Below are 144,179 nucleotides of genomic sequence, written 5' to 3'. Positions count from 1 at the left end.
CCAGTTTAATTGATTTAGTTTATTTTCTATCAAAATTAAAAATGCGCCATTTGTTTTATCTCTGCTGAATGTAAACATAGACTCTTTAACGCAAACTTTACCTTTTGCAGATTAAAACCCCAAAAATCCCTAAATGTACAAATTCTGCATCGATTTATGGTTAAATCTTCATTTCTGTTATCAGTTACAAACTTCATCATGTATCAGAGTCTGGATCACATTTAAATAAAGTAACAATGAAAAAAATGTGTGTTTAAAATATACTTTTTAAAATACAGGGTGATTTTTATATTATAAGGATGGATTTATGATCATGATATCACCCTTATCAAAATGCAATCAGGGTAAGTAGATAATTCACAGGAGCGCGCAGAAACAGGCTTCATCCCAGGAGGAGCTTGCAGAGCATCCAACTCTGCGTCACTCTCACCAACTATAAACATCCACATGAAAACATCACGGAAAGAAAAGTCTGTTTGAAAAAGAAAAAGGGATGGACTGTATTCCAAAATGAACAGATGAGAGGACACCAACCTTTCTGCTGCTTGAAGGACTGGATCGAGCCTGAGTGGTGCACCATGGCGTCTCTCGGTGGGTCTCCAGCGTTTTCTAATCAAATTCCCCGTTTAGCAGAGCTAAGCTGCAGAATGCATGGAGAGCTGCGGAGGAACACCGAGGAGGTGGAAACTCGTTTCCCATCCTGCTGAAACCACCTCAGGGGCGATGCGCAAACTCTTCATAGCAAACACCTGTCTCCGCTCCGCACGCTGCTGTCCCCTCCCTCCATCCCAGCCTCCCTGCCCTCCTCCGACCGCCACCGTTCACGCCTGTTGTCATGGTGACGGCCGGCAGGGGAGGTCCTGAGATGGACGCATCCTCCTGCGTCCTGATTTACTGACCGCAGGAGAAATGCGCGTCTTTACACTGAAAGGCTCCTCGGTCACCTCTGCGTCCACCAGGGGCGGATTTAGGAAATGTGGGGCCCTAGGCAAAGACAGACAGGGGGCCCTCTGAATGGAGAAGACAACACATAAAACAGCCCCATTCTCCAGATAGAGAAATGTTAATAGAATAGACATCCATTATCTGTTCTAGGTTGTGTCCCTCTCTTCTTGTCCCTTTTCTTCTTGTTTTCCTCTCTATGTTTTGTACTCAGCTGACTTTTCATGCTGTCTCTAAAGGAATGAAAGATTTTTTCCAAGCACTAAGCTCACTTAGCTGATTGCTCCTTCCTGTGTTTCCAAAAAGGCCAAAGTAAATAACCCAGTCCTTCTTTTCACTGTAGACAAGCCATGATCTGCTTATCTGTTCTCCATTTTTCATTTGGATGAAATAATAGCTGCATGAATCATGACAGCAGACAAGATAGAGGAGAGCAGGAGGCGGGGTTACCAATCTACTCGCTCTGGAGAGCAGAGTTCGCTGCTTTTAGATGTTGTCTCCAAAGTCTCCAGTAGCAGAAAAAAGTCTCTAGATTTGGCGCTAGGAGCTTTTTAGAAATCAAAGTGCTAGAGGGGTCTGAAAAGTGGCTAAATATAGCGACTAAAGCGCTAAGTTGGCAACACTGCTCTTTGCATGGTTTGTTTTCAAATGGTTTGCTGCTGTCTGTTTGGACCTTTCTGAACATGTGCAGCAAATGGACTGATCCAATCACCCAGGAACTTGGGGCCCTAGGCAACTGACTAGTATTGCCTGATGGTCAAACATCTACTTTGTTAAATAAAACAGGCTCTAAAGTCCTAAATAATTACAGTACAAAACAAACAAGTTTGGTCCAGATTTTTAAAGCAGTTCCGTTCATCATTAGGCCTATAAAAAGATCAAAAAGAAAAAGAAAAAATAAATCAACTTCTCATTGATTTAGATTTACAGCATCCAATTCTTATACACTTACAATCATATTCAAAGATAACCATTGAGGACATCTCTGAATAACCAGCCTGCGGGGTTCGTTTTTTTTTTTTTTATTGTGAAATTTGTCGAAATACAAAGTAATTTTTAAAGCTCACTGAAGAAGGAGTCAGATTATTCCCTTTGAATGTGTTATTCAACGATTATGGCAGTCAAACAGTTTTTGACAAAGCATTTCATATATTTTATGATCATAATTTATTCCTCAAAACGTTTTTATATTGAAGAAAACCAAGTATTAGTTATTTTTGTTTATTTTTCCTGTGCAATGACCAGAGTTATGCTAATGGTTTATGCCATTAAGCCTTATTTTTGCCATTGCTTGCGCTAAATACATATTTTCTAAACATAACAGACAAGTAGATCCCCTCGTCTCTCCAGAGCTGCATAAACTGGCATCCAGGTGCGTCCAATTAGAAAGCAGAGCCCTTTGAGAAATAAATAAAGATCTGATTCTGAGGAAAAAACTGCTATGATGGGACTTTTATTTTACATCTACTTGCCTGGTGAACATTTTCAACATTGTTCAGAAATGGAAAGTTTCCTCCTGGTCTGCATTAACCAATCATATGGTTTATATAATGACTCGCTTTGAGATGCTCACTGAGTATTTTTGTCTGTCCTGTTTCCTTAACCAAACTGCTTCCATGTGCTTCATTGTTACCAGATTACTCAAAATCCATCCTGTTCTCACAAACACATGGAACACTGCTAAACAGGACATAGGACAAAAGGAAATGCTTTTTGTAGAAAGATTTGCCTTAAAACAGGATAAAAAAAAAAGAAAAAAAGAAGCAAATGTAGAGATCTCATGAGCAGTGGTGTAGCCAAAAAATTTTTTATAGGGATGGCCAGGCAATAAACAATTAACACTGAGGGGTGGCTGCTCATAACCTGACTCCGCCAGATGGATTTGCTCCGCATATCCATCTGGAAACCTTCCGTTGAAGTAATTTTGGGAAGGGGCGAAAATACTGGTTAGCTGATTGGCCTATGTTGGTGATAGACGGGCCAAATAAACCAATCAGATCAACGAAGCATATGACGTACTAACAGAGCGACGACGAAGAGGAGCCAATTGATAGATCAAACTCTTGCCGAAACCAGTCGGGAGAAGAGCAAAAACATCTTTTCCTCTGAGAAAAGCCTCCAGAGCAGTGTTTTGCTCTTCTTTCAGTGAAGAAATACTCTGTAATTCCCATAAAACTTGCTCGATAGCCACGCTAACGCTAGTTTCACCGGCTGAAGCCGCCATGTTCTTTAGACTGAACTGTCGCGCTTCTCGTTGCGTCACGCCTCAAAGCCAACGCTGATTGGACATTCGTTTGATGAACGGCTCCAAATTTTCTTTAACGGAGAGTCTCCAGACTGATTAGCGAGTGAAACCTTGAAAGCTCGCGAGATCAGGATGGTCTCACGAGGCTAGGCTGCTAAGGGGCACAGTGGGTAGCACTGTGCCTTGGGTTCGATTCCCGGCCCGGGGTCTTTCTGCATGGAGTTTGCATGTTCTCGCTGAGCATGCGTCCACACAGCCTCCCAAAGTCCAAAAACATGACTGTTAGGTTAATTGGCTTCTCTAGATCCTCCTTAGGTGTGAGGGTGTGTGAATGGTTATTTGTCCTGTTTGTCTCTGTGTTGCCCTGCGATGGACCGGCGACCTCTCCAGGGTGGACCCATTGACAGCTTGAGATAGGCACCAGCACCCCTCGCGACCCCAATTGGGATGTCAGATAATGGATGGATGGATGGGTGGCCGAAAGTGGATAGGCTCCAGAACCTCAGGGTCAATCAACCCCACATGTCAAGGTCAAGGCCCCCTGGATGATATTTAATGACCAGTAGAACCGGCCCACAGGCCACGGCCACTTGTGTGCGCTGCTGTGACTGCGCAGGCTGGTGGTTACCGGGCAGGCTAACGTTGCATTGTGGGGAATGTAGTGTTGGTGCATGCAATACGACTTCACCAACTCAACATTCCCAGGGGAAAATATGATTGTGTTTTTCTTTATTTTATTTTTTTTTGTTGTGTTTTATATGTTTGGATTGCTTTGGTTTTCGCTTTTTGCTTTTTTGCTTAACAATCCAAGCTGGGCTGAAGTCGGTTGTCTAAGGAGGCGGAGCACAGCAACTGCTGTCTGCAGGGGTCAGCCAAAATAAAAGGAGCCTGGATGGAGAGAGGGGTGGAGCTGATCCTGCAGGTGATGGAGGATCATCTGCAGGTGCCCCACGCTCGGCAGCATGTCCGTCTCCTTCACCTGCAGGATCAGCTCTGTCTCACTCACTAAACATCTGCGAGACAACTTTTATCGAGAGTCAATGGCCAAAGATTTTTGCGCCCTAGAGCGGAAATACGTCACCGTTACACCTCCAAGGCTCAGCTCCAAGGGCATATGTTATCAACCTGTGATAAAGTAAACGCAGCACATGACGCAGCTCTATTCCCTATCAGTTGCATTTTCTCCCCTAGTGGCAAGTATAAAATGGTACCATAGGAAGTCTTGATGAATCGCCGAATAAAACCTCACTTGCAGCTGACCCGTTTCGTTTAAAGGAACTTCAGATCGAATTCGGACAGCTGGCTTTGATGGAGCAGGAGCTGTTTTTGGAAGAATGCAGACTGGAGTTGGTGGATCGGCTGTGGTTGCTGCGCTCGGTGGCGTTGGGAGCGCATTGGATCATGTCTTGATGTGAAAGCTTTTAACGTGTTTTTTATTGTGAGAAGAAGAGGACAATGTAGTGGCCGACGCACACTCATGACTCTAGTCCCGCTTTTCTTATTTTCTCTGAATGGGTTGAGTTTTACTTCAGACCCCATTCAGAGTCTTTGGGTGGGGGTGTTATGTGCTTCGGGCACATTAGGATTTTTGTCTATTTCTTTTCTTTGTTTTCTTACAGACTTTAGTTGAAGGATCTTTTGTTAATATATTTTGGGATTCTTTTAGCGAGTTAATTACATTAATTTGTGGTGCTGTCGTCCGCCTATAAATAGGCTGGCTTTCAGCATGTTGGGGCGTTCCTTTCCAACTTCGCTTGGACGCCGCTTTTCCACCTGCTTCCACTTGTTCCATCGTGCGCGGTGCGCACTTGTCTTGTCGCTGCGGCCTGCAGCGGACGTTCCAGCCTGCCATGCGGTATTTTTGTTAACTGTTTCTTACTTTTTTCTTGAGGTTTTTGGCCTGGCGGGACCGGTTGTCCTGTTTTCGATTTTTCTTTTGCTTAGGTTATTTTTGGCCTTTAGTCCGGTACCAGTAGGGGCTTCGACGGCCCTGTATAGGGTTGGCCACCTGCTGTACCGTTTTATTCTGTTTGATCGGCCTGCCAGGTCCAACTTTCTGTTGTTACTTTGGGTTTCTATTTTTACTTTTTGGGGCACGGGATTTGAGGGCCTTTAACTATCTTCTCAGAAAATCAGAAGAAGGCGAGCAAAGAAAAGTTAAAGAGGAGAAGATTTATTAATAAAATATCTTTTTTTGAACCCTCATCTTTTGTCTCGTGTCCTCAAATATGTTGTGTCTTTGGTGGACGTCACATATTTTCTTGTTAAAATGGTACCATAGGAATTTTATGTAAAGCAAATGGGGTGCCTGTTTTTATTTCTACCAAATTCCAAGCCTCTACATCACCAATGTAACGAAAAATGAAATGACGCTTCAGTCATTAACGAACAGGGTGGCCAATGATTGGTTAAGGGTGGCAATGGCCACCCCTGGCCCCCCATCTAGCTCCATCCCTGTTCACAAGACATCAACAGAGGCATGCTCACATCAAATCATCTAAAACATGATTGACAAAGACGACCCAAAAACCTGCAGACGAATAGAAACACTGAGCAAGGCGCTGCTTGAATAATTCTACAATAATCTGCCTTTAGCTTCATTCTTAATGAGTTTCTAACCTGCAGCCACGGGGTTCACTTGGCTGTAACAAAAATAACAAATAAATAAAAGAGAAATTAAAAATAATTGACTTTTTTTCTTTCAAAGAGGATCGATTTACTTTGTCAGGCATTTAATATGTGGTTGTAAGAAAACCTCCAAACAATCGATAATGAAACTCCTTAGTTCAGCTGCAGGATTCACTCACTGCTGACACATCGCCGCCTCGGAGGCAGGGCTTCCCTTGTTCGACAATAAATAGAGATTCAGTCATGAAAACAGAAGCTGAGCAGGCAGTTGAAACCTTTAAAGTTTCAGCAGTGTAGATTAAAACCTCCTCAGCCACTAACTAACAGGTCAATTATGCAGAGCAAACACAAGCAGCATCATTTGATTATGTTGGATTTAGCACTTCGCTTTGTGATTGTATTTCATTGGCTGTTTAAAATGCATTGTTTATCTCACAGGTTTATTGATGGTGATTAATCTAGCATCTGTTGTCATTTATGTCTCTTTTAATTTGGGATTGGCAGTGTTTTATTATCCGACCAGTAGCCTGACACGCTGTGGGATAATTCAGCAGGATGATGACCGCATCAGGTCTGGTAGGTCACTGGATTTATATTAGAATCAGCAGCAAAGTTAATTGCAGGTCCAGATCTGAGACCCAAGGGAAACACATGGTTGTATTGTTCATATTGTTTCTACATAAACTGCCCTGTCTTTGCAACATTTAGGGGAATCATTTTTGTTTATCAATCTCTTTCTGTGGAGGGGATTCAGAAGAGTAAGTCTGGCATCTGTCACAGATCCAAATACCATCTGCTTTCTTGCAGCACAGCATGCCTCTACACCTCCTGCAGCTCTGATGTTTAAAGGGGGCCGGTATAAGGGCTGTGCATGCCAACCCCAGTGAAATATCAGTCAAACAAGCACATAAATGCATTCGGGTCCTCACTGGGAGCTCAATAAATAAATTAACAGCTCTTCCACAGCAGGGCTAGTCCTATTTAAATGGTACCCTTGCCTTTCATGGCTCTTAGTTGCAAGATGTAGGTCAGATGGCAGAAATTTCAATTGGAGGGAGGCTTTAGACATATACTATACTGCCACCTGGTGGAAGAAAATGACTAACCAAGCTGTTTGCTTTCTGTAAATTTAAATGTGCAAGACAGGCGTTTCCTCACATTTTTTACTTATAAATATCTGAGAGGTGTTTCTGCATTCAACCTCATCGGCCAATAAACATTTTATTGCATTTACGGCTGTTATTTCGTTTGGCTCGTCTCTAACAGCTTATCGTAAAACACCTCAGTAGAAAGACAGGATTGATGGGCATCAGTCCTAAATTCATGAATCACTGAGCTTTGGTCTATAGCAATTCATTGCAGCTCTGGTTTTATCTTAAGGGTTGTGGTCCTGCTGGCAGGAGAACCGCTTTACCTTTGGCAACAGATTTTAGAAGGTTTTATATCAAGAAGCCGTTTTGCTTCCCATCCAGGAAGCTTTTTACAATTCAAATGGTCAGAAAAAGCTTTGAGTTCGAGGCTCTTGTACAGTAGCCCATAATATAGGCTACTAAAGCCCAGGGCTGCTGTATAAGAGCCTGGAACTCAACGCTTTTTCATTTGAATTGAAAAATCTTCCTGGATGTGAAGAGAAACGTCTTCAAACTTGGAAACAAAGTTCAGTGTTTAGCTTTTTTCGAAATTATATCCACATAATTAACTCCATTCATCCTCCTGCCAACTGACCTGACCTTGAAGAACAAATCAGCCCCGTAATATGAGGCTACCACCTCAAGATATCAACCAAATAATATTTTGTTTCCATTACATGCTGCTAGGGAAAATGCAAAAAAAAAAGTCTTCTTAAGACTTATTTCAAGAGTGATTTGTGGATTGCATGACGAATAGCTGCCTTTCACCCAGAGCTGTTTCTATAAAGTATGGGGGCCCCTGGCAGGAGGGGAAACTGAGGCTCAAGAGGAGACCGTTCACTCGAGGGGGATTTGCTAGGTCCTCTGTCATTTCACTGCCCTCAGTTTGTCGTATGCTATTGCAATCTGCCGCTTCAGTAATGCCAAAGTGGAGCTTCACTAGAAAGGCTCCGTCAACAACAGGGTGGGGTTGCTTGAGGCCCCAAAAGAAGAGAGGAGTTTTTGTAGATTTAATGCAAACTGACGCAAACATCCAAAGCACAAAAATACTGAGAACCAAAGGAAAACAGCAAACATCAGGGAAAACTCACGTGGAAAGCCAGAGACGATGAAGCAACTGACAATCAACAAGGAACAAGCACATAGGGGGAGTATATATGGGAGACTGAACAAAGACTGGAGTAATCAGCTGATAGGGAGCAGGTGTGGATGGAAGAGACTAGAAGGGAGCTAGAGGAAAGGAGACAGGCACAAGGGGGAAACAGAGAGTAACTAAAGACTGGCTTAAATATAACACAAAATGGAAAATAAACCAAAGATTCACAAAACAGAATAACTTAGAAAGTGAAAACTAAAGACTCAAAGTCCCAAATGGGGAGAATTATGACAGAGCCATGGGAGTTGGATTATGAGGATGTGCCATAAGTCTTACTGATGTGTTTTCTTTATTTCTGGTGCAACACTGTCCACCATCGCTATTATTTTAACAACTGTACCCTCCCCTTCAACTCGGGACCCTAGGCGATTGCAGAGCTTGCCTATTACTTGCATACTTGTAGAGACAGTTCCCGCCCACCTGGATTCTGGGTCCCTGCAGCTCCACCAGTTACTACTCACCTCTTTGCTTCTCCTCCTACTTATGATCAGAGATGGATTACTGTTGTGCCACACTCTTTTTCCTGCCTCAAACTTCTGCTATGGTCTTTAGTCTTCAAGGTGATGTTTGTTCTCCAACAAAACTTTAACACCTTATTATTGAGGCAGACACCCTGTCTACTTTTAAGGCTAGGCTTAAAACTTTCCTTTTTGATAAAGCTTCTAGTTAGAGTGGCTCAGGTTATCCTGATCTATCTCTATAGTTCTGCTGCTATAGGCTTAGACTGCTGGAGGACATAGGGACCCCTTTTTCATCATTCTGCTTCATTCTATCTCTATTCTCCCACTCTGCAGAATCTGTTAGTTCAATCTCTAACGTTCTGCTCTCTCTGCTTTTTCTCATAGTAGCTTCATCTGGTCTGTTCCTGTTTGGCTGTGACTCCATCCTGGAGAGAAATATCAGCTGTGCTGCTGCCATCAACACCTTTGTTTCTAGATGTTGGAGCTTGGCCTGTTTTCCAGTGTAGTCCTGTTTCTCTGACTGTGACTAACTGGATGTGCTCTCTTCATCCTCTGACATGGGAGCTGGCTCGGAGCTCGTCTGCCTGGCTGTGTGTTTCCTGGACGGGGCCGCCTGTGGAGCTGGTTGACAGTTGCCTTTTGTATCTATGCTTCTTTTTCTATGTCTGCTTCTGTCTCCTTGAACCCCAGTGGGCCTCAGCAGATGGCCGCTCACACTGAGCCTGGTTCTGCTGGAGGTTTCTTCCTGTTCAAAGGGAGTTTTTCCTCTCCACTGTCGCTACAAGCATGCTTAGTGTGAGGGATTGCTGAAGAGTCAATGAGTCGATGCAATCAGCTGGTTTTCCTTAGATAGAAAACTTTGAATCAGTCTGACTGGATGATCTGGTGAACTGGAAAGTGACCTGAGATGACATGATGTGAATTGGAGCTATAGAAATAAACTGAATAGAATTCAATATACCTACTCTATCTATAGCTATTAGTATAACACAGAGATGATATAAGTTTAACAACAATGCTTCAAACAGTCAAATGAAAGTTTTAGCTAGCTTAATTATTTCAATTTCAAGAAATTGTTGTTTGAAAAAATGTTGCTTTAGTCATTAATGTCTTCATTAGATCCCTAAATGTTATGTTTACCAATTGTCCTATAGGCTCTGTTGGTTCCTTATTTTTAGACCACATATTGTTACCATATCCAGAGTTTGGAGAACATTACAGTACCAGGCGTTCAAAATGGCCCTTCCCAGTGAAAAGCAGCCGAATGGCAGTAATGGCCTTCTCCTGGGCGTGCATATTTTTTTACTCTGACTCCAACCTTTCATTGAATAACAGCGTCTGACCACAGTGGAAAAAAAATAATCTAGATAAGTAATTTTTTCTTAAAATAAGTGAATTTGTTTGGGGATGTAGGAGGTAAAAGAGAGATTTTGCCAATGGAACAGGAAAATTTCCACTTAAAATAAGTAAAAACAATTGCATTGTCTTATTTCAAGTGCAAATTATATAATTATCTTATTTTAAGAGTAAAAATACTCATTCCTCTGGCAAACCATCACATTCACCTACTCAAATTAAGGGTAAATACACTTAATTTAAGATATTTTTACTTATTTCTAGATCGTTTTTCCAGTGCAGGAGATGATGCTTCCCTTAAATCTTAATGCCCACAAATCATGACAGAAAGAATATATTAGATGTTTAACAAGGAATTGTAGAGGACAAGCCAAGGGCCCATCAAGGAAAGTGGGCAAATTTTGAATGACTGTTATACGTTGATAAATGTGTTTATCTATTCTGAATTCTCCTGATTGACTAATGTCTTTTCCAGGGTACACTGAATAAAGATCTAAAAATAAGTAAAAATTTATTTAATTAAGTGTATTTACACTTAATTTGAATTGGTAACTGAGATAGTGTGCCAATGGAATGAGTATTTTTACTCTTAAAATAAGATACACTGGAAATAAGACAATGTAATTGTGTTTTCTTATTTTCCATTGGCAAAATGTTTCTTTTACCTCCTCAGTCCAAGATCAAATGCACTTATTTTAAGAAAAAAAGATTTCTTTTTTCCAGGGTATCCTCAGGCTGTCGACCATTGACCACACTGTAACCCTGAGTCAGAGGGTTAGACAGGTGGGTGGGCATGTGCCTATAAAGAGTGTTGAGACTAATACGTTTGAAAAATGCAGAGAATAACCAACTTCTGGTGAACTCACTGGACTGTTGTTCGGTTTCTGTCTCGGAGTCTCCAGAGGCTGAACCTTCACCACGAGAGGAGCTCCAGGAAGCTGAGCGGCTGATGGTTGGGTTGTAGGAAGCCTGTTTGTCTGAGGAGCTGCAACCCTGATTTTCCAGCAGGGGGCGGAACATATAGTTGTGCCGACGACATGATCCTGAAAAAAACAATAAATACAAACAGCTATGAAAAATACACAAAGTGCAAAACATTTAAATCGAAATCAGTCTTTTTTTTTTTATTAAAATAAGTGCATTTGTTCTTGAATTGAGGAGGTAAGTGAGACATTTTGACAATGGAACAAGATTATTTACATTTAAAAGAAGAGAAAACAACTGCATCGTCATATTTGAAGTGCAAAACACTAATTCCTTTGGCAAATTGTCTTATTTAGATACTCAAATTAAGGGTAAATACACTTAATTTAAGAAATGTTGACTTATCTTTAGATCGTTTTGCAGTGTAGCTAATAGCTCTGTCCGACCTCCATAAATATCAGCCTTACCTGGGGATCTTATATGCGGAAAATACATGTGTTCAGCTCAGAAGATCACAGCAGCCCAGCTCACAGGTGCCTCTCATATTACTGCACTCATACATTTTTAACACAACTATAAAATACCCCTTTTTCTTCTGGGATACTTGACACTAATGGGGGACAATAAGGCCTCTGGGTTTTCAATTCCAAGTCTGCAGCAGTTAACAGCAAGTTAACACACTGACTATCTGATCCATTCCTTTGCTGAAATAAGTCTGAATCTATTGACATAAATTTAAAGGTCAAACTTTACAGTAGAAGAGATTAAAATCATTGTCCTCCATCAGTATTAGGTTAGGAAACAGCTGCAGAGACTACAGCATAGAGCTACATGCTTAGATTCTATTTCCCCCAGTACTTTAAAGAGCTGTGCCAGGAACAGGGGCAGATTTAGGAAATGTGGGGCCCTAGGCAAAGACAGGCAGGGGGCCCTCTGAATGGAGAAGACAACACATAGAACAGCCCCATTCTCCAGATGTAGAAATGTTAATAGAATAGACATCCATTATCTGTTCTAGGTTGTGTCCCTCTCTTCTTGTCCCTTTTTTCTTGTTTTCCTCTCTATGTTTTGTACTCAGCTGACTTTTCATGCTGTCTCTAAAGGAATGAAAGATTTTTTCCAAGCACTAAGCTCACTTAGCTGATTGCTCCTTCCTGTGTTTCCAAAAAGGCCAAAGTAAATAACCCAGTCCTTCTTTTCACTGTAGACAAGCCATGATCTGCTTATCTGTTCTCCATTTTTCATTTGGATGAAATAATAGCTGCATGAATCATGACAGCAGACAAGATAGAGGAGAGCAGGAGGCGGGGTTACCAATCTACTCGCTCTGGAGAGCAGAGTTCGCTGCTTTTAGATGTTGTCTCCAAAGTCTCCAGTAGCAGAAAAAAGTCTCTAGATTTGGCGCTAGGAGCTTTTTAGAAATCAAAGTGCTAGAGGGGTCTGAAAAGTGGCTAAATATAGCGACTAAAGCGCTAAGTTGGCAACACTGCTCTTTGCATGGTTTGTTTTCAAATGGTTTGCTGCTGTCTGTTTGGACCTTTCTGAACATGTGCAGCAAATGGACTGATCCAATATGGTGGACACTGAAGGGGGGGGGGCACAGACACACTTGATATTATCAGCGTTCTGATGGCATTTTAACCAAAGGATTTTTATCTTAATTATAATTAATGTGCACAAATAAGGAATATTTCCATTAACCATACATAGAAACTGAGTTTTATGGGGCCCCCAGGAACCTGGGGCCATAGTTAACTGCCTAGTATTGCCTAACGGTAAATCCCCCCCCCCCCCCCCCCCCCCGGCCAGGCAGCAGGACCGAGTTTTCAAACTCCTCTAGGTTGAATCAGGAAAAGATGCTGTGGAAAACATCCTGAGTGGTTCTTGTATCCAAGGAGTCAGCACCCTCTGACCAGAGATGTCAAATAAAAAAGTACAAATACTCTTTACTTTACTTAAGTAGAAATGTTGGCTATCTATACTTTAGTGCAGTTATTATTTTTTAGACAACTTTTACTTTTACTCCTTACATTTTAAAGATGGACTCGTTGGTTTTGTTTCATTTGGCCTGTTGGTATTTTTAAAAAATTAAAACCATAAAAATAATTAGTTTCAATCAGATAATTAATTTCTTTGTGGTTGGACTCGGTGCTGCCCCAACTTGTTGCTCACCACATACCAAAATAAATAGTTTTTCCAGATGATCCAAAGTTAAATGTGACTCTGTTACCATTAGTTACAAAACTAAGACAATTAAGTCTAAGGAATTTATCATCCTGAATTGTAGAAAAATGTTGCTTTCATAGGGTAGAGCAGTACTTAGTGTAGTACTTTTATATTTTAAGTATTTTTAAAAATTTTACTTTTTCCCTTTACTTTAGTAAAAAGCTCAGGTTGATCGTCTAACTTCAATTCAATTTATTTCTATAGCTCCAATTCACATCATGTCATCTCAGGTCACTTTCCAGTTCACCAGATCATCCAGTCAGATTGATTCAAAGTTTTCTATCTAAGGAAAACCAGCTGATTGCATCGACTCATTGAATCAAAGGCAACAGAGGCGTAGCCAGAAAATCCTAACAGGGGGGGCCCGTCAATAACCAATGTACATTGAGGGGTGGCCCATGGGCGTAGGTTTGCATAGGGACCATAGGGACATGTCCCTACCAAAGTTTTGAACCGACCTAATTGTCCCTACCAATAATTGGATGTGAGCAACATGTTTATAATTTACAGCAGTAGTTGTTGCAGCAGTGGCTTCTTTTCCTCTCGCAGCTCCTCTGCCTGGTCTCTCCTGTCCCTTTCATGTAGCAGCGCATGGAACTGTGCTGCGCTGTTTAACTCCACTGTCATTGGTTGTTCTGCCTTAGGTCCCGCCTTCTCTCTCCTTGATAGGCTGTTTTCTAGTCCTGGTGTGCTTGGAGCACAACATTGAAAATTTATTCACACTAGAATGCCGCGGTTACTGCAATTAATATTAGGCTGCAAAACTAGTCGTCCCCCCCCCCCCCCCCCCCCCCCCAAAAAAAAAAAAACATGAATATCATGTACACTAAAAAACAAACACCTTTTTATTTTATTTTTTAAAACGAAATATTCTGAGTCAGCCAGGAGTTCTGAAGACTGCTGGAAAAATGGGCAAATAAAGGCTGTAAGCCATCAACATTTCTGATTCTTAGCCACAGCCAATTAAGAAAGAAAATGTGAGGGTTTCCTTTTTACCGATATTTAGTTGCTATTACTGTTTTCATTTTTTGATGACTCTTTTAGGTATAATTATTAGCAGGTGTTATTTCTTTTATAGAGTAGCCTATAACAACAAGAAATGGGGCCTAAACATCTGCTATTTTTTGTTTAAAAAGCATAATTAGGGTTCCATATAATAATAATAATAATTTAATTGACTATTTCTACTTCTAGAAATAGGATAAAGACAAGAACAAACAGAGGAAGAATATTAACATTCATTTTATCTCACATAGATTTCCACACAGTCTATAAGTAAATTACTATAAACATTAATGTCTGGTAAAAATGCTGGAATCTGGCTGTTTATTTCGGATATTATTAAATTACAGATAAGATAGTGTTATATTGTCTTTTATAATTGTTAAAAGTGATTTTATATTTTAATACACTTAGGCTGATTCTCAGTGTTATGTTTGTAGATGATGCCACTAAAAGAGAAAATAGACATAAGGAGCTATTTAAACAGTCAGTCAGCAATATAGGACGAGGATAAAAGGTTGTGTTACATTTAATCATTTACTATTAAAAATGCACTTATAGATTATATGATTATAGGAAACACAGATATCCAGTAATAATGATGCAGGGCAGCTTGTAGGTGAAGCAGCTGCCCTTCAGTGCTTCAGGTGATCTCTAAATAAACCAGGTGAAAATAAAATATTTCCACTTGAGGAGTTCTGGGTGGAGAATATTGACAGACAAAAACATTTTTTAATCTTATATATATTATATATATATATATATATATATTGTTTTTTTTACAATTTTGGTATAATTACTGATCTAAGTGGGTTGCTCTGTCAGAGAAAGGCATATTTTATATTTTTATTATGTTTAAGAGTCTCTATTCTACAGTTAATGATGAACTACTCACTAAATTAGTTGATGATTATTGAAATAATCAATGAATACAATTCATTTTTTCAGTCCCAGATAAAATACATGAATTGGGCGACACAGAGTAACTACAGCCCAGATGTTCAACTTTTATAGTGAACTTACGGTAATAGTTTAATGAATGTATTATTTTGCTTGATACAGAGAGAGAATAGTAGGTAAAAATATAAGAGTGGGGTTTAACTCTGCACAATTCTATATCTTCAAAAGAAAATACTGTATTTACCTTCTCTCTTAGTGGTTCAAATGAAACCGTTTTCAAAGTGGAAAACAGTCCTAATTCCACATTCATCAGAGCTGGTGATACTTCAAACATTCATTAACAGCATCTAATGAGTGTAGTGCTTATACAATTTTTATTAATGTAGCAAAATGATGCTTTTCTCTTTTAACAATTAATTCCCCTTATCAGTACGGATCCTCACACCGTGCATAAAAAAGGACATGCATATTGCATAGCACCAATGACAACCGACTGATAGTGTCCCTACCAAAGTTCAAATCAAACCTACGCCCTTGGGGTGGCCGAAAGGCACCAAAGCTTCAGGTCTGCACCTGCAGACATAAAAAAGAAAAAAAAAAAGAGAGAGACACAGGCTAATCCCAGGCCGGCACTTAGGGAATACTCCTGCTTCTCCCTATGGCCAGTCTGGGCATGCTCCAGTTCATGCATATTAAACAAAATTCAGCGCTAATGTTTCCTGCCGAGGTCTGAGCGCCACAAGGGTAACTTCCTGAAGGCCTGGTGAGGGACCCGCCTACCGGTGTTACATCATCGGATCTGTCGCTTTGAGACATCTGATTTTGTTAGGACTCCAGTCTGTGTGGTGTGTTTGTCTTCCTTCCTCCAACAGGTGGCACCTGGTTCTGATTTTCCTCCTCACACACCTGCAAGGGGTTACCTCGTTAACGGAGTGTTCTTAAGCTGCTGACTGCCACTGCTTCGACGCCAGAGTGTTTGCCAGTTTTGGGTACTCTAGTCAAACTGAGTTTTGCTGAGTCAAACTGAGTTTTTGTCAACATTGTTTGTTTTTTTTGCCTTTGTCTATCGGCAGGAAGTCATCCTGCAAACTGGATTTTTCGGACCTTCTCTCCCTGGAAGGATCAACTGAACTTCAAACTGAGCTGAGGAATCAAACCGGAGGTTTGGATCCACTTTTCCCCGAGGAAACGTTTGAGCTTCACACTGATCAAGGGATTCATCTGCACAACAGTCTGTTCAAGTAGCGCAGGAAATCTGAGTGGCAGTCAGTCTTTCTCCGTTCATCTACAAACAACCGCATTCTGGGTAACCCAGTCCGCCCTCCTCCGTATGAGACAAACACCGGAACACATTCCGTACCTACTGGAGTCTAAGAGTCAACCTGATCTCTGGAAATGTGAGTCTGCCAACCTTTTCTCCTCTTCAAGTTCGAGAATCAATTCTCCCACTGAACCTGAACTAACCGCAGTGTCTTCCCCTCACCTTTCAGTTCCGGTTGAGCAGTGTTCAGAGCAGCACTGGAATCTCCACCAAACTTCTCAATAAACCTGTTAAACTTTTTCCCTTGTCTCTCTGGACTGGTTTATCTGCATGTGGGTCCGAGCTCTTGATAAAATCATGACAGATTCGCTGTTGCATTTCAAGTAAAAGTTAGGAAACTGTTTTTTTTATTTAGAGATGCCATCGAAAAATCTGTTCATTAGACATCTGGAGCCTTTTCAGCTAAAAATGGCAACAAATTGTAAGTTTATACAAGTTAGTGATATAGTGCAAGAAGCTTGAGAAAACATTAAATGTTGTTTTCTTCTTTACTAGTTAAAAAAATCTGGGCTTTTCAGAGGACCATGACTCCCAGTTACAGCTTAAAATTGACATGTTTTCTCATTGAACAGACAGAATCAGACTGCAGAGCTTCTACATGCCTTCAAATGTTGTTTCTGGCATCATTATATTAGTAAATAGGTTCATTAATCTTTTAAATCAGAGCAGAGAGAGAAGCAGGGAGAGCTTCACATTTAAAGGTGAAAGAGTTTCAATGGGATATGCAACATGCAATAAAATATATCTCCAAGTTTACCTGAAAGTTTACAAGAAAAACAAAATGCTATGCCATATTAAAAATGCAGCATATCCATATTTTTATAGATGGATGGTTGGAATTGAAATTGTTAATTCTAGGGATGCGTGATATATGGATTTTGATATATCATACTCGGCCCACCAGAGTCCAAGGGTTTAATTTCATCATTGGTCCGCTATTTTTTAAGTAAGTCTGAATGTTCAACGTTAAATATAAAGCAAAAGTGGGAGGAGGATCTCAATATTACAATCAAAGACGATGTATGGAGCAGAGCACTGAGTGACATACATTATTGCTCAGTGAACTCAAGATTGCAAGTAATAAAATATAAAGTAGTTCATAGGTTACATTACTCAAAAACAAGGTTAAACAAAATTGTCCCACAAACATCGCCTCTCTGTGACAGATGTAAAATATGGGACATTAGCACATCAATTCTGGCTTTGTCCAAATATTTTAAAGTTTCTGGACTTCAATATTTCAATGGTACTCTCACGCCCTTAAAGTTAACATAAAACCCGATCCAGAAACGGCCCTCTTTGGTGTTTCGGACAAAAATTTGGGTCGTGATGTAACTGCAGTGGTCTCCTATGGCATGATGATTGCCAAAAGATGCATATTGTAGCAGCGGAAGGCTGACAGACCACCTCATTTTGAATCGTGGATCAAGGAATTTATAGGAATTCTGCACATAGAAAAAATTAGATTTGATTTAATAAACTTTCCTCAAAAATATTACAAAATTTGGAAACCGATTTTAGAACAACTGAAGCCATAAAGAACCCCTATCTCCCCTCTTTTTTTGTTCTTCTTTACCCCATTTGTTATGGATAAAGGTGTGGACACTTCTATTTGACTGGCTGAAACTCCATAAAGTGTTTTTTATTTTTTACTTTCAGTATGTTCAAAGTGTAAATGAACAAATTATTTTTATATAATATTATTTATTGTTTGTCTAATGCTTTTTTTTTCTTTTTTTTGTGACAAATGCTAAAGGACAATCATTGTCATGTTTTTGTTGTATACTTGTAAAAGATCTACAAAAATAAAGTTAAAAAAATATATATATATATCGATTTTGTTGGGAGCTGGAGAAGTACCACCTTTCTCCAGCAGAGTCCGCCTTGGATCCTCCTGAGTTGAGCCTCCTGCACAGCTGCAGCCCATTCCATAATCAGAGGATCCACAGTACTTAAGCTGTCTTCAGACCTTGCCTCAACGCCGCAGTGTTGATCCAGTATGTTAGCACCTAAGCCTAGCATCTCTGAGAACCTTTGTTGACTTTGAATCCAGACTGGATTCTAACCTTTGTCTCTGTCTTCCAGGAAACCAGTCTTTCTCCTGTGAAGCTCTGGAAGAGCTTAACCTGCCGAGCCTGCCCTCTGAGCCAAACCTGAAGCCTCTCTCTGAACTTCCATGCAGCTCTGGACCAAGAGCTGGAAACTCAAATCCAAGGTCTACTCATTCTTTAGAAGTAAGACGCTGAAGCAGCTTACGGACTCTGCTGATCAAATCCTCTCCAGATCCAACAGCCTCCCTCTCAAGGCTTTAACCAAGAACCCTCAAGGTACAAATCAGAAACTGTCAAGAATCAAACTCCTATGCGCAACGCTAACTGAACTGTTTCTCACGCAGACTCTGGTGAACCAGTTTCCCAGGCCCGAACCAGAACCAGTCATAACCTCTGTGCTTGTGTCAATAAACTCTGTTAAACCTTTTACTCCAGCTTCCGTCTCAGTGGTGTTCTGCATAATTGGGTCACACCAGTGAACCCATCATGACAGATTTTGACATTGAATCGGCTGCAATTTGTTATTTTTTTTATACATTAATGATTTTGCTCGTCTTATATATATAATGCACTAAAAGGCATCTGTCTAACTACCTATAAATATCAGTGCATTGTGGTTCTCTTGTGTTCTCAACAATAGGAAAGCATTTAATAAATAGATGTTTGAGCTCATTTATGGAAAATACAAAAACCTAATGAAAGCGTTCAGGTGGAGTAACTGTAGGTGCTTCAGTCCCCACCCTTAGAGCGCCCCCACCCTTAGAGCGCCCCCACCAGCTTTCATTACAAAGTTACACCCTTGCTTAGTGCCAAAGACTAAAGTAATTGCATCAATAAAATTATTTTTTCAGTTTTTCAGATTGAACTGCTACCATGTTGCGAACACTTCCTTCACATATCCTCTTATCCAGTCAGTCCTTCTGTAGCGGGACGGACTTAGAAATAAGATGTGCAACGGAAAGATCAATCAAAAAGTTCAGACTAAGATGATAATTAATATTAATTAAATATTATAGTGTTTTGAAAAGGTGCAATAAATAATGCATTAATTAAAAAGAGCATTATTCGTTACTGCTTATACACACAAACATTGTTATCTTTTAGGGTTTATTTTCAGAAACTTCAAAGTCTTTCAATTCTGAAAGTTTCCACTGTCAGGGTTCCTGTGTGTGAGTGAGTGCGAGTTATGCATCTCTTCCAGAGAGGATCTTTGGGGGGAACCTGGGCAGCCTTCACAGGTGAAGATAATCTTTCTCATCAGAGTGCCGAGCTTTAAGGAGCAGCAGATCCTTCACTCAGTGCTGGTTTCCCATGTTGACGTTTTTTTTTGTTGCTTTCTAGTCTCTTGTGTCCCTGAGTCTTTTCCCTGACGTTTACTGGTTTTTGTAGGATTTTTGGTATTTTTGCCTCTGTACATCTTTCACTAAATCATCTAAACTCATTTATGGTTACTCCTCTCTGTATTTGGGTCCTCAAAGCCACCACCCAACCTGACACCCGCTGTTGCTTTAAATCCAAGTTCAAATATTTTCTCAAGAACAATACCATTTTGTCTGTTCAATTCAGTTTATTTCTATAGCACCATTTCACAACACAAGTCATCTCAAGGCACTTTACAGTTCAACCAGATCATACAGTCAAATTGATTCAAAGTTTTCTTTATTTTTTATTTTTTGCAAAAAGGTCCAATTTACCACATAGAGCGTAGGTCTTCAACAGGGGGTTCGTGACCCCTAGGGACTCCACAGAGGTCTTGCATGGGGGTCGCGAAAGTTTTGGTTGATAACACTCTTTTTTTAATATTCCCCCCTGCAATTTTTCCACTAATTGAAATGTCTTTAAATCCACATTAACATGAATCCAACAGACTGTAGTAAACAGATAAATGGAGGCAGAAGATGTCTTTCAGTCATCAATGCTCACATTCAGCGACACACAGGAGCTCTTTCAAGCTGGGCACCGTTTCATTCACAACACCTGTCCCATCAACCAGGAAGCAGAAATACTTTAATAATCCCAGGGAGGGATTACTTTAGTTACATTACTCCATCTGTAATAGAGTGACTATAGGACCACTTTGATAGAACACTATTTCATTCAATATATATATAATTAGGGGGCCCCCGCTCCATCTCGCCATCAGTTTGGGGTCCTTGTCCTGGAAAACGTTGAAGACCGCTGACATAGAGCATTTGAAGAAAGATTGATTTTGCTTATAAATCTACATCCAGGTTTTCCAAAGTTAGGCTGTTCTGAAATAACCCTGCATCACTTAAATCCACAACTGTCCATTAAAGCTTAGCAGCCTAAGTGCTATAATAAACTGTCCTTATCATATCAAAAGTACAGAAACATTACAAAGATCGATTGATGAGCAGGAACTTCCCGCACTTCCGAAGGCATTGATTATTTATTAAGACACCCATTAAAAAAAGCAGGTCACAGAATTTCTTCCGCATGAAGCAAGAAATTCTGTTTGGGGCATCAAGCAAAGCATCAAGTTCATCGCATGAAATAAGTCATATCCAGGCGTTAATGGATCTCACTACTGGGCTTAAAGAAATCAGGTCGCAATTGCACCGTGTATTTTTAATGATCCCAGACAAGTTCTAATTGCATTACCTATTCAAATCAATAAGATCTTGAGTTGAAAAAGCAAATGCATCTTGGGTTGATTGTAGGCAGGTAATATTTTCAGGAGTTTTTGTGGATTTTTTTGTGTGAGATTATTCTGCAGCACAAAGTCAGGCTAAGGCTTAAATTTTAAGTGTAATAAAAAAGTATAAAAGTGTTTATAAGCTATATTACATGCAAACTAAAGGGGGTTTTAGGGGATCCATCCTGCAGGATTCACTGTATGCATATGTGAGCCACTTAAAGTCAGTGCTTCTTCCTTTACAGCACTTAAACAGCTTGCATTAGTGAGCAGTGATCACTTAGGGCTGCACAGTTGTTTCTAAGGACTCAGAATAAACATGCTTCCCCCCCTCACTAAAGCATCTGCTGATAAGACTAGACGGATTCAGTTCAGGACAAAACAGCAGAAAAAGGAAGCAAATATGGCCTCCTGGTGGTCAAAGCACAAATTAATGCATTTAAATGTACACAAATATAAGCAACTTCAAACCTCCATAATGGATGAAGCTCTGCTGGCTTGCAGTGGTTCTCTTTGACCATTAGGCCCCATGTTGACCTGTAATGACTGAGGCGTTGCTTTTACCAACTAACCCGTTCTAAGTACATGTGTTTATTGATTTGTGTGCAGAGTGAGTCTGTGCTGACCTGGGCTGCTGCTTCACATGCAGTTTGAAGAAGACATGGTAATTACCTTTACGTTCATAAATAGTAAATATCTAATATTATATGTTATAATGGAAAAGTCTGAAAACATGAAGAAGCATCAAATTTAAAATAAAGCAAATGAAACAAACAACAAAAGAAAACATCAGGCTGCAGCAAATTTATAACAGGTTATGCACGCTGCTTTTTAAATCCAAATAACTGATACCTGACAGAAATATAGGATCTTAAACAAGCTTTCTTTTCTTCCAACTATTACCACAGATCATTTCTCATATCAATATAAAAAACAAAAGAAAGATTAATGATTTTTTTTTCCCATATGCAAAAGTGAATAATTATTTCTCTTATAATATGAAACAAACACCTCTGAGGTCTTCTCTTTGGAGGCTTTAAACGTTTTATACATAATCTTGCATCCATTCATCCAAATGCAAACTTCATTAATAAGTTAAGCCTGAAGGATCAGTTTCCAAACTCATTAAGGGTAGAATTCCTACATGTCGAAAATGCAATTCCTAGATATTCAAAATTCCTTAAAATGTGCTAAACATACAAGGAAAAACTCATAAATGCAATGCTATGCACAACTCTTCCATGAAATAGAGATTTTAAATCCTGCATTCATGAATTTTGCACAAAAAAGTGAAGGTTGGATAAACAAAAATCAATAGTGATTTCCAAAAAACTCCCTTACTATAGCCTAGCTATGGCAGTAAAGTATTTATCCTGCTGAGGTTTTACTCCAATCCTGATCTCACCATGCCTCTATCAGTAGTGAGGTAAACCTACCTGAAGATGTACCAGCAGCTTCTGACTCCATATGTTCCATTTTAATCCTTAACTTCCCTAGATGTTGTTTGAAAATAGTTCTGTTGTGCCTAAGGCTGTCCAGGCTCATGAACCGGTCATTCCCACAGCGCAGCCGTGAGCTGTAAAACAGCCTGGGCTCTGCAGTGAAGATGAATAGGTGGAGTTGTTGACAGTAAAGAGGAGTATGACATTAAACTCTCAGACTATTGATTGGACGGAGCTCCTGCTGTAAGGAGCATCACTCACTTCAAACAGGATTTCACTTTTACTAATGTTGCTGACATCAAGGGGAACAACAGATGGATCATCGAAGCACTTAAAGGGAGCGTTATAACATATAGTCAAACATATGAAATCAATCTATATCAAGTTATTCATCTTACTCCAAAAGGAGAGGGGATATCTTAAGCTGAAAAAGTATGAAAAGCCCCCCAAAATACTGCCATACTCATTGTGGCCACATGGAGGTGCTATAGGAGCAGGTTTCAATTTCTAACGTTCTGCTCTCTCTGCTTTTTCTCATAGTAGCTTCATCTGGTCTGTTCCTGTTTGGCTGTGACTCCATCCTGGAGAGAAATATCAGCTGTGCTGCTGCCATCAACACCTTTGTTTCTAGATGTTGGAGATCCGCCTATTTTCCAGTGTAGTCCTGTTTCTCTGACTGTGACTAACTGGATGTGCTCTCTTCATCCTCTGACATGGGAGCTGGCTCGGAGCTCGTCTGCCTGGCTGTGTGTTTCCTGGACGGGGCCGCCTGTGGAGCTGGTTGACAGTTGCCTTTTGTATCTATGCTTCTTTTTCTATGTCTGCTTCTGTCTCCTTGAACCCCAGTGGGCCTCAGCAGATGGCCGCTCACACTGAGCCTGGTTCTGCTGGAGGTTTCTTCCTGTTCAAAGGGAGTTTTTCCTCTCCACTGTCGCTACAAGCATGCTTAGTGTGAGGGATTGCTGAAGAGTCAATGAGTCGATGCAATCAGCTGGTTTTCCTTAGATAGAAAACTTTGAATCAATCTGACTGGATGATCTGGTGAACTGGAAAGTGACCTGAGATGAAGTGAATTGGAGCTATAGAAATAAACTGAATTGAACTGATTTTTTTGGAGGATGGCCGTGTAGCCCATGATATGACAAAATTGAAGGGACCTTTCTGACATCATTTAACATTAAAGAATATTCAAGCCATCCTGATAACAGTTACTTTTTATAGATGAATGAATGATTTTTGCACAGTTTCTACCTTAGTCAGTTAAATAATAAACTGCTGTCATTTTGCACATCTCTGATGTTGCTGCTATTCATCACGTATCTATTACTGTAAACATGTCCACAGCTGTTTATTGATAGTTTACTCAAAAGATACAAAGCATTTATATTGTAAAACACAGTATAGTACAGTATTTTATTTATTTTCTTAACTCTATAAAATTCTGTTATTTTTATACACTTTCTAAGGTCCACATTGTGTGACCACTGCTGCTATAACCTTTTGCTGCTGTAACACCACAATTTTTTCCATTGTCGAAAAATAAAGGAATTTTCTATTTTATTCTGTTCTATCTTTATAAAAAAAAAAAAGCCAGATTTTTATGGTCCAATCCAATAATAAAACACAATTCTTGCTTTTAATCATACAGATCTAATGATGTGCATATAGAAGAGACCTATCATGTGTTGCTCTATTACCTGGCATTAAGGAAATAATGCCAGGCAAACTCATAAAACGCATAAAATTGTTAATTGGCTCTGTGAACATAATTCAATTCAGTTTATTTCTATAGCATCAATTTACAACTCATGACATCTCAAGGCACTTTACAGCTGGAAAACAGGCCAAGCTCCAACATCTAGAAACAAAGGTGTTGATGGCAGCAGCACAGCTGATATTTCTCTCCAGGATGGAGTCACAGCCAAACAGGAACAGACCAGATGAAGCTACTATGAGAAAAAGCAGAGAGAGCAGAACGTTAGAGATTGAACTAACAGATTCTGCAGAGTGGGAGAATAGAGATAGAATGAAGCAGAATGATGAAAAAGGGGTCCCTATGTCCTCCAGCAGTCTAAGCCTATAGCAGCAGAACTATAGAGATAGTTCAGGATAACCTGAGCCACTCTAACTAGAAGCTTTATCAGAAAGGAAAGTTTTAAGCCTAGCCTTAAAAGTAGACAGGGTGTCTGCCTCACGGACTAAAACTGGTAGTTGGTTCCACAGGAGAGGAGCCTGAGAACTAAAAGATCTGCCTCCCATTCTACTTTTAGAAATTCTAGGAACCACTAGTAAACCTGCAGATTGAGAGCAAAGTGCTCTGTTAGGAACATAAGGAACAATCAGATCTCTGATATCAGATGGAGCTTGGCCATTTAAGGCTTTATATGTGAGAAGGAGGATTTTAAATTCTATTCTGGATTTAACAGGAAGCCAATGAAGAGAAGCCAGGATAGGAGAGATATGATCTCTCTTTTTCATTTTCATCAGAACTCTGGCTGCAGCATTTTGGATCAGCTGAAGGCTTTTAACTACAGTTTGTGGACTTCTTTTTTCTAAGACTCTGGTCCAAAGACTATAACTTCTGTTTTGTCTGCATTCAGAAGCAGAAAGTTAAGAGTCATCCAGGTTTTTATGTCTTCAGACATGCCTGTAATCTATGTAATGGGTTAGCTTCATCTGGATTATAGACAGATATAGCTGGGTATCATCAGCTGTCTAATAACTCTACCGATTGGGAGCATGTATAAAGTAAAGAGAATTGGTCCTAGCACTGATCCCTGTGGTACTCCACAGGTAACCTTTGAGCGTGAGGAAGATCTGTCACTAACGTGTACAAACTGAAATCGATCAGATAGATCGGATTTAAACCAGTCCAGTGCTGTTCCTTTAATTCCTACAGATAATCTGTTTAAGGTCTTCCAGTCTGGCTTCATCATAGCCCTGAAACAGCACTGATCACATCCTCAATTAAAGGTCAACAGAAATGCATGAATGTCTGATCTAATATGAGTGATTCAGCCGTGCTGAAATATTAATGACAAAAAATAAATAAATAAAGATTCATCCTTTTCCTCTTCGAACATCACAGTGAGAACTTTTTTATTTCTAGTTGGAATTTGGGAACTTAATCCTGTCTGTGCAAAGAGTGATTTTCTTTCTTTCTTTCCAGAAAAAAGAAGGTGGTGTCTTTTTTACTTTAAGATTCTGAACTATCATTTATGAGCGTGTTAATCCAAAGTGTTTAAAGTTCCTTTGTATCACCATTGTGTCAATAAATGAGTTTTTAAAAATAAAAATTTCTTTCTTTCTTTGTAAATCTTCTTAAATAAAGCACAAAGATCACACATACAAATACATTTTTATCTGTTGTATGTCAACAAATAAAAAAAATACCACTCACATTTTTCACAATTGTAGTGACTAGTTGTCTATGAAAAAACTTAAAAATGAAAAAGCAAAAAATAAATGTAAATCAAATAGTCACTTGAGGAATAGTGGGTTTCTGGTTTTACGCAGAACAAAAAATTCTCAAAATACGTGAAAAATGCAGTTCGGTGAGTTTATTCCAGGTTTCTTCAGGAAAAATAAACATGATACAAAAACTCAAAAAGACTACTTGCCACATCTCCTGGCCTGGTTTCTGCCTTTGTGCTCACTTCACCTGATTAAGGCTGAGTGACTTGCCTTCTGAAAGGCCCTGGTAGCCTGCAGCTAGAAGACTGGTAAAAAACCATAAGCCCACCCACTTTTCACCTGAGCTTCTTCTTCTTCTTATTGAGTTTTATTGGCGGTTGGCAAAAAACGTTAGGTGAGCATTACCGCCACCAACTGGTATGGAGTGTGGACTACATGGCAGAGAAAAAAAAAAAAAAACTATATCCTATTATACAACCTAATCTGTTTCAAAAATTCAAATATAACCCGATATCCTCTGCTTCCTGATTCTTTCTGCAATAAATCTACAATGTCAAGTTTCATTTTCATGTCACTAAGTTTCCTTATTAACCTGTTTCTCTGTATCGAATATTTACTACAATTTAAAATGACATGTTCCACAGTCTCATCTTCCCCACAGTCACATTTCCCTGTCTGATGTTTCCCTATCAAAAATAACGATCTGTTCAATCCAGTGTGTCCTATTCTAAGTCGAGAAATAATAATCTCTTCTCTCCTGTTCCTTTCTGATCTTCTCATTGGTCCAATTCTCTTTTGTATTTTATAAAGCCACCTTCCTTTCTTTTCTTCATTCCATAACTTTTGCCACCTCTCTTTTGCTTTTTGTTTAATTATACCCTTTATTTCTGTTATACCAAAACTAACATTAATGTCTACCCTTAACTTATTGGTACTCTCCTTAGCCATCCTGTCTGCCCTTTCATTTCCTTTTATCTCGTTATGTGCCGGAACCCACACAAAATGTACCACTAGCCCCATCATATTTATTCTGTAAAGTGTTTGTTGTATTTCAAGTAATATATCTGGTCTACTGACTGACTGATTATTTTGCAAACTGATTAATGACGAACTGGAATCTGAGCAAATGATAGATTTTAATGGTCTTACCTCTTCCACCCATTGAACTGCTAAAAGCAAAGCTAGCATTTCACCGGTATATACTGAAACTCCATCACTAATCCTTTTTCCAACATTAATATGAAACTGTGGTATAATAAATGCTATCCCTACCCTATTAGCTGTATTTTTTGATGCATCTGTATATATTTGTATATAATTATAATAGTTATTTAAGTGTTCTTGTACTATAAATTTATTCATAATATGATATTTATCTTTTTCCTTCTTTTCTAATAATGAGAGATCAACTTTAGCATCAGGAAGTATCCAAGGTGGAATTGCTGTTATTGGAACTGTCTGACATATAGCTAACTGATTTAAATTAATTTCATTAACTTTAGTGTTTATTACCCATCCAAAGCTCTTTAATTGTTTCTTTTCCTTTTCCCATCCAGGTTTAAGCACCTCTAATGTTGGATGATCCTTCCTTTGTCCCTGTAAATTTGACCAGTAGTTTAAAGATAATTGATCTCTTCTAATTTTAAGTGGCATTTCTCCCATTTCAACCTGTAATGCTGCTGCTGTTGAAGAAGTTCTAAAAGCGCCTGTACATATTCTTAAAGCCTGATGTTGAAGGCTATTTAACTTATGGAGGTTTGTATCTGCTGCTGAGTTATACACTATACATCCATAGTCAAGGACGGACCTGATTAACCCAGTATAAATAGCTTTTAATGATTTTCTATCAGCCCCCCACTCTGTTCCAACTAAACACCTCATTATATTTATTACCTTCCTACATTTATCGATTATATTCTTAATGTGTACACCCCATGTCATTCTTTCATCAAACCACATCCCGAGAAATTTAAATTGTTTGACTCTTTCCAAATCCTGACCATATAATTTTAAGATAGTTTTTTCATCAATTCTTTTCCTTGTAAAAAACATTATTTTAGTTTTCTCTACTGAGAATTTAAAACCCCATTTATATGACCATTTTTCTACAACTGAAATTGCTTCCTGAAGTTTCTTTACAATAAATTCAAAATTTCTTCCTCTTTTCCACATTGCTCCATCATCTGCAAATAATGAGAATCCCATTCCACCCTCTATTTCTTTAAACATATCATTAACTATCACTGAAAATAATAACGGACTTACTATACTTCCCTGTGGTGTTCCATTTTCAATTTTCCAACTCTCAGAATAATCCTCCCCTATCCTCACTTGTATTCTTCGATCTTCTAGAAAATTTTTAATCCATCGAAACATATGACCATTTATACCCATTCTTCTAATTTTAATTAATAACCCTTCCCTCCACATCATGTCATATGCTCTCTCAATGTCAAAAAATACTGCCACAACACTTTCTTTATTCACCTGTGCCTTTCTAATTTCATGCTCTAAACACAAAACTGGATCCATTGTACCTCTACCTCTTCTAAAACCACTTTGATAAGATGATATAAGTCCCTTCTTTTCAATATAATATATTAATCTTTCATTTATCATTCTCTCCATTATTTTACATAAGTTGGATGTTAAAGCTATTGGCCGATAATTTCCTGGTTTTGATTCATCTTTCCCTGGTTTTCTGATTGGAACAATCACGGCCTCCTTCCAACTCTTTGGTAATTCCCCATCTTCCCATATCCTATTATACATTTCTAATAAAATATTTTTTGAAGATTCACTTAAGTTGCTAATCATAACATAATAAATTTGATCTTTTCCTGGAGCTGATAATTTATATTTTTTAAAAGCCCTATTCAGTTCTGTTATTGTAAACAACATGTTCAACGGTTCATTTGTATCTTCTATTTGCTGTAATAAATACTTGTTCTCCAAAATAGTCTTTTCTCTCCCTTTTTTCCCTTCTTGACTAATATTTTCAGAACTATGAATTTTAACAAAGGTATTTACCAACATTTTTGCCTTTTCTCTGTCAGTAACTGCTGTTATTTCTCCTTCATTTAATATTGGATATCCACTCGTTCTTTTAATCCCATTCATCCTTTTAATTGTTGTCCATACCTTAGAAATATCTGTCTCCCTCCCTACTGAATTACAGAAACTCCTCCAATAATCTCTTTTTGCATTTTTAATAATTCTTCTTACATTTGCTTGTAATTTCTTGTAACTATTCAGATTCTGAAAATTGTGATTTCTTTTTAATAATTTGAAAGCTTTATTTCGTTTCTTGATAATCTCTCTACATTCTGATGTCCACCAGGGCACCAACCTTCTTTCCCTTCCCCCACCTGTCTTCCTTATAGCCTGATTAGCAGCTTCTAAGATAGCATTACATATAGAAACATTTATTTCATCAATATTACCACTCATATCCACTTTTAACATTTTCATTTCACTACTATTCCTAAAGGTTTTCCAATCTGTTGACCTAAAACACCATTTCTTTATCCCTTTTATACAATACCTTTCTATATTTAACTTTATTTCAATCAAAATAGGATAATGATCACTTCCTATAGTTGTTTTATTGATTATTTGCCATAAACAAACACCTGCTATAGAATTTGAAACTAATGTTAAATCAATTGCTGACTCTGTATTATCTCTAAAATTGATTCTGGTTCCACTTCCATCATTTAAACATACCAAATTTTTAACATCCATTATTTCTTCTATTATATCCCCATTTTGGTCATTATGATTACCCCATAATGTACTATGTCCATTAAAGTCCCCACACCATATAACCTTACCCTCTAAATATACCCCAAGTTCCTCCATTAAATCTATTGAAAGTCTTTTACATGGATTATAGAAGTTGATTATTTTAAATGGCCCATTTACTGTCCAAATTTCAGTAACGATGTATTCTAAATCTTTACCTTTAGCCAGTAATCTAAATTGAATTCCCTGTTTTATGAATGTTATACACCCTCCTCCAGATCCTCCCTCTCTGTCTCTTCTTATGCTTTCATATCCTTTTATAACAAAATCAAGATTTATTTTAAGCCAAGTTTCCTGAATACATATAATATCTAGATCTTCTTTAAATTCTTTAACAAATCCTTTAAACTCTTGTCCGTTTGCAATAAGGCTTCTAGCGTTCCATTGTAAGATGTTCAGATTTTGTCTTCCTGTCCTCCTGCCTTTCCTTCTGCCCCTAGTCTCTTATTTATGTGTTCCCAGGATATGTCCTTTTTACCAAAAAACCTCTCTGCCCCTTTCACAATTATTTTGATTTTTTCTGTTTTTTGTTTAACTTGATCCGTACAATTTATGACATATGCAATGAACAGCAAAATATTTTCAATTGTTAGCACATTTTCCATCCCACTCTGTTTTTGTTCTGGTGTTGGATTTGGCTGAACTTTCTTTATCACTTCTTTTGGCTTCACTCTTTTAGCAGCTTCTGCATAACTTATATTACTAGTGACTTTTACTTGTTCAATTTCCATTGCTTTTCTTCTGACCTCACATCCCCCATAAGTCACTCTATGTTGCCCTCCACAATTACAACAAGTTTCCTTCCCATTTTCACATTCATCATAGCTATGTTCTCCTCCACACTTTGGACATCTTTGTTTTCCCCTACATGCTGCAGCGATGTGTCCATATCTCTGGCATTTATAACACCTGAGAGGCGGAGGGATATATGGCCTTACAGGAAAGCACATACACCCAACTTTTACTCTTTCAGGAAGAACATTTGTTTGAAACTCCAACATTACAGAGAGACTTTCCACTCTTTCACCTTCAACTGTTCTCATCAATCTTTTAATTTTGCTTACTTTTCCTCCATAAATGCTGCATCGGAACTTTTCCAGATCTTCCTCCACCGGAATACCTGTTATCACCCCTCTTACTACTTTATCCTCTCCCACAATCTTAACCTGTGTAATATTTTTTTTACAAATACTCTGGGCGCTCATTACTTTTTTCTTCTGTTCTTCATTTCTTACTGTAACCAACAGATTTCCATCTCTAAGGATCTTAGCAAATGTTATCTCTCCAAACTTCTTTTTTAACTCTTTCGACAGAGCTAATGGACTGAGATGAATACCTTCATCCTCCTTCCTAAACTTTATTATTAGTTTAGCTTCCTCACAAACAATCCTCTTGCAAACTGCATTATTTTCATCCGAACTGTTTCCTTCAAGACTCCGTTTGCTACTTTGTCTCTCTGACACATTCCCTTCTCTTCTCTCTCTTCCTGACCCTTTACTACCACTCACAGGAGTCCAACCAACTAAATCCATCTCATCATCTCCTTCATCCTCACCCTGAGACGCCATAGCAGTCCATTCACAAACCAGTTTATGCCAGCCGCCAACGTTCAGTCCTTCTCCCGCCTTGCCTTTCTCCTCCAAAGCCCAAAACCGATTTTGTTGTCGAATCGACCCACCAACCTTCCGAGCCACGGCTGCGTCTCAATTCGCAGGCCTGCCCCCCCCACCCAAAACACCATCTTTCACCTGAGCTACCTGGAGTCCATGTATTTATATACCAGACACCCAGACAAAATCAATTAACTAATTAAACAATTTACTAAGAAATAATTGTATTCTAAGCAACTACTTTTAAACAAAAATGCAACAAATAACCAAATAAATACAAACTAACAAAATAATTTAAGTTCTAAAACAAAAATAGAGAAATAGCTCCCAGAACAATTTTAAAAGTATAAATTATAACGCTTCTTTATATTTTTAGGGGACGTTTCCATCACGTTCCAAATGTATACATGTGACGTCATCCGCACTAAGGAACGTAAGCGACGTAATCAGGGCTACATGAACAAACAGATAACGGACCGATAGCCGAGTGGACTTTCAATAGCTCTGCTTTCCAAATGCCTCGGCGCTTTAACAAAAGGTGTGGAATGAAAATGTTTATTATGTGACTTCGAGAAGCATTTTGGCCCGTAGTGGTAGCTTAAACTAGGCTAGAATGCTCATGTCCCCCCGGGCTAACAGTAGGAGCCGCTGTTAGCATAGCTAACGGGCTAACGGTTATGTCCGCTGACCAGCGGCTGCCAGCTGGAGTAGAAGCTGCCGCTTCTTTTGCCTTATTAGCCAGCCGAACATTAGAATTGTGGTTGAATAAATTTGAGGCAGATAAAATTTTATTTTTATCGCAATTTTTATGTCTGCGTTGGATATTAAAATAATCGCAGAATGGGAATGTGCTTGCCGTGCCTTGGTGGAGCAGCGGACGACGTTGTTGTCACCCCGGATCCAGTAAGTTAATGCTATTTATCACATTTCCCTTCAGATATAGCGCCAAATAAGCCAAAAAAAATAAAGGTCAGAAATATACAAATGTCACGTTACTATTTCCCAAACTGCATATACGCATATATACAAAAAGGCTTGTTATAAGCGCTTCACATGACGTCACAGCTCTAAAGTTTTCTGTTTCCTAAACAGGAGACAAGGAGGAGGCAGTTAGCAGAAGCTGCTGAGAAAAGACAAAAAGAGGTCAGTAAGGATGTTTATTATGTTACGATTTAATATCTGATATCGTGTCAAATTTAAGGCATTAAGAAAACTTGCTGCCAAATATTACTGCCATATTGGCCCATTGCTGCAAATCTATCTTATATATCTAAATAATGCCGCATCGAAACGAAGTGTATAATTGTGATGTAAATAGCAGTTTGCATTCTTTTCTTTTTTACATCTAAGTATCTGATAAGTTTGACTTTTTAGAAGATTACTTTCTTCTTATTCTGTCTTAGATTGTAATAGAATTCTGTCTTAGAATGTCATAGAATTTTATCTTAGAATGTGGTAGAATTCTATCTTAGATTGTGATAGAATTCTATCTTAGATTGTGATAGAATTCTATCTTAGATTGTGGTAGAATTCTATCTTAGATTGTGGTAGAATTCTATCTTAGATTGTGGTAGAATTCTATCTTAGATTGTGATAGAATTCTATCTTAGAATGTGATAGAGTTCTATCTTAGATTGTGGTAGAATTCTATCTTAGATTGTGATAGAATACTAATGTGATAGAATTCTATCGTAGAATGTGATAGTGTTCTATCTTAGAATGTGATAGAATTCTATCTTAGAATGTGGTAGAATTCTATCTTAGATTGTGATAGAATTCTATCTTAGATTGTGGTAGAATTCTATCTTAGAATGTGGTAGAATTCTATCTTAGATTGTGGTAGAATTCTATCTTAGATTGTGGTAGAATTCTATCTTAGATTGTGGTAGAATTCTATCTTAGATTGTGGTAGAATTCTATCGTAGAATGTGATAAAATTCTATCGTAGAATGTGATAGAGTTCTATCTTAGATTGTGGTAGAATTCTATCTTAGATTGTGATAGAATACTAATGTGATAGAATTCTATCTTACAATGTTATAGAAGTCTATCCTAGAATGTGATAGAGTTCTATCTTAGAATGTGATAGAATTCTATCTTAGATTGTGGTAGAATTCTATCTTAGATTGTGATAGAGTTCTATCTTAGATTGTGCTAGAATTCTATCTTAGATTGTGGTAGAGTTCTATCTTAGATTGTGGTAGAATTCTATCTTAGATTGTGATAGAATACTAATGTGATAGAGTTCTATCTTAGAATGTGATAGAATTCTGTCTTAGAATGTGATAGAATTCTATCTTAGATTGTGGTAGAATTCTATCTTAGATTGTGGTAGAATTCTATCTTAGATTGTGGTAGAATTCTATCTTAGATTGTGGTAGAATTCTATCTTAGATTGTGATAGAATACTAATGTGATAGAGTTCTATCGTAGAATGTGATAGAGTTCTATTTTAGATTGTGGTAGAATTCTATCTTAGATTGTGATAGAATACTAATGTGATAGAATTCTATCTTACAATGTTATAGAAGTCTATCCTAGAATGTGATAGAGTTCTATCTTAGAATGTGATAGAATTCTATCTTAGATTGTGGTAGAATTCTATCTTAGATTGTGATAGAGTTCTATCTTAGATTGTGCTAGAATTCTATCTTAGATTGTGGTAGAGTTCTATCTTAGATTGTGGTAGAATTCTATCTAAGTTTGTGGTAGAATTCTATCTTAGATTGTGGTAGAATTCTATCTTAGATTGTGGTAGAATTCTATCTTAGATTGTGATAGAATACTAATGTGATAGAGTTCTATCTTAGAATGTGATAGAATTCTGTCTTAGAATGTGATAGAATTCTATCTTAGATTGTGGTAGAATTCTATCTTAGATTGTGGTAGAATTCTATCTTAGATTGTGGTAGAATTCTATCTTAGATTGTGGTAGAATTCTATCTTAGATTGTGATAGAATACTAATGTGATAGAGTTCTATCGTAGAATGTGATAGAGTTCTATCTTAGATTGTGGTAGAATTCTATCTTAGATTGTGATAGAATACTAATGTGATAGAGTTCTATCGTAGAATGTGATAGAGTTCTATCTTAGATTGTGGTAGAATTCTATCTTAGAATGTGATAGAATACTAATGTGATAGAATTCTATCTTACAATGTGATAGAATTCTATCTTAGATTGTGGTAGAATTCTATCTTAGATTGTGGTAGAATTCTATCTTAGATTGTGATAGAATACTAATGTGATAGAATTCTATCTTACAATGTTATAGAAGTCTATCCTAGAATGTGATAGAGTTCTATCTTAGAATGTGATAGAATTCTATCTTAGATTGTGGTAGAATTCTATCTTAGATTGTGATAGAGTTCTATCTTAGATTGTGCTAGAATTCTATCTTAGATTGTGGTAGAGTTCTATCTTAGATTGTGGTAGAATTCTATCTTAGATTGTGGTAGAATTCTATCTTAGATTGTGGTAGAATTCTATCTTAGATTGTGATAGAATACTAATGTGATAGAGTTCTATCGTAGAATGTGATAGAGTTCTATTTTAGATTGTGGTAGAATTCTATCTTAGATTGTGATAGAATACTAATGTGATAGAATTCTATCTTACAATGTTATAGAAGTCTATCCTAGAATGTGATAGAGTTCTATCTTAGAATGTGATAGAATTCTATCTTAGATTGTGGTAGAATTCTATCTTAGATTGTGATAGAGTTCTATCTTAGATTGTGCTAGAATTCTATCTTAGATTGTGGTAGAGTTCTATCTTAGATTGTGGTAGAATTCTATCTTAGATTGTGGTAGAATTCTATCTTAGATTGTGGTAGAATTCTATCTTAGATTGTGGTAGAATTCTATCTTAGATTGTGATAGAATACTAATGTGATAGAGTTCTATCTTAGAATGTGATAGAATTCTGTCTTAGAATGTGATAGAATTCTATCTTAGATTGTGGTAGAATTCTATCTTAGATTGTGGTAGAATTCTATCTTAGATTGTGGTAGAATTCTATCTTAGATTGTGGTAGAATTCTATCTTAGATTGTGATAGAATACTAATGTGATAGAGTTCTATCTTAGAATGTGATAGAATTCTGTCTTAGAATGTGATAGAATTCTATCTTAGATTGTGGTAGAATTCTATCTTAGATTGTGGTAGAATTCTATCTTAGATTGTGGTAGAATTCTATCTTAGATTGTGATAGAATACTAATGTGATAGAGTTCTATCGTAGAATGTGATAGAGTTCTATCTTAGATTGTGGTAGAATTCTATCTTAGAATGTGATAGAATACTAATGTGATAGAATTCTATCTTACAATGTGATAGAATTCTATCTTAGATTGTGGTAGAATTCTATCTTAGATTGTGGTAGAATTCTATCTTAGATTGTGATAGAATACTAATGTGATAGAGTTCTATCTTAGATTGTGATAGAATACTAATGTGATAGAGTTCTATCGTAGAATGTGATAGAGTTCTATCTTAGATTGTGGTAGAATTCTATCTTAGAATGTGATAGAATACTAATGTGATAGAATTCTATCTTACAATGTGATAGAATTCTATCTTAGATTGTGGTAGAATTCTATCTTAGATTGTGGTAGAATTCTATCTTAGATTGTGATAGAATACTAATGTGATAGAATTCTATCTTACAATGTTATAGAAGTCTATCCTAGAATGTGATAGAGTTCTATCTTAGAATGTGATAGAATTCTATCTTAGATTGTGGTAGAATTCTATCTTAGATTGTGATAGAGTTCTATCTTAGATTGTGCTAGAATTCTATCTTAGATTGTGGTAGAGTTCTATCTTAGATTGTGGTAGAATTCTATCTTAGATTGTGGTAGAATTCTATCTTAGATTGTGGTAGAATTCTATCTTAGATTGTGATAGAATACTAATGTGATAGAGTTCTATCTTAGAATGTGATAGAATTCTGTCTTAGAATGTGATAGAATTCTATCTTAGATTGTGGTAGAATTCTATCTTAGATTGTGGTAGAATTCTATCTTAGATTGTGGTAGAATTCTATCTTAGATTGTGGTAGAATTCTATCTTAGATTGTGATAGAATACTAATGTGATAGAGTTCTATCTTAGATTGTGGTAGAATTCTATCTTAGAATGTGATAGAATACTAATGTGATAGAATTCTATCTTACAATTTGATAGAATTCTATCTTAGATTGTGGTAGAATTCTATCTTAGATTGTGGTAGAATTCTATCTTACAATGTTATAGAATTCTATCGTAGAATGTGATAGAGTTCTATCTTAGAATGTGATAGAATTCTGTCTTAGAATGTAATAGAATTCTATCTTAGATTGTGATAGAATACTAATGTGATAGAATTCTATCTTACAATGTTATAGAATTCTATCTTACAATGTGATAGAATTCTATCTTAGATTGTGGTAGAATTCTATCTTAGATTGTGGTAGAATTCTATCTTAGATTGTGATAGAATACTAATGTGATAGAATTCTATCTTACAATGTTATAGAAGTCTATCCTAGAATGTGATAGAATTCTATCTTAGATTGTGGTAGAATTCTATCTTAGATTGTGGTAGAATTCTATCTTAGATTGTGGTAGAATTCTATCTTAGATTGTGATAGAATACTAATGTGATAGAGTTCTATCTTAGATTGTGGTAGAATTCTATCTTAGAATGTGATAGAATACTAATGTGATAGAATTCTATCTTACAATTTGATAGAATTCTATCTTAGATTGTGGTAGAATTCTATCTTAGATTGTGGTAGAATTCTATCTTACAATGTTATAGAATTCTATCGTAGAATGTGATAGAGTTCTATCTTAGAATGTGATAGAATTCTGTCTTAGAATGTAATAGAATTCTATCTTAGATTGTGATAGAATACTAATGTGATAGAATTCTATCTTACAATGTTATAGAATTCTATCTTACAATGTGATAGAATTCTATCTTAGATTGTGGTAGAATTCTATCTTAGATTGTGGTAGAATTCTATCTTAGATTGTGATAGAATACTAATGTGATAGAATTCTATCTTACAATGTTATAGAATTCTATCTTACAATGTGATAGAAGTCTATCCTAGAATGTGATAGAGTTCTATCTTAGAATGTGATAGAATTCTATCTTAGATTGTGGTAGAATTCTATCTTAGATTGTGATAGAGTTCTATCTTAGATTGTGCTAGAATTCTATCTTAGATTGTGGTAGAGTTCTATCTTAGATTGTGGTAGAATTCTATCTTAGATTGTGGTAGAATTCTATCTTAGATTGTGGTAGAATTCTATCTTAGATTGTGATAGAATACTAATGTGATAGAGTTCTATCTTAGAATGTGATAGAATTCTGTCTTAGAATGTGATAGAATTCTATCTTAGATTGTGGTAGAATTCTATCTTAGATTGTGGTAGAATTCTATCTTAGATTGTGGTAGAATTCTATCTTAGATTGTGGTAGAATTCTATCTTAGATTGTGATAGAATACTAATGTGATAGAATTCTATCTTAGAATGTGATAGAATACTAATGTGATAGAATTCTATCTTACAATTTGATAGAATTCTATCTTAGATTGTGGTAGAATTCTATCTTAGATTGTGGTAGAATTCTATCTTACAATGTTATAGAATTCTATCGTAGAATGTGATAGAGTTCTATCTTAGAATGTGATAGAATTCTGTCTTAGAATGTAATAGAATTCTATCTTAGATTGTGATAGAATACTAATGTGATAGAATTCTATCTTACAATGTTATAGAATTCTATCGTAGAATGTGATAGAGTTCTATCTTAGAATGTGATAGAATTCTGTCTTAGAATGTAATAGAATTCTATCTTAGATTGTGATAGAATACTAATGTGATAGAATTCTATCTTACAATGTTATAGAATTCTATCGTAGAATGTGATAGAGTTCTATCTTAGAATGTAATAGAATTCTATCTTAGATTGTGATAGAGTTCTATCTTTGTGCTCCCTTCACTTAAAAGCTGTTTAATATAATTAATCACACAAACGCAGTCTCTATCAAACAGGAGATTTCTGTGGGAAAGGAGTCGGATTGTATTTTATTTATAGGCGTCCAATTAAGAAAGGATGAATACAACATTATACTCGTTTATTCTAATTGTAGTAAGAAAAAATTGCATCCATCTCTTTCTTCCATTGCCTGATGTCCCAGTCACGCATATTTGTGTTCTTTCAACGTTTTATTTTTTTTCTTTTTTTTTTGTAAGTACAAACCACTCTAATGCTTTTGCAGATGAAGTTCAACTAAAAAACAAAACTTTCCTCCAACGTAACCTAAAATATTAGTATTTCAGCCACACGATGCATGAATCCAGTAAGCTATTACCTGATTATAAAATGTACATAACTTGTATTTAAGGGAGGATTTCTGTGCATTGTGGTGAGCATTTTTTTATTGTGCAGAAAAGACACTTGCAAACCTGTAAGAGACATGCTAAAGCTAAGCCAAGGTAAGTAAAACCAGGTCAGACTGGAAGTCCAGCTCTGTGGTTGGCTAATATTCCTGCTGCTTCATCTTCCTGCACTTCATCACTGTTATGATTTAACCTGAAGTTCAGACCGCTGCAAGAAAAAGCACAGAGCTCTAACCCACAGAGCAGGCAGCGCAGCACCACTGAAACCAGCGCCATCTTTTCGCTGCAGTGCCATATTTGGCAATTGAATGCGAGCACGCTCGTTCTGAGCAGATCTACAGTTCGTTTTTTAAAAGTTTGAGTTTGAAGCAGAGCGAGGTTTTAAAGGCACAGATGCTAGCATGTTCACGCAGTATTTCTAACATTTAGAGGAATTTACATTTGTCTACTCGGGCTTTATTGTTTTTGTTTTTCTCTCTGATTTCCAGACAGCATACAGGGGGGTCAAAAATCCAGATGCAGTTGAAAGGAAAAGGAAGAAACAAGAAGAAGTCGAGAAGCAGACAATGACCACCTCTGTATCCGGTGGTGGCGGTGGATTAAAGGTAAATTTAGCTTTATTCCTGTTTCTGCTGTTAAATACATCCTATTCTAAGCAAGTGTTGTTTTGTCAATATTTCTGCTGGATATTTGTACATAACAATATATACACTGCAAAAACAATTGAGAAGTAAGTAAAATGAAAAATGGCCAAGAATCGCACTTTGACCCAAAATGGCCGACTTCCTGTGGGTTTTAGGGCATACCTCCAAGAGACTTTTTTTCATGATTTGAGGAGATCTACCTGTGAGCCAAATTTCAAATCTCTGTGACTTACAGTTTCCCCCAACTCACGTTAGGGGGCGTAATTTGGGGGCGGCCATTTTGGATTCCATTATAGACCGGCTATTCCACGCGGGGGACAATTTACTGCCACGTTTTCCTGAGTTTTTGAATATGCGAAGTCCCTGTAAAATGCGTTCGAAGTGAGAAAAGAAAAAAAAAATATATTTAGCCCTAATTTGAGTAGGTAAATAAGATGATTTGCCAATGGAATGAGGTGTTTTACTCTTAAAATAAGATAATATGCACTGCAAATAAGACAATGCAATTGTTTTCTTATTTTAAATAAATTCAAACTGTCTCACTTATCTCTTCAATTCAAGAAGAAAATTAACTTTTTTTTAAAAGGAAAGAATCTCTTATTTAGATATCAATATTTTGCAGTGTATCATGTTCCTTTTCTAATGCTACGTTCACACCTGAAGCAGCAGAAGCAGCTAGCTTACATGCATATGTTTGATTTAATTATCCTGCTGCCTGCAGTTTGGATTAGGTACCTTCAAAAAAACAAAATAACATCTATTTCCAGCCGTCGCTAACAGTAGCAGAAAACCCTGGAGAGGCGAGCGGGCCTGAGGCAGCTGCTGCTGGGGATTCCCAGTGACAGCGCAGCGCCGGTATGTGGGGGTCTGAGCGGCTCCCACAGAGAAATAATCTTTGAAGGCAGGATGGTAATCTGGATGAACTGACTGCACTGACCATGTTTTCAGGAGGACTTTCTCACTTCAACATAGATTCTAACTACTTTCTACCCGCTGATCACAGCTAATATAGCTGCCATTGTTCCAGGCAGAGAAAGGATAGGGTAGCTCCGCCCACCGCGCATCAGACCCACTTTAACACCGTACAGCTAGAGCAGCAAAGATGCTTCAGCCGCGCGTCAGAACTAAACTTGTACAAACATCCAGAATGAAGCAGTATGTGTTTTTGCTGCTCCTGCTGCGTGCCGTCTGAACGTAGCATAATATATAGTCAATCTTTGCCTTAAAATGGTTTGAATGTCTGCTACATCTGTCGTAACAGACCTCAAAGTTTAATCTGACCCCAGCATGTAATAAAGGATTCATCCGTCTCATTTAATGAAGGTGTGAAACCAACTCTGTTTCTTGATCTTTCTCTGTTTTGTCTTCAGTGGCAGGTTGGATGAAACCCAGAAGGCGAAGTAAGACCTGGAAAGTTGGAATCCACATGGAGTCAGTCTGCTGGATTACTTGAAGAAGAAAAAAAAGTTGAATATGCTGCCCAGTTAAACTCACACTGCTTTTTTTTTCTTTTTAATGACATGTCATCACTATTTAATACAGACGTTGGTTCAGAGAAATGGAGCCTTTCCTGTCAAATTATGTCTGACAGTTTTGGACATTTGGACAGGTCAAAGTTTAGGTTCCAGCTTCTTGGTCGCTGAAAATCCTAAGGAAGTGTAATAGTATCCGTTTTGCTGAACTTGGTCGGCTGATGGCCGTTGCCTTTTTTATTGGAAGGCTGGTTTCTTTGAGGTTTTACTTTTTTTGCACCGTTTTGTGTTTGTTGCAGGAGAGCAACCCCCTTTTTTTCCCCTTCCAAACCATCTGTCCTGATGATACAATTGCGTTGCCACTTTGGTTATTCCACTCAGCAAACTTTCAGCCTTTATTTAATAATAAAGTTTGATGTTAAACAGCGGTGAATATTTTCCAGAGCAGGGCGAGCGTTCATGACCCTGGTGCATGCAACCTCTACAGCACTTTATAAATCAGTCCCGCTTCATTGTACTGCTTGACTTTATTCATTTGAATTTAACTGTAAAACACTAAATATTTATTTGGTTTGATTTAAAGAGTTTTTCCCTTTATTGTATGATTTGCCACAACTCCTAACTTATTACTAACTTATTCTCTCTGCTGTGTGTGGCGGTTTTCCGAAGCAGCAGCTGTGCTTTCCTATTCTCACACAATGTGCCCGATTACAACTTTAGTGACAAATGTTCTTTGAAGTGCTTAACTGAGACTTTTATCCTGCAGCTCCTTCAAAGCTTCTGGTGCTCTAGTCATTTTGTAGGACAGAGAATATGGCCAATAATACTTGCTACAGTTAATAAAGCACATTTCTGCTATTTGTTTCAGTTCAGTTTATTTCTATAGCTCCAATTCACATCATGTCATCTCAGGTCACTTTCCAGTTCACTTCGTTTTATTCAAAGTTTTCTATCTAAGGAAAACCAGCTGATTGCATCGACTCATTGACTCTTCAGCAATCCCTCACACTAAGCATGCTTGTAGCGACAGTGGAGAGGAAAAACTCCCTTTGAACAGGAAGAAACTTCCAGCAGAACCAGGCTCAGTGTGAGCGGCTATCTGCTGAGGCCCACTGGGGTTCAAGGAGACAGAAGCAGACATAGAAAAAGAAGCATAGATACAAAAGGCAGCTGTCAACCAGCTCCACAGGCGGCCCCGTCCAGGAAACACACAGCCAGGCAGACGAGCTCCGAGCCAGCTCCCATGTCAGAGGATGAAGAGAGCACATCCAGTTAGTCACAGTCAGAGAAACAGGACTACACTGGAAAACAGGCCAAGCTCCAACATCTAGAAACAAAGGTGTTGATGGCAGCAGCACAGCTGATATTTCTCTCCAGGATGGAGTCACAGCCAAACAGGAACAGACGAGAAAAAGCAGAGAGAGCAGAACGTTAGAGATTGAACTAACAGATTCTGCAGAGTGGGAGAATAGAGATAGAAGGAAGCAGAATGATGAAAAAGGGGTCCCTATGTCCTCCAGCAGTCTAAGCCTATAGCAGCAGAACTATAGAGATAGCTCATGATTAGCTAAATCTCCAGGTCTGTTTGGACTCCAGATGCTTAATTACGTTTTACATCACAACAAATAATGATAGATGTAGGTTTGATCAGAACAATATTTTAATGAATTATTTTAATTTTAAATCCAACAAAAGAGTTTAGATTTATAAATGAGACAAGGAGGATATCAGCAGTTCCAAACAGTCTTTATTTCAATTCTTGCCTCTAAAAATATTTTTTCTTATCTTAGAAATTTGATGTTTTTTAATCATTAGTCTCAGAAAAAAAATGTTTCAATAATAATATTCCATAAAAAAAAAAAAAAAAAAAACATAAACATCAATAAGCCCAGATTTATTACAGGAATGAAACATTACTGTACAACTCCCAACCTGAATGTTCCAACTTTGGTCACTAGAGGTCAGTAATGTACAAAAGAAACAGAAATGCAGCCTTTTCAGTCATAGTGAAGGTTCAGGTGTAAATGTTGACTTACAGATGATTTAGACATGAAATGATAAATTCAAAGTGGAAAATGCTGCAAAGCTGGAGTGTAAGCACCGCCTACACTCTGATCAGAAACATTAAAGTAGTGATGAGACCTTTATTTAGCTGATAGAGATATTTTAGGTAATAAGCAGCTTAAAGCTCTGATTAATTAATCCTTTTAAATCTCCTGCTATTTGAGATGCACACTAAACAAAAAAACAAATTACCCATTAAAAGTTTAATTTAGATGCTGATAGCTATTTCTCACTGTTATTTTTCTCAAAAAGTGTTTTTTTTTTTTTCATTTCATACACACCGGAAAAACGATCTAGAAATAAGTAAACATTTCTTAAATGAAGCATATTTACCCTTAATTTGAGTAGGTAAGTGAAATAGTTTGCCAATGAATGAGTATTTTTACTCTTAAAATAAGATAGTTAGATAATATGCACTTGAAATAAGACAATGCAATTGTGTTTTCTTATTTTAAGTGTAAATTGTCTTGTTCCATTCTTTTACCTCCTCAATTCATGAACAAATGCACTTATTTTAAGAAAAAAATAGTTATCTAGATGTCCATTTTTTTCAGTGCAGACATACACAGGAGGCCATTACATCCTCTGCCCACTGAAAGAACATTTATTGTTGCTTCAAGTATAACTATTAAAAACCAAATGTCAGGAACATCTAAGCACCTGTAAAACTTCACTGAAAATGTCAACAGAATTAATAGAAAGTTCCTAAACTAAATAAAAGAAATGAAAACACAAAATGCAAAGTATAAGATTCATTATTTTCCATTTTCTCCCCCTTTTTTAAAAGTCTTTTCTCCGTATCTTTGACGTTTTATAAGAACAAACATTGACTAGCAAAGCCGTATTGGTGTTGGGTAAATATAAAGAGACAGTCGTGCACCATGTGCGCCTGCGGCCATCACTTCTTGCTGCGGTAGTGAGCTGCCACAACCAGGTAGCTGTCGGGGGCGAGGTCTTTGATGTTGGGGGACTTGGTGGTGATGGGGGAAATCTTCCCCTCCACTCTGGAAATCTGCAGCATGCGGCAGGGATCGTGTTTCAGCAAATAGCTCTCGAAGGTCTCCCAGCCGCCGCCCACCCGCACCATCACATGCTTGTTGTGCAGCATCTACAACAAGAAATCAGATCCGGAGTGTGAAACCGGACTAAATGCTTCAGAAAGAAAAAAGAAAGCATGTTTCTAACTAGTTTATAAGAGAAATTATATTAGAGAGTAAAAGTCTGTGATAAAGTTCTGGTAAAAAAGGAAAAATATTCTTAATAGGTTGTTCATATCAATTTACCTACAACACCTCCTTTATGTTTAAGATTCAAATATGTTCCTTTAAGAGTCAGATTTTCTTATCGTAGTTTTAACTTAAACGATGTCGATTTATTTAACAAATAAAGTGACATTCCTTAGTTAAAAGAAAAACACCCAAAATGCAAGAAGAAGAAAGATGTCTGTAGAACATTGCAATGTTTTCTTTCAGAATGATGCCAGGGCATTTTAACAGTAACGCTAAAATATTACACAACATATTAAAAGCGTTTATAAAAGGTCGACTAAAAAATGAAAAGAACTTCAGTCATCTGAAATCCTTCTTGTGTGAATATCGTGTTTTCAGACAGAAGCTAGAAAAACCGCTTTTTATGCAGGAAAACTTTTTACTTTTTATACTTTTTTTATTTTATATTCATATTTTTATCTTAAGTGTATACAGTGGTGTGAAAAAGTGTTTGCCCCTTTCCTCATTTCCTGTTTTTTTGCATGTTTGTCACACTTAAGTGTTTCGGAACATCAAACTAATTTAAACAATAGTCAAGAACAACACAAGTAAACACAAAATGCAATTTGTAAATGAAGGTGTTTATTATTAAAGGAGAAAAAAATCCAAACCATCAAATTCACCAAATGTTGCCATATTTTTATATGTTGATATATTGACGCGGTATCGATCTATTTTACTAACAAAATCTCACAAGAATTTGCAAAATATCACGAGAGTTTGTAACAGAACGATGAAATTTCACCAGATTTTGAAAGTAAAATAGATCGATACCGCGTTTTTAAAAATCTATTTGATATCAGCATATGAAAATATATTTGAGTATATTATTTTTCAAAGTGTCAGAAATGGATAACAAAACTGCTATTTTCAATGACTACTTATTTTTGTCCAGCTTTAACATCGGTATCGATATCGGTTATCGGCTACATGAGTTTTAAAATATCGTATATCGGCCAAAATCCCAATATCCTGCATCCCTAATTTTTATGACATCAATTTATCTTTCTCTTAATTTAAACTCTGGATCTTTGGCTATTTTAATGAAAATCTGTAAATGAAAATCTAATACATTTGATTTATTTCTCCTAACGTATCATTTTAACTCTCAGAATCTCACATTTTATCTAAATTGTTCTTCTATCTGCAGAAAGACATTTTTGTTTGGTCTGTTTTAAATGCAACAAATGACCCATGTTTGTAAAACATATGATGTCTCTGCTGTTGGAGTCCAGTTTTTAGGACGTTTAACAGGATAATTAAGCAACCGGCCAGTTGGTACCTCAGACTGTTTGCATCTAGGCTGTATTTTCACTTAAACTGTCTGAAACGTGTCTAGTTTCTTGCAACAAAGGTCTATAAAGTGAATTTCTTTTCTGCGATATTCTTATGATGAGACCTGTGACATCAGGTTCGCTACCATGGAAACATGCCCCATTATAGAAAAACAGAAGAAGTAAAACATGCTGCTGTATTGGATGATGAAAAGCTTCCGAGTCGAGGCTTACTGCCGCTTTCCCTCATTAGCGCATCATCGCACCTCAGCGGGGGAGAATTTGTTTACCGAGGGCCTTCTTTTCACAGCATAGTAATTAATCCTGTTTCATGAAAATAAAAACAATTAAAATGCTTTATTAGTTAAGAAAAATAAGACAAAAAGTACAATCGTTTTAAAAGAAGGGCAAAGAGGACTTTGTGTGGTAAGATATGAGACTTTTTCCCCTCCAGCGGGAAAACATACAACATTTATAAGCCTCAATAAGAATCAATCTAGGGGCCAGCAGAGGGGCAGCACTTCCAATCACCAGCAACAGGCCTGGGGCTTCACTTATACTGTGTTTAATGGAACAATGTGAGGCAGAGAGCTTTCAATCATGCTTCTCTGGGACATAACCTCCTTCCTGAGACAAGTTCCTCATCAGGAACCCTTAGGAGAACGGGGGCCCCCGGCTTAGCTGGGGCCGCTCATCAGAAATGATGTTTCTGCACCTTATTGTGTTCAAGGAAAACACAGCTCATTTATTCCAAGAGCAAAGAAGGTCAACTTCTTTAGATACAGAAATATGATTTTCTTCTAGCTGACCTGAGAACATTATGACTGGGAATAGTTTAAAAAATATAAAAATATAGTTGTTGTTTTTTTTCCAAAGAGGATTTCTGATTCTATTCGACATAAAGAGTTGGACCAGTGCATATGGGTATTAAACTAGCGTGCACGAATGTCTAACTAGTGCAGATGCTAATAGTAACAAATGAAAACTGCTATTAAGGAACAAATATTTACACACACAGCTTATAAGCTTATATTTATATAGCACCTTTCACAGACATAGAGCTCACAAAGTGCTTCACAAAATTACATTACAGTGGAGACTTAAAGGAATAGTACACCCAAAACATGATTAGCCTTCATTTTCTACTCACCCCCATGCTGAACAACACTCTGGAGTACTTTTTTGATATCTCAAATGCATCTGGAGATCTGGGAGGCTTCTTGCTGTCTGCTGACATTCAAATAATGGAGGTCCATGGCGCCCGAGGCAGAAAGGTCCATAAAAGTCCACAAAAACGTGTCAATATTCCTCCATACTGCTCGTCCAATGTATTCCAAGTGTCCTGAGTGGGTAGCGTCCAGAATTTACTCGAGTTCACGAGCCTACGGAAACCGCGGCAGACCAAACCAGATGAAAGTGCGCATTCAGCGTCTGCTCTGCCGATAATGCAAGCGTAGAAGAAGAAATGTGCTGTTTACCTGGGCAAAGAAAGAAACAACGAAAGAAAAATGTCTGAGGACTTCAGTGTTGAGGAAGAGCATGAGTTCTTTGCCGAGCTGAATGCGCACTTTCATCTGGTTTGGTCTGCCGCGGTTTCCGTAGACTCGTGAACGTGCTTTCAGGAAATCCTATACACTACTGTTTATGCTCAAAAAACATTCTAAATGACTTCGTTTCGAGTAAATACATTGGACGAGCAGTATGGAGGAATATTGACACGTTTTTTGTGGACTTTTATGGACCTTTCTGCCTCGGGCGCCATAGACCTCCATTATTTGAATGTCAGCAGACAGCAAGAAGCCTCCCAGATCTCCAGATGCATTTGAGATATCAAAAAAGTACTCCAGAGTGTTGTTCAGCATGGGGGTGAGTAGAAAATGAAGGCTAATCATGTTTTGGGTGTACTATTCCTTTAAACAAATATGTTTTCAGTTCACTCTTAAAAACATCAACAGATTGAAGTCAGCGGAAGAAAAGCGGGAGATCGTTCCAGAGCGCCGACGAGTACACGGGACCATGAGCAGGTTCAGGTCTGAGACCTCAGCCTCCCAGAGGGGGGGTATAAGGACACAAGTCTCTGATGTAGGAGGGAGGCTGGCCGTGGAAGGCCCTGAAGGTCAGCACCAGGATTTTAAACTGGAACCGAAAAGAGAGACTGGGAGCCAATGAAGAGCTTTTAAAATCGGTGTAATATGAGCTCCTCTGTTTGTACCTGAACCTGCTGAAGGTTCAGATCTCTGGCAAGCTGTGCAGTCAGCTTACATACACTAAAGCTGACTGTACATACTGTAGGCATGCCTTTACAGAAGAAGCAACGGTTAGCAGGGAGACCATGTGAGGAATTTTAATTAAAACATCTTCACCATAAAGAGAGACGGTCGTTTAATGCTTGTTTTGCTTGGCCTTATAAAAATGCCTGTTCCTCCTGTAATAGGATCTTCTAGAATAGTTTGAGACTCTCTTAGGAAAAACAGACGATTCAAGCTTCGTTAGCTCATTAATAATGTCAGTCATGGAAATAAAACTAGACCTAACTTCGCAGAATAAATGCTGCATAACAGATTGATCTGGACCAACACTCAGCCTCTCGCTATTTCTCCTCGGTTGCTCGGCAACCACAGCATCGGGTCTTTTTAGAGGCATCAATCATTTACATTCACGGCATGTTATTGTGTCTGGAATTCTTTCATGTTAGCAAATTCCTCTCCTATTGTCCCCGCTGATATTACAGAGCAGAGTTTAGAACCAAAACCTGCCAGTTAATTAGATTTGATTTGGCTGCAGTTTATAGAGCTGGCAGCAGAGGACATCCAAGAGTAAACTCTCATTTGCACGCCTGCAGATCTCAAACATACCACTGGCATGAATCACATAGTTGGAAGTGTGAATCCTGGATGTGGGTTGCCAAGTAACCAAAATCCCAGGAGCCACAGATTCTCAGATCAGTCATCTTCACTTTATCTTTCTGAAATAGCAGCCATTGCTCGGCTCAAGGACCGCTGAGCAACATTTACTGCAGTAAAAGCTGATAGTCACCTCATTGGATTTAGATTTAGGTTATTTACAATTGATGTAACAGTCTGGCAAATCAAATAGATGTTTATTCCACCCAACATAAAGAGCTAGTGCAGAATCCCCTGCTGAATGCACCTGATCTGCACAGCAAGGCGAGATGTATGGAGTCAGAAAGGGGTCAAAATGTTTAGAAACTTATAAATCTTATTTAAAACTGAAAAAATAAAAGTTGATATTGAATGTCAGATTTTTACCTTATAATCTGAGAAACTAAAGGAGCAACCATAAAATAATAAGAATTGAATCGAAATTCTTTCCATCACTTTCAAAAAACTAATAATTTAGTTTAGTATTTGAATTACACTTTTCTTTCTTCTTTACTTTATTGCTTTTTTCAATTTTATTTTTTTATATTTTCAGATTTAAATCCATTTCTTTCAGTTTATATTTTCTTTTTTTTTTTTCAAATTCCCTTTACAGTTTCAGGATTTTTCTGTTACACTTTCAAATCCCTTTTTTTTACATTCAGATTTTGACCCCAATCTGATGGGAGTGGGCGGGGAAACGTGATTGACAGCCTGCAGCAGCGCAGGAGAGTTGTCCAGTGTAAATATCTTTAATGTAATATTTTTCACAGGATTTTGCCAAAAAGGCAAATAAATGGTGCAGAGAATGTGTTCACCGGTCGTTGGAGTTCCCACAGTCCATGAATGCAACATGGAAAGGGACATCTCTCCAGCACCGCTGCCTGCAAGACGTTCAATCACCATTATACTTTCTGAACGAAAGGTTAATAAAAAAACAATTCTTATTTTGAAATAGGATATGTTTAATTTAAAGTAGATGATTTATTCGCACAGATCTGTTCTTTTTTTAGCATAATCCATCATTTTCTATGTTTGTTACTATCTGGTTTACTTCCTTCACACATCTGACCATCAACCATCTAAAACACAGTCGCTGTCCTCATGGAAGTGATGCACATTTAAACAGCAACCGCATTTATACACAGAGCAATGCAAATATCAAAGGAAAAAAACTGAATAATAAGCAAAAAGCATTATGCCAAACAGCAAATTTAGCCTTAAATGTAAAGCTTCAGTCAATAATGAGTAATTAGGTCAATAGTTAATTAGTGAGAATCTGACCAAAAGCTGCCGTAAAAAGTTTTGAATCAATTTAAAGGAACCAGAGCTGAGAGGCATGAATACGGTACTAAATGCTTTCTCCCCTTATTTGGTTCTGGTCCTGGAACCACTGAGTAAGGACGTCACTGAAGACCTAAAGAGTGCATATTAGGGGTGTGCATTGGCACTGCCCTCACGATTCGATTCCATTACGATTCACCAGGTAACGATTCGATTCAGTTCGATTCTACGATGCATTGCGATGCATCAAAATCCCATTGACTTCGTAAAATCCGAAATGTGCCCAGATATCCGCTTTCCAAGCTTTTGGTGCGTTTTTAATTAGGCCTACCCGTCTATCGCGGTCATCTCCCTCCGCCTCAGCCATCTTGATTGTTGTTGGTATGCCCCCGGAAGTAATTGAAACTTCACAACTTCTCAATTTGAGGCCAGAAAATAAACAGTGACATAATCGATTATGGCACGTTGCCGCATCGATGCTGAATCATGCTTGCATCGATGAATCGATTATTGTTGACACCCCTAGTGCATATAGTTTATGCTTGATAAGCAACTCAGACGTGTTTTAGCTAAAGACCATTTGGAGGAAGCCAAAGCAATCATTTAAGGACTGGTGTGATATGATCTCAGTTAGCCAAAAAATGTACTCCTCTACCTCCACTTTGCCCTGCAACCATAGATGACCTGTAGATAACTTTCAGTCCAAAATCTCAGAAATCATTGGTTCAATTGAACCAATTAATGTGAAGGTTGTTTAAAGGAAGAAAAAGTCTCTGATGAGAAGTGAAGAAAAGGATTGTGGAAAAGTTGAATGCAGGAAGTGAAATAACATTGATAAAGGGAGACTATACAGATAGAAATTTCAACTCAAAAACAATGCTAATGCCTTATTTGCCATAATTGACAGGTTAATAAAGCCTCTGAGCCATTTGAACTCCTCTCCATCATTGCCTGCAACAAATATGCTCATTTCTTCCCCTAAAACGGCAAAAGATCTGAGGGGCATTCAGGATATCCACAACAAAGCTCATCCACGTCACCAAAAAAATGACAAAACCTAGAAAAAATGGTACACCAACTGAGCTCTTTTTTCCGCTGTCACAGTGTTTAACTCACAACTTACCATAACACAGTTCTGCCTGTCATAAGATCTGATTTAACTTCCTTTTTGTCGAGTGATTCCTCTCAAGCCTTAAAAACAACAATTATTAAACACCTGTTGAAAAAGAGCAGTTTGGACAAGCTGCTACTGCAGAATTACAGGCCTATCTCTAACCTTCCCTTTATCACGAAAGATTATAAAAAACACTGCTGACCAGCTTCTTATGCGACTCTCAGTCAGGCATCCCTGATCACCTCAGTACAGAGACTGTATACGTGACGTGTAAACATGCAGATTGTGGAAGAATCACATTGCTGGTGTTATTGGACCTTTGTGCCACATTCAACACTATTGATTAAGGGTGTAAATCACATCCATCATGGTGATTCGATTCAGTATCGATTTCCTGACCCAACGATTCGATTATTTTCGATACTCAAGAATACACCACGATTCGATTCGATCTGATTAATTGGTTCATTTAAAAAAATTTTTTTTTTTTACACCTTACAGGCTAGACAGTGTTTCAAATTTGAAATAAATCAATGAAAGCTGTAATATCGTTATGCATTTTTTGAGAAACAACAGCAAATAACAGAAGTAGAAAAGTTGCACTCCATCTATTCCTATTAAAACCTCATTCACTGAAAAATAAAAATAAACCCCCCCCCCCCCCCCCCCCCCCCTATAGATTCTGAAAGGCCTTGCATCAAAAAATACTGCACAAAATCAATGCAAAGAGTGCAATGCAATACCTCGGCTGTCCCCGCTAACTTGAGAGACGCTCCGCTGCTCCTCTCCCAAATTGTAGCTGACCGCAGACAGCGGTCAAGCGCCGGCTTGTTTTGTTTTTATGACCGAAATTGAGGAAAACAACTCGTGAAGTTTGACCCGCTAGAAGAGCGAGGTGCGCGAGAACGCTGGGACCCTTTTTCCACCTGGATCTCCGCTCTTTTTGGCCCTCATGTCCCTCCGTCGTCGAACTAAAACTCGCCCCCACTTCCTCTCCGCCTCGGCCGTATCTAGACCCACAGCGTGTAGCACAGACCACGCTTCAATACTGAGCATAATTCAAAAATGTCTGCATCAAGCTCACTGCAACACACTGCTGTAAGAGTATAACCAGGAAGTGAGGTAGGAGGGCAAAATAGGTTTAGCGCCACCGCAGCACGGGAGGGAGAATTACGTCCGATGGATAAAAATAGACCGGAGGAAAAAAAACATGAATCGAATCTCTTGCGGACGTATCGATGCATCGGATCGACGGCTGTAGGATCGATGCATCGATACAAAACAATTATTATTTACACCCCTACTATTGATCACTCTTTTTTATTAGAGAGCCATTAAAACTGACTCAGCTTTTCTGATACAGCACAGGATTTAATCCTACTTGAAGTATGGGGACTTTTTGTGTCAGCAGGTCCTTTACATAAAGGACCACAAAAATTACATGTGGTGAACGCCAAGGGTCCATCTTAGGGCCCCTCCTGATCAGTAGTTACATGCTCCCCAAACTCAGATTTTAATAAACAACAACTGAAGTTACTGTAACTGCAGACATCACACATCACAATGTCATCAGAGGACTAGAGATTCATTCAAGCGATGGATTAATTTGTAGATAATTCAATACAAGGATGTGCTAAACAAGGAAGATTGTTCAAATGTTAGCAGTAGCACACAGATTTATGTAATAGAGCTAGAAACGTCTAATTTCAAAACACCCAAGTTTCCTGCACGCTTTGTGGATTTGGGTCCCATTAATCAGGGGCGGATTTAGGAAATGTGGGGCCCGAGGCAAAGACAGGCAGGCAGGCAGCCCCATTCTCCAGATAGAGAAATGTTAATAGAATAGACATCCATTATCTGTTCTAGGTTGTGTCCCTCTCTTCTTGTCCCTTTTCTTCTTGTTTTCCTCTCTATGTTTTGTACTCAGCTGACTTTTCATGCTGTCTCTAAAGGAATGAAAGATTTTTTCCAAGCACTAAGCTCACTTAGCTGATTGCTCCTTCCTGTGTTTCCAAAAAGGCCAAAGTAAATAACCCAGTCCTTCTTTTCACTGTAGACAAGCCATGATCTGCTTCTCTGTTCTCCATTTTTCATTTGGATGAAATAATAGCTGCATGAATCATGACAGCAGACAAGATAGAGGAGAGCAGGAGGCGGGGTTACCAATCTACTCGCTCTGGAGAGCAGAGTTCGCTGCTTTTAGATGTTGTCTCCAAAGTCTCCAGTAGCAGAAAAAAGTCTCTAGATTTGGCGCTAGGAGCTTTTTAGAAATCAAAGTGCTAGAGGGGTCTGAAAAGTGGCTAAATATAGCGACTAAAGCGCTAAGTTGGCAACACTGCTCTTTGCATGGTTTGTTTTCAAATGGTTTGCTGCTGTCTGTTTGGACCTTTCTGAACATGTGCAGCAAATGGACTGATCCAATGTGGTGGACACTGAAGGGGGGGGCTGAGACACACTTAATATTATCAGCGTTCTGATGGCATTTTAGAGAAAGGATTTTGATCAAAAACATAATTAATGTGCTCAAATAAGGAATAGTTGTATTAACCATACATATAAACAGAGGAGTTTTATGAGGCCCCCAGGAACTTGGGGCCCTAGGGAACAGTCTAGTATTGCCTGATGGTAAATCCCCCCCATGCCATTAATTCTAGTTTATAGCTGATTGATTTTTTCCCCCCATTTTTTGCAAAAAAATCTTTTGAATTAACCTGGAAAACATTGTGACCTGTTCACTCACTGATATCATGCAGTTATTCATTGTCTCAAAATATATATCTGAAGTTGAAAGTCATCAGCATAGATATATAATGATATATATATATAAATGAAATAATCTGAATTTGTGAAACTGTTGATTTCATGTGTAAAAAAAGGTTAAATTGTAAATGACTATTGACAGAGAAGGCCCTGACTTAAAAACTGAGAGGAAAATAGAGAAAGTGGAGGATAATGCCTCATTGTATTTTCAAAGTCAGAAGCAAACTTATCTGATCTGATCCCTGTAAGTTTCTATTTGTAGTTTATTGAATTACAGTCTTTTCTCTGAGTTAGTTAAACGCGACTCACCTCGTGACCCGCAGTCTGATTGTCACTTGATCTCCACATAATCTCTATAGTCGGCAGAGATGGCAAAAGTACTCACTTTCCGTACTTGAGTAGAAGTACAGATACTTAAAAAATACTCTGGTAAAAGTGGAAGTACTGATTAAACTTCTTTACTCAAGTAAAAGTAACAAAGTACAGGCTTGTAAATTTACTTAAAGTATAAAAGTAAAAGTAGAAACCACTTTTTTCATGCCGTTGCCTACATTTTAAATTGTGTTCATTTTCAATCATCTCGTCGTCCATGCTACTATGCTAACGCCACCGCCACCAAGCTGCAATGATTTGCCGCCAATGAATACCGCCGAATCTGTCGATTCATCTTGTACTGGTGCGTCAAATGCAACGTAGATTCCCATCCAATTAGACTGAATTTGGTATTGATGACGTGAAAAATAATAACGGTAACTCCATTGAAATGATTCAAAACTAAAGTAACGAGACAATTTTTTAAAATGTAAGGAGTAGAAAGTACAGATATTTGTGTAAAAATGTAAGGAGTAGAAGTAAAAAGTCACCATAAAAATAAGTAGTAAAGTAAAGTAAAAATATCAGAAAAATCTACTTGAGTACAGTAACGAAGTACTTCCCATCTCTGATAGTCAGACAGTTTCCAGCCTTTTCTATGAGGATAAAATGCTTAAAACCTGAATCTGCTTTTTTAAAGGGTATAAAGGTGCTGATTCACTCTTTTGGTGTTATTTAGAGAAACACTGACGTTGTGTCTTCTGTTGGACAATATGCTGTCGTGCGTTAACTTTGTCACCATTATGGTAAAACATCAGAGAGAGAATCCAGATCCTGATGGGATCGATGTGAATTACATGCTGGTGAAGGGCTGTGGGAATGGAGGTGGGCAGAAATGTTTCATCAACATTTAAAGGAAAAGTCGCTCATATTCAGAATTCAAACTTCTGAAAGTTCTTTAAATGTGAAATGATTCCATCCTGTTCAATAAATGATCAGTGTTTTTAATTCAGAGTAATTTTCATGTGAATGTGCTTTACTGGAGGCATCCATGTTTGTCAAAGAACACTACTGCCACCTACTGGTTAGTGACGTCACGGTGCGGTATCGGCTGTTGATCAAGTCCCAGTGCTGTATCTGGTGTTTGTCACAACGCGCTATTATCCAAGTCATCTTGAAAACATTCTTCTTCCAAATGTTGGCTACATATTACGGGTTTTTTCTCTGGCCAGAAGTTCGATGGCAAATCCTCCCTCTTCAAGTTGGCGATCCAACGACCAACCCGTCCGTGGAGGATCAGGAATCAGAAAGGTGGAATAACTCTTTTTTTTCCACTTTTACCCGATGTATTCCATGCATCCAGCTGCCATGCACGTGGGCATTGTCAGTTTCACTATAGCTCTGGTGAATTTCAATGGTGAAGTCCTCTGGAAATCTTCAATAATTGTTGTTGATTGCAGATGTGTCTAGTAGTTCCCATTGATTTAGCTTGGAAAGCGGGGAGAATGGCGCTAGGCTTACCGCACCGTGACGTCACTGCTGGAAGATGGCAGGAGGGAGGGGCTACTATATTTGGGCAAAAATGGCCGCTCCCAGACTCAGCGATCGCCACGAAAATTATTGTTTTTATTTTCTTACTGATTAACGCTAAATTAATTAAATCACAGCGAACATATTAGTTTTAGGTATAAATAATAATCCATTGATTATTCCTTGCTGACCAGACTTTTCCTTTAAAGCCATTTATTTATTTTTATCTTATAGCATAAAGTGGTGCCAGTAGAGATCCTCCTGCATTGCAGAAAGTGAATAGAAGGTGGAAGGTTACCTCCAAATATATAAACTTCATCTGACATTAATAGCAAAATAATTAAAATCTGGAGTCATTGGGTTGCCATGCAATCATCTAATAACAACAACTTAGTTTTTTTTTTGTGGAAAGAATACAGCAAACAAATAAAAAATAAATAAATAAATAAATTCCAGAAAAAAAAAATGTTAAAGGATGTGAGGAGGGTTGATTTAAGAAAGTAGGAATTACTTCAATTTAACAACACTTTATTGATCCCAAAGGGAAATTAAAGATGGAAGTAGATGATAAACTGTGGCAAGCCTTTAAATAATTAACCAAAATACAAATGTTCAACTGAATTTTTAATTTCCTTTCATTTTTAAATTCTGTCACATCTGATCAGCGTAGTATTTCAAATTATGCATTCTTCTGCAGGGATTTCTTTGACCTTTTTCCATATTTGTTGAAGCATTTATTAAACTCACCCGTATAAAGAGCATCTTCTCGCCAACGCGATAGCGACCTTGCGAATGCCTCTCCACGCAGAATTTATTTGCACACCTGCAGGGGGGTTCATCAGCGATATGTCTCACCTGTAACACAGGTACTAAAGCATTTAAAGTGTTCTCCCCTCCTGATACCAAACAATGAACTAGACCACGTCTGAACTTACGGCATCATCCAGGAGCTTGCCCGCGCTCTTCTTAGATGAAGCCACTTTGGTGGGAGTTGGGTTGGAAGTTGGTGTTGGGGAGGGAGACGGAGACGGGGATGATGAGGGGGACGAGGGAATGGGCTGAACTGGAGATACAGGTGATGGGGGAGGTAGAGGCGCCCTTTCTTCTTGTTCAATCTCTTTCTCCAGTTTTATAAGACCTGGAGGCTCCACATTGTAACTGCAAGTAAAAAATAAAATCGGTAAAATGATTACCAAGGGCCTAAAGGTTAAAAAAAAAAAATGAAAACATGGAAAACACAAAAACAAACCGTGATGCAATCCGGCCCAACTCTAATAGACAGAGGCACACCTCTCTCGGCTGCTTATGAAGAACTACAGGAAGAGATCAAGCTCTCAGTTTTACAGTCAGATATGATAACGCATCAGAAAACAAGGCAATGAGTGAAGATGAGTGGATTGTGAAGGTGAAGAGCATAAAAATGAGCCGATGAACATTCAAACATCCCTCCACTACTAATAAGACGGAAATGGGTGTTTCTGCCTAAATGTTTTTCATGTGCAGATATGATAGACGTGACGCTTTCAACCATGCAATGCAGACGGTGGATCCGCTGTTTTATAGCAAACCTGGTTGTTGATCCTTCTGTTGCTGAATTCCATGACAGAAGGCCAGAAAGAGACAGAAACTTATCAGCTATTGCTGCTTTTGGAAATATTTCACAGTCTTTTATCACAGTTGCATGTCTTCTAGACGCTGTCTGGCCTTTAGGGATTCAATTATCTACATACTGATAAACCAAACACAAAATGTTTTAAATGACTCTGAAAAATTCTCTGCACCTTTATTGTTAGCAAACTTCAGCTTCAACACATCTTTAGAGAAACATGATTCCTTACAGTACACCGGAAAAACAATCTAGAAATAAGTAAAAATTCCTTAAATTAAGTGTATTTACCCTAAATTTGAGTAGGTAAAGTATATATTTTGCCAATAGAATTAGTATTTTACTCTTAAAATAATATAATTTAGGGATGCACGATATTGGGATTTTGGCCGATATCCGATATTTTAAAACTCATGTAGCCGATAACCGATATCGATACCGATGTTAAAGCTGGACAAAAATAAGTAGTCATTGAAAATAGCAGTTTTGTTATCCATTTCTGACACTTTGAAAAATAATATACTCAAATATATTTTCATATGCTGATATCAAATAGATTGTTAAAAACGCGGTATCGATCTATTTTACTTTCAAAATCTGGTGAAATTTCATCGTTCTGTTACAAACTCTCGTGATATTTTGCAAATTCTTGTGAGATTTTGTTAGTAAAATAGATCGATTCCGCGTCAATATATCAACATATAAAAATATGGCGACATTTGGTGAATTTTCGGGGGATTTCGTAGCATAACGATGACATATAGCAATATTTCATTAGTAAAAGAGATTGATATGGTGTTTTTAAATGGCAATATATCAGCATATGAAAATATTGGGATATTTTAATGGATCAATATTTTTTCCCTCGTCTTTAGAAATTTTTAAGTCTGTAAAAAATAAGTTTTTGAGGAAGAAGAAGAAGTAGTATTTTTTTTTTTTTAGACTTTAGAAACTCAGAAGCTGATCAAATATCGGGTTAAATATCGGTGGGGTGGCCGATGTCCGATATTCATTTTTAAGGCCGATACCGATAGGGGGCCGATTATATCGTGCATCCCTGATATAATTAGATAATATGCACTTGAAATAAGATAATGCAATTGTATTTTCTTATTTTTCATTGGCAAAATGTCTCTTTTACCTCCTCAATCCAAGAACAAATGACTTATAGATTTTGATTTTTTACACTAGAACTCTTATGTCCATTTGTTTTACTTTGTGTTTTAATTCAACGCTGCAAAAAAATGATATCTAAGTGAGTCAATTTTTCTTAAAATAAGCGCATTTTTTCTTGAATTAACCAGGTAGGTGGCGCTCTTTCCTACGGAATACGGCAATTTACATTTAAAATAAGAAATAATTCTATAATTATCTAATTTTACACTTATTTTAAGAGTAAAATTACTCATTCCATCTCATTTACCTACTCAAATTAAGGATGAATACACTTAATTTAAGAAATTTTTACTCATTTTTAGATCATTTTTGCAGTAAAATATTCTTTTAATACACTGCAAAAACAATCTAGAAATAAGTAAAAAATTCTTAAATTAAGTGTATTCATCCTTAATTTGAGTAGGTAAATGAGATGGAATGAGTAATTTTACTCTTAAAATAAGCTAAATAGATAATATGCACTTGAAATAAGACAATGCAATTGTGTTTTCTTATTTTAAGTGTAAATTGTCTTGTTCCACTGGCAAAATGTCTGTTTTATCTCCTCAATTCAAGAACAAATGCACTTATTTTAAGAAAAAATGACTTATCTAGATTTAGATTTTTTGCAGTGTACAGAGTTTCTCCCTACGTACTTAAAGAAGATTGTGAAACTCACTAGTAAAGAGTTTATTCTGCTCACTATTGATTCTGCACAATCACTTTGCTGAAGCCTCAGTCTGTAATCCTGTCCGTGCCAGAACTGGGTCCTTTGTTAGAGCGGCCGGATTGATATGAATTGAAAAGAAAAAAAACCTCCTGGTCAAACTCACCTAAACCCTCAGACTCAAAGAGACATGTTTCACCCACGCCGACTTGGCGGCACCAGGCCAGGAAGTTGGCTGTGTTGTCTCTTGCAAAGAAAGAACCGGAGGGAGCGTTCTGCCGGCATGGGATCCTCCGCTTAGGGATTGTTTTCTAAAATGACAACATGGTAAACACAAAATTACCTTTAAAACAAGTCATTTTCATGCATTTTTAGCGTTTAGTAGAGTTTTTAACTTTAACAATAACAGACGAAAATTGTAGACACCCGGTTCCTTCAATATCAGAGTGGTCTTAATTCTTCTAGGTATAGATTCAGCGAAGCATCATTGACATGAGGGCTTCACAAAGCTCCTGCTGATTAGTCAGCTGCTCTGCTATCAGATGATGCAGCATGTCATCTGGTCTAAAAGGAACTTCAAAAAAAGCTTTGTGTCCATCTTTGATGCTTCCAATGGCTGCAGAGTCCTCCCAGTATTTCTGCAGATGACAGGACTCTGACTGGTCCTGGAAGTGAGAGGTGAACAGAGGAAAAAGGAATGGAGAGAGTACCGTCCCCTGTGGTGCTCCGCTTTATTTCATACAATCAAATTCCAAAAAAGGTTAAAAAACAATCCACAAAAAAACTATTTAATTTCTTACTTTTTGAATTATATGGAGATCTGACATTAAATCGTTTTTTTTAACATGACTAAGGGGATACACGCCAAAGTTCAAAGTCTATTTTTCATACAAAACTAAATGTATAAAAGCAAATAGGACGTCTTGCACATGGGTATTGATTCTGCGTATGCTGGTCTGACACGACACCAGCATGCACTGTGCGATATTTTTAATCGCCGCACGCAGCTACAGTTCACAATGTTCGCTCTCTCTCACTGTGCGACCCGACGCTCTGATGCGATCTACACTGCAAAAAATTTAAATCTCAATAAGTCCTATTTTTCTTATAATAAGTGCATTTTTTCTTGAATTAAGGGGGTAAGTGAGAAACTTTGCCAACGGGAGAAGACAATTTACTTTTAAAATAATAAAAAATAATTATATTGTCTTATTTAAAGCGCATATTATCTAATTATCTTATTTTAAGAGTAAAAATGCTCATTCCATTGGCAAATCATTTTATTTACCTACTTAAATTAAGAGTAGACACACTTGATTTAAGACATTTTTACAAATTTTTCTATCGTTTTTGCAGTGTACCTGCTCACACTGGAAAAAAATCAAAATCTAGATAAGTAATTTTTTCTTAAAATAAGTGAATTTTTCTTGGATTGAAGAGGTAAAAGAGACATTTTGCCAATGGAACAAGATAATTTACACTTAAAACAAGAAAAAAACAATTGCATTGTCTTATTTCAAGTACAAATTATCTAATTATCTTATTTTAGGAGTAAAAATACTCAATCCATTGGCAAACTTTCTCATTAACCTACTCAAATTAAAGATAAATTCACTTAATTTAGGAAATTTTTACTTATTTTTAGATCGTTTTTCCAGTGCACACTGTACATCTAAAAACCAGGTGGGACTCAGCTCCACAATATTTGTGCGATTTAGTGCTGAAAGCCCTAAAAAGAAAAGGAGACGACGTATTTGGACAAAGACATGGCTGAGCTAACGTGGCTACTACGGTCTGACAGTTTAACAGAAAGAACTCCATTTCACTCATTGCCCCCCCGCCATGCTGCTGGGTTTTCCTCTGAGAAGAAGAAGAAGAAGAATCCTTGTTTGCCCACTGAGCAATTTGTCTACGACCACCTTACGACGGCCGACTGAATTTCAGACATGTTGGATTTTCTTCCGACCTTACGATTCCTGATGGGGGGGTGGTCGTTAGAGGCTGATCGCCCCTCGTTACCCCCTGTTCACTACACCACGCACCATCAGGAAGAAAGTCGGCCCGATCGAAAAATTCTCGCAACACTGGAAATTTGGGACGAAAAGGGCAAAAAATCGTACAAAGTACGCCCGACTTTAGAGCCCAAAAATTGTCCGGAAAAATCTCTTTCATCATTTCATCAGCGGTCTAAAACTTTCATACAACACAACGGAGCTATGATTTAAAGAAATTATTAGTCAATCTCCATGACCAAACTAAAAGTGTCCAAGTTTGGTGAATCTGTACAAACTGCCTCTTCTTTCTTCTTCTTAGCTATTAGGATCTGTATTTCCATGCATGGAACTAGAACTAGAAACGCATTTTGATAAAGTTTCTGTTCTTACTCGACTTTATTTTGCAGCTAAGCTGCTGACTGTAGCGTGAAACATTTTCATACTGGAAACTATTATAAAACAAACTTTGAAGTGATCCATTGTTTTATCTTCAATGATTTGTCTGTTTGAATCCTTCCAGGAACTGATAGATTTCTTCTTTTCCTTGAAAGTTTCTCTCTTGGCCCATAGAATATCAAAACTGCATTCAAAATATTTAAATTTAGATGACTGTAAAAAGAATAATATTTTAAATAACTTAATACCGTTTCAGGAGAATGATTGACTAAAAAAAAACATGATTTGCTTTATAAGACAGACCACATGCAAGGCTTTCATTTAAACAATATTTTTCACTAATTTATGTGCAGCTGATTTGTGCTCATTTGAGGAAGCTGAGGACCAAATATTAATGCGGATGTATTTTGTGGCCTAGGTCAGTGTAACCACTACTGTCTGCTCCATCTGTGGAAGCTCTGGTTTCATCCCAGGATCTAAGCGCCTTCTCCTTACGGATCAATATGGGAGATGACGGCTCAGAAACTCAGAGCTACTTTACCAGACCTTCCATGATTTAGGATCAAATGACATACTTATGGGTTCCAGCCCCCACGCGGTCCGTTCAGGGAGATTTATGCGCTTTGCTGTGGTTTTATGAAGGATATGTGTGTCTGTGCTTTGGGAAAGGTGCAGTGAGCTCATGCAGGAAATATGCAAGCTTTTGTGGGTATTTTTCATTTCATTCCAGGCTTCCCTTCAGAGCTTTTTTTCTAGGATCATTGGTGTTGTTGTATTTCTTTACATAGCTGTAGAAATAAAAAAGGTTTGCCAATGACATTTATAATACCAATCATAATGAAATGCACTACTTCTGTGGCGTGGTACATTATTATTGGCGCCTTTGTGTGTTTAATTGAGCATAAACTGAAAAACTGAAACATCTCAAAACAGACGAGTAAACGAGAGTTTTAACAACACATTTTGTAAGAATTATTTCACATTTTCAGGTGCATGTTGACAGACAGACAGACATTTCAATTTTGACATTTCAATAGGACAAGAGACAGGCAGGCAGACAGACAGATAGAAAGGCAGACAGACAGACAGTCAAACAGACAGGCAAACAGACAGACAGACAGACATACAGACAGGCAGGCAAACAGGCAAATTTTTGACATTTCAATAGGACATCAGACAGGCAGACAGACAGACAGACAGACATACAGACAGGCAGGCAAACAGGCAAATTTTTGACATTTCAATAGGACATCAGACAGGCAGACAGACAGACAGACAGCCTACAGTTGTTTTCCTTGTTTCATTGAAAGATATTTTTGAACCAAATCCACTCTTTTTCAATCAGTGAATCTTCCTTTTAGTCTTGTTTATCCATCACAGAGCTTTGATTTCTGTTTCTGATCATTTTCCACTTAAGATACCTGATTGTGTCCATATAGGTCCACACTGTTCCCCTTAGACTGAAATAACTCGGGTTGAAAGCCTCCTAAAACTCAAAGATGATTAATCCCACTGATAAAACTGTCCTAAGAAAGTTTTACATATTGCCATAGTGAACGAATGTTTTATTTTAATACCAATAGCACTGCTAGATCATCTATGCTACCTCAAGTCAACAATTAGTTGATGGAAACTTGGATATAATTTGCTGCTTCAAAAAGATAATGATCCCAAGAAAAGAAGAAAACAGGTGTGTCCCCCTCATATAGGAGGTGCTGATAAATATCCAGTTATAGAAAGGGCTCATTGATCCATCCATCCATCCATCCATCCATCCATTATCCATCCATCCATCCATCCATCCATTATCCATCCATCCATCCATCCATCCATCCATCCATTATCCATCCATCCATCCATCCATCCATCCATCCATTATCCATCCATCCATCCATCCATCCATCCATCCATCCATCCATCCATCCATTATCCATCCATCCATCCATCCATCCATCCATTATCCATCCATCCATCCATCCATCCATTATCCATCCATCCATCCATCCATTATCCATCCATCCATCCATCCATCCATCCATCCATTATCCATCCATCCATCCATCCATCCATCCATTATCCATCCATCCATCCATCCATCCATTATCCATCCATCCAACCATCCATCCATCCATCCATTATCCATCATCCATCCATCCATCATTAATCATTCATCATCCATCCATCCATTATCCATCCATCCATCCATCCATCCATCCATTATCCATCCATCCATCCATCCATTATCCATCCATCCATCCATCCATTATCCATCCATCCATCCATCCATCCATCCATTATCCATCCATCCATCCATCCATCCATTATCCATTAATCCATCCATCCATCCATCCATCCATCCATCCATTATCCATCCATCCATCCATCCATCCATCCATCATCCATCCATCCATCCATCCATCCATTATCCATCCATATCCATCCATCCATCATCCATCCATCCATCCATTCCATCCATCATCCATCATCCATCCATCCATCCATCCATCCATCATCATCCATCCATCATCATCCATCCATCCATCATCCTCCATCCATCATCCATCCATTATCCATCCATCCATCCATCCATCCATCATCCATCCATCCATCCATCATCCATCCATCATCCATCCATCCATCCATCCATCATCCATCATCCATCCATCCATCTATCCATCCATCCATCCATCCATCCATCCATCATCCATCCATCCATCCATCCATCACATCCATTATCCATCCATCCATCCATCCATCCATTCCATCCATCCATCCATCCATCCATCCATTATCCATCCATCCATCCATCCATCCATCCATCCATCATCCATCCATCCATCCATTATCCATCCATCCATCCATCCATCCATCCATCCATCCATCCATCCATCCATCATCCATCCATCCATCCATCCATCATCATCCATCCATCCATCCATCATCATCCATCCATCCATCCATCATATCCATCCATCCATCCATCCATCCATCCATCCATCCATCATCCATCATCCATCCATCCATCCATCCATCCATCCATCCATCCATCCATCCATCCATTATCCATCTATCCATCCATCCATCCATCCATCCATCCATCCATCCATCCATCCATCATCCATCCATCATCCATCCATCCATCCATCCATCCATCCATCCATCCATCTATCCATCATCCATCCATCCATCCATCCATCCATCCATCCATCCATCCATCCATCCATCCATCCATCATCCATCCATCCATCCATCCATCATCATCCATCCATCCATCCATCCATCCATCATCCATCCATCCATCCATCCATTATCCATCCATCCATCCATCCATCCATCCATCCATCCATCATCCATCCATCCATCCATCCATCATCCATCCATCCATCCATCCATCCATCCATCCATCCATCCATCCATCCATCCATCCATCCATCATCCATCCATCCATCCATCCATCCATCCATCCATCCATCCATCATCCATCCATCCATCCATCCATCCATCATCCATCCATCCATCCATTATCCATCCATCCATCCATCCATCCATCCATCCATCCATCCATCCATCCATCCATCATCCATCCATCCATCCATCCATCCATCCATCCATCCATCCATCCATTATCCATCCATCCATCCATCCATCCATCATCCATCCATTATCCATCCATCCATCCATCATCCATCTATCCATCATCCATCCATCCATCCATCCATCCATCCATCCATCCATCCATCCATTATCCATCCATCCATCCATCCATCCATCCATCCATCCATCCATCCATCCATCCATTATCCATCCATCCATCATCCATCCATCCATCCATCCATCCATCCATCCATCCATCCATCCATCCATCCATCCATCATCCATCCATCCATCCATCCATCCATCCATCATCCATCCATCCATCCATCATCCATCCATCCATCATCCATCCATCCATCCATCCATCATCCATCATCCATCCATCCATCATCCATCCATCCATCCATCCATCCATCCATCCATCATCCATCCATCCATCCATCCATCCATCCATCCATCATCCATCCATCCATCCATCCATCCATCCATCCATCATCCATCCATCCATCCATCCATCCATCCATCCATCATCCATCCATCCATCCATCCATCCATCCATCATCCATCCATCCATCCATCCATCCATCCATCCATCCATCATCCATCCATCCATCCATCCATCCATCCATCCATCCATCCATCCATCCATCCATCCATCCATCCATCCATCCATCCATCCATCATCCATCCATCCATCCATCCATCATCCATCCATTATCCATCCATCCATCCATCCATCCATCATCCATCCATCCATCCATCCATCCATCCATCCATCCATCCATCCATCATCCATCCATCCATCCATCCATCCATCCATCCATCCATCCATCCATCCATCCATCCATCATCCATCCATCCATCATCCATCCATCCATCCATCCATCATCCATCCATCCATCCATCCATCCATCCATCCATCCATCCATCCATCCATCCATCCATCATCCATCCATCCATCCATCCATCATCCATCCATCCATCCATCCATCCATTATCCATCCATCCATCCATCCATCCATCCATCCATCCATCCATCCATCCATTATCCATCCATCCATCCATCCATCATCCATCCATCCATCCATCCATCCATCATCCATCCATCCATCCATCCATCATCCATCCATCCATCCATCCATCCATCCATCCATCCATCCATCATCCATCCATCCATCCATCCATCCATATCCATCCATCCATCCATCATCCATCCATCCATCCATCCATCCATCCATCATCCATCCATCCATCCATCCATCCATCCATCATCCATCCATCCATCCATCCATCCATCCATCCATCCATCCATCCATCCATCCATCCATCCATCATCCATCCATCCATCCATCCATCCATCCATCCATCCATCATCCATCCATCCATCCATCCATCCATCCATCATCCATCCATCCATCCATCCATCCATCCATCCATCCATCATCCATCCATCCATCCATCCATCATCCATCCATCCATCCATCCATCCATCCATCCATCCATCCATCATCCATCCATCCATCCATCCATCCATCATCCATCCATCCATCATCCATCATCCATCCATCCATCCATCCATCATCCATCCATCCATTATCCATCCATCCATCCATTATCCATCCATCCATCCATCCATCCATCCATCCATCCATCCATCCATCCATCCATCCATCCATCCATCCATCCATCATCCATCCATCCATCCATCCATCCATCCATCCATCCATCCATCCATCCATCCATCATCCATCCATCCATCCATCCATCCATTATCCATCCATCCATCCATCCATCCATCCATCCATCCATCCATCCTCCATCCATTATCCATCCATCCATCCATCCATCCATCCATTATCCATCCATCCATCATCCATCCATCCATCATCCATCCATCCATCCATCCATTATCCATCCATCCATCCATTATCCATCCATCCATCATCCATCCATCCATCCATCCATCATCCATCCATCCATCCATCCATCCACTATCCATCCATCCATCATCATCCATCCATCCATCCATCATCCATCCATCCATCCATCCATCCATCCATTATCCATCCATCCATCCATCCATCCATCCATTATCCATCCATCCATCCATCCATTATCCATCCATCCATCCATCCATCCATCATCCATCCATCCATCCATCATCCATCCATCCATCCATCCATCCATTATCCATCCATCCATCATCCATCCATCCATCCATTATCCATCCATCCATCCATGCATCCATTATCCATCCATCCATCCATCCATCCATCCATCATCCATCCATCCATCCATCCATCCATTATCCATCCATCCATCCATCCATCCATCCATCCATTATCCATCCATCCATCCATCCATCCATTATCCATCCATCCATCCATCCATCCATCCATCCATCCATTATCCATCCATCCATCCATCCATCCATCCATCCATTATCCATCCATCCATCCATCCATCCATCCATCATCCATCCATCCATCCATCCATTATCCATCCATCCATCATCCATCCATCCATCCATTATCCATCCATCCATCCATCCATCCATTATCCATCCATCCATCCATCCATCCATCATCCATCCATCCATCCATCCATCCATTATCCATCCATCCATCCATCCATCCATCCATTATCCATCCATCCATCCATCCATTATCCATCCATCCATCCATCCATCCATCCATCCATCCATTCATTATCCATCCATTATCCATCCATCCATCCATCCATCCATCCATTATCCATCCATCCATCCATCCATCCATCCATTATCCATCCATCCATCCATCCATCCATCCATTATCCATCCATCCATCCATCCATCCATCCATCCATCCATCCATCCATCCATCCATTATCCATCCATCCATTATCCATCCATCCATTATCCATCCATCCATCCATCCATCCATCCATCCATCCATCCATCCATCCATCCTCTTCCTCTTATCCAGGGTCGGGTCGCGGGGGTAGCAGCTTCAGTAGGGAGGCCCAGACGTCCCTCTCCCCAGCCGCTTGGATCAGCTCCTCCGGGGGAATCCCAAGGCGCTCCCAGCGTGTCCTGGGCCTCCTCCCGCCAGTGCCTCCCCGGATGACTGAGCTCCTCCCCCTATTTCTAAGGGAGAGCCCAGACGCACTACGGAGAAAACTCATTTCAGCCGCTTGTATCCGGGATCTCGTTCTTTCGGTCATGACCCAAAGCTCATGAGCATAGATGAGGGTAGGAACGTAGACCGAGAGCTTTGGCTCAGCTCTTTCTTCACCACAGAGAGCTTGATAGTTCTGAAAACTTCTGGTTTCTCTAGGAGTTCCCAAAGGGTTTTCCTTTAGATATTAGCAGGTTAAAAAAAAAACATTAACAAATTTCCTTTCACACATTTTATGAACATTTGGTATAACTGAATTCAGTTTAGCATCCTCTCTGGTGGAAGTTTCACCAGACACATCAACTCAGTTGACCATAAACATCAAGTTCACCAGAGAGGATGCCAACGACAGCAAGCTGCTTTTTCTGGACTGTTTGGTGAGCAAGGAAGGAGATGGAAACCTCAACATTGAAGTGTTTAGGAAATCCATTCACATAGACCAATATCATCTTTCTGACTCACACCGTCCACTGGAATACAAACCGTCATCAGAACCTTCCAGCAGCGGGCCGAGCCTGTTCCTACTAAAACAGAAGGGAAGCACAAAAAACAGAGACACATCAAAGATGTTCTCCAAACCTGCGGATATCCAAACTGGGCGTTTGTCAAATCAGCAAGGAAATCCAAAAAACATGCAGCAGAACATAAACAGACACATCTCCATCCCATATGTTGCAGGAGTCTCTGAAAAACTAAAGAGGATTTTCTCCAAACACAAAATCCCAGAATATTTCAAACCAAACAGACCCTAAAACAGAGACTAGTGCATCCTAAAGACAAAGCCCAGACCAAATCTGAGCCGAGTGGTGTCTGCAGCTCAATGCAGTGAGGAACGCTCTTAGCTTTGTATTGGAGAAAGCAAACGACGTCGCTACAGATGCATGGCCCAACACAGAAGAGCGCCCTCCCCTGGACAACTTTATGGACAAAGGACATTCTTTGGATGACCAGAATGTTCACATTTTGGACAAAGAAGACAGGTGGTTTGAGAGGGACGTGAAGGAAGCCATCTATGTTAAGAAAGAAACACAAACCTTAAACAGAGGGGGGGACTCAAAAATCTACAAAGCAGCGATAGAGTTGATTCCTTCCCGCTATCATCGCAGCTCCAACCCCTTTACAGGAGAACAGAAGACCTCTCCTTTTCAGCCAGGCGAACTATTCCCTCTAACGACCCCCCTTTCAGAGACATAGACAGGTATGGGGCATTGCAGGCTAACAAAGAAGCCAAACGACCCCCATTCCAAAGGGGGGGACCCGTTCATCCGTTTCTATTTGCATGTTTTCTAAACAAAAACAAGGCTTTGTTTTTGGTCCACTCTATAAAGTTTCTAATTCAACGCTATTTCTGACATTTCGAATTGAAAAAGCTTCCTGGATGGAAGAGAAACGTCTTCAAACTTGGAAACAAAGTTCTGTGGATTGTTTATTTAACTTTTATGGAATTTGATTGTATGAAATAAAGCGGAGCACCACAGGGGACGGTACTCTCTCCATTCCTTTTTCCTCTGTTCACCTCTGACTTCCAGGACCAGTCAGCGTCCTGTCATCTGCAGAAATACTGGGAGGACTCTGCAGTCATTGGAAGCATCAAAGATGGACACAAAGCTTTTTTTGAAGTTCCTTTTAGACCTCATGTCAATGACGCTTTGCTGAATCTATACCTAGAAGAATTAAGGCCACTCTGATAGTAAAGGAACCGGGTGTCTACAATACAGAGAGCTGATGAACCGTTTTGGGGCATGGTGTGGAGACAATCTTCTGATCCTGAAGGTCAACAAAAATAAGGAGATGATTGGAGATTTCAGAAGAAACAGGAACAAGTTGAATCCTGTTAACATCCTGGGAGAAGAATTGGAGGTGGTGGACGAATAGAAATCCCTTGGTGTTCACCTCAACAACAACCTAGACTGGAGACACAACTGGGAAGCCGTCCCCAAAAAGGGACAGGGACAGGGACAGAGCAGATTGGACTTCCTAATGAAAACCAGGTCCTTCAGGACTTGCAGCAAAACGCTACAGTTCTTTTATAGGTCTTTTGTGGAGGGTGTGATATCTTCCTCTGTCATCTGCTGGGTTAACATCATTAAAGCAAATGACTGAAAGAAGCTCAACATGCTAATAAAGAAGGAACTCCTCTACAATGGAAAAAAATCCAAATCTAGATAAGTAATTTCCTCTTAAAAAAGTGCATTTGTTCTTGGATTAAGGAGGTAAAAGAGACATTTTGACAATGGAACAAGACAATTTACACTTACAATAAGAAAACACAACTGCTGTTGGAGCCAAATGCTTGATTTATTATTGAATATTTATTTCTAGTTGACTATTTTTGTCTGGTTTTGGTATGATATATATGAACATGAAATATTTTGGTTTGAAGTATAAGTTGACTGACTTAATTATGAAATTATTATAAATTTGTTTAGTTGTGTTTTTCTGCCATTCATAATTTACGCTGTTTCTGGCCTCCGCCCCTTCATTATGGACAGGTGACTGCAGCACCTTGATTATAATGTAGTCGGCTATTAGGGCCAGGTGAGCTCTTGGATTCAGTCAGCGCAGCCATACAGTTTTTGACCGCTTTTGATTATTATTGGGGGTTTTTTTGAGTGGCAAAGGAACGAAATGAGCCGATATGATCTGCCTGTCACGTCATGTTGCGGTAAGAAAATCTAAGTTTGTTTTGATTTTGGAAAATAAAGCGTCTTGATCAAGAGGAAAGAAAGTTTGCTGACTGCATGGTCACATTAAACAACATCGGACAGATCTGAAGTGAGTCTAAGTTGGATGCTTCTGAACCAAGAGCCAAACGCATCTTTATTGGAAAGATTGCGCTATTAACTGCATTTTCTTGTTTGCAGTGCATATTATCTAATTATCTTATTTTAAGAGTAAAAATACTCATTCCATTTGCAAACCTTATGTACCTACTCAAATTAAGGGTAAATACACTTAATTTAAGACATTTTTACTTATTTCTAGATCGTTTTTCCAGTGTAGAACCTCTAGAGAGGATTTCCCACACTGGAAAAACAATCTAGAAATAAATAATTTGAGTCAGTTAATGAAATAGTTTGCCAATGGAATTAGTATTTTTACTCTTAAAATAAGATAATTAGATAACATGCACTTGAAATAACACAATGCAGTTGTGTTTTCTTATTTTAAGTGTAAATTGTCTTGTTCCATTGGCAAAATGTCTGTTTTACCTCCTTAATCCAAGAGCAAATGCACTTATTTTAAGAAAAAAATTACTCATCTAGATTTCGATTTTTTTCCAGTGCAAAGAAGTATTCCTCTTAAAGTGAAGAAGATCATGGACAACAGAGAGCATCCTCTTCAGAAGATTTTTAAACAACAGCAGATTGCCTTCAGTCAGAGGCTTCTGCAGACCGGTGCATGACAGACCTCTACAGATCCTTCCTTCCGACAGCTATTAACACCTGTTTTTTTTTTTTTTTTTATTACATATATGTTACATTTAATTTCACTTTGGGATTAATAAAGTATTTTTAATTGAATTTGTTATGTGTGAGCTCAGATAACTGTGTGTGAAGCTTTTAACTGGAGTTCCTGTGGAAAGAAAGCTAAATCCTGCACAGCTGGAATATTTGTTTTATTGGTAAAATCCCTTCTGGGCTGTTTGTTTTTCCCAGCTGATCAGGTTACCGATCTGTTGTCAATTAGGCTGATTAGCAGGGAAGGTCCCGGCAGCTGTTTAGTATTATACCAGTCTTCATTAGCTGCCTTCAGAACGATCTAGAAAGTGCAGCATCAAAGTTAAGTTTACAGTTTTACAAAACAAAAATTTGCATCTAATCTGTATTCAATATGACATGAATAATGTTCAAGGATTACATTTTGATACTGAAATCTAATAGATAAGTAAGAAATCTTTGTGTTTCTGTAGCGAGCAAAGAATCAGGTTAACATAACGATGTCCACTATTTATTGCTTCCCTGCTGCAGTCTGTTACAAAACCTCAGCCGCTTCACACCAGAGGATGAAGCTGGAACTCCACAGGAGTTTACTTTAAAAAGCGAAGAGTAACAACCGCAGCTCTTTAGGTCACTGGGGCAGATTCAAAACAACAGATTAGGGAGAAACAAATGTGGAAAGCACGCTGTTCTGTTAAGACTCTGACATTTCCTGTGTTATCTTCAGTGTGGGCAAAGAGAAACCGAATCCTTGTTGGAAATGATCTGAAACGGAGACGTTTCTGCTGTTTCTCTTTTGCTTCTAACAATCAATGCACTCCTTTATTTTCAGTGGCGTCTCCGCTGTCCCACGGTCGTTGACCTCAAGTATTTCCTCACATCTGTGCTGCTGCTGTGCTCACACTGAGATCAGGAGACCCTTCGTCATCAGCGCAGCGAGGCCCCGGTGCAAACATCAACAATTCCCACTGAAGAAGCATGAAATATTCCTTTGCCTTCTTCTCTCTCTTAACTGAAAACATAAGAGAATCATTGTTTTGCTGAATCTAGGGCTGCAACTAGCCATTATTTTGCAAATCGATTAATCTGTTGATTAGTTTTGTTTCAATTAATCGATTAATAATCGGATAGCCAAAGGTTCCTTAAAGGTTTTTTGAGAATTTAATTGAAGTGAAAGTAAAACTTTTCCACATAAAGATTTTTGGATAGAGCATCCTGACAGATAGAAACATTTCTTTACATTAAATGCAAAAAGCTTATATATATATTTTTTAACAACTTTTATATCATTCCTGCTCTAAGTGGGTCACTCTGTCAGCTAAAGGCGTCCTGATCTGCCCTGATAGCTTTAGCCGGGCGTACACTGTGCGATTTTTTGCCCTTTTTGGGGCCGGCTTTCCAGTCGTGTGAGAATTTTTTGATTAGGCCGACTTTCTTCCTGATGGTGCGTGGTGTAGTGTACAGGGGGCAACGAGGGGAGATCAGCCTCTAACGACCACCTGTCATGAAACGAGGACAGAAGGGACCCAGTTTTTAAGGAGAGACAGTCAGTAGGAGAGTTCAAAAAGTTTATTAAATAAAACAAAAACTAAAGTGGAGCTGTGGCTCGCGGATACTGCATGATGGGGAGTGGGGCACTGCCCAATCACACACACTCTGGTTTAACGGTCCAGTACAAGATGTCCCCAGCAGTCCCAGAGGTCATGCAGGAAAGCCGATCCTGGAAGGGATCCAGAACAGACAGGAACAGGATCCAGATCAGGCTGGAACAGACAGGAACAGACAGGTGGAAGGATCCAGACATCATAGAGCTCCCAGGCAGGTTCCAGTCTGACAAAGTTCAGAAGCGTGACCGGGTGGTCACAATCAGGTGCAGATGAGCAGGCTCAGTGGAAGAGGGTAGCCGAGACAGGACGTGGAACCACAACTTAATGCAGGAACTTTAAACTGGTCTCCTTCCTGGAGCCAGGCCTACTGGAATAAAAACTGAACCTCCCCACATATAGAGCCAAAAACCCAGAGGACTCCGGACGATCAGGAGATGAGACAAACACGAAATCCCTCTTTCCACTGGCTGCTAGGATCCAGGACATGAACCATGAACTAAAACTGAACAGACAGACTGACAGAAAGACAAGTAATGATCTGGCCCTGAATGCTCCGGCTGAACTGAATATAACCAAGAGGAAACAGGTGAGAGGAATAAATTAAAATTGAGGCAGGGAGGGAAAACGACAGGTGAAAGAAATGTCTAATTAACGGAGAGCAAACAGGCCAGATCATGACACCACCTCCTCATCAGGAATCGTAAGGTTGGGAGAAAATCAGGTTTGAAATTCAGTCGGCCGTCGTAAGGTGGTCGTGGGCAAATCGCTCAGTGGGAAAACAAGGATTCTTCTTCTTCTTCTTCCTCTCAGAGGAAAACCCAGCAGCATGGCGGGGGGGCAATGAGTGAAATGGAGTTCTTTCTGTCAAACTGACCGTAGTAGCCACGTTAGCTCAGCCATGTCTTTGTCCAAATACGTCGTCTCCTTTTCTTTTTAGGGCTTTCAGCACTAAATTGCCCAAATATCCAAGGCAGCGCGTTTCACTCTAGTGAGCTTCATGTTCCTCTGCTACTGGTTTGGCTTCCAGATAGACGAGTCCGAGTAGCGCCATTTCACTGCGGAGCTGAGTCCCACCTGGTTTTTAGACGTACAGTGTGAGCAGGTAGATCGCATCAGAGCGTCGGGTCGCACAAAAATCGCACAGTGTACGCCCGGCTTTAATTGTTCATTTCACTCATCTGCGTAACTCTGCCAAGTCTCTAATTATCACTCATGTCATCCACCTGCCTCTGTTCCTTAACATTGGGCTCAGCCTAGCTATGGAAGCCAGATCATTGCTTGGATCTGCGAACTGTTCCTGCCTGATCTGTTTTCCCCGGACCTGGATCGGCTTCAGGCAAGTTCTCCGGGGCCGCAGCATCGGGGAAACTCTGGGCGACGCACGCCACGTCTGGTTGGCAGCCCATTGACTGGATTGCACCTCTTTCTAAGGAGATGGACTGAACTGTGAAACCAGGAAAGTGACTCACTGAGATTATCATCTCCTGTCAGATGATCGTGGTCACTTACCCGTGTTTCTCCCTCCAGAGTGTCAGAGACGGGTTGCGCCTCGCCCCTGCAGCCGCTGCAGCCACAGCTCTGCACTTCTGTTCTGTTTTGTTTTAATAAATGTTTTGAACTTTCCTACTGACTGTCTCACTTTGAATACTGTGTCCATCTGTCCCATTTTCTGACTAAAGGCACATTTTATAGTCTCTAAACTCCAGTCATTGATTAATCAATTACTAAATTAGCAGAAAATTCTTTCAATTAATCCGATTAATTGTTTCAGTTCAAGTTGAATCTTAACTATATTAATCTGTATATTAGATTTATATATTATGTTTCTTCAAGTAGAAGAAAAAATTATTGAATTAATAAAAAATTTGTTATAAAGGAAAAAGATAACTACAAAATGAGTCCAATGACACTGAGATTAGTGGAGAAAAGGAGGCGAAATTTCAGGATTTCTCCTTGAGACGTTTGTGAAAACCTCACCAAGGCTCAGAAAACGTTTCGCACACTGAATCTTTCAATTCTCCCAGGGGCCGCGGGGCCCCGCTTGGCTTAGTTTTTTCTCTCCCAATTTCATCCAATCTAGACAGCCATACCCCACCCCCCACCTTTACTCTTTGTCTACTTTGAGAAACAGTCAAGCTCTTGGCAAAGTTGAAATATATGCTATGCTGACCTCACTGAATGACAGAACCTTGAAAAAGGGTTTAAGTTCTTGAAATTTTCTTCTTGCATTTTCCTATCATTCTACCACAGATTTGAATACATTCTTTTGGGATTTAGTGCAATAGATTGGCACAAAGTAGTGTTTCTAAGATACAATAAATTTTTTTTATGTCTAAAAAAGAAAATGTCTGAGCTTTTTGTTCAAATTCAAGCTTTTGCTACACAATACAGCTGGTAGTCATTTGAGGAAATGTCTCTATCAGTTTTCACATCTACAAACTGACATTTCTTCCAATTGTTCTTTGCAAAATATTTTAAGGCGGAGGTCTTCAACAGGGGGTCCGCGACCCCTAGGGGGTCCACAGAGGTTCTGCATGGGGGTCGCGAAAGTTTTGGTTGATTAGACTTTTTTTTTTTTTTTCCCACTGCAATTTTTTCCACTCATTGAAATGTCTTTAAATCCACATTAACATGAATTCAACAGACTGTAGTAAACTACAACTTTCAGTCATCAATGCACACATTCAGCGACACAAACACTGCAAAAACTGTTAATCTAATTTACTAATTATTTCTTAAAATAAGTGGATTTCGTCTTAAATTGAGCAGACACTTTGCCAATGGAATAAGACCATTAACATTTAAAATAAGAAAAAACAACTGAAGTCTCTTATTTCAAGGGCATAATATCTAATTATCTTATTTCAAGGGTCAAAATGCTCATTCCATTTGCAGATCATTTTATTTTCCGGCTTAAATTAAGGGTGAATACACTTATTTTAAAATTTTTTTACTCATTTGTAGAATATTTTTGCAGTGCAGGAGCTCTTTCAAGCTGGAAACCGATTCATTCACAACACCTGCACTGCAAAAACCATCCAGAAATAAGTCAAAATGTCTTAAATTAAATGTATTTACCCTTAATTTGAGTAGGTAAATAAGATTAATTGCCAATGGGATGAGGATATTTACTCTTAAAATAAGATAATTAGATAACATCCACTTGAAATAAGACAATGAATTTGTGTTTTCTTATTTTAAATGTAAATTGTCTTATTCCATTGGCAAAGTGTCTCACTTACCCCCTAAATTCAAGAAAAAAGGCACTTAATTTAAGAAAAAATGACTTATGTAGATTTTGATTTTTTCCAGTGTGACCCATAAACCAGGAATCAGAATCAGAAATACTTTAATAATCCCACAGAGAAATTACTTTCGTTACATATAGGACCAGTTTGATATAACACAATTGATTACAATATATATAATTAGGGGGTCCCCGCTCCATCTATACATCAGTTTGGGGTCCTTGGCCTGGAAAACGTTGAAGACCCCTGGTTTAAGGTGTGCAAGGCTTTATGAAGAGAGAACGAATGTTCAACTTTTGCCAAAGATTGGTTTCTCTGCTAGACTTAGGAGCTGGGCTTTGACATTTCAACAATTTCATCTAAATCCTGCAGCTATTAGATGCGTCTCCTTTCTGACACGCCTTAATCACTAGAAGCAGAAGTTCTTAAAAACTCTGCTGCTGTTTTTCTGTAATTCTTAGAACGTACAAATGTACGGAAGCCCAGAGCGGTCGTGTCCCTCTGATACTTTTTCACTGTGGTTTTCTCTAGAAAACCGGATAATTTTTCTCAGTATCTAAAGATAACAAAGCCGTTTTCTCATCATAACGAGATGATTGGCGTTAAACTGATTACATCCTTCAATACCACGACAGCGGGAGAAGATTTATAAGTCATGGCCGCCTATGAGCAATTCTGTAAAAAAAAGTGTTTAACTTTTAGGTAACGAGACGACGTTGTTGGTTTGATGATTTGCTTTCACTTCTGATCCTTAAGCAATTAGGCTACGTTCCCACTGCAGGCCTTGATGCTCAATTCCGATTTCTTTGTGTTGCCGTTCACATTTCCAAATACATGCAACTTGTATGGGATCTCCTGAGTGAACTGTTCATTCAGTTTAAGTGTCGCACATGTGCAGTAGAGGACGCAATGATGTCACAAGCCAAAGTGCTCTGTGTTTACGGAAGTAAACATGGAGGGTAGGGCTGGAGAACATCTTATGATCTTTCCAAACCTTAAAACTGTCAAGATGGTTAAAAAAAAAAGAAAAAACTACTCTCTGCATCATCGTCCGCCATGTTGTTTGTTTTTCTTGCCACTTCTTCATAGCAATACCCAGAATAGTGACCTTTGTCGGGTATTAATGGCGTTCAGGTTGGATGAATGCGACCGGGCCGCTCAGACACACAGGTCGCATTTGAAAAGATCAGATTCGTATCGGATTCAGGACCACAGAGCCAAGTGCCTCGCATTGGAAAAAATCAGATCAGTGTTGTTCAGTCTGCCATGAAAAGATCAGATCCAGGTCGCATGTGGGCAAAGAAATCAGATTTGGGTCACTTCAGGCTGCGGTGTGAAGGTAGCCTTAGACCTTTGCCTCCAGGTGTTTTCTGAACAGCCGCGGTGTTTCGCCTGTAACAGCTATAAGATGCATTTACCCCCAAAATGAGTCCAGATTAAAGCTTTTCACTAAAAAAAACTGTCTGATTTGTTTCTACTGTATTCTATGCAATCCAATCATCCAGTGAAAAGAAAAAGGAAACTAAAACACTGATTATTTGCACACATGTGGTACCACGACTGCACAACTGTAGCCGCCGCAGGCATGGATGGACTGGGAATCCAGGGCTGTTGGCCAGCCTCATTCATTACTGACAGGTTCATCATCTCATTATCTCAAGAAATCAATCACTGTTTTCTCGTGATAATGAGATAATTATCTTGTTATCTCGAGAAAACACGAGTCTCGAGTACGACCGCTTTTGGCTTCCGTACTTTGCTTCCGTACTACGACGGAGTATTAGGGCCAGGCTAGAATCTTTTTTGTAGGGATGCACGTTATTGGGATTTTGGCCGATATCCGATATGCCGATATTTTAAAACTCATGTAGCCGATAACCGATATCGATACCGATGTTAAAGCTGGACAAAAATAAGTAGTCATTGAAAATAGCAGTTTTGTTATCCATTTCTGACACTTTGAAAAATAATATACTCAAATATATTTTCATATGCTGATATCAAATTGATTTTTAAAAACGCGGTATCGATCTATTTTACTTTCAAAATCTGGTGAAATTTCATTGTTCTGTTACAAACTCTCGTGATATTTTGCAAATTCTTGTGAGATTTTGTTAGTAAAATAGATCGATACCGCGTCAATATATCAACATATAAAAATATGGCAAAATTTCATGAATTTTCAGGGGATTTCGTAGCATAACAATGACATATAGCAATATTTCATTAGTAAAAGAGATTGATATGGTGTTTTTAAATGGCAATATATCAGCATATGAAGATATTGGGATATTTTAATGGATCAATATTTTTTCCCTCGTCTTTCAAAGTTTTTAAGTCAGTAAAAAAGACGTTTTTGAGGAAGAAGAAGAAGTAGTATTTATTTATTTATTTATTTATTTTTTTAGACTTTAGAAACTCAGAAGCTGATCAAATATCGGGTTAAATATCGGTGGGGTGGCCGATGTCCGATATTCAGTTTTAAGGCCGATACCGATAGGGGGCCGATTATATCCTGCATCCCAAATTTTTTGTTGTTGTTTTTTTTCTCGGAATTTTAGGACTTGATTCTCGCAATTTTACACTGGAAAAACGATCTAGAAATAAGTAGAAATTTCTTAAATTAAGTGCATTTACCCTTACTTTTAGCAGGTAAATAAGGTGATTTGCCAATGGAATGAGTATTTCTACTCCTAAAATAAGACAATTAGATAATATTCACTTGAAATAAGACAATGCAATTGTGTTTTCTTATTTTAAGTGTAAATTGTCTTGTTCCATTGGCAAAATGTCTCTTTTATCTCCTCAATTCAAGAACAAATGCAGTTATTTTCAGAAGAAAACAACTTATCTAGATTTCGATTTTTCCAGTGTATGATGTTATTCTTGTAATGTTACAACTTTAATCTCGAAATAGAACAAAAAGCCTGGCCCTAATACTCCGTCTAATCCATACAGCTGAAAGCTTTCCGGTCAAAATGTTTTAGCACCCTAGCTTTGCTTCTCTCAGAGACAACAAGAGCCTCTTGCCTGCTTTTCGGATTAATCCTCCCCTTGCCGGCCATGTTGGTTTATAAAGAGATAAAAACACTTAAGTGAAAAATGTCTCTATAAGGCAACTTTTGAGACCAAATGTTTCTAACTGTAATTTTTTGTGGATGTACCGTTTTCCTTCTATGTCCCCTTTATGCTCTATGAAGTAAAATCTTTTATATCTGTTTGATGTTACTGCAGGTGGTGATTTCTGTCTCCTGCCAAACTTCAACCAACAATAAATCTGTTTTTCAAAAAGCACAAAGTGGCTTTTGAGGGCTGACCTTAGCAGCATTACGCCCACAAAGTTATATTAATCAAATGTTTAAGGGAAGCTGTTAAAAGACTCAAGACCAAAAGTGACCTTTGCTCAATCAGATCAAATCAGTGAACATTTTTACGACTTTTTTCACTCAGGAACAATGCTCTGGAAAATCATTCACAATAAAAGAAAGTCTGGGAACACTTTCAGCCACAATTTAACGTCCAAATGAGTGTTTTCACTGTAATCTGTCTCACGCCATCTAACTGTGATTCTCCGATTTCTCTGTACCTTGCTGTTGCCAGGCTCATGCAGGTCTCCATTACTCTGCCTGAACTTCTCCTGCAGCGTCTCAGCCAGCTGGCACAACAGGAAACCATTGTCTAACCGATCCATGAAGCTCTCAGCTGTGATTTCCAGACCTGAGCGGGGGGACACATAAAGACAAGAAGACAGTCCAACACCATAAATCCATCAAAGGCGTGCTCATTTAAAATATGCACCGCATAAAGAAATAAAATTCAATCTCCTGTTCATTCCTGAACCTGATGTAATGCTTTCAACTCTCCAAAACTGCTTTAATGATCAAGTCTCACTATTGCTGCTGGGTTTGCAGAAATCTCTCGGGAGGTCATAGTTTAAAATGTAGATTAGGAAGAATTTGGGGGATTTTCTGATACATCCGCGATGGATGGCGCAGAGGAAGAAGGGGCATCCGCTTGCTCTTAATAAAGCTCCATTATCATATTGCACATATAGATAAATATATATTGGGGATCAACATGTGGCGTCCACTTGACTGCGTTCCAGAGACCCATATTTTTGTGGTTAGGTCATTGTGAAACAGGAGGGGTGGCAGGGGTTGGTTTGGGTGTCTGTGGAAAAAAAACTGGAGAGATTTCAGTTTTAATCCCATTTCTGTTTCTTATAAGGGGGGGGGGTTTGGGGTTCCATGTTTAATGACTTCCAAATGTTGCAGCTAAGTCCAGAAAAAGAGCCACTGAAATCTGGAGACATTTTCTGAAAGTAACTATTTTATGCTAATGTTTGACTCTTGGCCCCTGCTGTGTGTGTGTGTGTGTGTGTGTGTGGGAGGGGGGGGTCGGGGCATATACACCTACTGGGCTCTGGTAAAGATATTAATATAAGTCTTTTAACCTAAAACAATGTGGAATTGACAAAGTGACTCAATGCTTTGCAGGAGGGATTTACCATTAGGCAATACTAGACAGCTCCTAGGGCCCCAAGTTCCTGGGGGCCCCATAAAACTCTGTTTACATGTATTGTTAATACAACTATTCCTGAATTCAGTGTCCGCCATATTGGATCAGTCCATTTGCTGCACATGTTCAGAAAGGTCCAAACAGACAGCAGCAAACCATTTGAAAACAAACCCTGCAAAGAGCAGTGTTGCCAACTTAGCGCTTTAGTCGCTATATTTAGCCACTTTTCAGACCCCTCTAGCACTTTGATTTCTAAAAAGCTCCTAGCGCCAAATCTAGAGACTTTTTTCTGCTACCGGAGACTTTGGAGACAACATCTAAAAGCAGCGAACTCTGCTCTCCAGAGCGAGTAGATTGGTAACCCCCGCCTCCTGCTCTCCTCTATCTTGTCTGCTGTCATGATTCATGCAGCTATTATTTCATCCAAATGAAAAATGGAGAACAGATAAGCAGATCATGGCTTGTCTACAGTGAAAAGAAGGACTGGGTTATTTACTTTGGCCTTTTTGGAAACACAGGAAGGAGCAATCAGCTAAGTGAGCTTAGTGCTTGGAAAAAATCTTTCCTTCCTTTAGAGACAGCATGAAAAGTCAGCTGAGTACAAAACATAGAGAGAAAAACAAGAAGAAAAGGGACAAGAAGAGAGGGACACAACCTAGAACAGATAATGGATGTCTATTCTATTAACATTTCTCTATCTGCAGAATGGGGCTGTTTATGTGTTGCCTTCTCCATTCAGAGGCCCCCTGCCTGTCTTTGCCTAGGGCCCCAAAATGTCCTAAATCCGCCCCTGGTGCTGTGCATTGATGCATTTTCTTTCTAATTCCAAATTCTCTCCTGGATTCTTCATTTCCAGGTCTTTGGTCCAACTGGTTCCAGAGCAAACAGACTTGTAGAGATAACAGGAAAGATTCCTAAATTGCTTCCTTCAAGCCGGATCCTGTAGGAGGAGCTCATCCTGCTTGCAGTAAAAGTTAGAAATGACTGTTTATACTCTGCAGGACATCTCTTAGAGAAACACCCAGTTATCAAACATAGTTAAATGTGGGAACCACAAACATTGCTCATTTACTCTCAACATTGCCTACACAGTTGCAGTTATAGCTTCCATGCCATCTTCACGGGGCGAGTATCTTATTTTCTGTCTGATGATAAATACCGGCTCTATAAGCCGGTATTTATTATTCCAACGACCATTTTTACATGGTGGTGCTGAAATAGAAGCAGCCTTAGCATGATACCACCACCACCATGCTTTTCCTCACCTCTTGTCATAATGGGAAAATAACTAATTTCTGTCTTGACTGATTAGAGAATTTCTGTCCACATTATCTTGCAGATTTAAGGTGGACTGGAATGTTGATTCCATATAAGCAGGGGTGGATTCAGGAAATGTGGGGCCCTAGGCAAAGACAGGCAGGGGGCCCTCTGAATTGAGAAGACAACACATAAAACAGCCCTATTCTCCAGATAGAGAAATGTTAATAGAACAGACATCCATTATCTGTTCTAGGTTGTGTCCCTCTCTTCTTGTCCCTTTTCTTCTTGTTTTTCTCTCTATGTTTTGTACTCAGCTGACTTTTCATGCTGTCTCTAAAGGAATGAAAGATTTTTTCCAAGCACTAAGCTCACTTAGCCGATTGCTCCTTCCTGTGTTTCCAAAAAGGCCAAAGTAAATAACCCAGTCCTTCTTTTCACTGTAGACAAGCCATGATCTGCTTATCTGTTCTCCATTTTTCATTTGGATGAAATAATAGCTGCATGAATCATGACAGCAGACAAGATAGAGGAGAGCAGGAGGCGGGGTTACCAATCTACTCGCTCTGGAGAGCAGAGTTCGCTGCTTTTAGATGTTGTCTCCAAAGTCTCCAGTAGCAGAAAAAAAGTCTCTAGATTTGGCGCTAGGAGCTTTTTAGAAATCAAAGTGCTAGAGGGGTCTGAAAAGTGGCTAAATATAGCGACTAAAGCGCTAAGTTGGCAACACTGCTCTTTGCATGGTTTGTTTTCAAATGGTTTGCTGCTGTCTGTTTGGACCTTTCTGAACATGTGCAGCAAATGGACTGATCCAGTATGGTGGACACTGAAGGGGGGGGCTGAGACACACTTAATATTATCAGCGTTCTGATGGCATTTTAGCAAAAACTATTTTTATCAAAAACATAATTAATATGCACAAATAAGGAATTGTTTTATTAACCATGCATGTGAACAGAGTTTTATTGGGCCCCCAGGAACTTGGGGCCCTAAGCAACTGCCTAGTTTTGCCTAATGATAAATCCCCCCTGCCTACTCTGTCTTTATTGTAGGCAGCGATGCTAATGTTTCAGCATCTTTTAGTTTATGGTAGGTTTCACTCCTGGTGATCATTAGATTGTTCATTACCACCCAGTTATATTTTCTTCTTTTAAGGTTTTAATGCTTTAAACCAGACTTTGACTGTTTTAACAGGACAAACAGCCAAAAAACACTTAAAAATGTACCAACTAGGCTAATGTTTAGTTTCTGGATCATAAGCCTGACTTTAACCCTATTAAACAAACATGGAAAATAGATTGTAGTTGCAAGGTTGTAAAATCTGTGGTATTTCTTAACGGCTGTGGTGCTTAGTATCAGTATCATTACATGGTTTAACTAAAATAGGAAAATATTCATAGATTCAGGCAGGATGCTACGTGTGACATTAGTTTAACTGAAATATTTTCAACAATGATTAAATATTTTCTTTATGCAGTGTTTGAAATGTCACCTTCAAGAATTTGCAACTTCATAATACCAAGACATTACGGCATAAATCCAAAGTTAAGCACTCAGCTGTGTGCTGAATTACACTCACCGGCCACTTTATTAGGTACCCCATGCTAGTAACGGGTTGGACCCCCTTTTGCCTTCAGAACTGCCTCAATTCTTGGTGGCATAGATTCAACAAGGTGCTGGAAGCATTCCTCAGGGAGTTTGGTCCAAATTGACATGATGGCATCACACAGTTGCCGCAGATTTGTCGGCTGCACATCCATGATGCGAATCTCCAGTTCCACCACATCCCAAAGATGCTCTATTGGATTGAGATCTGGTGACTGTGGAGGCCATTTGAGTACAGTGAACTCATTGTCATGTTCAAGAAACCAGTCTGAGATGATTCCAGCTTTATGACATGGCGCATCATCCTGCTGAAAGTAGCCATCAGAAGTTGGGTACATTGTGGTCATAAAGGGATGGACATGGTCAGCAACAATACTCAGGTAGGCTGTGGCGTTGCAACGATGCTCAATTGGTACCAAGGGGCCCAAAGAGTGCCAAGAAAATATTCCCCACACCATGACACCACCACCACCAGCCTGAACCGTTGATACAAGGCAGGATGGATCCATGCTTTCATGTTGTAGACGCCAAATTCTGACCCTACCATCCGAATGTCGCAGCAGAAATCGAGACTCATCAGACCAGGTTTTTCCAATCTTCTATTGTCCAATTTCCATAAGCTTGTGCAAATTGTAGCCTCAGTTTCCTGTTCTTAGCTGAAAGGAGTGGCACCCGGTGTGGTCTTCTGCTGCTGTAGCCCATCTGCCTCAAAGTTGGACGTACTGTGCGTTCAGAGATGCTCTTCTGCCCACCTTGGTTGTAACGGGTGGTTATTTGAGTCACTGTTGCCCTTCTATCAGCTCCAACCAGTCTGGCCATTCTCCTCTGACCTCTGGCATCAACAAGGCATTTCCGCCCACAGAACTGCCGCTCACTGGATGTTTTTTCTTTTTCGGACCATTCTCTGTAAACCCTAGAGATGGTTGTGCGTGAAAATCCCAGTAGATCAGCAGTTTCTGAAATACTCAGACCAGCCCTTCTGGCACCAACAATCATGCCACGTTCAAAGTCACTCAAATCACCTTTCTTCCTCATACTGATGCTCGGTTTGAACTGCAGGAGATTGTCTTGACCATGTCTACATGCCTAAATGCACTGAGTTGCCGCCATGTGATTGGCTGCTTAGAAATTAAGTGTTAACGAGCAGTTGGACAGGTGTACCTAATAAAGTGGCCGGTGAGTGTATATTTCATGCAACATGATTGGTGTAAAACTAAACTTCTAACTGGAACTTCATGCACTCTACTTGGTGCCCACAGTCCCCATATGCTTATTTAGGACGATAGACTGATGCTGCTTCTCAAAATTTCATCCACTCCTTTAGTTCAGCACAGAAACCTTCTAATGCAGAGTCTTTAGCTTCGGTTCTGCATTATTTAAGAAGGTTAATGATGTCTATTATTCTTTTTAAGTAATCTATTGAACACTGAATGAGGGTCACTGTTTGGTGACTTGAAAATGGGTTTGTAATGAGTCCTAGATCGATTCCAGCTCTCTGCTGAAGTGTTTACATCAGCACCACATAAATACCTTAAAGGCAAAATGAGGAGCTTTGCAGGGCGTGTTTTTGGGATTTTTTAGCGTCCTGGTTGCATTCAGGAGTCGGTGTTTAAAATTAACTAGCGAAGCAAAAAAGTGAAGCGAGAATCAAACATTATGTACTAGTCATAGAATATATATAGATATATTAAATATAGAAATATGCAGATAATATCTCTAAAATGTTCATTTATTCAGTGTATCTTACAAATACAGGCATCATTTTAGCTATAAGTTGGACAAATATGAGCGTTATTGATGCTCACCTAGAATATTACTGAGCCACAAGGCGAGGTCCTCCTTCATGGGCAGCAGGCTGGCTTCGTGACGACTCGAGAGCCACTGGTGGTACTGCTGCATGTCTGTCAGCCCAGGACCGCCACGCTGCTTTGGGCTCAGAGAGCTGCACATGGTTCCCTTCTGACGCCCTGCAGTAAACAATTAGGACCAAGGAGGATTCAATTAAAAGTTACATCAAGTCAATGACTCAAGACTTTAGCAACAATATATGTAAGAGACAAACCAATCATTTAAAAGCAGGTAGAGGTGAAGTACAGCATCTACCTAATTTTCTATGATTGTAATTTATCTGTACAGTACCTTCTACCACTGCTGGTTACGATGTGTTAAATTACTAGTAAAATCTAAAAAGTTATAAAAATGATATCATTAGAACATAACCATTCCACAAAAATAATTATGTGATGACTGAATTATGTTTGCTTCTATACTTTACTGGTTTTGTACGACCTTTTCATTTGTCAACAATAACTTGAAATACGAACATACCATGACTAATTCTCTGAGCCGTGCTTTAAAATGGGAAAGGAAACAGAAAACGTCCTCAAAGTAAACCAGAGGCGGGGGGGGGGGGTTTACCATTAGGCAATACTAGGCAGCTGCCTAGGGCCCCAAGTTCCTGGGGGCCCCATAAAACTCTGTTTACATGTGTGGTTAATACCAGGGGCGTTGCTAGGCACAAAGCTTTACTGGGGCACTGGCCCCCTACCGCATATGTCCCTCCTTCCATACACAAATACAGACAAGCACACTGCCCAACCCTGCGGAGGATGAGGAGAGCCCGCCTGCCCCCGCCCATCCTCACAACCTTCTACAGAAGCACCATAGAGAGCGTTCTGACCAGCTGTCTCTCTCTGTGGTGTGGAGGCTGCAGAGCTTCTGACTGGAAGAATGTGAGGAGGGTGGTGAGGACAGCGGAAGGAATCATTGGGGCTCCTCTTCCCTCCATTAAGGACATTTCATCACAGCGCTGTGTGTCCCGAGCCCGTAATATCATCAAAGACCCCTCACACCCCCACCATGGACTGTTCTCCCTGCTGCCCTCTGGAAAGAGGTTCCGCAGCATCCGCTGCAGATCCACCAGGTTGTGCAACAGCTTCTTCCCCACTGCCATCAGACTGTTGAACCTTTGATCCACAATCCGAACTCTGCACCTATTGCACATTATCGGGCATCAAATGCTGCTGAACTTTTAACTTTTAGCCCTTTAAATTGTTCATCTCATTGTATTTTTCAATAACGCATTTTTTGCACAAATGCCATTTTGCACTGAACCACTGCAACTTGCACACTGTCTCTTATCCTCTGCACTGTTCACACTTTGACCACTGCTGCACTTTTTGTATTTTTCTATAACTCGTGCCATTGTGAAATATCAATGCAACGTTCATAAGCTGTATGTAACGCAATTTCGTTCTGTATGCACCCTGTGCATACAAAATGACAAATAAAGAAGTCTAAGTCTAAGTCTAAGTCTATACATTCCTACCAAAATTACCAGTTGAGATAATAATGAGTGTAAGAGCATATTTGTTTTAACAAACATGAACATTTTCAACATTGCAGCTATAAAAAATAAGACATCAACAACTTTGACAAATAAAAAGTTTCCTTATACACATTCTGAAGTAATCATTAATTCCTAGGTTACAGAGTTTTAGTTCAGGGGAAAGTTTAACTCAACCTGAACTAAGCTTTTCTTTTATTTTATGAGCATTAAAGTGTACCTCCTATTTTTCATTTTTGCAAAGCGGTCAATCACTAGACTGTGACTCAGCTTAGAAAGTTCTTCCTTTTCAACTGATAAAATAGCAAGATGATGGAGCCTGTCTTGTCCCATTGTGCACCTCAGCCAAGTGTGGATCCTTCTCAACACACTGAATGACCTTTCACACCTCCAGCTGTAGACTGGGATGGTGAGGAGATCTGGATGATCTGCGTTAGTGTGGGGAACATGGTGTTATCGAGCAAGTTGAAAACACACTGCATATCCTTGATGACAAGGCTTTCTTTTTTAACCAGGAAAAGCTCAGAACCATTTTGAATTAAATTAACATTTTTTTTCTCCAAATTTGTGCTGGGGATGGTGGGACAACTTCACTTGTTTAGGACCATCATGCTTTCCCCCTAAGTCACTAATGTCCCCTTCTTGTTTGTGGACGCTGGTTGTTGCTCCCTCATCTCCTTCATGGTCCTGTCTCTCCTGTCCTTCACCTGCCTCTTGCCTGTCAGTCACGCCTCCTCCTCCCTTTCCTACTCCAGCACCTTCATTCTCATTCTCTACAGCAAACATAAAAAAAACGCAAATCTATAATTATGTAAATATCTAACATATTGCTTATAACGTTCCTAATGTAACTGCTTAGCTTAAATCACTAATTCATCTCGGGCTCTTACCTCCCTCTCTCATCTTGTTTTACTGCTTCCCTGTCTCTGCTTCGTGTGAGGAATTTCCTGATATCCATCTACAAACCAATGCAGTCATTTCCAGTTAGTAGCCTATAAATAAATCATGTGGTTTCACTGGGAAAATAATAAAATTGACAGCTAAGAAACGTTACCAGAACTAAAAAAGCGTCGTGGCCGCAGTGTCCCATCCAACTCAGTTGAGAGCAGCGCGTTAATTTACCTGCAGTTCATGCAGTGACATGCGCTGACGTGGGGGCGCTAATTCATCCTCAATTTGGAGTTACCAACACACTTGCTGCGCATTTGAGTAGAAATATACGTCTCCTTCCGTTGGAAATATCTAAATTGATGCATTAAAAAAATGTAATACTGTTGCAAATATTCATGAAATTTATACTGGGGCACGTGCCCCAGTAAATGGGGTCTGGCGACGCCGATGGTTAATACAACTATTCCTTATTTCTGCACATTAATTATGTTTTTGATAAAAAATCATTTTCGCTAAAATGCCATCAGAACGCTGATAATATTAAGTATGTCTTTCATGCAGCTATTATTTCATCCAAATGAAAAATGGAGAACAGATAAGCAGATCATGGCTTGTCTACAGTGAAAAGAAGGACTGGGTTATTTACTTTGGCCTTTTAGGAAACACAGGAAGGAGCAATCAGCTAAGTGAGCTTAGTGCTTGGAAAAAATCTTTCATTCCTTTAGAGACAGCATGAAAAGTCAGCTGAGTACAAAACATAGAGAGGAAAGCAAGAAGAAAAGGGACAAGAAGAGAGGGACACAACCTAGAACAGATAATGGATGTCTATTCTATTAACATTTCTCTATCTGGAGAATGGGGCTGTTTTATGTGCTGTCTTCTCCATTCAGAGGGGCCCCTGCCTGTCTTTGCCTAGGGCCCCACATTCCCTAAATCCGCCCCTGACCAGAGGTGTGTTCTCTAAATAACGAAAAAGGCTGCAAAAAAATAGCTGCTTCTTTGATCTAATTGTTCATATCTACAGTCAATTACAAAAACAGCTGAATAAAACTGAAAATGTGACAAACAGCCTAAAAAGGAGCAACATTTTTCTACCTGCCAAATAAAGTGAGGAGGGTTGGAAATAAAGTCTCTAAAACTCTAACAGAGAACTGAAGAAAGGATCTTAGAATCATGTTACTGCCTTAAAATTATAATTGTTTTAGGGATTTTTAAACCTTTTAAACAGGGGTGCCATTATTTATGGAGGGTGCTATGAGTTACAGTTTAAAATCATTATTTCTTAATATTTAAGTTCCAACTTTGGGGCAGCACCGAGTCCAACCACAAAAACACGAATTGTCTAGATCAGAGGTCATGGATTAGCGGACCGTGGCCTGGACTCACCCTGATTTAAAACATTTATAAATTACCACATGCTATCTGACGGCAGTGTCTAATTTCACTTGCTCCTCTTCTCCTGGTAATACGGTAAAGCCCTGGGGAGCGTCCGGCTCCAGGCTGCGCGTGATCCAAATGAGCCAATGAGCTGTCAGTCTGGGTTGCTGCTGCTGCTACTTTTAGACACAGCAGGCAAACCTGTGGCAAGCCGGGCGATGGGAAAGAAGGAGAAGACCATGAGAAAAAGAGAGCAGAGAAAGTGTGGACTGCTGGAAGAACTGCGGTGAACTGGTGAAAGAAAAGTGAAATGGCGTGCTCAAAGATGACCCTGCACATTTAGAGGATGTTTGGCTCAACCTGCTGCTGTGAAGCAGGATTCTCCACCATGAACAGAATCAACAATAAATCTGGATCCAGGCTCAAAATGAGCTCCTTGATATGTGCTTGAGAATGGCTTAGTCTCCGGTTAAACCCAGGTTTAAAGCCTTGCAGGGCAGCCTAAAGCCCACTGCCAACATTAAGACAGAAAAAAGAAAGGAAACAAAGAAACGCTCAGTTCAGGTGTTTTCTATTTTTATTTAATATACATATTTATATATTTTTTGTTATTTCTATGTATAACATGGATGCATAAACACCTCATTTTATTTCAGTGTTAAATTCTGTTTAAAGTAACAGATTATAATTAAAAAAATATTCAGACCCCACTGATTTTTAATTGGTTACTCCTGCTTTAGATGAAACAAACTATTTTGATGTTTTTTATCTTTATTTTTTCAAATACCAACAGGCCATTATGAAAATGAACTTAAATAAAACAAAACTAACACGTCTATTTTTCAAATTAAAGGAATAAAAAGTAGAGACAATTGCTAAAAAAAAAAAAAATGTAAGGAGTAGAAAATAAAAAGTTGCATAAAAATAATTACTGCAGTAAAGTATAGACAGGCAACATTTCTACTTAATTAAGGTAACAAAGTATTTCTACTTTGTTCCTTGACGCCTTTGTTCACACTATTAAAGTTCTAACTTTTAAGATGTCTCACGGTGTCAGTTTACAGACGCTAATCAGACTAATTATCTAAAAACAGGAAATGAAGTTATGAGAAGTTTAAGCAAACTGCTTTTATCCTCCCGGTGTGGATCAGACTGACCTGAATGCATTAGACAGTAACATTCCTGAGGCCTTCTTCATCAGACAACAGACACTTTCATTCCAGCTGGACTCAGACAAAAGTAGTTTTATTAAACAAACAAAGAGCTCTTTCAGAATTCCATCCCTCCAATAATGGAGTCTATTAAACCGTCTGTCTTAATCCAGTCAATACCGCTGCATAGTTTACATTCATCTATAGTATTTGGCATTGCTAATAAGTCTGATATTTAGGATCAAATCCTATTTAAAGTTGCTGTTAATGATAAATAAGACATTTCTCCCATATGTTTCTACTACCAACTAAATGATTGTGAGCGTCAGAAGCCGATCAATCTGTTTTCAGTCAGCTGCCTCTAAAGACTGAGCAACTGTCACAGTAAATAGAGCCCAGATGGAAAGAAAACGAACCTGAAGGTTTAGGCTGTGATCATCTCTCTGAAGTAAACAGAACGATATTGGGATTCAGACAGACAGGAGACAAACTTCCACTTCATTAATGCTTGTATCAGAATCAGAAATACTTTAAAATACTTTAACACTTTAAAGTACAAGGCTGGACATCATTTTACCAAAGTTTTCATTTGTTTTTCAAGACTCTGGCTTGAATTAAGTCTTTATTTTTATTTTTAAAAAAAACAGCAGAGGAAATTTGAAGGCATTTCTACGGAAGAGGATTAGGGCCAGTGGGGAAAAAAAAAGTTAACAAATTTTTTTATTTTATTTCAGTTTAATATGGGAAAAGAATTCTGACTTTAATCTCAGAATTCTGGCTTTAATCTCAGAATTCTGACTTTAATCTCAGAATTCTGACTTTAATCTCAGAATTCTGACTTTAATCTCAGAATTCAGACTTTTTTCCCCATGTTAAACTGAAATAAAATTTAAAAATCAATTAACTTTTTTTTTTTTCCAGTGGCTCTAATCCTCTTCCGTAGATTTCCCATTAGTTTCCATCAGAACCGGTACATCTCACATTATGCGACTTTTTACGTGCCTGAGCGTCCCTGGTGATGCTGTTTCATTAATGAAAGAGGAGAAGGTGATTAAAACCAGAGAGTTAGTTTAGTCTCTAAAACAGACATGGCTACCGCTTGATGCTAATGTTTGTTAGCTGTAAGAATTCAGTCAGAATACTAAGAAAAAAGTCAGAATTCTGACTTTTTTCTCATATTATAAAGAAATAAATTACAAAATCTGTTAACTTTTTAGATTTTTTCAGTGGCCCTAATCCTCCTCCGTACACATGCCGTTACTGCAGGCAGAAAAAAACCAGCATATCTGACATACATAGCAAAAAGCAGTTATTTGAAGAAGGAAGGATAAATGCCACAAAACAAATATCTCAGGATGATTAACGAAACGAGAAGCTGTGAAACATTTCGAGGTCAACACGGAGAATTTAGACATTGAAATATTAGGAGTTTAAGCGAGGTTGCCTTTTCTCGACAAAGACGACACCTTCTAGCTGCTTTCACAGCAAACTTCAGGGCTCAGAACTCACACATGAGCGTGACATTCCCATGTGAGCAGCATGGACGGACTCAGTCAGTGACTTCATGTTTATTCACAGGTGCTGCATGTGAATTATTTTGCTCATCTTTTAACTAGAGTTTTCTCTAGCAAGAAACATGAACAGAATTTACTGTTAACATTTTTCTTAGACTTCTCTGATGAACTCTAAATTGCAGATATTAACTCTGGTTCTGCTGGTGAAGATTCTCAGTCATCCAGGTCAGAAACATTCCAAAAAAGTTAAAATCAATCCACTGGACTTTGTTTCCAAGTTTGAAGACGTTTCTACGGAGCCCCTCTGATGACATGGTCAAAAAAAAATTTTAATTGTGGCCACGAAGTAGTATTTCGCGGCCACGCAATAAGTTTAACGTGCGCACGAAATACTTATTAATAATATTAATATCATTCCTGGACAACTGGGTAAGCAAATCGAGCGCGCCTTCTCTAAGGTCTAAGGCGCGTTCGATTTGCTTACCCAGTCGGTCTCCTCCAGTCACGTGACATTTGTTGCTAAGACGCTATTTTAGGTGGAAAAGGCGTAGTGTAAACAACCGCAGCATAGCTAAACGAAGGACTAAAGGTCCGTTTACATAGCAGCCTGTCCAAGATAAGTCATTACAGTTAACATAAGCCTGAAAACAGGGGCGGATTTATTGATATTATTAATAAGTATTTCGTGCGCACGTTAAAGTTATTGCGGGGCCGCGAAATACTACTTCGTGGCCACAATTAAACTTTTTTTTTGACCATGTCATCAGAGGGGCTCCGTACGTTTCTCTTCCATCCAGGAAATTTTTTTAATTCAAAATGTCAGAAATAGCGTTTAGTTCCAGGTTTTATCCAGCAGCCCAACAAAGCCTGGTTTTAGTTTAGAAAACATGCAAATAGAAACGGATGAACTTGTCCACTCCTTTGGAACCAAACGACCCCCATTCCAAAGGTTAGTGAGCATCCTTCCCAGTCTCATGGCTGATTTATACTCAGAAATCAGGTCGGCTGCATGTCTCGTAGATATGCCCCCCCCCCCCCCCCCCCCTCCAAAATTGTAGGTGAGCGCAGACAGGAGGCAGACATCCCAAGTATCCCGGATGTTCCGGGATCTCCCTGTTATAGATAGTTGTTCACGGATGCCGTGAGTCGGATAAATGATCCCATGTTTTACAGGATGGGAGGTGGTGCTTTTATAATGCGAGTGAGAGCGGGCAGGCTATACAATCATTCGTAATGATGCTGATTAGAACTACTTCGATCGCACAGACAACAAGAGAGGGGGGGGGTTGTTTATGAAACCTGTGTGTATCCGTCCAAAGGATACGTACAGGTACTTGTCTGACCGCCATTGTGGAAAACGACTGGTGAAGATGGAGCAGCTAGAAGAGCGAGGCGAGAACGCTGGGAGCCTTTTTCCACCTGGATCCCCGCTCTTTTTGGCCCTCATGCCCCTCCGTTGTCTCACAAACTTGCCCCAACTTCCTCGCCACCACGCTTCAGTATTGGGCATAAATCAAAAATATCTGCAACAAGTTCACTGCGACACGCTGCTGCAGGAGGAGAACCAAAACTTTAGGTCTTTCGCAGCCTCTAACAGCTACATATTCACATCAGCCTTTCTTAGATTCCTGATCCAAGCTGACGAAAAGCTGCCTTGCAGCATGATGCTGCCTCCGCCATGTTTTACAGTGCAGCTGGCAGGTTCAGAGGGAACCCAAAGCCAACAGTTTTACACAGAGAGTAGAAAGCTAAGTAGGATTCTTAATTCATCCTTAATTCCATTAAGGATAGATTTGTTAAATGTACGACTTAGATTCCAAAAAAGTTAAAAGCAATCCACTGAACTTGGTTTGAAGACATTTTGCTTCCCATCCAGGAAGCTTTTTTTCATTTTTCCCTTTCTGGATGGAAAATTAAAAGTCTTCAAACTTGGAAACAAAGTCTAGTGGAATTTTTTTTTACTTTTCTGGAATAACTATTACCTGGATGACTGAGAATCTTCACCAGCTTATCGTACGACAGCATACGTATTCTCCCGCCTCAGCTGTGGCTCTCTGCAGCTCCTCCAGAGTTACCGTTATTACAGTTCTATTTAGACTCAGTTAAGAGGACGGCTGTTTCTTTGTAGGAATTAAATCTATCCCATTATGATGGATTTTACAGATATTTGGGTGATTTTAAAGCTTGAATAGTAAGCTTTACTTACTGTTGATAATTTATAGAGAACACAGATCAAAAACCTTGAAGTTTCTGCTGAAAATATGAAAAATGTTTAAAGGGTTTGTGTTCGTAAGGCGCTATAAAGGCAATATATATAAATGTAATCACTAAGAGTTAATTTATCCTTTCTCGTAAAGTTCTGTGATATTTATAAAGAAGTAAACAAACTTCTGAAGGGAACATTGTTAGACTTTCTTCATGCTTCTCACCACACTGTAACTTGGCCGATTCGCCCTCATTCCTAAAAATCAAGTCTGCAACAATCCGCTGTACTATCAAAGATCATTTTTAAAATTTAGGTCAGCTGAATGTTTCATGCTCCAGAATACATTACAATAAGCAAATTTAAATGCACATTTTTTTCATCCCAACATGTCCCAGATTGCTGCAGGAAGGGCAAACGGATAGGAACTCTGACTGCATATTACATCAATTACAAAACACAGAAGTGTCTCTGTGCAGTTAGCTCACACTGGCTTCCACTTCTTTACCCTCAACAACAGTTAACTTATCCAGAGGCGGAGTTATGCACTTAAACAAGGGACTTCTGCGAAGTTTCCTTGGGAGATAAGCTATATGCTTGCTCAAATCAGATTATAACAGCTGTTGCAGCTACTCACTGCAAGGCAAACTGTCCTGCAGAAAATATGAGCAAAAACTGCGAATTATATGAATTTATTTAAGAATGCAAACAATAAAAAAAACATTTATACAAGTTTAATCCAATTAGAGCTAAAAACTTTGATGTTGCTGCTGCTCCCCTTCAGGAATTCTTTGTAAAAGTCAAAAGCAACATAAGTTTTTTAAAGTTGTCTCCGTTTTTACAACTTTCACAATAAAAGAGCCACAAGAAACAATTTGCAAGTCTGGAAATGAGATGAAGGGTGAACGCCTGATGACTTATGTCTGCAGTTCAGCTGAAAGTTCACTAATTAAAAAAAGCGATTCATCTCCCTGCATTAGAGAAGGGAACCAAAAAAAGAAATTATTTTAATCCAGAACAAGTTTAATAGATAAAAAAAGAAGAAGAAGAATCGGTCTGAGAGGAGACTGGGAAGTGAAAGGCTCACCTTTCAGCTCACTCGTCCAGTTTTCATGCTTCTCCACCGCAGAAGTTAGTCCCCAAAACTCTGAGGAGGTGATGAGGAGCGAGGAGGTCCGTCATGGAGCGCATTACGCGCAGATCTGACCAACGCAAATACTCTCAGCGCGCTGCTGCTGTTGCTGCTACTGGTGATGATGATGATGATGGTGATGATGGGAGGGAAGTTTGCTCCAGCTGGCCATGCCTCCTCCTCCTGTTTCCTTCATGTGAAAACCTTCGATCTAAACATCACCCGAAGCTTTTTAGTAGAAACACTTTGGAACCGTCCCAGCTTTACCCAGTTTTTAAAAAAAGGCTTTTACATGCAGAATACATAATGCAGCTAAAAACAGTTTTTAAAATAAAACTATGTGAAACTCAGGGGCGGATTTAGGGAATTTGGCGCCCTGTGCAAAGACAGGCAGGGGGCCCCTCTGAATGGAGAAGACAACACATCAAACAGCCCCATTCTCCAGATGTAGAAATGTTAATAGAATAGACATCCATTATCTGTTCTAGGTTGTGTCCCTCTCTTCTTGTCCCTTTTCTTCTTATTTTCCTCTCTATGTTTTGTACTCAGCTGACTTTTCATGCTGTCTCTAAAGGAATGAAAGATTTTTTCCAAGCACTAAGCTCACTTAGCTGATTGCTCCTTCCTGTGTTTCCAAAAAGGCCAAAGTAAATAACCCAGTCCTTCTTTTCACTGTAGACAAGCCATGATCTGCTTATCTGTTCTCCATTTTTCATTTGGATGAAATAATAGCTGCATGAATCATGACAGCAGACAAGATAGAGGAGAGCAGGAGGCGGGGTTACCAATCTACTCGCTCTGGAGAGCAGAGTTCGCTGCTTTTAGATGTTGTCTCCAAAGTCTCCGGTAGCAGAAAAAAGTCTCTAGATTTGGCGCTAGGAGCTTTTTAGAAATCAAAGTGCTAGAGGGGTCTGAAAAGTGGCTAAATATAGCGACTAAAGCGCTAAGTTGGCAACACTGCTCTTTGCATGGTTTGTTTTCAAATGGTTTGCTGCTGTCTGTTTGGACCTTTCTGAACATGTGCAGCAAATGGACTGATCCAATATGGTGGACACTGAAGGGGGGGGCTGAGACACACTTAATATTATCAGCGTTCTGATGGCATTTTAATGAAAGGATTTTTTTCAAAAACATGATTAATGTGCACAAAAAATTTATAGTTGTATTAACCATACATGTAAACAGAGATTTTTGGGCCCCCAGGAACTTGGGGCTTTAGGCAACTGCCTAGTATTGCCTAGTGATTAATCCCCTCCCTGTAAGGAACCATATTGACGATGCAGTCGAGTTGTAAATTAAACGGTGATGGGAGTGAGCTCACACCTGAGGTGGGCTGAAGAGGAAGAATCAGGGGCGCCGGCAAAACATTAACCCTATAATGCCAAACGTATCGTATTTGATACATACGGTTTCTGAAATGTTTTGCATCTGACACCTTTTGCATAATTTAATGGTAAAAATTTTGCTCAAAATCCTATTGTACACAATCAGATATACCTGATAACAGAGGGCAGAAGACTACACAAAAAATAATCTTGACTTATCGCATAGTAATAAATTATTAATATCAAAAATGTATTTCTGTTTTTTCTTTTTACATATTTTGTTGAAAGGCCAAATAAGGACTTCAACCAAAAAAAAGTTATTTTATGTTTTGTTTTATTCTTGGATCGGGCTTTAAAGGGTTAATATTGCCCCCCGACCCCCAGGACTACAATGAAAAACAGGCCAAGCTCCAACATCTAGAAACAAAGGTGTTGATGGCAGCAGCACAGCTGATATTTCTCTCCAGGATGGAGTCACAGCCAAACAGGAACAGACCAGATGAAGCTACTATGAGAAAAAGCAGACAGAGCAGAACGTTAGAGATTGAACTAATAGATTCTGCAGAGTGGGAGAATAGAGATAGAATGAAGCAGATGATGAAAAAGGGGTCCCTATGTCCTCCAGCAGTCTAAGCCTATAGCAGCAGAACTATAGAGATAGCTCAGGATAACCTGAGCCACTCTAACTAGAAGCTTTATCAAAAAGGAAAGTTTTAAGCCTAGTCTTATATATATATATATATATATATATATATATATATATATATATATATATATATATATATATATATATATATATATATATATATATATATATATATATATATACTCTAATAATCCCAGAGGGAAATTACTACTCTGCATTTAACCCATCCCCTTGGGGAGCAGTGGGATGCCGGGGGAGCAGAGTGGGGTTAAGGGTCTTGCTCAGGGACCCAGAGTGGCAGTCTGTGGGAGTGGGGCTCGAACTCACAACCTCAGGATTCAAAGCCCTATGCTTAATAAAAAATCTTCTAAAAAATGTTATAACCTATGCTTATAATAAAATCTCTGACTAGGTCCTCTGTGAGTCATTTGAACTCTTCCAAAATCAGGAGTAAACAGTAGATATTAACAGTGGTTACTCTGTTCTGACATATATTCAGCTCTCATTGTAAGGATTGGTTTATGTTGAAAATAAATTTGTAAAAGTTTTTCTTTTGCCCAAATTTCTTCTTTTATATTCATGACATTTATTTGTATTCTTCAGGTATTTGACTCTTTAAAAAGCCAGAATTTTCACATAAAGTCTGTTTGCCAGCATCATTAATAAGCATTAAATCTGATCTTATTATCCAACAGTTACTCAGTACTCGAGTAGCCTTTTAACCGAATACTTTATTACGTGAGTAATTTCTTGGTGGACAAATGTTTACTTTTATGGGATTCTGTGCGGATAGGCTGTTATTTAGGTCTTTGTGAAAAAAATTGTAATTCTTATGAATTGGTCAGATGTTTCACATGTTTATGTGCATATGCTCGCTCGGTAAGACTTTGAGATCTAGAAAACTGTTTTTTAATTATTCATTATGTTTTAGTATTTCTTTTTTTTTTTTTTTTAGGAGTGTTCCAAAATTACAGAAGATTCATTGATTGTTAAAAAGAAGGATTTTGTTCTGTTCATGGTAGAAGTGATCAATTGTAGTGCTTAGACATCAAAGAAAACCGAGAAAAAATCAAAATAATAGTGAAAGCTGCAGAAAAGTATCTTGAAGTTAGAGATTTAAACTGGGAAACGGTTGAAAGTATGACCGGAAACCAGTAGGACCATCAGGAACTGGCAGAATGACAATGACTTAAAGATAAATTAGAAATTATGAGGACGAATTTGATTAAGTATTTGTTATTTATTGTGTTAAATGAAATAGTTCAGAAAGTTATAAATTAATTGTTGATTTATGTATTTGTTGAGGTGGTGGGGGGGGGGTAGGGGTCTTGTTTCCTGTTTCATAGTTTAACTTATTATCAGTTGGTGGCGGCAATGAACTTCAGTTCGTCTGCCAACCGCCATAAAACCTTACAAGAAGAAGAAGAAGTACAATAGGTACTATGGATATGTTCAAGTTTATAGAGATGATTCAAAAAAATTCAAATAGCAATAGTGGGGTGTCATTCATTGTTCTAGAATTCGGTATTAAAAAAGGTAAAAGAATCACTGATGGATTATCGGTTTATACAGGAGAGATGATGGGAATCATTTTGGCTTTAGGATGGATTAAAGAAGTTTGTCCTTTAAGAAGTATAATATGTTCTGAATTCAAATTCATCATTATATTCAATAAAAATGTAATCATTCTATCAGTAGACCAGACCTTTTATTAGAGATTCAATAGTTCATTTATAGAATTCAGGCGATGGGTTTAATAGTTATTTTTACATGGAATGAGTTGGCAGGTAGATGCAAAACAAGCTACAACATATTGTTATATTGGTACAATTTAGTAAAGAACATATTAAATCTATTATTAAACAAAAGGTTAAGGAAATATGGCAGAAGCAGAGGGAGGAGGATAAAACTCTAAGTTTGCTTCATTCAAAGAAAAGTTGGTAAAATGAGGAGAACAGGAAGAAATAGAAAAGAGGAAACTATTATATCCAGATTAACTTTTGATCCTACAAGGTTAAATAATACATTATTTAAAATGGGAAAACATCCAACAGGAAATTATGATCTTTGTTTTCAAAAAGAGACAGTGAAACATGTTTTGTTAGTCTGTTCTAAATATTCGTTTGAGAGAAAATTGCAGTTAAATATACAAGATATTTTGGACAAACTCTACTTCTAAATGTTTTTGTTATTTAATGAATTACATTAAGAAAACGAAATTGATAGAAAGAATATATAGGATTTATTAACTTATTATATATTTTGTGTGTGTGTATAGCGTCCCGATCCACACTCCATTCCAGTAGATGGCGGTAATGCGCATCAACAAGTAGCTTGCCAACCGCCATAAAAAGAAGAAGAAGTGTCCAGTGCGCATGCGCGCGGAAAAGGCGACACAAATTCAAACGGAAAAGAAAGTAGACAAGTAAGTTTTAAAGAATTTATATTAGTTCTCCTTTATTTGTTTCTATGTTAGGATTTAAGCTGTTAGATGAAGCTTTGCCTGTTATAATAAGGTTTCATTCGGACTATTTAAGGTTGTAATCTCATCATTAGCTCTTGTAACTGTTAGCTAACTCGCTAACTTCCAGCTGCTGGTGGAGTTTTAGCTTGTTTTTCTGCCCATCAGGGTCAGAGATCTGCAGCCCAGCCGGACAGCGCCACATGGAGGCCGTTTTAAAGAACGTTTCCTCCACCGTGGAGCTGCTGACTGTGTCTGCCCTCAGCGGTGAGGTCAGCCAGTGGGGTGAGCAGGCCGCGTCCAGGGCTTTCCACTGGGCTAGATACTGTGAGCAAATCCACGCCAGGTTCCACAGTAACCCCCCCATCAGAGGAGTCCTGGAGAAGCAGCTGCAGCTGACCAATCACCGGCTGAGGGAAGCTCTTCCTGAACATAAGGCCGTGTACTTCCGGGATCTGGGTCGCTGTCAGGACCTGCTGCTCCTGTGTTTGCTGAACAACTCTGCTCTGCCCTCCTCCATCATGAAGATGCTCTTTGACACCAGGATGTCTGTTAACGCTACAGGCAGCGGCTACGAAGACGTCAGAGGCCTCTGCAGCCAGATCATTCAGTACAAATCTGCCTGTAAGGTCCTGCATCATCTGGAGCCCCGAACTGTTGGTGCGGATGCTGAGGTCCAGGGGGAGATGCTGATGGAGAGGTTGGGGTCCGAGCTGAGCCGAAGCGGCCATCCTCGCTGGGCAGAAGATTTTATGAGCTCCGTCCTTCAGGAATTTGAGGGCACAGCAGAGCATTTGTGTTTAGTCACGGCTGCAGCTCTGCTGACGGCCGCAGACTCAGCCACACAAACTGCTTCTCAGGATTTTCTCCTAGACTGGTTGCAGAGTCGACACGTCGTGCTGCAGCACATGTGCTCAGAGCTGCCTTCTAAGCTGCTTGCAGACTTGGCAAAAAGGCACCAGAAATTTAGAGATGGGTTTTGCAGCTTTTTAAAGAAGTTGGCCTCAGAGATGGAGTACAGGATAAACGAAGGTGAATGGATTCACACAGACTCTGCTGTTTCCTTCCAGAAAGTGACGCAGGACCTTCAGACCCTCTTTGAGGCCTGTCCCTCTCTAAGGACAGAAACAGAGGAGGAGTTCAATGCGCTGAAGATTGCTGATGGTGACTTTGACGTCAGAGGTCTGAGTGTGTGGGGGGACCTCCTCATGGCCTTCAGCAAGTGATGCTCAGGCTTCTGGTTTCTGTAGAACTACAACATTTAGGATCGTTTACAGCCTAATCTGTGTTCCACATCTACTTTGGTATTAAATAAAATAAATTGAAAACCTTTAATGGTTTAAGCAGGTATTCTTTATTTGATCATAATAATGTGGCAACCATAACTTCTACACTAATTCTGTTTCTATTTTTATATATTTGTCCTGCTTTATGCTGGTGAGTATAGTTGTAGGAGCTGAAACAATCGCATGAATCATGATTAATCAATTATTGAAATAATCGTAAACTAATTCAGTCATTGATTAATTATTAACTGGAGTATAGAGACTAAACTATTTGTCTTTAGCTGACTGAGTGATCCAATTAGAGCAGGAATTATACCAAGATTGTAAAAAAATATACTAACGTTTTGCATTTAAGTTTAGAAAATCTTTTTTGTCTTTCAATCTGCTCTATAATCCAGAACTCCTCACGTGGAAAAGTTTGAGTTTCGCCTGCTTTGATTTCATAAAAAAAAATCTTTAAGGAACCTTCGGTTATCCAATTAAATGGAAAAAGTTAGACAGACTAATCCATTTGCAAAATAATCGTTAGTTGCAATCCTGACATATAGGCTACGTTTTGTTCTAAATAAGTTCTGCATTTAGTCCAGATATGATATTAGGGTTAGTATGAACACAAATCAATACTTTGTCTTTAAAAGGTTAAATATTGCTGCTAAAAATCAGCTTTCTGTGACCGATGCGATCCTGAGACCACTTCCAACTTTAAATCTGGATTATTTTATGGAGTAATGTTGAATTTAAAATGATTTTCTTCCATCAAACTTATCCTGAAATGTTTAAAACGTCCCAAAGTTTTACAGCTTTGGAGCCAGAATCTGAAGAAGTTTGTTGTTCAAGCCCACAATGGTAGTGGCAGTGTCATGCTTTGGGAATACGTACAATTTATTTTTTTTTTAACTTGGTCATTTATTAAGGAACATGAATTATAAACGGTTCACAATTTCAGTTACTTCAGTCAAAAAGATTCAATTGTTGGTTAAAAAAGCCAGAAATGAGGTATTTTTATTTTTTAGTATCACATGGATTGTTGAAAGAAAAGCGAGGAATAATTGATGGATAATAATTTATACCCAAAACTAATAAGATCGCAGTGATTTAATGAATTTAGCGTTAATCAGTTAAGAAAATAAAAATAATTTTCATCGTGATCACTGAGTCTGGGAGCGGCCATTTTTGCGCAAATATAGTAACCCCTCCCTCCTGACATACTAGTTCAATTGATTTTGTTTGTAAAAGCGGAGAGAATGGCGCTAGGCTTACCGCACCGTGACGTCACTGCTGGAAGATGGAAGGAGGGAGGGGCTACAATATTTGGACAAAGATGGCTGCTACCAGATTCTGTGATCGCAACACATTTTTTTTTTTTTATGATTACCGATAAATTAATTAAATCACCGCAAACGTATTACAGGGTTTCCGCGGGTCATTAAAAATCATTTAAAGTCTTTAAATTAAGCTCTTAATTGGCATTAAAATTAGGGATGCATGATATTGGGATTTTGGCCGATATCTGATATGCCGATATTTTAAAACTCATGTAGCCGATAACCGATATCGATACCGATGTTAAAGCTGGACAAAAATAAGTAGTCAATGAAAATAGCAGTTTTGTTATCCATTTCTGATACTTTGAAAAATAATATACTCAAATGTATTTTCATATGCTGATATGAAATTGATTTTTAAAAACGCGGTATCGATCTATTTTACTTTCAAAATCTGGTGAAATTTCATCGTTCTGTTACAAACTCTCGTGATATTTTGCAAATTCTTGTGAGATTTTGTTAGTAAAATAGATCGATACCGCGTCAATATATCAACATATAAAAATATGGCAACATTTGGTGAATTTTCGGGGGATTTCGTAGCATAACGATGACATATAGCAATATTTCATTAGTAAAAGAGATTGATATGGTGTTTTTAAATGGCAATATATCAGCATAGGAAGATATTGTGATATTTTAATGTATCAATATTTTTTCCCTCGTCTTTAGAAGTTTTTAAGTCTGTAAAAAATACGTTTTTGAGGAAGAAGAAGAAGTAGTTTTCTTTAATCTTTTTTTTTTTAGACTTTAGAATCTCAGAAGCTGATCAAATATCGGGTTAAATATCGGTGGGGTGGCCGATGTCCGATATTCAGTTTTAAGGCCGATACCGATAGGGGGCCCATTATATCGTGCACCCCTAATTAAAATTCATTAAACGTGTTTATTGTTGCATTTAAAATGCTTTCTTAATTTTTTTATAAAAACTATTTCGTCAGACATATGATATATTTGCGTGGAACTGCTTCCTGTTGATCGCAAAGACGTATTTTCGGAAAAGAAGCTTGAGTCGGAGAAAAAGCTAGAGAATGAGGAAGAATGTCAATTTCAACAAAAGTGGTTGGAAACGAGGAATTCGGGGCGTGGCTGCAGCCTGTCGACGGCTACCTGTTGGTGGCATTAAAATTATTTCTAAGAGCTTTAAAAGCATTAAATTAGAGTTATTCATTCCTGTATAAACTAGGGGTGCACCGATAAATCGGCCGGCCGATCGATCGGTCCCGATTTCCTTAATTTAGGGTGATTGGTGATCGGCCGATATTTACATATGAAACCGATCTTAACCACCAATCTATTTACCTCCGCGAGTGTCTTAAAATCAGTTGCTATTCCATATTTTTTCTGATCTTTTGTTGAAGTTTTGTTAATTTGAAATGTAAAAAATCTAAAGACCAATGTTGTAGTCTTAAGTTTGTTTTATTTAATTAATATTTATTATTTAATTCATTTCTCTGTCAAGGCTCTACCTCATGGGCAGTTAAAACAAGTTTATAATGGTTCAAGGCTAATGTTCAAGGGCATGTTTTTCAAGAAAAGATTGTAACATTGAAAGTGAATTGCGATCTTGTAACACAGTGTTGGTTATAGCAAAAAAATAATAAAATCGGTATTAACCAAAAATCGGAATCGGCAGGTCAGACTTTTTAAAGATCGGTGATCGGAAATCGGCCAGAAAACTGCAATCGGTGCACCCTTAGTATAAACCCTATATTAGTTTTAGGTATAAATAATGATGCATTGATTATTCCTCACTGACCGGACTTTTTCTTTTAAGCTGAATGTGAACTCAAACATATAAGAAAAACTTACTTTTTGGTTCATAAAAGGTCAGAGAGCAAAGCAGATCCCAGCCTTATTTTATTTTACTACCCAACGTCATTCTGCACATTCTGATGTTGCTGCCATTTACAAATATCCATTACTATAAAAAAAAATGTCCATAGCTGCATATTGGTTATTTATTCTCTAGGTGCACAGTTTTATATTGTTAAAGCTCTTTATAGTAAAGTATTTCTTTTGTTTATTTTTATACATTTTTCTAAGGTCTGTATTTGTGTTAGTGTTGTCACGATACTAAACTTTTCAACTCGATACCGATACTAAGTAAAATATTCGATACTCGATACCATTTTCAATACCACAAGGATAAAAACAAAGACTCTAAAATTCAACAGAAATATTTTCATTACTAAAAAAAATACAATAAATAAATAAAAAACAATAAGAATAATATTTTGAGGTTCTATGCTGTGCACAATATTAAGCAAGCTTGATAAAAAACTTATAAATTAAAATAAAGTGTTCCTTCCTTGGCTATGCTTTGCAGACATAACAATGACGCTAGCAAAACCGGTTAAGAAACAAAAAAATTCTCAGCACCTGTTACAAAAAAAGTCTGAAACTGAAAAATGCACAGAATTATTCAATCACAGTGTTCTGAAAGTGCATTGTCCTCTATTCTGCACTTTAGATGGCTGTATCTATACTTTTGAAAATGAGTATTGTATCCGGATACAACGTTTCAGTATCTATACTTTTTTGAGTGTCGATACTTTTGACAACCCTTATTTGTGTGACAATTTTTTCACCATTTAAACACCAGAATTTCCCCCATTGAGGAACAATAAAGTACGGAAGAGGATTAGGGCCACTGAGAAAAAAAAAAAGTTAACTGATTTTTTTAATTTAATTTCAGTATAGTATGGGAAAAAAGTCAGAATTCTGACTTTTTTCTCAGAATTCTGACTTTAATCTCAGAATTCTGACAATAAAAAAAGTCAGAATTCTGACTTTAATCTCAGAATTCTGACAATAAAAAAAAGTCAGAATTCTGATATTAAAGTCAGAATTCTGAGAAAAAAGTCAGAATTCTGAGAAAAAAGTCAGAATTCTGACTTTAATCTCAGAATTCTGACTTTTTTCCCATGCTAAACTGAAATAAAATTAAAAAATCAGTTTACTTTTTTTTTTTTTCAGTGGCCCTAATCCTCTTCCGTAGCCTAATAAAGGGATTTTCTATTCTATAAAATATTTTTATGTACCCCTTGCAATGCATTCACAGACCAGGTACACCTTTGCAAAGAAGGGAAAAGGTTCATAGATGAGTAGAATATTTATTTAAAAAAAAAAGAATATACAGATATGATTTAATTAAGGTGCAGAGAGGAATGAGGTAGAATCATTCAAAGCTCTGATTCCATGTCTTCTAAAATGACTCTTTTCTTCCACACCATCTGTCAGCAGCCCCTCCAGCTCTGTTCCCTCTAAACCAATACATTTGGATTGGCTTCATACCAGTCATGTGACCGGACTCATAATTTGCACATGGAAGCAGCTCCCTCCGGGGTGGGGTGGGGTGGGGGGGTCAATTAGTGAGATTCTGGCGTCTCCCTGGGTCAGGCTGGTCCACAGCAGCCGGTGTGTGACGGGTCTCTGTCAGACGGCGGATTAGAGGCGAGAGGGAAACACCAACACAGCCACGGCTCGTTTAACACAATTCACGTAGAGACAGACGCGGGTCAGCGGGTAAGGGCAGCTTCTACACAACCAATTTATTTCCAGGCAATGAAAGCATCAGGCTGCGTCAGAAGGGAAGACATCAATCCACCGAGGAATCTGATTGATCCAATTAGACTGAAAACACGGAATAAGGATTTATAGAAAAAAAAAAACACCAACTGTTTGATTTATTCTTGCTACTAAGGGGAGAATGTATCTTGTGAAAAATCTTCCTTTTTTTAGATTTTGTAATTCTCACTTTTATTGGCAGCCTTGCACATAGGAGGCAGAAGGTGTGAGCAGCCATGGCGATGACTCACACGTGTTACTGACTGAAGGCAAGTAGTTTGCAGGAGGAGGAGGTTTGGAAATGTTCTGCCTCCTGCTGCTGATCTGAGCTAAAAGCTGGAGCTCTCTTTTCTTTCATGAAATAAATCCCATTTTTAAAACAATGCATCAAAAACCTTTTTCTTCTCATTTAAGGTTTTCCAGACTGAACGCTCAACACTTTGATCCTTAAATTAAAAAGCAAGTGCAGGTTACTTTTCCTACTCCTCCAGCGTTTCCTCCATCATCCCTCCTTCAGTTGTGTGATGTCGCTGTCCAGCAGCGAGGCGTGCTGAGATGGGGGCCCTGCTGCGTCTACAGGGTCACCAAGGATAACATTCATTAAAACTCAGATCCAGCCACCATCTGCTGGTGTGAATAGGGAGTTCTCTGAGGGGGTGGGTTGCTAAAAGGATAGAGCCCTCCCTCGGCATGTGCATAAGTCTCTCCATCTCGGGCCCCCTGTGGCCCCCAGCCACTGATTGGAGGGGCGACCCGTGTTCACACCTGTGTCCCACTCAGAGCATGCACCAGGCAGACGTAGATGATGCAGTTCTCTAAGTGCTTTTATGTTGGGTTTTTTTTTTTTTTTGATCACTTTGGTCTGCATGACATCCTGACCATAACAAGATGAGCTGCTTTTACAGAAATAATTTGAAATTTAAAGGAAGATCAGTTTGTTTTCCCAGGAATTTTTCAGTTCAGTTTATTTCTATAGCTCCAATTCACATCATGTCATCTCAGGTCACTTTCCAGTTCACCAGATCATCCAGTCAGATTGATTCAAAGTTTTCTATCTAAGGAAAACCAGCTGATTGCATCGACTCATTGACTCTTCAGCAATCCCTCACACTAAGCATGCTTGTAGCGACAGTGGAGAGGAAAAACTCCCTTTGAACAGGAAGAAACCTCCAGCAGAACCAGGCTCAGTGTGAGCGGCCATCTGCTGAGGCCCACTGGGGTTCAAGGAAATAGAAGCAGACATAGAAAAAGAAGCATAGATACAAAAGGCAACTGTCAACCAGCTCCACAGGCGGCCCCGTCCAGGAAACACACAGCCAGGCAGACGAGCTCCGAGCCAGCTCCCATGTCAGAGGATGAAGAGAGCACATCCAGTAAGTCACAGTCAGAGAAAAAGGCAACTGTAAAAGGTGGCCCCATCCAGGAAACACACAGCCACACTGGAAAAACGATCCAAAAAATAAGTAAAAATGTCTTAAATTAAGTGTATTTACCCTTAATTTGAGAAGATAAATGAGATTATTACATAAAATAAGATAATTGGATAAAATGCACTTGAAATAAGACAATGCAATTGTATATATATATATATATATATATATATATATATATATATATATATATATATATATATATATATATATATATATGGGTAGTACATCTTCCTCCTACAGTCCAAAAACAGGACAGTTGGGTTATTTGGCTTCTCTTAATTCTGCAGTGCTTGGTTGTCTCTGTGTAAAATTTTGCAGCAAAACAAATCTTTTGTTGTTGAGAGAATTTTGATGGTAAAATCAACTTGAGTTTACTTATTAAATCAATTCTACTTAGTAAGTAAAATCAACTTAGATTTTCAAATGTTTTTCAGTGTATAGCGGCAATGTGGCTAGCTAGATGTCATGAATTCATCCTAACAGATGAATGTGTTTAGCCCTCGCTGGTACTGGGAGCTGAACAGGACGGAAATACTGTGCAGTGGGGAATATTTGCATATCACAGAAGGAGGGTTTTATTTGTGTTTCTGTCCATGCTGCTGAATTACTTTAGGATTATCTTACGCTGAAGATACGGTCCACACAGCGCCTAAATGTTTACATATTTATTTCAAACTACGCTTTTGTTATTGTGGGGAGCAGTGATGTATTACATGTTTTTATTTTTCTATAAATCCAATCTCTCCTGCCTGGCTTTTATGCAATTAGCAAGTGAGGAGAACCGTATGTGTGTTGCCCCTAGGTAGTGGTTTGTGTTGCAGGGGGTTGTCATAAAATAGTAATTACTCCAATGCTGCATTGAAATGTGAGATTGTAATTACTTGATCTTTCAGAGCAAGATGGAGCTGAATTTTCCATTGGAAATTAAGAGCTATTGAAGCAGCGATGGGGGGAATGTTAAGGACATTTGGAGGAGGGATCAGGAGGATAATTGCATGCAGACAGACTCTCTGGGGAAGGGTGAAACCCCGTCATCAAACATTCATTCTGGCCAAGGCCTCATCCCATTACAGTCCCCAAGGAGAGACATTGCACCTGCCCCACAGCCTGACAACTCCTCAGCTCTCCTTTACACCCATTATTTAGGCAGGCGGCGGTGAGAGAGGCTGAGCTCAGGATGCAAACAAAAAAATATAAATAAATAAAGCATTTGGAATTGAAAGAGCAGAAATGCTGAGCTTCACCCACTGACAGGTTTCTGTGAGGCCAACAAGAAGCTTTTCACAGGTGTAGCCGCCATGACCAACCTGGCTGGTTAGGCAGGAGAAAACATGTTCCGCATCAGCAGCCACACTATTTTGTTTTCTCTCAAATTAACCACTGAAAGGCATACAGCGCAGCAGCGAGTGTTAATGGCCTCCCTTCGCTCCCCGGCAGATAATCAGAAGAGAAAGTGGGATTTATTGTAACTGCTGCCAGACTTGAGCTGGGGGATGATTCAGACGTGGAGCGGATTGGTGTGATGGAGCCATCAGTCAACCCAGCAGAAGGCTTCAGACTGTGTCCATCATCTGCAGAATACCAGCTCCTCATGTCTAAACCTCCCACCCACACTTAAAGGACGAGAGTGGTTAGTTATGCTGGTTGTTTATACAAGAGAGTGCATTAGTTATTTCTCTGGTTTATAAACTGCAGATAATAAAACAGCAGCTTTTATAACAGGTTAGTTGTACTGATAACACATTAACCCTTTAAAGCCAAGTGTATCATATCTGATACATGAGCTTTTTAGAAATCTGCATCATCATGTTTTGAAAACCTTGACTTACACATTCAGATACATATAGTTAACAGAAAATGTATAACGGACTATACTGAAATGCCTAAAATTGATGCATATATATATATATATATATATATATATATATATATATATATATATATATATATGATCTAATTTCACTTATGCAAAATGAAAATTATTTATTTAATTTGTCAGAAAGTTCAATCACAAATTTAATTCCACAAAAAATAATTTCCTGTCAATTATTTATTGGTCCAGGTTGTAAGGGGTTAAATAAATGCAGAGCCAGAAAAGAGTCAAAGCAGTTTTTATACCAAGTATAAGACTCATCCTCACTCACAGAGGTAGAAATTTGCAGCGAGAGTCACACATTTGAATCCTTTTAGATTTAAAGATATTCATGTGTGATTAGAGTTGGAGGGATGATTGTAAATAGAGCCTGTTTAACATTTTTAACAGGTTTCTTCCTGTTCAAAGGGAGTTTTTCCTCTCCACTGTCGCTACAAGCATGCTTAGTGTGAGGGATTGCTGAAGAGTCAATGAGTCGATGCAATCAGCTGGTTTTCCTTAGATAGAAAACTTTGAATCAATCTGACTGAATGATCTGGTGAACTGGAAAGTGACCTGAGATGACATGATGTGAATTGGAAACTCTGTACCGCCGCATAAAAACAATTTATTTGTCCTTTTTTTCACACCTAAATGTTTCACATCATCAAACCAATTTTAAAGTCAGACCAAGGTTGCTAAGAGCAGGTTTTCATTCATGATTTTACTTTTATAAATAATAGCTTTTTATAGCAGCTGCTGTGATCTTTAGTCTTGTCAAATATGTGCAAAACTCTAAACTTCTAAAAAGATACAACATATTAAAAATCCATGACGTTCCGTGAGGCAGACACCCTGTCTACTTTTAAGGCTAGGCTTAAAACTTTCCTTTTTGATAAAGCTTCTAGTTAGAGTGGCTCAGGTTATCCTGAGCTATCTCTATAGTTCTGCTGCTATAGGCTTAGACTGCTGGAGGACATAGGGACCCCTTTTTCATCATTCTGCTTCATTCTATCTCTATTCTCCCACTCTGCAGAATCTGTTAGTTCAATCTCTAACGTTCTGCTCTCTCTGCTTTTTCTCATAGTAGCTTCATCTGGTCTGTTCCTGTTTGGCTGTGACTCCGTCCTGGAGAGAAATATCAGCTGTGCTGCTGCCATCAACACCTTTGTTTCTAGATGTTGGAGCTTGGCCTGTTTTCCAGTGTAGTCCTGTTTCTCTGACTGTGACTAACTGGATGTGTTCTCTTCATCCTCTGACATGGGAGCTGGCTCGGAGCTCGTCTGCCTGGCTGTGTGTTTCCTGGACGGGGCCGCCTGTGGAGCTGGTTGACAGTTGCCTTTTGTATCTATGCTTCTTTTTCTATGTCTGCTTCTGTCTCCTTGAACCCCAGTGGGCCTCAGCAGATGGCCGCTCACACTGAGCCTGGTTCTGCTGGAGGTTTCTTCCTGTTCAAAGGGAGTTTTTCCTCTCCACTGTCGCTACAAGCATGCTTAGTGTGAGGGATTGCTGAAGAGTCAATGAGTCGATGCAATCAGCTGGTTTTCCTTAGATAGAAAACTTTGAATCAATCTGACTGGATGATCTGGTGAACTGGAAAGTGACCTGAGATGACATGATGGGAATTGGAGCTATAGAAATAAACTGGATTAAATTAACAAAAACAATGCAAGTCTAGCATTTTATAAACCGTGCTTTTTATTCTTATTTTATCACTAACTAAAACAGGAAAACCTGATTAAACATAACGTCTTTTTATGTAGAGTATGTTTAGATATTTGGTTTTAACTGTATTTCAAGTCTAATTTCCAGTGAATGCGTTAGCTTTCTCTCCACCATGCCAACAGATTTTACTATAAATAGTATTGATTATCTATTTAATGTTAAAGTAAATCAATAACCAAATGTGCTAAATGTATCAGTTAATGTCAAGGGTTAGGGTTAGATCAAAGATCAAAGTATTATTCTACTGAAATGATTTTTGCTGCCTGATCTTTTCCAAAGTGGAAGAGTTGAAGGTGTGGCTGAGGTTCACCGTTTTATAGAGTTGCTTTTTCATTGCACATTTAGACCAGAATGTGTTGGAGACTAGGCTACGTTCACACTGCAGGCCTTAATGCTCAATTTTTTTTGTGAAATCGGATTTTTTTTGCGTGTCCGTTCACACTTCCAAGTATATGCGACTTGTATGTGATCTACTGTGTGAACTGAAAGCGTTCAACCGAAGTGTCCCGCATGCGCACTCGAGGACGCGATGACGTCACATGTAGCTAGCGTCCTCAATGTTTGCGGAAGTAAACATGAGTCGTAATACCGCAGCGTATATTGCGTTCTTTAAGTTCTTCTCCAACAGGAGCAGGCACATTACGAACAAAATCTTTTTAAGAAGATCAAAAAGAAAGACCCGGTTCCGGTAAGACCCTTCGAGTTTGGTCTGAATCGAGCTATCTTTCCAAATATAAATTAAGTCAGCAACCTCACTTTCTCTCCATTGACTGCTCTCTGTGTTATCTTCCGCCATGGTTGTTAGTTTTTCCCACCTCCGCTTAGTAGGACGCAGATTAGTAACGTTTAGTAACATTTGTCAAGTATCAATGACGTGTAGGTCGGATGAATGCGACCTGGCCGCACAGACACAGGTCGCATTTGAAAAGATCAGATACGTATCGGATTCAGGACCACATATCCAAGTGGTCTGGGTCGCATTTGAAAAAATCCGATGTGTCGTTCAGACTGTCATAAAAAGATCAGATACAGGTCACATATGGTCAAAAAAATCTGAATTGGGTCACTTCAGGCTGCAGTGTGAACGTAGCCTTAGATCATTGTTCTAGAGCTGTAGAAAGGCACATGCTTTAAAAACGACTGCCGATTCCAGTAATCTGTCCTGCTCTCCAGAGACCTCCGATATTGATTTACTAATGAGAAACATGGAAAGAGCAGGAGATGCTTGCACAAGGTTAACCAGTGAAACAGATTGTCTGTGCAGGATACAGTAAATCACCAAAACATGTGACCAAATGTGACTTTAAGTAGGGTTTGTTTTTTTTTTAAATAAAATATGAGCATTTTATAACACTTTTTAGACTCCAACATACATCTTCATTGCACACAATAAAGCCATAAAATCCCATTTATCTGTTTACATAAACTCCAGGCACAAAGCCATATTTTGGTCGTCGGAAACATTCTTAAATATTCAGATATTTTTAACATCTTTCTTAAGAGCAAAACAAAAAGTGCTTTAAACAACAAATCAAGTCCAGTGGAAGAGCCATCTAACAGTTCATTGGTCCACCCATATGTCACAATATCAGTGTCACTAAAAGTACAGGCGGTGTCCATGGCAACAACGGAGGAACATCTAGAGATCGGTTTGCGTGTAGCTCTGTGTTCCCCGCCATCCAATTGCAACAACATCATCTGCATAAAGAGCAATAAAGGTGTCTTCTTCTGACAATAAAACCTGTTAAAACAAACACCTTAATGTTGATTATCACATGAGCCAAAAGGAAGTACAACTACATATGGCAAGCTTGTGTTACTTTACAGAACAGAGTGTGATGGCTGGTACAGAATTTATTGCAGTGCACACCAAACATCAAGAAACGTCTTTTTTTTTCTGAGCAGTTGGCTTTTGATTTGTCTCTCACCACGCCCTTTATTATGAAACTCCTCTTATTATTCATAATGGCAGCAGACACCCAGCTAGGAGCAAAGCAGTTGGCTAAATGAGAACTATCTGTGACTGTAAAGCGTCTGTAACATTGATCTGAGCAAATTCATGCAACAAACACACACTAGAGCTCTACAATTCAGCTTCACTCACTCTTGTTTTTGTATCATAATGTTTTGTAGGCCTCACTACAATATGAAGACCTTTTTTGCAAGCAGACGTCTCCCTGAGGAGGTACTGTCCATGAAAAATATGGCCTTTTTATATATTTAATGTTAACACAGATCAATGACCCAAATTCCACGATAGTCTCACAGAAACAGTATACAGTTATATATATATATATAAATACAGTACATAAAACACATTTTTAATGTTTTAGAACACTTATAGTTTCAGTGCAATCAGAGTAGTATTTAAGAGAAAGACACTACGTCTGGGGTCGGCAACCCAAGCTCTTCAAAGAGCCAAAAAAACATGTCTGGAGCCGCAATAAAGTCTTCTTTCAGCCTCATATGGCAACACGGGCTCTAAGTTTACTGGCTCACTACAAAATACGACTACATGGGCTTAAATATATAATAAGCATTCATGATTAAATGTTTATCCTGGAGCAAATGTCACATAGTGACAGGTGAGGGTGGCGCAGTGAATTCTCTCACCGCGCGCCGCTTCACGGCACGGTTTAGGTTTTGTTGCATTGGTGAAATTATAGAAATCTTTCTGTGGTGGAAGTGTTTCTGTTGGGAGGAGCTGATGGAGTCATGAGGAACCAAACAGGAACTGACATCCATCAGAGCAGATTTCTCTAACCCTGAAACCCGACATCCTCCGTCACCGGCGTTCCTTGGTGTTATTTAGATTTTTAGGATTTGGGGGAAAAAATGGAAGAAGTTTCCCATCCCTGCAGCAGAGCGCCACCTGTTCCATCTATGAACGGTTTTCAATGCTTGCAACCAAACTAGCAGCAGTAATGGAGTTTAGAGATTCAATCCAACTCTTTTTTCCTCACTCCGAACTTTGTGATCGGCTGCATATTAAGCATGCCTTCCCTGGGAATTACTTTCCAAATGACTTTTTTTGTAATTTGACAAATTGTCAATTCAAAGCAAACACGCCGGCAGGCTCGGACTGTTAAACCGGGCATTTTCCCGATGGGCCGGTCCTGATGTCAGCATGCGAGGGCCGGCCCTCCTTAAATCATACCGGCCCCAACACTTCCTCTCTGGAAGAAGCTTCTACCTGTGACAGTAAATAAGTCAGTAGCTACGTTTACATGCGCAAAATTTCCCCGATCCGATCCAAACCTTGGTTGATCGGAAATTCAAAATCTCCGTTTACATGGACACTAAATGAAATGATCCGATCATGACGTGTGTATACATGTACCAAGCGTTGGATCAGATTAAATCTTTTAAGCATGCGCAGAACTTCCTGCCAAACTTGGCAGTTCTGTCTGCATCTGGTTTTTGGGAGGCCTGACAAACGATGCGCTCGGAGCGAGCGGAAAGAAAAACGGAGAGAGGAGGAAAAAAGCGCTTGGCAGCGAAATGTCAGAGAGAAAATGTAGAGAATGAGCGATTGAACCGGCGTGGGAGAGCGAGTGGGCTGTGGAGAGGAAGAAGAGGAAGAGGAGGAGGATAAATTCCTGCTTCCTGCAGCTTTAAATGAACTTGAGTGTATAAGTCGGCGTTCCTAGACTCCTCCCGCATGTTGTTCACAGCGAGAGCGAGAGCGACCGGTGGTTTCCTGTTGTTGACAAGGCGGAAAAACGTCACGCTGACGTCGCACACATGCGCAGTGAAGATTATTTTACTCTTTAGATCCGAATGGGTGTTTACATGGACGCCAATCGGAATGGCGATCGGCAAAAACCACCTCTCTCTTTCGGAATTAAATTTAGATCCGATCGGACCGAATCGGATTAGAATCTTCAGTCTGACATGTTTACATGAAACATTTTTGATCTGATCAGGCCTTCAATCCGATTAGTTGTGTCCATGTAAACGTAGCCACTGTTAACTACCTAAAAGATGCATGCAGTATACACTCACCGGCCACTTTATTAGGTACACCTGTCCAACTGCTCGTTAACACTTAATTTCTAAGCAGCCAATCACATGGCGGCAACTCAGTGCATTTAGGCATGTAGACATGGTCAAGACAATCTCCTGCAGTTCAAACCGAGCATCAGTATGGGGAAGAAAGGTGATTTGAGTGACTTTGAACGTGGCATGATTGTTGTTGCCAGAAGGGCTGGTCTGAGTATTTCAGAAACTGCTGATCTACTGGGATTTTCTCGCACAACCATCTCTAGGGTTTACAGAGAATGGTCCGAAAAAGAAAAAACATCCAGTGAGCGGCAGTTCTGTGGGCGGAAATGCCTTGTTGATGCCAGAGGTCAGAGGAGAATGGCCAGACTGGTTGGAGCTGATAGAAGGGCAACAGTGACTCAAATAACCACCCGTTACAACCAAGGTGGGCAGAAGAGCATCTCTGAACCCACAGTACGTCGAACTTTGAGGCAGATGGGCTACAGCAGCAGAAGACCACACCGGGTGCCACTCCTTTCAGCTAAGAACAGGAAACTGAGGCTACAATTTGCACAAGCTCATCGAAATTGGACAATAGAAGATTGGAAAAACGTTGCTTGGTCTGATGAGTCTCGATTTCTGCTGCGACATTCGGATGGTAGGGTCAGAATTTGGCGTCTACAACATGAAAGCATGGATCCATCCTGCCTTGTATCAACGGTTCAGGCTGGTGGTGGTGGTGTCATGGTATGGGGAATATTTTCTTGGCACTCTTTGGGCCCCTTGGTACCAATTGAGCATCGTTGCAACGCCACAGCCTACCTGAGTATTGTTGCTGACCATGTCCATCCCTTTATGACCACAATGTACCCAACTGCTGATGGCTACTTTCAGCAGGATAATGCGCCATGTCATAAAGCTGGAATCATCTCAGACTGGTTTCTTGAACATGACAATGAGTTCACTGTACTCAAATGGCCTCCACAGTCACCAGATCTCAATCCAATAGAGCATCTTTGGGATGTGGTGGAACAGGAGATTCGCATCATGGATGTGCAGCCGACAAATCTGCGGCAACTGTGTGATGCCATCATGTCAATATGGACCAAACGCCCTGAGGAATGCTTCCAGCACCTTGTTGACTCTATGCCACCAAGAATTGAGGCAGTTCTGAAGGCAAAAGGGGGTCCATCCCGTTACTAGCATGGGGTACCTAATAAAGTGGCCGGTGAGCGTATAGCCCTTCCTTGTGACGGTCAGCATATGGTGTCCTTTTCTATTTCTTCAAACTGTAAAATCCTTGCAACAAACTAAATTATAATAAAACTAAAATGCTTTCTTTAAACCAAACTGCGATGTTTGTCATAAATTTGGAAAATTTATGTTGGAATATTTTGCAAAAATATGTTGCGATGCATGATTGGGTTTTAAATCTAAAGGCTAAGGTTTCCCGTCTTACGGGCATTGGTTGGGATTTTTCCCAATCTGGCAGTTTAGGATGGCCGTCTATGGATAAAAAATGCTTTTCTTTAGAGTTATGGCCTGAGAGATCAATAGACTTTGGTTGAAATTGGGCGATATTTCGTATATCCAGGCGGTTTATGAACCGGTCCATAAGTGGGCCAATACCAGGGCCGAAAATCATTCCCAGTCCGAGCCTGCATGCAGGCAATCCTTCCTCATTGATAATGAAAGCAAATGATTCTCTCCACTCTTCTTTGAATCCTCTGTTCTCATCAGCTGTCTTCCTTTGTTGCAGGCTATGACCACTGATCTCTATGGCTATCACGCAAATGTTCATTGAAATATATGTTTACACTTAGAAAACATAATGAATATACAAACAAATAAATAAAAATGTTCAAACATTTTTGAAAACGCTCCAGGCCGCTATGCAGCTCTGGAGCCACGGGTTGCCGACCCCTGCCCTACCTGATGGTCATCTGCAGTGTCGTCTGGCTCATGTTGTTCAAGTAGATCAATGAGGTTTGGGTGCCTAGCAAACACCAGCAGTTTGCGTCGCAACTGCTTTCCGTATATTTAGTGAAGCCCTACAATATGCACGTATGAAAAACAATAATTTAATGAGGAGTACTTTTCTTATTTGCAATAAACTACTTTAGATTTCATGTCAAACTACAAAAACAAAAATGTCTAGATTTCTATCCAACGCTTGTGCAATCGCTAATGGTGCGCCTGTTTACTAGGCAGGCTCACCATGGATGTAAGGTCTAAGAGTAGCCACGCTGGGCGTAAATCTTTCCTGCTGGTTCCTGAACGTATTCCTCTGTCTTGTCCCAGTCCTGCACCCAGCCTCCGTTGAGCTGTGCCGTCGCCCCGTAGCTTTTAGCAGGACCACCCATGGCGCCGTAGCTCTGTGTGATGTCACCCGTCTCCTCAGCCAGCTCATCCTCGTCTATGAAGCCACACTTCTCCTCGCTGGTTTCCTCGGGGTCGGCCCACGGCTGCTTCTCCCCGGAAGCAAAGATCCCGTAAAACACGACACCGCCATAATGCACAAGGGAGGCGATGAGGAAGACGTACTGCCACTCTTCACGGGTCTGGCAACAAAAATAAAGAGAGATACACAGAACTTCTGTAGCCTGTAAAATTTCCTTTCTTTCAGGTTTTTGGTTGAAGCTGATGGATTTCACAGCTATACAGAATTTCCTCCACTTGAACAAACTGACTTTAAAGGAATAGTACACCCAAAACATGATTAGCCTTCATTTTTTGCTCCCCCCCATGCTGAACAACACTCTGGAGTACTTTTTTGATATCTCAAATGCATCTGGAGATCTGGGAGGCTTCTTGCTGTCTGCTGACATTCAAATAATGGAGGTCTATGGCGCCCGAGACAGAAAGGTCCATAAAAGTCGACAAAAAACGTGTCAATATTCCTCCATACTGCTCGTCCAATGTATTCCAAGTGTCCTGAGTGGGTAGCGTCCAGAATTTACTCGAAACAAAGTCATTTAGAATGTTTTTAGAGCATAAACAGTAGTGTATAGGATTTCCTGAAAGCGCGCACATGCGCGCTCACGACGCTACGGAAGCCGGCAGACCAAACCAGCGCATTCAGCTCGGCAAAGAACTCATGCTCTTCCTCAACACTGAAGTCCTCAGACATTTTTCTTTCGTTGTTTCTTTCTTTGCACAGGTAAACAGCACATTTCTTCTTCTACGCTTGCATTATCGGCAGAGCAGACGCTGAATGCGCACTTTCATCTGGCTTGGTCTGCCGGCTTCCGTAGCGTCGTGAGCGCGCATGTGCGCGCTTTCAGGAAATCCTATACACTACTGTTTATGCTCTAAAAACATTCTAAATGACTTTGTTTCGAGTAAATTCTGGATGCTACCCACTCAGGACACTTGGAATACATTGGACGAGCAGTATGGAGGAATATTGACATGTTTTTTGTGGACTTTTATGGACCTTTCTGCCTCGGGCGCCATAGACCTCCATTATTTGAATGTCAGCAGACAGCAAGAAGCCTCCCAGATCTCCAGATGCATTTGAGATATCAAAAAAGTACTCCAGAGTGTTGTTCAGCATGGGGGTGAGTAGAAAATGAAGGCTAATCATGTTTTGGGTGTACTATTCCTTCAATCTAAAGAAGGATTAACCATTACCATCGTTCAGTGCCGCTGTAAAGTTCTTCAGGTGTCACGCAAAGTCGCTTTTGTGCTAATTATGGTCTACAAAACTAACCCTGAAATTGAAGGTTTTTTTATTAGATTGTAGAAGACTTTGAGAGATTTAGACAGGCTTGGGGTTTTTTGGGGGGGAAGAAACGGCTTCTGTTTAGGGCGAGGCAACCCCTATTATAGATCTATAAAAATGTAGGAAATCGCCATCGATTGTAGAACAATACTAGTACTTTGCAGCCCCCTAAACAGTTTGCGTCTCCTCTAATCCACCTTTGTTTCTAGATGTTGGAGCTTGGCCTGTTTTCCAGCGTAGTCCTGTTTCTCTGACTGTGACTAACTGGATGTGCTCTCTTCATCCTCTGACATGGGAGCTGGCTCGGAGCTCGTCTGCCTGGCTGTGTGTTTCCTGGACGGGGCCGCCTGTGGAGCTGGTTGCCTTTTGTATCTATGCTTCTTTTTCTATGACTGCTTCTGTCTCCTTGAACCCCAGTGGGCCTCAGCAGATGGCCGCTCACACTGAGCCTGGTTCTGCTGGAGGTTTCTTCCTGTTCAAAGGGAGTTTTTCCTCTCCACTGTCGCTACAAGCATGCTTAGTGTGAGGGATTGCTGAAGAGTCAATTAATCAATCTGACTGGATGATCTGGTGAACTGGAAAGTGCCTTGAGATCACACGTGTTGTGAATTGGCGCTATAGAAATAAATTGAATTGAATTGTCATTTTTGAGTCACTGTCATTTTGTAAAAACATTTTATACGGTTATTGTTGAGACGTGGTATTTATAGACTCTAATGCTGTGTAACCTTTTGACACCATTTTAAAAATGTTAAAATAAAAGATGGACTGCTTTTAAGTTGATCAGGTTTACAGATATATTTGCTTTATGAAAAGACGTTTCAACCCTGAATTTGAAAAAATAGGTTAATAGACACGGTTGCTGGAATTGTATGGCTTCCTATTAGAATGGATGGTGAAAACGTTTCTTTAAAATCTTTGGAATTGTCTCTCTTATCTTATCGAAGACTTCTGGCATTTCAATAGAGCTGTAAACACTGGAGAACAGATTGTCTAAATAGTTCCCTGGAGTTTCTGCTACTACTTAAAGTAGATCATTATGACTTAAATGACTTGTAATTTGCTTTGCTAATAATAAACCTGAATGTTTATATTCTATCTCTTCATGGCTTGAGCAACATTGATCATTTTTGGTTGGTTTATTATTTGTTTTGTTATATTTTCATTATTTTACAAGTTCACATCCAATAATAATAAAATCCAGCGCATAACACACCCTCTCCCATGTTTCTAATATCGATTGATTGGTTGATTCCTCTTGGAATGAGTTTACTTTGAAAGTTCCGGATTGTTCTTGTCACGGTTTTGGTTCTGTTTAAGTTTTATCTTTGAGTTTTCATTGGTTTTATTTACATATTTGTGTTTTACTTGTTTTTGATTGTATATTGAGTTCTTGGATGTTTCCTGTTTGCCCTCTTGTGTCAGTCTCCTTTTCCATAGCTCCCTTCTTGCCTCCTCTGTTCACACCTGCTCCCAATCTGCTAATTAGCCTGCTCTTTGTTCCTCTCTACCATATATTCTCCTCCTGTTCAGTCACTCTTTGCTCGTTTGCCGTCATTTATTTGCACCCTGGTTGTAATTACTCCTGGTTCTCTATTTTTGTGAATTCTTAGGATTTATGTTTTTCAAATGTTGCTTCTGTTAACCTTTTATTATTAAATCTTCAAGTAACCACCTTAAGCTTCAGTGTCTGCATTTATGTCCCCCTGTGAAACCTCCATCTCCACTTGACAGTGCAAACCAGCCAAGAGTGACTGAACAGGAGGAGAATATATGGGAGAGAGAAACAAAGACCAGGCTAATTAGCAGATTGGGAGCAGGTGTGAACAGAGGAGGCTAGAAGGGAGCTAGGGAAAAGGAGACTGACACAAGAGGGCAAACACGAAATATCCAAGAACTCAAATACAATCAAAAATAGCTGGAACACAAAAATGAAAATAAGACCAATGGAAACTCGGAGATAAAAGTTGAACAGAACCAAAACCACGACAGTTCTGAGAAATGGCAGCTTGTACAAAACCTTTTCCAACTTTTTACAATGGCTTTATAACCATTAACAAGTTGTAGACATCGCTAATCTTTCCCAGGGCCATTGAACAGTTCTCTCCCTCCTTTAGTTTTATGAAACCTACTTTAATAAAGACGTCATCTAAACCAAAACCACATTGTCTCATTGTTTTCAGTTAGAAAAGCTGATTTCAGAGGCTTGTGTTTATTTAATGACTCTATCTAGAAATGTTTGATCGTTACTATTGATTAATAGATTCCAAAATGTAACTAAAGTCAAGTGATTTTTTTTTTATTAAGTTATATATTATTTAAATTCAGATAATAATGGGCCATATATTAGAACATGTTGATTGAATATCAAAAACTAATTTCTTTCCTTTATGAACATTTCACAGTCCTTCAAAATGATAAATAACCCATCCTCAAAGGTTCGAATAAATTGTTCCATCGTTTTTTTTCTCCCACACTGTTTACATTTGATCACTGCTGCACTTTATGGAATGGAAATGTTAATTTACTGTATGAAAAGCTGTACTAAAAGAAATGTTGCTTTCTATACACTCTGGGCCGGATTTATCAAGATCCAATTTTGCGTGCAGTATTTTGCGCTCGCAAACTGGAATTTTGCGCGAGGGACTGAACCATGGTTTGCGGGTGATTTAACAAGAGCGATTGCGTAACTGGTGGCAGGTGCAAAACTGTTGGAGACGCCCTATTTAAATGATGGTTTTGCGCGTTTTGTGGTTTGCGGCAAAGTTGTTTGTAGTTTTTACAAACTAGTGCATTAAGAAATTTAAATCTTACAGTGACACCCCCACCCCCTCCAAAAAAAATAAATAAATAAATAAATAAATATATATATATATATATATATATATATATATATATATATATATATATATATATATATATATATATATATATATATATATATATATAACTTTGGCAACCTTTATTCCCTAAGGTGGTATGTGGCTGAATTTCTACTTCACTGCAGTAAAAAAAAACAAAAACAAACGAAAAACAGGTGTTTTGTATTGGCCTGTAGAAAAATGCACATCCCAAATGTCTCACAGGAAGTGACTGTGGATGAGATTACTGCGCGTACGCATCCCCACAGCATTGGCATGTTGCTCCACAGGCGCAGGGGGGAGGTCGGGGTTCTCTGGTAGGGCGTCACGGCGACATGGCATTCAGAACGTCGGACAGCACTTCTGAAAAACGAGATTGGGAGATCCCAGCTCTCGCTGCAACCGTACGCTGGAATGACCCAGATGCAAAAAGTGCAATGATGCAAGGAGTTTTGTGATATCTGGTATTGCGTGGGTCCTCCTTGTGGCTGGCTCCAAATCCATTCGGAGTTCCTCCAACAGCTCCAAAATGGCAATGCTGGATAAACGATATGTTTTGATGATCGTTTCCTCCTTCATTCCAAAAATATTCACACGGAGTGAAAAAATGCGTTCTCTGCGTCTCTTTGCTTCATTTCCATGTCTCCTTCTTGCGACAATAACCGCTGCCATCTGTGCGCAATTACGCATACAGACCATTTGCACCTTCTTTTGAAACGTGTTAAATATAGAGTCAGATACTGTTAGCAAAATTGCTTTCAGGTTTAATAAATCACTTTGCGAGTGCTAAATTAATACATTTACATGTTCTCCTCCCACAAGACGCACTTTTGCGTGTAAACGCCCCATATTGCATATTAATTGCAAAAAAAGTACTAAATGGATAAGAGGCGCTATTTAGCACGTTTTAAAGACCAAATGCTTTTAGCACGCTGTTGATAGATCAGTTTGTACATTTTTTAGCGTGCGCAGTGAAATAGCTCACATTTTTATACACGCAAACCTTTGATAGATCCGGCCTTCTGTGTAAACAAAATGGCAATAAAAGTTGTCTAAGTCTAATTTGTTCAGTGGGAGGTTTAAAACACCAGTTTGTATTATATAACATTCCCAAAAGAAAGACTCACCTTGTGCTTTGTCATTGCCCCCACAATGAGTGGGCAGACCATGCCTGATAGGGTTCCCACACCGTTAGAAATGCCCATGAGGATGCTGGCATAGCGAGGAGCGATATCTAGATGGTTCACATTAAACCCTGCAGCAGGAGGACAGGAGACAGTTTTATTGGTCTCAATACATTTGAGAGATGATCTCGAAAAATAACCACTTTTATAAAGACTTACCTGATATTGCAAATCCACTAAAGCCCACTGCCATCACCAGGAAGGAGATGGCCACTCCTTTACTATGAGAGTATCCAACTACTAATAGGAGAGTTGCCTCCATGCCAAACCCTGAAGGAAACGACTCAAGTTTATTGGGGAAATAAAAGATTAAATTAGAGAGACAGGAGTCAGAGAGACGCCTCACCTCCACAGTTCATGATTTTACGGACGTTTGTGGTCGACATGATGTTGTGGGTCCGCAGGTAGTCTGCTAACTGGCCTCCTAAAGGCACAATGATGGTCATGACCAGGTGAGGGAGAGCCGACAGCGCACCGACCTGAAAACCAATCCAACAATACTCTGAGACAGGCAGAAATAAACATGGAAACGGCGGCGGAACAAAATACATTTATGCATTTCAATCTCTGACTCCCAGAGGCAATAATTCACCCTGATGATAATGAATTCTCCTTCACAGGGTAACATGACCTATGGTTTTCTCTCTCAAAGATCAGACCGACTCCAGATTACCTGGACAGTGTTGTCCAGGCAGTTATTTTCATTAAAGATTTTAAAAAATAAAACGAAACTACAACCACATTTTAGCACAAGCCCTTGTAAACAGTCCATTTAACTTTTTGTGTTTCCTGGTGAGTCGTAGACTCTAAAGGTGACATACCTGAAGGAGGCAGCGGCTGAAGAAAAGAATGAGATTATTAAAAAACTGGGTGTAAATGATTATATTCTACAGTTACGGGAGCATAAATCTTTCCTAATAAACCCTTTTCTTATTTATTATTATGTTTTTTATTGGGGCTGCTCAGCGGCGCAGTGGGTAGCAATGCTGCCTTGTAGCAGGAAGGTTCCGGGTTTGATTCCCGGCCCGGGGTCTATTTACATGTTCTCCCTGAGCATGAGTGGGTTCACTCCGGCTTCCTCCCATAGTCCAAAAACATGACTGTTAGGTTCATTGGCTTCTCTAAATTCTCCTTAGGTGTGAGTGTGAACGGTTGTTTGTCTCTGTGTTTCCCTGTGATGGACCTGTCCAGGGTGGACCTCGCCTTTCGCCCCTAGACAGCTGGAGATAGGCACCAGTAACCCTCACCACCCCGCTTAGGATGCACTTTAAAAAAAAATGTTTTTAAATATCTTTCATTTGGTTCTAGCTAGCAATGTCCCTGAATACATGTCTGCCATCAGACACAGGTATCCTGAATATCATCAATAATTTTCAGCCATTCTGGTGGTATGTTTTGCACAATGGCTGATGACATGATCAGCCATGTGCCATGATTTATTTGAGAGGTTAGGTAACAGATCCGAATGGTATCGTTAAAAGGCATCAAACAGAAAAAGGGTATAAAAATACTTACAGTATTTACAGACAGACTGAGATAGGCTGACAGAGACCCGGAAAGGTTGAATGAAACTAGGCCAAAAGGTTTCTAAAAAAAAGACTTTTGTTTTGAAGGTGTTGAAACTCAACACCAAATCAACAGTGTGTGTAATAATGCATCTTATCCTGATTTAAAGAAAAATCTGATTAAAAAAAGGAAAGAAAAAACAAACCTTCCAGAAAATTCTGCACCACAAACATTACATGAGAAGATTTGGAATGGGACCTGTACTGCATTCAGGAAACAGATGGAAGTCTAGTTTATAATAAATATCTGCAAAAACTAGTGCTGCACTGATACCGATACCAGTATCGGGCGGGGCCCAGATCCAGCACTAAAATGGTGGTATCTATATTGGCGAGTATAAACAAATAGGGCACTGATACCATTTTGAGAGCCAAAAGTTTCTTCAACTATTGTCACCGATTCCAGGTAGGCAATAAAAAGTTCTACTGGATTCACTTTGTTTTAGTCTTTTTCCTGCTTCACAAAGGAAGGCAGCAGCTGGACATGAAGCCATGATGGTGATTATTTTACGTCCAAGTAGGATGCAGTTCTTCATATATACTCACACATCAATTTCAAACAGATGGTAATCGGCCAATACTGCACAGCCATTTATCGGTATTGGAGCCAAAAAATGGAATCGGAGGAGCACTAGCAAAAACCATCCCAATACGCATATCTTATCATCAGCAAGTACATTTGCAGGCATGTTTTTAGTTCAGAAACAGAAAGCAAATCTAAAAGGCGACCTTTAGACTGCAGCTCCGTGTGAAAATAACGAAGGGATATAGTTAGTGGACGGTTTTTGAGCCGTTTTGTTTTTTTTAAAGGACTGATACACATTCTGTCACAAGATGGAGTCTCTTCTATCCAGCTGGTTGAGGCAGATGGCCCCGGGATTCGAGTTTGCTTCTGTTAGCCCCTTTTTTTCTACATACAGACTTTACTCTCTGCTTTAACATCCATCGAAATTGATAAAAGGTTTTTGTCTTTTGGATTTCTCTAAATACCCGACTTTTGGTAAATAAGCAGTAGATATTTTGCCAGTCTGCAGATAAACACAAATCAAAACTTTTAGTTCCTAGAATTTGGTGCCAAAATTATGACGGAGTATTAGGGCCAGGCAGGAGATTTTTTTAATTCTATTTCGAGAACAAAGTCGTAAAATTACGAGAAAAAAAGTTGAATGTTATGACAAATCTTAAAAGAAGCCCTTTCTTCCCTAAAATGAGGAATGTGGAGCATCATGGGAAGTTCTACTTTAGCATCAGTTTGATAAATCAGGAAATCTTTTAGCAGCAGCATCAAACTGGGCAGGATGTCAAAGTGGACTCTGGTTGCTGATTGGTGGAGCTGGTCGGCCGTTATCTGCTGGGCGGAGCTCCAAGCTTTCTTTCTGAAGCGGGTTGTTGAATGATGACTTCATTTTCGTAACAGTACAACTTTATTCTCGTAATGTTGTGACTTTATTCTCAAAATAAAAAAAATATCTCTAGCCTGGCCCTAATACTCTGTCGTACAAAATACACATCAAATTTAATAATAATAAAATAATAATTCATTTAATTTATAATGCACTTTTTACCAAAAAGGCCTCAAAGTGCTACAAAAAAGCATTAAAAAAGAAATACATAGAGATAAAAGAAATAAAATAAAATAAAATAATAAAAGCTGTTTTAAAAGAGAAAAAAGAAACATCTAAGGGGGACCAAAAGTTTTGCTAAAAAGAAATGTTTTAAGGCCTTTTTTAAAACACTCAGTGGACTGAGACGCCCTCAAGGTGTCGGGGAGGGAATTCCACAGACGTGGGGCCGCAGCACAAAATGCTCCATCTCCCATCCCAGGTTTGAGTGAGTGGAGCGAAGGGAGCGGGACGTGTTCTGTGGCTTGATAAGTTCTTTAAGGTAGGGTGGGGGCATGTTGTAATCAAATTAAAAAACATTATTTTCATCTACGTGATCATAACAGAGGTAATAGGACGCTAACTTTAAAATGGAAGTTCTTTTTTTACCTTGCTGATCTCAAAACCAAAAACTTCTTCAAAGTATGCAGGTTGGCTGATGAGCAGCAGGTAAAAAGTCCAGCTTCTGCAGAAATTGGCCACAATGATTGCATAGACGGGCATGGAAGAGAAGAACTTCCTCCAGGGGGTCTTGAATTTCTGCAGCAAACAGAAGCTCAGTTAGAAGTGAGAGGTAGAGGCTCCATATCAAACATTATGAACTGGGTCACAGCCTACTTCTCCTGCGCCCATGAGCTGGGCACTTTCTCCAATGCTCTCTTCGATGTAACGACGCTCCTCTTCGGTGATGGTCGGATGCTCTGCCGGGCTCTCATAGGACACCAGAATCCAGAACATGTACCAAAATATTCCAAAGCATCCTGAGAAGAATGTAAGAAGTTATATCACCACAAACATTAAATCACTGAGACGGAATATGAAAAAAAAAAAGTGGAGGACGGCTGATATAGTACCTAGGCCTTCAGTGGCACCACTCAACCTAATCTACTTCTTATCCCTCGTCGTGCAAAAAAATACATAAGTCTGAATATTTTATGCCTACGCATTTTAATAACAGAAACCCCAAATAGAATTAAAATATGAAATGTAACTGAGAGGTAGATCAGTGTGAATAAAGAGATCAATTAGCAAGAAGCATAGTTAAGACAACAGCAATCCTCTAGTATATAACCACCATTCCATCATCTTTACATCATCAGTAGTCGTTCAGATTCAATATGCATCCAATTTCCAGATAAAATAGAGCATAAGGCATGAAAATAAAATATATCACCAGAGATGCTGATTATTTATTCAATTCTATTCAGTCTATTTCTATAGCTCCAATTCACATCATGTCATCTCAGGCAACTTTCCAGTTCACCAGATCATCCAGTCAGATTGATTCAAAGTTTTCTATCTAAGGAAAACCAGCTGATTGCATCGACTCATTGACTCTTCAGCAATCCCTCACACTAAGCATGCTTGTAGCGACAGTGGAGAGGAAAAACTCCCTTTGAACAGGAAGAAACCTTCAGCAGAACCAGGCTCAGTGTGAGCGGCCATCTGCTGAGGCAAAGCAAGAGAGCACATCCAGTTAGTCACAGTCAGAGAAACAGGACTACACTGGAAAACAGGCCAAGCTCCAACATCTAGAAACAAAGGTGTTGATGGCAGCAGCACAGCTGATATTTCTCTCCAGGATGGAGTCACAGCCAAACAGGAACAGACCAGATGAAGCTACTATGAGAAAAAGCAGAACATTAGAGATTGAACTAACAGCCAAGAGAAATGCTACAAAACTAAGAGAATGGATTGTTTGGAATAATTTGATAAAGTTAGATAGAAGCAAATTAAAGGTTTAGGTTGTGGCTGACTGCCCACCACCAGCAAAACATAGTTTAATGGCATTTGGTTTATGTCTGGCATTGTAAGTCAAGAATATTATTTACCTGTTCAGGGTTTATTATAGCTTCTAGTTAGAGTGGCTCAGGTTATCCTGATCTATCTCTATAGTTCTGCTGCTATAGGCTTAGACTGCTGGAGGACATAGGGACCCCTTTTTCATCATTCTGCTTCATTCTATCTCTATTCTCCCACTCTGCAGAATCTGTTAGTTCAATCTCTAACGTTCTGCTCTCTCTGCTTTTTCTCATAGTAGCTTCATCTGGTTGCTACAAGTGTGCTTAGTGTGAGGGATTGCTGAAGAGTCAATGAGTCGATGCAATCAGCTGGTTTTCCTTAGATAGAAAACTTTGAATCAATCTGACTGGATGATCTGGTGAACTGGAAAGTGACCTGAGAGGACATGATGTGAATTGGAGCTATAGAAATAAACTGAACTGAATTGAATTGAATTATTGATTGTATGATAATTAAAATATGTGTTTTGATTCAGGAAACAGTTTGATGAATTATATGTATTTTTCCGTAGTCATGAAAGTGATGCTTACCATACACGTAGAAGACTGAGGACCATCCTGTGTACTGCACCAGGACCCCAGCCAGAGGCATGGCCACCACGGCACCAGCATATGATCCTATCATAAAGCGCATTTTTATGCATCAGCAGAATGTGATCCTCCCTCTATAGTGATGTTTATCTATGTGGTTTGTACAGAAAATCTAGACAATCTTATGGATCAACATTGTGTAATTCTAAACCTGTCTTAGAGATGATGATCTAATAAAATCTGTGTGACAGCAAGTTTCAGATCTGGTTTCAAACAAAAAGTGTTTATGTTTTGTACCACAAAAGGAGAGAGTTGCCAGTCGACTTCTTTCCAGTGGGGGGGCCCATTTACTCCAGATTCCATGGCAGGCTGGATAAGTCACCCCCTGCAGAGTAAGAAAACAAAAGCCGGATTATTTTGTATCTGTAAATTTAAGGCACATAGCAAGAAGTGCTTGTAGCGCTTGAACTTTTTCACATTTTGCAATTCTTAACTGCAACTTAAATGAATTGTATCAGGATGCTGGTAAAGATTCTCAGTCATTCAGGTCATTGTCATTCTAAAAAAGTTAAAAACATTCCACTGGACTTTGTTTCCAAGTTTGAAGACGTTTCTCTTTCATCCAGGAATTCAAAATGTCAGAAATAGCGTTTAGTTCCAGGTTTTATCCAGCAGCCCAACAAAGCCTGGTTTTAGTTTAGAAAACATGCAAATAGAAATGGATGAACGGGTCCCCCCCTTTGGAATGGGGGTCGTTTGGCTTCTTTGTTAGCCTGCAATGCCCCATACCTGTCTTCTGTAGACCAGAGGTAACAAACTAAAAATAAGCGGGGTTCGAATAAAGAAAATCATCAACCAGTAAAGGTCCAGAGAAATTTCTGATTATAATCTGTTACTTTAAACAGAATTTAACACTGAAATAAAATGAGATTTTTATGCATCCATGTTATACATTGAATTTTTAAATAAAAGAAAATATTTAAAAGAAATAGAAAATGTTTCCATTTTAAAATCTATGTTTTTTTAAGTAGAGAACAACAATCTTTCAGTTCGGTATAAAGACAATTTCCTGATTCAGATATTCTATAAAACACCTGAACTGAGCGTTTGTTGGGTGACCAGATGTGGGTTTCTGAAAAGGAGGACACTTTTTGTTTTGTTTTTTGAGTGGGAGCCAGCTGGGGTGACCGAACCCGATCCCCGGGTCAAGTGCGTTCGCTCCGTTTGAACCCGGAAAAAAAAAATTGCTCCCTCCCTCCCCGTTCGCCGGTGTTCCTGGACCAGCCCCGAAACTGACGGCTCGGTTCTGCTGCACTGTATTCCACTAAAACACCAAATGATTTTGAAATTCCCCTGGACATTTTTTTAGGTATACAAAGTAGGACATGTCCAGGAAAAAGAGGATATCTGGTCACCCTATATAATGTTGGCAGTGGGCTTTAGGCTGCCCTGCAAGGCTTTAAACCTGGGTTTAACCGGAGACTAAGCCATTCTCAAGCACATATCAAGGTGCTCATTTTGAGCCTGGATCCAGATTTATTGTTGATTCTGTTCATGGTGGAGAATCCTGCTTCACAGCAGCAGGTTGAGCCAAACATCCTCTAAATGTGCAGGGTCATCTTTGAGCACGCCATTTCACTTTTCTTTCACCAGTTCACCGCAGTTCTTCCAGCAGTCCACACTTTCTCTGCTCTCTTTTTCTCATGGTCTTCTCCTTCTTTCCCATCGCCCGGCTTGCCACAGGTTTGCCTGCTGGGTCTAAAAGTAGCAGCAGCAGCAACCCAGACTGACAGCTCATTGGCTCATTTGGATCACGTGCAGCCTGGAGCCGGACGCTCCCCAGGGCTTTACCGTATTAACAGGAGAAGCAGCGCAGGGGAAATTAGACACTGTCGTAGGACAAAATGTGGTAATTTATAAATGTTTTAAATGAGGTTGGGTCCCGATTAGCCTGCAGAACTGCCCAGTATTTAACTCAACCCGTCTCACCCTCAACTTTGACCTACTTCTCTGTCCCTGTGAGAAAAAAAGCAGATTACCTGCACCCCTTGTTTCATGGAAACAACGGTGTGTCATCAATCTAAAATAAAAAATTACACTAACACTACTAACTAAGTACTAACATAACTGCTGCTGCGCTGACATGGCTTATGGTAAACTGCAATCTTTGCATTTCTTTCTCTGAACAAAATATTCCCTCTTGCTGCTTTTCCAAAAATAAAATCAAATAAAACCCTGTTTGTTAATTGAAAAATAAAAGTGGGCCTAACAACAGATTCTCCCACCTGAGCTGTTGATCTCTGTATCTCCTCCAAAGATAATGAGTAACCCTGCTGCCTTTCCAAATAATGCTCTCCTTGCCTTCCACTTAAGGTGGACTGCCATGTCCTTGGAACTTCGCAGCTGTGCTGAATCCTATTAGCTTTACGGATCAAAAATGCTCTGCAGCTGTTAAAAACCTGCCAGATGTTTTGTTACACTTTCCCTCTGCTTTCACTCTATGTGCTCTTTTTGTTTTCTATCAGATAAAATCCCAACAACATCACACAGCAAGGTCTGTAGAAAGACAGTGTGACTAAAGGTTTTTATTTGGGGGGTAAATGTTTTTTTTTACATGTTCCCTCTAATTACTCGTTGAGCGACGTTGTCTCTTCCTATTTGGTGAAAGCCGTGTAGAGCAAACCGGAGTTAATAACAAACACGCTGACATGGATCGGAGGCGCCCTTTCTAACGAGGACTAATAGCCTGGTGTAAATTCAAGCCGACTCCTTTGTCATGAAAAAATAAGTAAACTGAATTGCTCCTATTAAATCTTCATTAACAACTAAGTGGCACACAATCAACTATTGATAGATACAGATTGCGGTGGCTTGCAGTGGGAGACACGCTGAATTGCTAATACTTCATTCACCATAATAAGTTGCGGCGTTGAACGCGGCCGGTTGGTTCTCCCGCAGTGGCTGCAATAACAGCGTGCAGCTCAACATAATGACAAAAGAGGCTGACCTTCAATCTGATAATAGCGTATCTCTCCTCTCTGAAATGAGCTGAGGGAGCCGCCTGCATCAAGTGGTTTTTATCTCTTTTGTTCAGCATGTTTCCAGCTGTTTCAGCATGGAGGGGCGTTGCACAGGACCCCTGCTATTCAGGGTTTTAATGCTGTTTGTTGATCAATCTATGTACTGTATGAATGGAGCTCCATCACAATAGGTGCCATTTTACAGTCAAATCCACTTGCATGGGGGGATTTGTGGAAATGTGGCTGAAGACAGTTTTAATCAGAAATAAAACTCTTCTCCTGAAAATGAGGCAACAATTCAAACAGCTTTAAAGGTCAAAGAGAGATGCATCAATACCTCCACCAAGCCTTGCAGAATCCTTAAACAAATGACACATCCGTAGTGCGTACGAGCGGCGGAGGGAATGAACATATTCAGAATGGATGTCAGCACAATGGCAGCACCAAATACCCTGTAACATAAAAAGACAAACATGTGATTGGTTAAAATCCATCCACACATTTTCTTCCGCTTTATCCTGGAGGCAGCAGTCTGAGCAGAGATGCCCAGACTTCCTGATCCGCACAGACTTCCTCCAGCTGCTCTGGGGGGGGCCCAGGGCGACACCAGGCCAGCTTAGAGACATCATCCCTCCAGCTCCTCCCGGGTAACTGTGCTCCTCACCCGATCTGTAGGGGGGGCCCAGCCACCCTGAGAATAGGGTTAGGAATTGATAAGATTTTCACGATTCAGATCCCCTTATCGATTCTGTGAAACGATTCGATTCTGTATCGATTCTCTTATCGATTCTGTGAAACGATTCGATTCTGTATCGATTCTCTTATCGATTCTGTGAAACGATTCAGTTCTGTATCGATTCTCTTATCAATTCTGTGAAACGGTTCGATTCTGTATCGATTCTCTTATCGATTCTGTGAAACGATTCGGTTCTGTATCGATTCTCTTATCGATTCTGTGAAATGGTTCGATTCTGTATCGATTCTCTTATCGATTCTGTGAAACGATTTGGTTCTGTATCGATTCTCTTATCGATTCTGTTTAATGTAAAGGCATTATTGTATAACTTTGGGAAATAAACTCATCTCCCCCTGATTTAAATAAACGACTGTCGCCTTTCTCCTGCACTGAGGAGCAACTTGGTAGCATGTTTCGTTACATCCGTTGCAATAGCTAGAATCACGTAAGAATTCCAGCTAGCAGTAGTTCTAATTAAACATGCTAGCAATGAAGGGCTGGATTAATGAGAAAAGTACATCCCTTAATAACCTCAAAGAGAGAGATAGGAAACTGGTTTATGTCCTGAAATTGCATCTGATTTATGAGGAACCACATTTAGCTCAGCCAGTAATATAAACTAGTATAAAACGAGTTGCCTTCCCTGCTGTTCGTAACTTTAGCTTCTGTAGCATCAAAAACACGTAATCCGTTAAAATGAATGCCATGTTATGCGCGCAGGTGTTTCTGAATGTTGGATGTATTTCCTCCTGTGGATGTAATTGCCACTTTGCATTGATCCAACATATTCTCATTATCAGTGCGTATGAAATCGTACGAAAAGTTATGCACACTATTTCGTACGTTTTGGAAGTTTTTCCTCAAAAAACCACATCAGTGCGCATGCGCTGGCAGACAGAAAAAAAAGCAGATCCGCGGACGGACGTAAAAATGGGAAAAACAGTGCAATCATCATTTATTCATGTCTCTAACTACATTGCTTGCTGTTTTATATCTTAGGGTTAGGGTTAGGGCTAATTGTAATTTATATTGTATATTCGTGAATGGTGCGTCAGATGCACATACAACTAAAAAAAAACATCCAAAACGTACGAAATTACGGTGCATAACTTTTCGTACGATTTCATACGCACTCATAATGAGAATAGGTTGAAAGATTGCAAAGCGCCTTGTTGCCATCTTTCTCTTCCTTAAAACGAAGCCAAACTTTCCATCGCTTTCACCCCTTTTCTTTAGCTTTTCTAGACTTACGCCTGGTCACGTCGTACTTGTTTACTGATTGTCGTGTGCGTAACTTGCATAAAAAACGTGACGTAAGTCGTGCTGCCCAGTGCTAGGCTCTGGTGCTGCAGGGTATCGTTAAGAGAATCTTTAAGCGAGCTGCCAAGCGGTGCCATTGAATTGGAACACACAGAACCGGTTCTGAACAGGAACCGAAGGAAACACATATTGGCTGCTTTTCCTTTCGGTCATTGATTTATAGGTAAATAACATTGAATCCTGAAGTGAAGGAGTTCAAGCATCTCGGTAACAGGTTAGAATAAAACCATAATTATTGTCTGGACATGTACCAGTTTAATAAAAAGGGCATGAAAAACCTGTTTGTAATAAAAGAAGACATTATGGCAGCAGAAGACATCCAGGTGTCCAGATAACTTGATCTTTAAATATTCACATCTCATTTTAAATTTTACTATAATTAGAGTGGCTCAGGTTATCCTGATCTATCTCTATAGTTCTGCTGCTACAGGCTTAGACTGCTGGAGGACATAGGGACCCCTTTTTCATCATTCTGCTTCATTCTATCTCTATTCTCCCACTCTGCAGAATCTGTTAGTTCAATCTCTAACGTTCTGCTCTCTCTGCTTCATCTGGTCGCTACAAGCATGCTTAGTGTGAGGGATTGCTGAAGAGTCAATGAGTCGATGCAATCAGCTGGTTTTCCTTAGATTGAAAACTTTGAATCAATCTGGCTGGATGATCTGGTGAACTGGAACGTACCCTGAGATGACATGATGTGAATTTGCCTAATAGAATTAAAATGAATTGAATTAAATTATGAAGCTAAGCAGGACTTAACTGACTTTATAAAGCCCTAAAATGTTCATCTATTTCATTCATCTGATCAGATTTAATTATTAACCCACCAGCACGTTGAGCTCCTCCTACCATTTTCAGAATAACTGATTTTTGCTGCAGACTTGCTTTAACTCTTCAGCTAACACCTGACTAATCAGTCGTCAGTAAAATAAAAATGTGAGCTCCACACCCACTACAGTTTTACTGCAATCACTGCCTAGAAGCAGGTTTCACACAAGGCTTTGGCTTGTGTGGTTGCCATGCATCCCAACATAAAGGATTAGACACGGTTTGTCCCATGGGAGCTCATTAACATGAGGAGGCACGCCTGGCGGGCATGAGCCAAATCCCAGTTCATCTGCTGGTTTTCTCCAAGCCCAACATTCACATCAATGAGGACCATCGCATCTTTTTCTTCTTCTGGTACAATATAAAAATAATGGTTTAAATGTTAACCAGTATGTCCTTGTTCTATAAGGACTCAAAACTCATTGACTCGTTTTTTTGGTAACAATTAAAGAAAACAAACATTTTTATGATAATTTTCCTGAAGTCGACGGTTCAGCCGAACATTAATGTCTTTTGTTGTGAGGCGCTCAGCAGAGGTGGAACCGGTCAATTACTTCCAAAATCACAAGAAAGTCCAAGTCTTAAGTTAGGTCCATTGACATGATGTGAAAGACTTGACTTGACTCACAAGTCAAGAATAACAAGTCCAAATCGAGGGGGTAGCAGCTTCAGTAGGGAGGCCCAGACGTCCCTCTGCTCCTCCGGGGGAATCCCAAGGCGCTCCCAGGCCAGCAGAGACATAGTCCCTCCAGCGTGTCCTGGGTCTCCCCCTGGTCCTCCTCCCGGTGGGACGTGCCTGGAACACCTCACCAGGGAGGCGTCCAGGAGGCATCCTAACCAGATGCCAGAGCCACCTCAACCGGCTCCTCTCAGTGTGGAGGAGCAGCAGCTCTACTCTGAGTCCCCCCTGGGTGACTGAGCTCCTCCCCCTATCTCTAAGGGAGAGCCCAGACACACTACGGAGAAAACTCTTCTCAGCCGCTTGGATCCGCGATCTCGTTCTTTCAGTCATGACCCAAAGCTTATGACCATAGATGAGGGTAGGAACGTAGATCGACCGCAAAATCGAGAGCTTTGCTTTTTTTATTTTTAAGTGTATTCCGCTTAACCCCCAATTGCTCGCCGGGTGCCACACAATGGCAGCCCACTGCTCCCCAAAGGGGACAGATTAAATGCAGAGAGTTCATTTCTTCATGGTGAGATCAATAAAGTTCCATTTACTGTAAGTTTGAGACAGAGTTTAAATTTGATCTGCTTTGGCGCTAAAGTTACAGTCACACGATTTAGCAAGCTGAACGTCTTAATCCTAAATATCTGTTACTGATTAACAAGACAGGAAAGCTGAAGCTAGAAGCAATCACCATATAGCTGTGTCCCTAAACAAAAGGGGTTTAAATTCTAGTAAGAAAATATTTTATTGGGTTTTAAATAGCTCAGGCTAGCAGGCTTAACTTTGCAAAGCCGCTGCTACTGAGTAAATACCCTCCCTATCTAAGCTATAGCTCTATAGACATTTAAATGCAAACTTTCTATAATAGATTATGAAAATGTGATCCTTTTTTAAGTAGTTCAGTAACATCGCCATGAAAAATTTGTAATTGCTGATTGTCCATGCACGTGATTATCAAGAAAAACATTTGTGTGACTTTTATAAACACATCATTAGCTAGCAAATCTCAAAATATCTCAGCATATCTCATTATATCTCAGCATATTCCAGCAAATCTCAGAATATCTCAGCATATCTCAGCATATCTCAGCATATCTCAGCATATATCATTAAATCTCAGCATATATCATTAAATCTCAGCATATCTCATTATATCTCAGCATATTCCAGCATATCTCAGCATATCTCAGCATATCTCATTATATCTCATTATATCTCAGCATATCTCATTATATCTCAGCAAATCTCAGCATATCTCAGCATATCTCAGCATATCTCATTATATCTCAGCATATCTCAGCAAATCTCAGCATATCTCAGCATATCTCAGCATATCTCAGCATATCTCATTATATCTCAGCATATCTCAGCATATCTCAGCAAATCTCAGCATATCTCAGCAAATCTCAGAATATCTCAGCATATCTCAGCATATCTCAGCATATCTCAGCATATCTCATTATATCTCAGCATATCTCAGCAAATCTCAGAATATCTCAGCATATCTCAGCATATCTCAGAATATCTCAGCATATCTCAGCAAATCTCAGCATATCTCATTATATCTCAGCATATCTCAGCAAATCTCAGAATATCTCAGCATATCTCAGCATATCTCAGCGTATCTCAGCATATCTCAGCATATCTCAGCATATCTCAACATATCTCAGCATATCTCAGCATATCTCATTATATCTCAGCATATCTCATTATATCTCATTATATCTCAGTCTTATGTTTACATTTTATCACTGCTGCACTTTAGGAAATGGAAATGTCCTGAGAGCTTTACTGAATGAAATGTTGCTTTGTATACACCCTGTATATGACAATACATTTTTCTAAGTCAAATCGATTTAGGTTTAACTTTTTTAATAATGAAGTCAAAATTGCAGCAAGTCAGGCTTTTTCTAACCCTGAGGCAGCCATTGTCAGGGAATGACAGGTGTCAGGGGAAAAAATGTTTTAAAAAGGTTTTTAGTTCACTTCACTTTTCCTCTAGTTTGGTTTAAATGCAGAAGTTAAATTTACGTTGGAGCTTGAGGCCTTCGTCTTTTTCATAAGCATTTGGTTTTTATGCCACTTCGTTAGATCTAATTTGAATAGTTTATTACTATTAGCCTATAATTATTTTCTGCTTTTATTAGAAATGATGTAAAAGGAAAAGTTATGAATAGGACTTACATATTAGAATATATAATTAGCTGAAATTTGAATAGTGAGTCCAAATAAAAAAAAAAAATTGGAAATTAGTTTAATCAGACACCATTTAATTATTAAAGATTTTTCTGCTTAGTATAAAAATGTACCCAAAACACAGTAAAAAGCACATTTATGTTTTTATAAACTGAAACTATGATGGCAGGATGTGTGATTTTACCTGTTTGCAGCCAGTCTGGAGGAAATATAACCACCTGGTATCTGAGTCACGATGTAACCCCAGAAGAAAGAGCCGTGAATCATTCCCACAGTCTCTGGGTCCCAGTTGAATTTCGCTTTCTTCAAAATAAAGACAAATATATCAAGCATTTTAAAATTAGATTACTATATTTTTAAACTTTTATTTTAGCGATTTGCAAATACAATATTTAATTATCTTCTTATAGGAAGAAAAAAAAGGGAAACGACAAAAACAAAAGCATATCAAAACAGGCATTTATCTTATTGAACTTTTAGTAAATGAAAAATATACGGAAGGGGGTTAGGGCCGTTTTTACATTTTATTTTAGTTTAATATAAGATTAAACTCTGAATTCTGACTGAATTCTGACATGTAGCCATGTCTGACTAAACAGCTCTCTGGTTTTAATCACCTTCTGCTCTTCTATTATTGATTATTATTTCAGTGTTCCTGTTCCTCCCAAATAACTCCCATCTTTGTCAGGGAAGCTGAGTCCCCCACATCTCTACCTCCAAGGTGTCCCTCTACATTAGGATCCACAATTCTGAGACTAAAGTCAGAATTATGACCCATATTAAACTAAAATAAATGTTAAAATCAGATTTTTATTTTTTCAGTGTCCTAATCCTCTTCCCTAAAAATGACTGTCCAGAAAGTGAATAAAAAGACCAAATAAAGCAGGGCTCTACATGAGGGACTAGGAGGGGAAAGGGGGCGTGGTCAGCGCGCCCACCTCTTTAATGATGATCTTGCCGTTCTGGTGGATTGTGCTGTTGTTCACCATGCTGACGATGGCCACACCCAAGTTACAGCGGATCCCGAAGGAGATGCAGAAGCCCAGCCCGCTCAGCATGGCGATGATGTACCTGCGCGGCAGCCCGAAGCAGGTGCAGTCACACAGGGGAGCCTTGCGCTCCTGCTCCCCCCTGGGTCTGCCGTCCTCCGTCAGCTCTATGCTCTCACCTGTTTGCTGCTTTTTCTCCATCCTCCTGCATCACAGGACCATTATATAACCAACATGTCTGATGCATGCAGGCGTTCATGCAAACAAGGGATTTCTCATTATTATTATTATTATTATTATTATTATTATTATTATTATTATTATTATTATTATTATTATTATTATTATTATTATTATTATTATATCAAGAGGATCAGAAGTGGTTATTTTACACACAAAAAACCCATAACCTTATTATAAATGAGACGTTACCTTCGTCTCTCTCTTAATGAAGGACAAATCCCCATTTTTACTTTCAAAAAATACATTTTCTCTCCTTAATTTTTTTTTACATTAAATAGAAAAATATATTTTCGTTTTCTTGCTGTAAGGAGAGAAAAAAAAACCGTCATACCGCATTGCAGCAGCATCTGCTTAGAGATCATTTCAACCTTGTTGTTTTTAGTTGCGGCCTTATATGTTTTCCTTTTGTTTTTTGTTAAATCTTCTCTAAATATCTATAATGTTTAATGTCTTCAGATCCTAATGAAATGTGAGGCCCTCAGTTTGGCAAACAGGCCTTTTTTTCTCAGCACCGAGTCACGTTTCTGCGCTGCAGCTTTAAATTCAACATCTGGATCCTGATTTAGACATAAAATAAGAAATGAGGCCTGCGCTTTAAGACAAAGGGTTACATTAAATAACAAAAGGGGAAAAAAAGCAACTAAGATTGGCAAAAAAAAAAAATGTTTTTTTTTATATTACATCTAAACATATTGTAATTCGATCCGTTTTACAGAAAAAATGTATAAAATATAAATGTTTGCAGTTTGAGACAAACTGTTCTCCAGTTTTTAGAGGAAATCTTGATGTTTGTTGAAATGAATCTGATCGATGGGAGGTGATTAAACTCTGATCCGCTGCTTTTACAAAAATCTCCTGGACTTGGAGTCAGGACTCTCTGTTTCATTAATTATTAAAAACATCGCGGGCCCCTGGCGATGGGGGGGGGCACCCTCCTGGGAAATAATGCTGATCCTTAAATATTGGGGCCACACGACTCTGCTGTCACTATGCGTGATCCATCCCACCCAGAACACGTAAAAACACGTGCGCATCATTTAGGGGATTTTTATTTTATTTAATAAGAATTTCTATGGAAATAAGAAAAGAATGACTTTATTCTTTACCTGTACAGCTTCCCCAGGGCCTTTCCTGCCATCTGTTTAACCCCCTCCCTGATGGGGAGCGCGTTCTCCTTCCCCGGCTCCATTTCTAAGTTATATTGTTAAAATGAAAACCTAAAATACTTTAATAAAAGGCAGAGCAGCATAAAGGAGCATATTGTTAAGAAAAACGTTTTTTCCAACTGTCGCGCTTCTTTCTTCGTGTAGAAAAAACGCCTCGATGTCCTGAAAAAAAAGGAGCTGATGGGAAAAAATGGAGAAACAGGAGCAGAAAGCTCATACAGAGAGAGAAGAATAAACAGTCTGCAAACAGCAGTCAGATAAGTCCGCCTGCGCCTTGCGCGCTTTTAATCCGTGATGTGCCATTTTTCTTTTCTTTTTTTATTAAGATCCCGTCGGCGGTTAGGAAGCAGAAAAGCAGAAATGAGAAGTGAGATGAGGAGGATTTCAGGTTTTAACTGAGGTGAGGATCTCCGGTGTGGCTGCAGCCGGAGGAGAGCGCAGCATCACGGAGGACGCAGCGCGTCTACCTGTCAGCTCCTCCCTCCGATCCTCTCATTCACTTCTAATTCAAAACCTCTCAGCGGGAAGCGATGGACCGCTGTCCTTTACTCACCATTTACCATTAGGCACGTTGCCTAGGGCCCCGAGTTCCTGGGGGCCCCATAAAACAATGAGCCATTCTGTATATTGGCTAAAATAAGAGTTAAACTCAGGATCTGGTTTTGTAGATTGGTTTATTTGTTAAGCTTTGGGCGCAGTGGATTTATTTGGGGTTCTTTGGGAGGCCACATCTTGTCTTCATTTTTGTAAAAAGCTAAATAGATTTCACTTTACAATATTTTGTTTTTGTTTAACTCGTTATTTTGCAGCTGAGCATCCTTTTTAAAATGGTTTCTTCCAATTTAGTTCCACCTCTATATAAGAAACCTGTCTGCCATTATTCTTGTGGTTGGTGTGGTTTGGTTGATGTCCTGCACCAGAAAAAATGAAAGACTTGTTCGCTGAAAACTCTTTGGAGCATGTTCTCCTTTCAACCGGTTTGGGTTCCACCTCCAAGACTGTTTGACCTCCTGATGAGCATGTGACACATTAATACAACTATTCCTTATTTTAGCACATTAATTATGTTTTTGATAAAAATCCTTTGGCTAAAATGCCATCAGAACAATTATAATATTAATTGTGTCTTCAGTGTCCACCATATTGGATCAGTCCATTTGCTGCACATGTTCAGAAAGGTCCAAACAGACAGCAGCAAACCATTTGAAAACAAACCATGCAAAGAGCAGTGTTGCCAACTTAGCGCTTTAGTCGCTATATTTAGCCACTTTTCAGACCCCTCTAGCACTTTGATTTCTAAAAAGCTCCTAGCGCCAAATCTAGAGACTTTTTTCTTCTACTGGAGACTTTGGAGACAACATCTAAAAGCAGCGAACTCTGCTCTCCAGAGCGAGTAGATTGGTAACCCCGCCTCCTGCTCTCCTCTATCTTGTCTGCTGTCATGATTCATGCAGCTATTATTTCATCCAAATGAAAAATGGAGAACAGAGAAGCAGATCATGGCTTGTCTACAGTGAAAAGAAGGACTGGGTTATTTACTTTGGCCTTTTAGGAAACACAGGAAGGAGCAATCAGCTAAGTGAGCTTAGTGCTTGGAAAAAATCTTTCATTCCTTTAGAGACAGCATGAAAAGTCAGCTGAGTACAAAACATAGAGAGGAAAACAAGAAGAAAAGGGACAAGAAGAGAGGGACACAACCTAGAACAGATAATGGATGTCTATTCTATCAGTGTATTCTCATTATGAGTTTGTATGAAATTGTACGAAAAGTCACCGTAATTTCGTACGTTTTTTTCGTTGTATGCGCATCTTAAGCCCCATTCAAGAACATAGAATATAAATTACAATTAGCCCTAACCCTAACCCTAAGATATAAAACAGCAAGCAACCTAGTTAGAAACATGAATAAGTGATTATTGCACTGTTTTTCCCAGTTTTACGTCCGTCCGCGGATCTGCTTTTTTTCCTGTCTGCCAGCGCATGCGCACTGATCTGGTTTTTTGAGGAAAAACATCCAAAACGTACGAAATAGTGTGCATAACTTTTTGTACGATTTCATACGAACTGATAATGAGAATATTTTGATTCTAATAACATTTCTCTATCTGTAGAATGGGTCTGTTTTATGTGTCGTCTTCTCCATTCAGAGGGCCCCCTGCCTGTCTTTGCCTAGGGCCCCACATTTCCTAAATCCGCCCCTGCCCACCCATTTACCATATAACTGGAAACAAACAAATTGGATCTTTCTGAACATGTGCAGCAAATGGCGGAAAAAAGAACAAAAAAAAAGAAAAGAATGAGAGAACGTGTTGATAGTTGCCAGCTGCCTCCTCTGGATCCGATCGTCAGAAAGTGGAGCAGCGCTGAGCTTTCGTCGCCATTGCTGTCACATGTTCTGTTATGTTTTCTTTTGAGTATTCAGTTTAACTTTGCTCCATGTTTTCTAGTTTTATTGGTTTAATTCTTACTTTGTTGTGTTTTCTGGTTATATTTCAGCTCTCTTCACACCTGCTCCCAATCTGCTCGTTAGCCTCTTTGTTCAGTCAGCCATAAATACTCTCCTTGTTTAGTTCCTCAGCGCTGGTTCCTCATCTAACTTCCTTCAACTCCATCTTACTGAGTTTTCCTCGTCGTGATTGTTTCCCCCTGAAGTCTCCATGGTTTCTGGTTTGTTTTACTTTTTTCATGTTTGATTTTTGGATTCCTGCCTCAGCTGTCTGTCAACCTTTCATTAAATCTACAAGAACCTCACCTCTGCCTTCCTGCCTCTGCATTTGGGTCCTCAAACCACAACCAAATCCTGACAATTGCCAGGATGTAGCTGGAGGTTTGGACACCCAGGAACCTAAACATGGCCCTCCTTTCCAAACATTTGCTATTTATGGTGAGAGGTTCACTGTCTGACTGCCACCCCTTTATGCCAACCCTGTTGATGACAGGCTTATCATGGTGGTTGCTGATAGTACCTGTGGAAGCTAAGTACACAATCCTGTGCAGAGTCTGTGTTTATGTTTGGGGCTGTGGAAAGATGGAGGCCCACTCTGACTCTGAATCTGATCAGAAAGAAAGCGCCTAAATAGAGACAAAGAGGTTGGTGACTGACTGGTAATCTGAACTCCAACAGTGTTTTCAAACTCTTGAATGACCCTCTGGGAAGATATTTCTGCTGCATTTTTCCAATTACAAATCCTCTAGAAATAAAGAACTTGGTCAGAAGACAGGTTAGAGTCAGAAACAAAGAGGCAGGTGGTGAGGTGAGTACGTGTGGAGCAAGCTGAGGCCAAATGGGGCGTCAGTGGAATCGGATGTACAGTAGTAGCCATTCAAAATTCCCCCCCTTTCCTTTGCTGGTCCCTTATAATTAACTTAGAAAATCAGTTTTTCTACTAAAATATTCTGTCATGATTTGTGGATTTGTGCGCATTCAGCGTCTGCTCTGCCGATAATGCAAGCGTAGAAGAAGAAATGTGCTGTTTACCTGTGCAAAGAAAGAAACAACGAAAGAAAAATGTCTGAGGACTTCAGTGTTGAGGAAGAGCATGAGTTCTTTGCCGAGCTGAATGCGCACTTTCATCTGGTTTGGTCTGCCGCGGTTTCCGTAGGCTCGTGAACGCGCTTTCAGGAAATCCTATACACTACTGTTTATGCTCTAAAAACATTCTAAATGACTTCGTTTCGAGTAAATTCTGGATGCTACCCACTCAGGACACTTGGATTACATTGGACGAGCAGTATGGAGGAATATTGACACGTTTTTGTGGACTTTTATGGACCTTTCTGTCTCGGGCGCCATAGACCTCCATTATTTGAATGTCAGCAGACAGCAAGAAGCCTCCCAGATCTCCAGATGCATTTGAGATATCAAAAAAGTACTCCAGAGTGTTGTTCAGCATGGGGGTGAGTAGAAAATGAAGGCTAATCATGTTTTGGGTGTACTATTCCTTTAAGGGTCATTTGCTCAGGGACCCAGAGTGGCAGTCTGTGGGTTTCGAACTCGCAATCTCAGAATTCCAAGCTCTCCGTCCGCTTTGTCACCACACACATTGCCTACTGATGGTGGTCAGAGGCCCCGGGGGCCCCCAAGTGTACGGCGCCCTCGGTAAGCCCCCGGGGGACATCCACCATCATTGGGTGCATGAATGGATGAATGTAAAGTTGACTTGACCAAAGCGCTTTCTACACTGCAAAAAATGAAAATTTGATAACTAATTTTTTCCCAAACTAAGTGCATTTTTTTTTAACTGAGGTGGTAATTGAGAAACTTTGCCAATGGAACGAGACAATTTACATTTAAAATAAGAAAAAAATAGCATTGTCTTATTTCAAGTACATATAATCTAATTATCTTATGTTCAGAGTAAAAATACTCATTCTATTGGCAAATAATCTTATTTACCTACTCAAATTAAGGGTAAATACACTAAATTTAAGACATTATTACTTATTTCTGGATCGTTTTTGCAGTGTAAGTACAGGACATTTACCATGAAAAGTCATTAAATTAAGTTTTTTTCCTCAGACTTATTCATTAGTTAGTTTAGGTAGGACTAAAGCTTTGAAATTCATTCCGTAAAGCTGTCAAGGAGGCGCAAAAGTTATTTGCTGGTGCTTATAAACACATTTTATTTCAGAATTTTTATATTTGTATATTTATATTAGCTTATTTGTTCAAACAATGTATATCTTTATTTTAGAATCTATTTCTTTATATGTCAGACTCTTTATTTCAAGTCCTTTATTTTTTTATGACATTCTTGTATTTAAATGAATGGGTAGAGCTTTAGGTCAGAGCTTTGCAGAGCAGGAGTAAAGATTTGATTTAGATAGAATTATTTTTGTGCAAAAAAATCAAACTTCTGTTAAACAAACAAACCAGATTAATTCTATACATTTCACCCAGTCCAAATAAACTGCAGAAACGACCATATAGCCTCAGCTAAGACACAACATAAGGCTGACAAGCACCGACAGCTTACCAGCTGCTTCTAGCTGAGCAGTTAGCATCTATCTATCTA

At 39.2% G+C, this 144,179-nt stretch overlaps 5 protein-coding genes across 8 annotated transcripts in view; 2 read left to right on the top strand and 3 right to left on the bottom strand.

Annotated features, from left to right (window-relative positions):
• The window catches only part of ano3 (anoctamin 3), a 100,175-nt gene extending 89,232 nt beyond the window's left edge, over positions 1-10,943 (bottom strand). For 3 of the 4 annotated variants that reach the window (XM_038291265.1, XM_038291266.1, XM_038291268.1), the window contains exon 1: positions 10,785-10,943. In XM_038291265.1, the coding sequence (XP_038147193.1) occupies positions 10,785-10,938 (154 nt within the window). In that variant the 5' untranslated portion in view covers positions 10,939-10,943. Of the gene's footprint in view, positions 1-534; positions 920-10,784 lie in introns of those variants that run through there. The other variant, XM_038291269.1, reaches the window with a different exon arrangement.
• Positions 10,944-31,913: 20,970 nt separating this feature from the next.
• On the top strand, positions 31,914-41,638 carry LOC119787405 (small VCP interacting protein). The gene is made up of 4 exons (XM_038291248.1): positions 31,914-32,171; positions 32,361-32,411; positions 39,153-39,269; positions 40,679-41,638. The coding sequence occupies exons 1-4, from the start codon at positions 32,109-32,111 to the stop codon at positions 40,691-40,693; spliced, it is 246 nt and encodes an 81-aa protein (XP_038147176.1). The 5' UTR covers positions 31,914-32,108; the 3' UTR covers positions 40,694-41,638.
• A 2,054-nt stretch (positions 41,639-43,692) lies between these two features.
• LOC119787410 (growth arrest-specific protein 2) lies at positions 43,693-95,234 on the bottom strand. Its single transcript, XM_038291262.1, has 8 exons — positions 95,077-95,234; positions 85,313-85,474; positions 79,717-79,847; positions 58,860-59,004; positions 56,515-56,578; positions 56,201-56,423; positions 56,013-56,120; positions 43,693-43,952 (listed from the first exon to the last, which is right to left on the bottom strand). Exons 2-8 carry the CDS (start codon positions 85,455-85,457, stop codon positions 43,743-43,745), a joined length of 1,026 nt encoding a protein of 341 aa, XP_038147190.1. The 5' UTR covers positions 85,458-85,474; positions 95,077-95,234; the 3' UTR covers positions 43,693-43,742.
• Positions 95,235-99,453: 4,219 nt separating this feature from the next.
• On the top strand, positions 99,454-100,888 carry fancf (FA complementation group F). Its single transcript, XM_038291292.1, has 2 exons — positions 99,454-99,517; positions 99,722-100,888. The coding sequence occupies exon 2, from the start codon at positions 99,757-99,759 to the stop codon at positions 100,777-100,779; it is 1,023 nt and encodes a 340-aa protein (XP_038147220.1). The 5' UTR covers positions 99,454-99,517; positions 99,722-99,756; the 3' UTR covers positions 100,780-100,888.
• A 15,271-nt stretch (positions 100,889-116,159) lies between these two features.
• On the bottom strand, positions 116,160-139,627 carry LOC119787426 (vesicular glutamate transporter 2.1-like). Its single transcript, XM_038291291.1, has 12 exons — positions 139,105-139,627; positions 137,705-137,960; positions 136,951-137,069; positions 131,354-131,468; positions 128,294-128,381; positions 127,997-128,083; positions 126,282-126,424; positions 126,054-126,203; positions 122,844-122,976; positions 122,657-122,767; positions 122,441-122,568; positions 116,160-117,289 (listed from the first exon to the last, which is right to left on the bottom strand). The coding sequence occupies exons 1-12, from the start codon at positions 139,185-139,187 to the stop codon at positions 116,960-116,962; spliced, it is 1,743 nt and encodes a 580-aa protein (XP_038147219.1). The 5' UTR covers positions 139,188-139,627; the 3' UTR covers positions 116,160-116,959.
• Positions 139,628-144,179: the final 4,552 nt, after the last annotated feature.

Source organism: Cyprinodon tularosa, unplaced genomic scaffold (genome assembly GCF_016077235.1).
Source record: "Cyprinodon tularosa strain WSP-4 unplaced genomic scaffold, ASM1607723v1 ctg298, whole genome shotgun sequence".
Taxonomy (NCBI): domain Eukaryota; kingdom Metazoa; phylum Chordata; class Actinopteri; order Cyprinodontiformes; family Cyprinodontidae; genus Cyprinodon; species Cyprinodon tularosa.
The sequence above is the reverse complement of the archived record's forward strand: the minus strand, read 5'-3'. Positions and strand labels throughout refer to the sequence as shown.

Excerpts from the sequence above, each read along its gene's own strand:
- LOC119787410 (XM_038291262.1), bottom strand. The coding sequence starts at position 85,457 with ATGTGCAGCTCTCTGAGCCCAAAGCAGCGTGGCGGTCCTGGGCTGACA. Across the intron at positions 79,848-85,312 it reads GTGGCTCAGTAATATTCTAG|GTCTGGAAATCACAGCTGAG; the intron begins GTGAGCATCAAT and ends CCCCCCGCTCAG. Across the intron at positions 59,005-79,716 it reads ATGAGCCTGGCAACAGCAAG|AAAACAATCCCTAAGCGGAG; the intron begins GTACAGAGAAAT and ends TTGTCATTTTAG.
- fancf (XM_038291292.1), top strand. The coding sequence starts at position 99,757 with ATGGAGGCCGTTTTAAAGAACGTTTCCTCCACCGTGGAGCTGCTGACT.
- LOC119787405 (XM_038291248.1), top strand. The coding sequence starts at position 32,109 with ATGGGAATGTGCTTGCCGTGCCTTGGTGGAGCAGCGGACGACGTTGTT. Across the intron at positions 32,172-32,360 it reads TTGTTGTCACCCCGGATCCA|GAGACAAGGAGGAGGCAGTT; the intron begins GTAAGTTAATGC and ends TTTCCTAAACAG. Across the intron at positions 32,412-39,152 it reads CTGAGAAAAGACAAAAAGAG|ACAGCATACAGGGGGGTCAA; the intron begins GTCAGTAAGGAT and ends TCTGATTTCCAG.
- LOC119787426 (XM_038291291.1), bottom strand. The coding sequence starts at position 139,187 with ATGGAGCCGGGGAAGGAGAACGCGCTCCCCATCAGGGAGGGGGTTAAA. Across the intron at positions 126,425-127,996 it reads CTCAGTCTTCTACGTGTATG|GATGCTTTGGAATATTTTGG; the intron begins GTAAGCATCACT and ends CATTCTTCTCAG. Across the intron at positions 122,768-122,843 it reads TAAAATCATGAACTGTGGAG|GGTTTGGCATGGAGGCAACT; the intron begins GTGAGGCGTCTC and ends CGTTTCCTTCAG.